We start from the raw sequence: 141,796 nt of genomic DNA on the forward strand, positions 1-141,796 counted from the left end.
GGTGTTAATTGATGCGAAACGAGTTATAATTATTTAGAGAAATTGGGAACAAGCGCGTTAGATTTGCTGGTCTCCTTCTACTTTTTTCTAATCTTCTTCTTCATTTTTGAGACAATTTGGATTTTCCCTCAATCAGGCTTTACGGATGTGAAAGGGGGCGCGTGTGTGAGACTAGATACGGGATCTAGCGCGGGTTAACAAAGTGCAGCCCGAACGCGAGCGAGATGTAAGAGTTTACCCTGTAATTTGGCCATTAGGAGAATAATGATAGTTATACGCTGGCCAAAACCCCTCATTATTATAGAACCTGGTGTAAAATATCGGTAGTTTTATAGTTTTATAGTACGGCGATATAACCGCCGTAAGCCCAAAACCTGCCCCGGAAATTCTTCAGCCTCGATTATATGTATACCTGTATTGCCTCTTCGATTGTCTATAAGGTACCCGATTTGACTGGCAGCTATAATCGCTTCGTAAACTAAAACCGATGCCGATTGATTTCAATTGAATCTTATGCGCTTACACGGATTGCAAAAATTTTTAAAGAGGAACTGCTTCGCCAAAAATCGATACTCTTTGCTAATTTTAACACGATATAGTCGTACGTTACCATATTCGTGAGCTATACGAAGATATATTTGCAAAGACGAAAATATAATATACTGAGCAATGAATAAAAGCTTGGAATTAATGCTTTTTGCAAATTCATTCGGAATTGTTAAAAGTCTGGTAGATTCGTTTCATTTATTTTTGTTTAGAAAGTTTCTTTTTTTCCAGTATTTAGTGCAATTTAACATTGCCATTTTTTGAATTTAATCAACATCAGCACGACGTTGTGATATTAAATATTAAAATATGAAAACGTGATAAAATAAAAAAAATCGTTGTAGTGAATTTGTGAAAAGTAGTCTTCTGAATAAAATAAGCCATCACAGAATGAAATCGAATGAATTTTACTGAACATTTAACAGTTACACATTACTTTTGTTTATAATTCCAAAATTTTCTATTCTTGTATTACTGCAGCCTACGACTATAATAATTAAAACAATACTCAATACTACAACCAATCTCATAATGTTGTTATTAAAAACTACCGATTATCGGTCAGCCAACCTCCTTGATAAGTTATAAAAAATATTTTTAAATTTACGAATATTCAATTACGTTCCCCGGCTATCTTGATCACGTTTTCTTCACTCCTTCATTCTGTCAAGTTTTCTAATCTAACTCGCGGTATAACGTATTAAGAAAAAGCCCCGCATGCATCTAAAGAAAGGCTTTTCGAATCACGCGAATTTAACGGCGTACCTATAGTCAAAGCACTCGAGAGTAGTCGTACAAACATAATGAAATTTTTTGCACCTGGACGTCATGCAGCAACAGCATCAGCGGCAATAACCGAACGCGGCGGAATGCAGTCTAGCCGCGATTTTCTACCGTCGAAGCTTGCGCGCCATGCAGCGCGAATAAAGGGAAATTACAGATTCTGTACGGCCAGTCGCTGCGCTACGCGGAAATTCCTCAGCGGACACTGAAAGCGCTGCGCTCCAGCTCTCCGGATGAAAGAAGAAGACGAAGGAGAAGAAAGATGAGAAAAAAGAAAAGAAAAGAAAAAGCGAACGAAGAAGCTATCTGTCCATTTTTTCAAAACTACACACCGATGGTCAGCCCGCCGCTTCGCGTAGCGTCGCTCAGCGTCGCGCAGCGTCGCGACGCTCGCCGTCGCTAACTCCGGCCGACGGCAAACGGCGAAACCGACCGTTGCTTAGTGCAGCTTAATATTACACTTACACGTAACGATTTTTTGTGGTTTATTCTACGATCAAATCCTCGTAGCTCAGTTAGAGCATCATTTCTTATACACATCCCAAGTTAATATATTTTGCACGTATTGTATCAACACGTCAATCGGGTTCGCGGTTTGATAATATAAATCCGAATACCTTTAACGAGAATAATCGTAAAACTGATTGAATTTCTCGTTCAATTTAAACGTATAATACATAATCGATAGGTGTTTTTTATTTTTTTCACGGTTCACGTTTTCGATAATCTGCGAACGATCGAGTTAAACCGTGTTGGAAAAACAAGTATCGACAAAGATAAGCAAAAAAAAATTAAAAAACGAATAGGTACGGAAAATTCAAAAGCGTTTCGGGAAAATATTTCTCCACTAAGTGCCAATAATGTATGTGCGACGTGTTCAGGAGCAGCTTTCGTTCCAACGGCGTTTTGTATATAAACATATTAAAGCCCGCTATGACTTTTCGATCTCAATTTCAGGCCGAACAGAATAAAGTTTTTAATCACGTGGGAGGCTGGGGACCACGGGTTTCGGTCCCAGGGGCGACGAGGACTTACCTTACAAACGAATCCCGACACCCACCTGTGCATGTGGCCGTTCTTGCCGCCCAACATTACGAGAAATATCGGCTTACAAATTCGGCCAACGACGGGGGTGGCGGTCTGTATTTGCCGATTTTTCCGGCGATCGAATAGCGTTCATACCAGTAAAAGCGAGCGTATTTAGTTCAACGACCGCCACCAGGTGTCGCCCAATTCTCGCGTTCAAAGAGGTTCTTGTGATTTCTCGCCCCCTGTTGCGATTTACTTCGATTTTTTAATGATCAAATATTGTTCGCTGAATTTGAATCGTTGACTATTGATTTACACACGGGTAAAAAAAAATTCTGCATTTGGTTTCACCTTTTGCGATTTTGCTATCTACGATTTATTTCGATTGCTTTTCGCTTGTTAAATTTTTTTTTTTTTTTTTTTTTTAATTATTTTTCTTCTTTTTTTTATTATATTGTACTTTTTTCTCGCTGCGTTTGCATCGCTTTTGGTATATATAAATATACTATACGGGAATAATCGATGGACGATGTACAGCGGCATTGCTTATACACGATATCCGAAGAAACTTGCGAAGGGTTTGATTCCCACGACTACGTGCGGGGGCAATTAAGCCAGTGAAACGGCAAGGAAAAACGTTTGACGGATGAACAGAACGTGAGTGAGTGAAAGAGAGAGAGGTAACGAGAGAGATAACGAGAAAAAAAAACTGAACTAAACTTTGGTAGGGATTATAAATGGGGAAAAAAAATGGATAAATAAGTAAAGGAAAAGTCGGTGTGCAAGAATAAAAAAACGGGAAATAGTCAATCGCTCAGTTGCGATCACACGGCTGTCTTCTTTTATATACACACTCACACAAATCGAGTATGGTTCTTCGTCTTCTTCTTCTTCTTTCTTATTGTTCTATCGGTATTCCTCGGGAACAAGACGAATGCGGTGGAATCAAAAAGATAGAAAATAGAAAAAAAAAAGGACAAGGAGCAAGGCAAAAAATGTAAAATAAACCGAGGCTCGGTACTACGTACGTGATTCTGGCTGCATCTTTCACGCCTGGGGAGGATATATTTATCATTCTTCTATTCCGCTGCTTGAAAAACCCGATTAGATAGAGAGAAAAGGAAAAACAAGAAGAAAAAAACAAAAAAAAAAAAAAAGAACAAAAAAACAACCATATCATTGGCGGACAAATTGCGAAAATTGTTGAAATTTTTTTTCAGAGCCGCATGAATTTTAATGTAAAATAAAAAAGGAATAAAAAGTGTATAAATTGTAAGTTGTAAATATTGTGAAGTTATGAGATTTTACCCAACACGTATACAATGTACCGTGTCATTTGATATAATGAAAGGAAACTTTCCTCTTAAAGTTGACAATTATTCTTCCTAATTAACGTGTATAACGATCATAGTTACATAAAGAGCAATTAATAGGTGAAAAATAGAGAGTCCGTTGAATCGGCAACGGAATGAGTGTGAGTACCTGTATAGATAATAATAAACGGAAGAAGCTAGGTGTGGCTGGTGGTGATTTGTGAGTGTGGATGCCGACATGCACAGGCATGTATATATGTATGGGGAAAATCCAATTTTACAAAAATATCGGAGGCGGTTAATGAGAAATTCCAGCCGAGTCATGGCGGGCCGACGGTAAAAACGTGTAAGAAGTATAACCGAACCGCGGGCCCGTCGTTCGGAGGTTCGGCCTGTCTCGCCTCCACGGGACCAGAGAGCTGCGTCACATCCCGCGGTGCCGCGTCTCCGGAGTGCATTTCGTGAGCACCTACAATGGGCCGGGGGTTGATGGCTTCTTGTTTCTGCCTCTCCTCTTTCCCGCCTCGTCCATCTCCCCCGAGGGATTCGGGAGGATTGCTTTACCTGCCGCTTCGACGTCTCGGCGACAGGGCGAAAACGGGCATGTTCTTCTAGTTGTCTGAACCGTTCGATTCTGCAAGGTTGAATCGATTTTATTCGATACGGAGAAGAGTCAGTTCTGTCAATTTCTTCGAGAGAAATCAGCGACCAATTTTTTTTTGAACATGGCAAACAAGATTTGAGATATTTTTGATCGGGTAAAAATTCTCCTGGCTAATTTTTTTTCATTCGTTTGTACAGAGCGAATCGTCGCGGGAATTGGAAGGTGTTAATTAACCCCGGAACATGTTCAAAATATTGGAACATGCTACTTTCGACATCCTTTGCTGCCTTGTCGATTTTTTTTTTTTTTGCCCGATGTGTATCACTCTTTCGGGACGCATATAAATTGTACAACATTTTTGGACATGATCTTTGAATTTTTCATTTCACCTCCAAGCCTCTCATATTCGTTCTTGCACGGCAAACAGTTATTAGTTCAAGGCATAAATTAGTCTGTAGTAAAAATTTTTAAACATGTGTAAAATCGTTTCGTTTTTCGTATCCTGAACCCGTCATAAATTATGTCCAAAATGTAACCAAATCACTAAAATCAAGTTAAAACAAAAAAAAATTAAATACAAATATCCACGAGACATATTCAAAAATGTTCGACGATTTTTTTTTCCTGAATGAGTTACCGTAAGCAATCTGCACTGGATTTTGTATGTACTGAAGCCGATGAGATAACGATTATTGAAAATTTGAAGATTTTTGAACACGTTTCCTGCCGTCTTCTGCCATAAAAAAAAAAAAGAAAAACAACATTTCCGATCTACGGTCTGGCGCTTCGTTGAAACCATCGATTTGTACAGCTCTCAATTACGTTAATATTAATTTTCGGTAATTCGACTAACATGACAGACATGTTGAAAAAAAATATTAACCAATTTTTCCGTATTACGATTCTCATAATTACTATCTTCTGCACTATTATTTTTTTCTTCTCCTTTCGTATATTCTGCTCACGACGTTTTCAGACCTAGGTGTACGGATATCCACCTAAATCTCGGCATGTGTGGCCTAGCCGGCGTGCAGAAGGCCATGCATCATCCGAATGTCGGCGCTCAGTTGAGCGTCGCGACGAGTCAGCGTCGCTGGGCTGAGCTCAGCTCATCTCGTCTGTGACGTTGTCGTCCTGCCCGGTTGCATGGCAGCCTTAAAGAGATGGTCAATGGTCCCGTAAATTGGCCCTCGCACACTGCGGTAGGTCATTACGCGTCTCAACTCCGATGCTCTGCATATCCCCTTTCCTTCCGTGACCATATTTCTGCAATGGAGAACAACGCATGCCTAACTAGCAACTCGCCATGGCCGCGATCCGCGACACTCATTCCAAACTACGACTGCACCTGGTGAGTGAAGAAAATTATACGAGAGAATTTTGAACTGACGATTGTTACTTTGTTTCTTAAATTTTCAAGATCAAGTTTAAGATATTCATCTAGCTTCAATTTAATTCTGTCGATTTTCGAATCTTTGATGACAAGAAGCGAATGAACAAGAATTGTGAAAAATAAGGGAGATTGAAAATTCAATTCATGTTCACGTTGCACCTACGACAATTTTTCGAAATCTTACATTGCCGTGAGAAAATGTAGCACGCTAGTGGTTTTACCACCGTTCGCATCATGGTTCATGATAGTGTTTTTATGAAATTCGCTCCACCTCGTATCGCCCCATGTACACGCTGCACACGCATCCTGCAATTGAAATTTCGACTTGTCATTGCCTATGACTAACTAACCGTACGGTGGGCGTGAGGATCCGTCTCTAAACGGCGACGATACAGAGGCACAGAAACACTGACGATCGGTAATAATTCTCTTGATTAAAAGTAATCATTACTCCTCGTCGAGCAATTAATTTCACCCGGCCTTTCTCTCTTTCTCCTTTCATTATTTCCATGTCGTCGTTGTACACTCTGCCATCTGACCATTTTCACAAACAATCCTAGATCTCGATGATTCATCATTGATCAAGTCGAGGTTTAAAATCGGCCTTAAAAATATCAATATCGCATTTCTTCTCATTAAAATTTGCTCGGCACCGCGGATCGTTTTGCTCTTGGATATTCTACACCGTAGTCGGGTAGAAAAATGCATCACACCTGTCTTTATATATATATATATACATCCACACGCGTATCGGTATGTAAACCGGAAGACCCCCCAGAGCGACCGACGGACTCTCACACGTCGAATTAACGCTACACCTGTGCGCACGCTGCTCCCGCAGTTATCCTTTGCAGGACTTAATGTCGAAGCATATTCGTGTGTACTCGTGTGCCCACAACACGATTTAGGAACAGATTATGTCTGCAACTACGACGCGCCCCGTGGAGATGAGCTCTACCTAAGATTATTCTCTGCAACTATACTGCGACCGCATTTACAAATATAATTATTTTACTTTAGATTTTTGAGGGGTTACCTTTTTTTTTTTTTTTTTTTAGGATATATTGTGTTCTTCGTATTCCCTCGAGAAAAAGGATGAGTCAGAGATCACTGATATAATTCTTTCTGTAATATTGAAGTATTATTTAACTGGAAATGAGAAATCACGATAAATATTCTGTTTTTATGCTGACAATTTTATTGCGATTTTCTAGAATGACTATACAGGTACCTACCTTTAAAAAATCAGAAATTTTTCCCATTGTATGTATATATAATATGTATATTATACATAAGGTGCGGAAGTGTAACGATTCTAATACTGACATGTCACTATAGAAAGTGGTTGTCGACTAATTCGACCCAAAAGCGATATTCATCGTCAAACTTTCGATCGATCGATGCAGATGTTACAAAAACTCAAGAAGAAGAAAAATCAAATCCAGAATTTAGATTAACAATAAAAATTCTAGCTTTCTCTGATAAAAAACGTTTTTTGTTTTTTTTAATCTACAATCTCACTCAAGATCGATCAATACGAAAAACGAATCTTCGATCCTCTCGCAACATACTCGGCATAATATTTTATATTTATATTTACATAATCAGTGCAGCGATCAGACTGTGAATTCAAAATGGAGGGCATGATTCCCTGCTGCGGCAGACGAAGGCAGGGCGACGCTTTTCGAGGCGTGAGCCACCAGGTTATACACAATAACGCTCGACAAACATCCATCGTTTCGAATCAGAACGAAATTTCGATCTGGAAAATTGGAATTAGGCTATTTAATTGTTCGCTAAGCGGCCCCCCGCCTTTTTACCCAAACCGGCAAGGCATCGTCGTTCCGTTCGCCTAACCGGTGCTTGCGGACACAGACGCTGATCAGACCGATGATCGTTCCAGCCGAAGGGAATCCCACCTTAATTGTAACTCACCTCTATTTTGCTTATTTTCCAACCTCATCGCCGCAATTAGATAATGCGAAAATGTTCTGATTCATTCTTTGCATTTTAACATCGTTAAGACTGCAGCTGCAGATCTCCTCGGAATTATTTTTTTTTGTTTGTTTGTTTGTTTCATTTCGCCTTATTCCGAATCGTTAATTTTTATTATGTCGCAATAACGGTGAGTATATCTATGTGAGAGTATTTCTTATAACTGTGCAAAATTTTGATCGTCATTATTGAATTAGATTCTCGTTTCGCAATTTCTATTGTATAATATATTATATTGCATAGGTTTTTTCCGCGAAAGGACAGAAATGAAAATAAAAATATTGCTATTTCATCCAACTAACGATGCGCTTTCGAAAGCTGATATTGTAATTGTATAAATCATCGGGCAGTCGCCTCTGCTAGATTATATTGCACAATATTACTCACAGGCTAGACTGCTGGATCGTTATGTTATATACCAATAATCGACTTCTCCATTTGTCGGTCGGTTTCGCAAATCGCGGAGGAAATTTAACTGTTCAGATTAATTTTATTTTTCTCTTCTTTTTGTACAATTTTTGTTTGTCCCTTTTTCCTAGTTTTATCCTTCTTTATTTGTTCTTATTTTATACACCTCAGCCTGACCTGATTATAAATTATAAACTGCACGGCGTAAAATATGTAGAAAACGATTATCGATCATGCCTGCAAGTTGATAGAAAGAAAGATCGTTGAGGGTTAATTAGGTGTTAGGTAAATCGCGGGAAACTTGCGACTACGAATTCCGCGAAATTCACTTTCTAACTTCATGCACTGTACACAATGACCGAAAATAATTGTGTCTTTGCACTTCTCCAGATCGCTGCAGCAAACACCTTTTCTATTCCATTTTAGTTCCACTCTCTTGTGGTGAAACATACAAGGAGAGGAAACTTTTACATTGATTTTTTGAAAATTTACCACGTTTTTCCTACATTTTTCTGTTTCTTTTTCGATTCTCTGACAAAAAAATGTACAATAATCGCAAACGATTATACCTATTTTATTCAGCAAATTATTTTTTGTCAATTTAATATAACAGATATTTCTTTTTTTCTTAATACTAAATTTGACATATATTGCTTGTTTGTTCATCAAAATTAACATCAGTGTATAATCTTGGAAAAATGTATTATTCAGTGAAACCGACTTGATAAAAAAAAACAACGTATCTCAACGCGATGGTAGAAAATAGTCTTCTGAATAAAATAACCAGTTACTCTGCGATTTTATTCTGCAGAATTATATTGTTTTCAATTTTAAAAGAATTTGAAACAAAAAATCGTTATTCGAGCTGGATTATTTATAACTTCGGTATTTCTTTGCTTGCATCTGTGGCAAAAAAAAAAAAAAAAAAAAAAAAAAACATAGCAGTTTGTGAAGAGAAAAAGTAGGCATGCACCAAGCATCCTAAATAATATAATCCTTCCCGAACTCACTCGACTCGAGTTGTACGTAAAATCGTGTCCTCGAGGATCAGATTATAGTATACATATAGCCTATCCAACAATGATCCAAGTCAAAGCGGTCAGAGTGATGTGTAAAAAGTCGATGAAAATAAACCTATCCGTGCAGCAGATGCGAGCCGAGGAGAGAAATAAGAAAAGGATTGAAAATACATGAATAAATGAAAAATAAAAATAAAAATGAAAAAAATTGAAAAGAAAAAAAAAACGAACCTGACCGAACAAGAAAGGAAAAAAATTACCGAACGAGGTCACGAGTCTCGAAGATAGGGTCAAGCCGACGAAATACTGTGAGAATTTATACCACGGCACCGATACTCAGCTGCGTAGTTCGGAAAATAAGAGCAAAATCCACCCAAAGCGTCAGCCATTGACCCGCTGCTTCAGCCTTATTCTTCTAGCTTCTCGAATTCCCCTCGAGGAATGCAGTGAACAGAAAATTAAAGCCTAGAGTGATAAAAGATGGTTCATTTTTTATAGTTTACTTAGTAGAAAATTTCAATTGAATTAGCGAATCGTTCCGATGAGGGTTCAGACGTTGTTCAAGTCACAGAAAAAAGTGTGGTACTAGTGAATATATATTAAATGCGATTGCAATTGGCAGAAGTAAATTTTTTGGTTACTGATATACTAAGAAAATAATATCCGTTTTGTATTCCCAGAATTGTTATTTTTTTTTATCGGTTATGGTAAAAAATTAAACTAGTTTTGGAGTATACAATCACAACTAGATATTTATCTCGGTGTAAAGAACACTTTATTTTTCTGCTACGGAATAATTGCGTGCAAAAATACTGGAATTCAGATCAGTCGAAGGTCGAAATTATACAGCAGGTAGGAAATATTTGAGGAAGTTTTCAGGAAGTGAGAATTTCCTGAAGAATCTTGGGTGTATGAATTGTAAAAAATTTGCATCTTCGATTTTACCACTAAATACAGACAAATCTGGGATCAAACTGTCTGAAATTTTCATAGGGAATAACAAGGCGGGTGGATGGTCGAAAAATGGAATAAAGAATCGAAGGAGAAGAATGCGAGGCGAGCGTGAAATATCGGAATTTCGCAGCTCGTTTTTCCTCACGCTGCATAGGAGCAGCCGAATTCCGAACCGCGGGAAAACGATATTCCTCGGTGAATTCGACGCTGGATAAGGAAGGCGCTAAATCGTAAAATAAAAGGCGAGGGGGGGGAGGGGGGGGGGGAGTCCGGCTCTCTTCGGGATTTCGCAAAAATTTGGCAATTTCGAGCGGTTGCAGGTTAGCGATAATTTCGGCGCACCGCTTTTGCGGGTGTTGTGATTTTTCCGCACCGCGTCAATTCCTTTTCCAGACCGAATAAACCGCTTCGCGAGGAGGAGGATAGGATAGCGGGAATTCAATTAAGGTTATCGGAACGTGTACTTTTTGGATCAGCCGGGTTCCCATCCGCGTTTTACGTCGCACACACAGCCGTAAGACGCGACGTCGGATGAAATTCTTCCCTGTTCCCATTGTCCCGTGGTAATGCAGCCTAGAGCCAAGCCCCGTTTAATGTTTCTCTAGCCTCGCGACGTCCAGCTGATAATAATAAGCTAATCAAAATTTCACGATTCATTTTCCGTTGAACGACTTTGCGGGATTCTATATACACACCTTCCCCCCTTAGCTAGGTCCGTTTCTGCGCCTTCTTTTTATCTCCGGATCGTCGTCTTCCTTCCTCGATCGGTATTCACGCGTATAAATCCGCAACTGTACTCTTTACTCAATGCAGGAGACGAGAAGAGAGGATAGGATAGGAGAGAAGAGGGGGGTTTATTCTTCTTTTCCGTTATTTCGTTTCTTAATTTTTTTAGTCATTTTTTACTCATTGATTTAACGAAAGGAAAGATTGTACTTATGTGCGACATTTTTCTCACAGGCTAAACATTGCGCGATCGATATAAATACGAGGTATATAAAACCGATCTACATATAAATTAACGATCATACACTAAGGCTGCGTTTCCCAATTTAGAAAATCTCGCTGGCATTCCTGCAGTAGGTATGTTACACCTAAATACAGCAAGGACAAAAATGTTTTATAATCTTACAACGATTGCAACTTCGTCGAAGATAAGATGGGGGGTAAAAAATTCGATCACGACTAACAATAAGAGCAACAACTGTATATAACAACAAATTCTTTTCTTCTGTCTTATAATATCAATAACTATATAGGTATCTACGTATATTTGCGATCCGATTGCAGGCGACAATCGAACTCAGATCGTTTCACTGCATCGTTAGTTCTCTTTTATTTAATATATCGAGCGCAATTTTTATCCCAGCAAAAATGATCAAAGACCTTCGAGGCTATATGATATGTATCGCAACAGGCAAAAAACCCACAGAAAAAATTTACAATATTGTGGACATGAACCTCGGCCGATTTTGCACGTGTAAAAACTGTATCTGCAATCGTTTTACTGTGTGTGCATACATTGATGTGTGCATGTATTACCGATACCTGTATATATGAGACCGTGCAGGTATGCATTCAAGACACGTTGCGCAATTTACCTACTAGAGACTAGAGATAGTTGCTGCTGTTGCTGTTGCTGTTGTCTGCTGCTCGACAAACGGCACGGTTTACGCAATTGCTTGATATATAATGTAACTTCTAACTCATGCTGAGGCCAAATTTTAATTCTATTTGTTTTTTTTTGCAGATAATGTGTAATAAATATTGTATAGGTAGATGAAAGAAGTTTTAACGGACCATCATGGATCGACGTTTTTTTATTGAGCACCAATTCTTACAAATTATATATTTGCAAAGACAATAAAAATCAAAATTAGGATATATTAGTATCTTTCTCAAGTTATTTTTGCCCTTTTGTTTCGTGTAAAAGTACAGAAGGAATATTTACAATCTAGATGTAACACAGTGATGTAGACGATAAGGAAGACTGGTTCGAGAATTTCCGTGGAAAAGCGATTGGTTCGGCACGAATCTAGGCTGTCGAAGAAGAATAATCATTGTTGTGTATTATATACATATACACCATTGCGGATAATTATTGCAACAGTACAAAACCAGAAGAAATTAGCTATTTGTAGAGGCATTCGGAAACCGGTTCATCGGTCAATTAGATACTGAGAAAAATTCCAATCAATATACATATATAAATATATAATGTATAATCGCTGTACCTACTAGAAAATTCCCGTAAAATGGATGAATCGTTAAAATAACGGTTCAAATATAAAATATCATTGGTATAACGCAAACAAACCTCGTTCCAATATTTTACCCCGAATTGTAAATTTTTTGGCCATCCTGTGAAATGAAAATTACAATTGAAGATAATAACCACAAATTATAGACATATTTTTCTCAGTGATGAGCAGATGAAGACACCTTCGGAGTGCACAAAGGTCCGAACGTCGAGATAATTGTTTCACGGTTAAAACGCGGGATGAAAAGAGAGGAGATCGTTCGAAGGCTCCCGTCGCAGAAGCGGTGCGAGAACAAGGATGTTGACAAGTTCACAGCGTCGGGGCGACGGGGGTTCGAAGGCAAAAGTCCAAATGTTGCCGGTCTTACGTCCAGGTCGCCGTTAGTCTCGGGTCAACGAGAAGCCGGGGGTGGGTCTACCTGCCCCCGAAGGATTGTAAATCTGTGGGGCCCGGGGCGCATTGTTCGGGGGTCGAGGGGCACCTCGCGGAAGGTCCCAGTGAAGAAATGATGGCTATACAACCCCGTGCCGTAAACTCATCATGCCTGATATACGACTCGGCTGTTGGACTGCAGGCGCAAAATTAACGGAAGCGTGCAGCGCCCAGCGAGGTAATTACTATACAGTCTGCAGTGCTCTCTTAGAGCTGAGGTACCGCGCGGAATACCAACTGCACGAAATCATCACGTCACAGTGCTGCAGTCTGCCTACCCTCGAATGGAATTCAAAAAAACTCCATTTTTCCCCCCCTCGAGCCCCTTTACTCTTTACGCCATGGCTGTTGGGGACCAGCTGAAGTCTGGTTGTCTGCCTCTGGATTACGACTGTCCGAAAGAGTCGATGCAGGAATCAAAGTATGACTGAGGTCGCGATTCTTTTCGTTACAGGTTACAAGCTGGTGTCCGAATTTCGTAGTTTCGGGATTCGATTTGCCGGACATCGAGGATTAACAATATCGTCGAATTTCTAGTATCGAATTAACTTTCTTGGATAACTTAATGCGATCCTTTGTTCGAAACGAGAAGAGTGAGACACAGTATCACTGTGATTTTGGAACGCGATTATTCGACGAATAGAACGGAATTTTATCGTTTCATAGATGTGAAAAGAGTCAAACGCGGTGTTGACTTCTATACGATATAATTAGGAATCAATCTAACGCTATACGATATTGAATTTCTATAATTTGGTGTCAATTTAACACTTTCGGATGTTGAAATCTCAGAATCGACCACAAAAATTGTTTTATAGTAGTCCAAACCGGCCAACTTTAGTCAATAATCTAATCACCATTTCTTACTACTGTTGGTAGTGACCATCGTCGTTGATGCTCGTGATGAATAATTGAAAGAGTGACGTTGCTATAGTGATGATGAAGGAAAATCCCGATGACACCGCCGAAGAATCGAGCTGATCCTGATCTTCTCCAAGGACTGCGAGGACTGCGGATTGTAATGAAGAGAGTAAGTAGAAGGGAATCTCGAATCGGTTATGCCGAGTGCTGTAATGTACCGGAAATAATCAATGTTTGTTATTGTACAACGTGTTTGTGAAAACTAGGAGGAGAGGCATGGCGTTGAAGAAGAGTCCGTGGGTCTCGGGGTGAAGAGAATGGGCCCGAGATGCAGGAAGCTGGGCGGTGCGTCATTCGGACTCTGTAAATAAAATGGCGAGGCCACGCTGGCGAGCCCTTTCATCCGAGCTTGCGCCCTGGGGCGCGCTAACGTGGCATCACGAGGAGGAATTTGGACCGTTGACATTACTCGAGATCCACCAAATGACCACCCGCCGAGTCCCCCGGTCAAACAAACTCGCTAATGTCTTCATGCTACTTCACTTACTCGCCACCCCGGACGAACAGGTAGCCACCACTCTTGGTTTCCACTGCCGCCGACTTTGGAGCCCAGCTCCGTGGTCCTCAAGAATTCTGAACTACCCTCTTATAATAGTGGTGTTAAAGCGTAGGAAAATTGGCAGGTTTCGAAGGCTATAATATGAAATACTTTTAATGGTCAATATGGGGAATTGAACGCGTCAGATGGCGTTAAATCGACATCGAATTACAGTCCATGGAAGTCCATAACGTATTTTTATTGAATCTGGAGCCTGGATACCGATTTACTATATCGATGCAGATCGAAGAAGGGGTGAAGTAGGAAAGCAGAAGTGTTTAGAGACGATATTAGAGGGTGGAAACGAAGCGCGGATGCATCGCGCTCCCCGTTATGGTCGTAAATAACAGCAAGCAGTGGTAACCGCATCGTAAATACCTGCACACTGGCAGCGAGTGAGAGTCAATTGAAGTGTGAAAATGAATTTACGATAAGATAAGACCGAGCACAAAACTGCGGTCAGATGAACGTTGTAAATCTACTGTGCGCTGCAGGTAACAGTCAAGAACCTCAGGATGCGAGGAATCATTGTCCATTTCGACCATGAATACATCTTGCGGTCGGATGTTTGAAGATTCTTGATTTACTCACCCAGCTGTGATAATTTTTTTCTTACAACTTTTGTGAACATTATTTGCCGAGTTGTACCGTTGTGATTAATTAATTAATCGTTCAATCGGAGCGGATTTACAATCAGGCTCATTTAGTGCCGATTCAATCGACACTGCTAATCAGCATCGTTGCTGCTTATTGATTGGTTAGATTAATTACAGTGATTGCGACCTTCTGGAAACAAACTCCGGAATATACTACATCGTCAATGTTTCACCTGGAAGAATTTTCACACACCAATGACGATTTCCGATTTAGGATAGGTACACAGCGATATCTATTCTTCTATTTCTGTTTTCACTCCTCTTTCTTTCTTCTGGTTTTATTTTTTATTTTTATTTTTTGTTTTCTTTTTGACTGAGTTTTAGTTTACACGAAGGAAATGACGCCGCAGTATATGCGGTAACTGTACGCGCCCTGTATACCTCCGCACAAAAATCGGTTTTCACATACAACAGGATGCGAAGCAAGAGCACCGTGACCCAACAACATGGCGCAGAAACACGACTTCCCGTCTAATCGGAGCCAAATAGGACCCATCAACTACTGTGCAGTTAATTTCACCGATCAGAAACAAAAAAGCATTGCTAATACAGTAAGTAATCTCAAATCGGTACTCGAAAATCATGGATCAAGAGACGATCAGTCATCTTTCATAAATTGTTCGGAACATCCAGACTGGTGGATGAACTGAACATTGTGTTGTTCATAGACTGAAACTATGTCCCCAAAATTGTACGTACATTCTAAGAAAATTTTTATGTGAATTTCTGGAGAGCATAATTTGGTATCAATTTAACATTAGATGATGTTATTGTCTTAGGCGAAATTTAACACTATCTGATGTCAATCTAATCCTCTTTTAGGTCATATCCAACACCATTTGTTGTTAATCCAATACTGTCTCAAGTCATATCCAACCCTGTCTTAGATCATATCTAACACCATCTGTTTTTAATCCAGTAGTGTCTTAGGTAATCAGATCGAACACTATGTGATGTCAATCCAATACTCTCTCAGGTCCATATCTAACCCTATCTGACATTAATCCAATACTGTCTTAGGTTAGTCTAACACCATCTGACGTCAGTGCAACACTATTTGATACTAAACTCCAGAATTGAGTACAAAAATTTGACGCTACATTTTTGACAGTGTGCCGTTCCCTGATCGAGGACATGATTGAAATGGTCAAGAGTATGTCGCGACCATGCCAAAGACGGTACCAGAGAGCATAAACGAGGCTGGCAGTGGACAAGCGATGACAAAATGGAAGTCAAGAGGAGCAGAACATGGCGGATGCAGCGCCAGGGTGCAGCGAAAGAGAGATTAACAGTGGGGGGAGCGATTGGAACTGCAGGATCAGAGAGAGAGAGAGAGAGAGAGAGAGAGAGAGAGAGAGGGAGTCGTCGGCGATGTGGGGCGCCTTTTGAAGGGGGGCGGAGCTTGCGTGGCGTCAAGACGCGCGCCTGGGACGCCGGAAGAGGCGGCGAAGCCTCGCCCCTCCGAAATTGCCCCCGGAAGAAGAGGGGCGGCCGCCTCGGGCGGCCGAGCAGCCGCGGCGCAGAGTCTCAGCAAAGTTCAGTGAGAACGAGGGCGCCGATCTGCGAGGTCCAGAAATCGGTCGGACGGTGAAAGACCGGGAGTTTTACGGTTTCGTATTTGTGCTTGACAGTGATTATCGACCACCACCCATCGGCAGTGTTCCTCGTGTGTATGTGACCCCTGTGAAGCGCTGATATCACACATCCTCTGACCATCGACGTGAGATGACGGTTACCACCAACTTCTCCATGATGCGACCCTGCTTCACTGGATATCCCTTCCAAGGTGCCTTACGCAATGTCAATCTTTTTTATCTCGTTATCACTGACATGAGAATAAAATACCGGCTCGACTTTTCTTCACTCTAATTACGTGTCAATGTTGTCAATCCAACGGTATATGGTCCTGGATATATAAATGGACCACAAACACTGTTCTATAATGGTCCGGTTTAACACCATCATTTTTTGTATAACACTTCAACGTCTTGTCGTATTTTTCATCTCCTCTGATATGTTCTCACGTATTAAAGAAGTCAAACATACCGTGTCATCGCCATGTTGAAATCGGTTGTAGGAGGCAATGATTTGACTTCATGGCATCTTATATCCACCTCGAGTTTTTAATCGGTAGCTTTTACGCGTCAGTATATAAGTAAAGCCTGAAATGATTTGGACTTCGGGTATTGGTATAAGGTCCTCCGGGTTGTAAAATCCCTGCAGCTACAGAATGATATATTACAGGTTCGAAGAGCCCCGAATTACGGGTCGTATATAATTTTTGAACTCGCGGTGGGTGCCAGGGAAAAATTTTCCGCCTCTTACCGTTTACAATGAGGGACAAACTGACCGATTTCATGCCGATTTCTTGCCGTTCGCTTTTCTTCTGGTATACTCTTTCTTTTTCTACTTCTCTCCTCTTCTCGACACTGAAAAGAGAGATAGAGAGTGAGAGAGAGAGAAACAGTGAGACAGATGTCGGCCGTGTTTCCGGTCTAACGACCCCGCTGGTTCGATCTTCGGTTTATGTATCATACTCGCTAAAAATCTGCGAACCCGATATTATTATATTCACTCGAAAATGGCAGCCGTGACAATTAAGCTCTGGTGCTACTCGAGTTATGCAATGATTATTATATACGCGTACATTCACGCAAAGAATAATTGCACCGAGCACACGCAGAGCCGAGAAGATTGGATTTTTATTATTCTCCATGGTTTATAGTTTAGTTTGTGCAATCAATCGCCCCCTTATCGATACCCCGTTATTCCACTTCGCCGTGAGTTTTACGAGCGCTTCGTTAATGAGCCGCGAGTCAATCAGCTGCGCCAAAATATCAATTGCGACAATTGCGTATTGGCTCTCTTCAATACTCTCTTAATTGTTTTTTACTTTATGCAATATTTTATCTGCAGTCCTGAAGTTGCTTATTACTTGCAAAAAAGAGAGAGAAAGAGAGAGAGAGAGAGAGAGAAACTGATTAGTTGCACAAAATAAGGATTGACCCCAAAAAATTTGGTTTTGCTTTTTTTTGCACTGCGCACGACTGGACAAGTGCATTTGAATTTTCTTTTTCAGACTTGGGCTCGATACCAGGTCAGGGGCGCGTTAATCAGCTGGGAGGAGTTTTCATTAACGGAAGACCGCTTCCTAATCACATACGTTTAAAGATCGTTGAAATGGCTGCCGCCGGAGTGAGACCCTGCGTAATATCGAGGTAAGATCAACACGCAGTTTATTTATTGTAATATTCAAGTGCAATCCTGAAAATGCAACCCCTGTATCTACTCATTTTCTCTGAAAATCATTAAAATGAAAGAAAAATACATCGCGGTGATTCTGCAAATGCTATACCGTTAATAATAAACATTCGAAACCATGATAATCTTTGACGAGTGTCTAAAGATATGTTGACATCAACGATTCTCAATTTTTCCCGGAAGCGAATTTTACCTGAAAACACAGAAAAAAATTCGCACTCCTCAACAGCAGTATAAATAGGTAATTTGTTCTGATCCATTTGATTTTTATAAATTTTATGAAAATTCTTTTTCAGAATAATGCATATGGCATCTAAATGGTTGTGTCATTAATTCTTCGGCACGCCACTGTGCATGAAACCATTTTATAAAATCGTTAAAACCCATTTCAATTTAATGAGATTATTTAATAATACATGATCACAGCAGTAATGAGCAATTTCTTTGCATCACACAGATTTTTCTTCAATCCAATTAAAATAAATTGTTTCCTACAGAATCCAAGAATTACGTTTACATATTGCTTGAGAAAAATGACCCTCAATGAATATCCTGAAATTCTTACAACTATTGAATTTACTTACAACTATTTTTGAACATTTTAAAAGGTTTGCCACTGGGAAGCCAATGCTTTTTAGTCAATTGTATTACGAAATATATAGTCCCATATTTAGTAATATGATCCGAATTGATATATTAGCTGAGATATTTTCCTAAACATGAGATTCAAAGAATCTAAGATTCACACAAACGAGCTGTGAACCGTAAATAAGGATCGATTTTTCATTTCTAATCAGTTTAGAATTGTGAACAGTATACTTTATTCGCTCGACTTTATACAGAAGACTCTTCCTTACATTTCCGATTCAAACATTTTTTCATTATGTTTTAATGATCGTGTAATATTCAATTATTCAAGATTAAGCGTGAATATTGATATTGTTGCAAAAATAGCAATATTAAATAGACAATTTAAACGAAAAAAAATTATATTTTTCAGTAAATTTGTGAAAAACATTTTTCCCAACAAAATGACCAATCGTGGAGTGAAAACGAAAAATTATTGTATCAGATTTGCAACTATTTCAATGCAATTCGAAGTTGAAAATCGATGTGTAAACCATTGTTCGTTATAACTTTAGTATTTCTTTTTCTCCCCATTAACTTTAACTATTGATAATTTCGTCAGGGAAGAACATGATGTTTGAGCAAAAGCTATCGAGTTTCTGACACAGTTAATAGCCTTTTCACGACATTGAAATCTAAAACTTCAATTTCTGATCAAATCAACACATTATACAAAATTACTTGCAAGGATTGGTCCAAATGTTACATTGGCTAGTCATCTCAGCATCTTAAAAAGAGAATTTCCAATCACAAATATGTTATCAAATTACATGATCCCGATTGAATATAATACATTTAATTTTGATGATGTTAAAATCATCGATAAAGAGGAAAACTGGCATAAGCGTCTCGTTAAAGAAACGATACGCATCTCGAAAAATAATACAGTGAACAAACGTACTGATATTCAATATCTTAGCCATTTGTAATCTAACATCGTTTAAGTACGTATTTCGATCATTCTAAAATAACTTTTCAAACGTTTCGAGCCTTATACAATACCAATTAAAATTCGATCTATGATCGATTTCCCACTGCGTAAAACGTTGAACTGTGCAAGTCAGCCATTTTGATTTTGAAGCAAGGAAATCACTTCACGAGTGGTCACGAATTTTCAATTCATTAAATTTAACAAAAACATCGTAGCTTGAAAATAGTTTGATTTTGATAAACATTCTATAACGCAATCGATTCACAAAAAAGTATCAATTTCTAACCAACCAGCGATTAAAATTCGTCAGTCAGTGATTCAATCCCTGAAATATCAAAGTTTAAATTTCGCTGTTAACGCAAGGGGAGGCGTGAAAGAAAAAAAATCTATCAGGTACCTATAATGTGTTTTGTTGATTTGAGTAAATAAAGCAAATCATTATTTCGATCAAGTTTGTTAGACGAATATTCGAATATATAAAAATAAAAAATAAAAATCCTTTCTCGGCGTGTTCGAAAATTCTATATTTTTTTTTGGTTTTTCACATGGAACAGACAGCTGCGGGTGTCGCACGGATGCGTGTCGAAGATCCTGAACCGGTACCAGGAGACCGGAAGCATCCGTCCGGGAGTAATCGGGGGCAGCAAACCGAGAGTAGCGACGCCGGAGGTGGAAGCTCGGATCGAGGAGTACAAACGCGACAATCCTGGCATATTCTCGTGGGAGATAAGAGATCGGCTGATAAAGGAGGGGATCTGCGACAGGACGAGCGCCCCGAGTGTTTCGGCGATTTCCCGACTCCTGAGGGGCCGGGACCCGGAGGACGAGGCGAAGCTGGGAGACGGTGAGTGAAATTGCATTTTACCGATTTACCGAAGCTCGCGTGGACCACCGAGAAAGCCGGGAAGATTTCCGCCGCGATTATCATCATCTCAGGATGATAATGACGATGATGATGATGATGATGTTTGGGGGGCGCGTGAGCTCGCGGGTTCTGATTTTTATCTGAATCGGTGAATGAACGAATTAAAAGCCTCCATTAATCAGTCGTATTGCTCCGGCTGAAAATGACTGGTCTTTGAAGCACCGAGTCGGTAGCCGCCTTCGGTCTACCCGGGTCTGTAATTTTCTCGCCGCTCATCCGCCCGAAAGAAACACTTAAATTGATCCGTTACGTCAGAATCGGTTGTGGATCAACAGAATAATTTTCAGTTTTCTTCCTTCTTCTTTTTTTTTCCTCAGCGTACCTATATTCTTAGTTTTTTATTATTCCCTGATATGACCAATTTTTATTACTAACAAATATTATGCTCTGTGCTTTCTCACGTTATGCGACGTTATTATTACGTATTATTTCTTCGCAAAAAAATATTATTACCCCCCCCCCCCTCCTCCACCCTGTCATCTTTCATATACTTGGTAAAAAAAATTCGGATGACACCAGAGAGATCGGACCAAACAAAGATTAATGCCTGCGTGAACGCGGAAAGAGAAAATCGTCCGATATTTCATAAAATATAAAATTCATTATTAAGCGCGGATTGTATTATGAATGTTGGTCTAATTAGTGTTAGTGTGTTCTTTACTTGTTTACTTTGAACAACGTTTGTCGGATTTATAAATGCAAATCCCGGTATTTTTCATAATACATCTATTATTCTATTATCGGTTATTTGTTTTTTTTTTCAATCACTTATTAGCGCCGTTTAATTTCTAATTATTCCTACACATTTCCCACAATTCCCACGTACCGTTCCTTTTTTCGGCTATCGATTTATTATACACATATCCATGTTATACCTTTACATAGATTAACTGCATTCCTCAGAAGTCAGTTATCCAACTTACATACAATTATTTCGGGATCAAATAATTAATACTGTTTTTCTTGTTGCTATGATAAAATCGCATAGAAAGAAAAGCGGATAATATGAACTAACGATTGAGTTTCGGCTTTAGCGAGGAGAAAAAAAATGAGAGAACATAAGAAAAAAAGAAATAAAAACTGAAGTCTAGAATAATAGAATTGATTGTCAGAACAGACAAGACCTAATTAATGATCGATACACTGTATAACCTGGTAATATATAATATAAGGTACGATCAGGGAAACAAATGAACGACACAAGAGTGAATAGATTTTAGCGCGAAAAAAAACAGAGAAAAAATAACGAGAAAAGGAAGAAGAAAAAACCGAGCAGTAAAAAAAAAAAAAAAAAAAAAAAAGCTGGATAAAAAAAGACAAAAAGAAAATTGACGGCGTTAGCGAAGTGGGGTGGCAAAAAAAGAACGAGCTTAGAAAAAAGTCATTGAGGGATCATCGAAAGCGGATCGAGCGGCTAAGATGAAAGAGGCGAAAAACAGCGAACCTTGTAAGCCGATAGCTTTGTGGTGGGACCGTGGGCAAAGGGACCGACCGATTGGAGGGTTCAAAATTCGGCAACAAACGCGCCCACCGCGGTGCGAGGCGTCAAAATGAAAATAAATACTCTGTGGTCCCTATTTCCAATTTATTTTCGCGCGAAATATTTAATTCCCGGATCGAAAATCGAGGATAGGTAATTACGATGGAGCGAAACTTTCGTTGTAACTCGTCGTTTATACAAGAACTTTTACAAGCATTGCCCAATTTTTATTTTTTCTACCATGTTTTTTTTTTTTTGGTTTGTTTTTTCTCACTCTACACCTTTTGAAAAATATACCGCTGCACGCTTAGACGCGGAGATCACACAGCAAGCTGACGAAGAGGCGGGAACCGCGCGCGTAACGGCGAAATCGAATGATAGAAATTTAGATGCCGGTGATATAATGCACGCGGAGATGTATGTTTTTTTTAATGTAGCTATAGATGTATAAATTGAAAAACCGGCAATTATAATTTACCAGAGCCGCGAGCGCGTTCTAGATTCTATAACAGCTTCTTCATCTTCGCAAATGTATACTTATATTGTGTGTAGGTACCTTATGTATGTATGTATATATGTATATGTGTTGGATGTACATAGATTTGAACCGATATTACATGGCGTCATTCCATTCCTTCGGCGCGGATCGACGCAGATCAACCGGTGGGAAAAATCGTCCGGAGAATTTATTATTACTCTCTTTCTGTTCCTCTTCGTCTTCGTCTCAAGTTTTGAACCGCGACTAATCGCCCGGCGACGTCTGACGCCGCGACGCTTCGAACCAGCGCAAATTCGACACGCCGCTATTCCGGGAGCCCGGAATTTTTTTATAAACCTAACCAGAGTTCCCGCCTGCCCGTCGTTTATCTATAACTTTACAAGCAACACTTGCAAGCACTCCGGGATACGTGATTCGTGCTGTTTCTTGCACCTTTCTATAAACTCGAAAAAACTTCTGTCATCCGTGCGAAAAGGCGTGAAAGAAATTCGACGGTTTTAGAGCGCGATTCGTGAAAATTTATCCTGTTTTCAAACTGAGTCAAAATTTCTGAGAATCTACTCCTAGAAATTGTCTTTGCCGAAATTCACTCTCGTATTTTTTTCTCCTCCTTTTTCCTCGTTCAAGTTCGCTACAATTCATTGTTTGGCAAAAGTTCTGCTCCATCAAACCAGAGTGAAATAGATCCCGAGGTGGTTGCAGCAGGTATCACGGTTCCTTTGACGTTGCCCGAGTCGAGCGCGGGTCCAGAGTTGCATTTGCTATACAGCTCAGAGAGGGGAGAAAGAGAGAGAGAGAGAGAGAAGGAGGTGGAGGTGGAGGAGGGAAAAGACCGAGAATTAAAAACTGTTATTATTGCCTTGAGTATTACGATGCATATGAACCCCGCGCGACGTGGTCCACCGAACTTACACGGTCGTTAGGCGTTTCCATTCCTTTTGCACCTCGCACTGACCCTTCGCTGCAGTTGCGTAGCTCCGGTTCTGCTTTCGAACGGCTCTGCAGGCAAATACTGTTTAATAATCAGAGCTTGCCACGAGATTCAGTGATTGTGAATTATACTTGGTACTTGATAACCGTTTTCTCTGTGATAATCGACACAAGCGTGTAATTGTCATCCAAAGTATGGAAAGGCGCCACCCGGCGGCAGGGAATTGAGGATATCGTATTTGATTAGAAAAGTAATTTTTCATTCTATACTCTACTTTTTATCAGCTCAATATAACAAACGAATAGTCTTAACCGCTTAGACGAACTTCAATTTCAATTATTTATAGTAGCTTGAACGATCAGCTGATAACCGAAGTGCGACGCCATCTTGCTTTCGGCACGCCGATACTTAGGATCGACAAAGATTGAACAGCGACGATGATTTGACGAAATAAAACCACAGTAGCTAGTTCGGACCGTTTTAGTCACAACGAGAGTACAAATGACCGATATTCACCACGAAAGAGTGTCGTCGGAACATCTTCCTTCGGCCAAGGTGAAAACCCGATTTCAGTAAAATCTAAAGCCGCGATTTTTCCGCAGGAAAAACAAGTTCCGGTTCGGACTGCGAGAGCGAGCCAGGTATTCCACTGAAGCGAAAGCAACGTCGCAGTCGGACGACCTTCACGGCCCACCAGCTCGACGAACTCGAAAGAGCCTTCGAGAGGACGCAGTATCCGGACATTTACACGCGAGAGGAACTCGCCCAGAGGACGAAGCTGACGGAGGCCAGGATCCAAGTCTGGTTCAGCAACCGACGGGCCCGTCTGCGGAAACAGCTCTCCTCCACCACCGCCGCCGGTTACGTCGGCTCCGTCGGCTCCGTCGCCTATCCCGCTGCCTCCTACGTCCTCCACCCCCCGGCGGCACTCAATCCACATCCGGGGTCCGGCGTCTCCGGGGGACATCCGCACCCCCATTCTCACGGACACTCGCACCCCCAGACGATACCGGAAACAGCCTTCTCCTCCAGCCAAGGTAATTATAATCGAGAAGGGAATTGTGGGATGCTTTTTTGTTTACATGTCTTCGTGTCGTTATGATTGGTCAGTGCAGATTGTTGATGGTTTTCTCAGTAATCCTGGGTATTCAGGTTTTTGGACACATTATCGTTCCTTCGTTCATGTTTGGGTGTGGTAAGGTTATAGCCAGTTAATGAAACTTTTTAATGGATGCTTGTTATACTGTGAAGCCTGGACCTTGATTATTCACTAGCCTGAATCTTCTGGTTTCTTGGAGAGTGATGATTTCTTTGTGACCGTCAATGGTTTTTACCGCAATTTTCTACCGCAATTGTCGATGGTTGCGTCACGAAACTTGAACCTCAATTAACATAAACTGCTGAATATTAAAGCTTCATTAGAAAATCGTCATTCCTTCATTTCCATGAACTTAGTTGTAGCTTTTGAACATTGTTGATTGTTGTGCCATCGAAGCCTATATTTTTATTCACACTCTTATGTAGAAATTTAGAATAGTCGTTGGCTAGACCTTGTCTAGTGCCTGTTCAGACAAACTGACGAGTTTCTGATTAGAAAATTCGACATATGCTAGCTAGAAAAGTCTGCGAATCCTGATCATACAACTCTTCAGTATCCGAGTATAAACTTCAATCCGGCCGGGATCAGGACCTCATCAGGATTGCAGCCTTGAACAGGTCCTGATCAGGCGATAATCAGAGCCGGCCAAGCTCTACCTGATAAAACCAAATTTTGAAATTACGTAACAAATTATTCAGTTTCACGTCGATGGAAAGGGAAGGAAGCTGATGTTTGTAGGCAGATGTCCATAAACGTAATACACCGTGAAACGATATTTCATACGATTTTAGAAGTAGATGGTCACACTTTATCCACAAGTCAGCTGATACTTTTATCACGAGAACGCCAAGGACTCCCATGACGCCTGGTGCTCCCGGTATCTGTAATATGGGAAATTTAGTCAGGGTCAGATAACTTTGGCAAGTGCCAAGTCAGGCATTGCCTAGTTTTCCCTGGGAAGTGTATTCAGGAGAAATTTGGCCAGTGCCAAGTCAGGCTTTGCCTAGTTCGCTTAGTCGGCAGATCGGAATGGAACCTGACCAACGCCAAGTTGGGATTTGATGAGTTCGCTCTGGCCAATTTATCCAGAAGAGATCTGACCAGTACCAGGTCCAGTTCTGCCAAGTTCGATATAGCCAGTAAATACTCATCTGTCTCTGGCTAGAATCCAGACAAACGGTCCAAATTTCTGCACGGGATTGCTGAACTCTTCCATCTCCATAAGTAGTTTTGACTATTCCGAATCGACTATGGTTCTGTCGTAAAGTCTAGTCGATCTATAACCTATAGTGATTTGGTTTTCCGAAACTTCCAATTTCCCGAAAATTGATCACTCAGAGTTCGGCAAGTTGTACTTAGTCAAATAGATACTGTTCTTTGCATCCGGGTAACACGGAGTGGTTATGACGTAATAGACGTGTCTCGACGATCGGTATGAGAATTAGAGTTTCGAGGCGTTCGTCTTGACTCTAGACAATAACCGATGTGTCTCTCACGTGGGTACACGGACACGTATGCATCGTGGTTACAGGTGTACCTATGTACAGGTACAACAATTGCCGGAAGCGGGACGTCGAACAATCGATTCACAAGTCATTCCGTATCGCCGCAAGAATTGGAGGGCGGTAGAGAGGGAGGGGGGCTGTTGGTGCTCTCGAAAAGAGAGAGAAAGAGAGAGAAAATTACCAGGCAGATAAACGGATGGCCGGACAGAGAGAGAGGTGAAAATAGTGGAAAAACCGTCCATTCGCAACGTCACCTGTGTGCAATATCCTGTCATATATCCGCGAATGGTTGCAGGACTGAGTTTACAGAGTGTCTGTTTATTGCCCGAGAAACGCGTCACGGATCGACGCGGAATTACAGGAGCTACCGATCGACGTTTTGTTACATATACATTTCCACCGAACCGAACGCTCGATTCATCGATGATTCGACAAAGGAGCGGATTTCAAATTAATTAACGGCTGGTATCCACCGTTGCAGGTGTTCCGCAGTCTCGGGCACCGCGATCAACCGACTCGGCTGCAGTCCGCGGGTATATATATATAATTACACATGAAACTCCTTGCGTGTTTAACGGTGTTTCTTTTTCTCTGCTTTCAACCTACTCTTCTCTATTTGAATTATCGTTTCGATCTACGCGGGCTGCGTGTTTGTACGAGGGGGGAATTGTGCAGGAAACGGTTATTAGTAGGTACACGTTTTTTCCATAAATTTCATCAATCCGTTCGCTTATGTTATGTACCGCAGATTACAATGAGGAGACCGCTCTCTACGCTCGACGGTAGCGGTTTCGACGCCGTTTTTCTCTCTAGAACAAATCTCGCTACTGTATAACTATTACACGTCATTCAAGAACATTACCGGGCTTGCTCTACTCTTTTTTCTAGACCAGACGTATTCTCGAGATAGTTGCCAGTCATTTTCACCACTTCTGTTCACCCATGTTGTGCAAGATTTACCGTTTCCCGACTAAAATCATACTTATTCCCTATTAACTTTTCGCTATTCTTTCGTTTATTACTTGTCTTTTATATTCGTGAGTACAGATATTTCAGGCTCAGTTGCCAGTCTATTTCCAATCTCTCCAGTTTGTCTCACGGTTTAGTACATTCCTTATTGAATCCACACTCGTTCCCGAATACCCTAAACTGCTCTAGTCTGTTCTACGGTTTGAAAGATAGTTCGCGTCTGATTTAGTCTGCATTTTTTTTTTAATTTTCGCGGTTTTACTGATCAACTGGTGAAATGCTATCATTCCTGATTATTTCCCTGGTTCCCATATCGGCCTAGACTTTTTTCTGAGTTGTTAAATCTCAGTCATCCGATTCAAGGTGAACGGATGATGAATTACCGCAAATTTACCGACTATCTGCTGGAATTCTGTATTTCCGATCAAAATCCGACTCGTTCCCGATTAATCTATGCTATTTCGGTCTTTTTCATCGTTTAGAACATCGTAGATACCTGATTAAAAGTAAATTAAGAACAATTATCAAAGTTAAAGATATGATCGAGTTAAATTCTGATGTTCCCGACTTAAGCCCGACTAAATCCCGACTAACCAAGAATCCGTTACCTACAGTTCCAGAGCTCTACTCGTCTCACCATACGACGATGTCTCATCAGCTGGGAACCGAGTCAACGCGCCTCTCGTCGGGTTCGACGCCAACGTACACGTTACCGACGTCGGTGACGTATCCGTCGCCGTTGCTGCCACCAACGTCGTCGTCCGCGGGTCACATGAGCCATCAGATATCGTCAGCAGCGCCAGCACCGTCAACCTACCAGCAGACGACGACCCACCAGTTGCCACCAACCCCGAATTCCATGGTGACGATGATGGGGCCGAACTCGGGAAACTCGAACCCCGCTTCGGACCAGCTGACCAGCTCCGAGCTTCCGATTACCTCCGTCTCGCCCGTGAATCACCAGCAGCAGCAGCAACAGCAGCAGCAGCAGCAGCAAACGGGGGGAAGCTCGCCCTCCTGGAGCATCCCGATTCCCGGATCCGGACGCGTCGGGCTTCCCAGCCCCCCCTCGAGCCTCCAGCAGGCCCATCCGCATCACCCCTCTCACGGCCATCAGGCCTTTGCCACTCATTACGCAACCCAGGGCTTCCAGCAACCGCCCCGACCAAATCCACATCAGCCATTCTACAGCTGGTACTGATATCGGGTTTTGCTTTTCAACGCTTCGTTCCTATTTTTTTTTTTCTTTTTCCTTTTGGTATTATTAGAGGGTGGAGAAACAGAGACTACCGGAGGATCGAGGGAACGCAATTATCTTGTCGGATAAGCCTCGATTTTTGAAATGCTGAACATATTGAGTGAATCTAAAGTCTCGTTACGGCCAGTGCAAAAGCGTGTATATATAGTAATATATAGTTTAAAACATTATTATATTACACATACGTGATATGATTTGTAACCGTTAACGCGTATGTTGATCTTTTTTATTTTCCTGTTTATTTTTTTCACATAGTTTTAAAAATAGCCTTATGTGCATTATTTTCCGGTTGATAATTTGAAAGAAATGAAAGTGAGACGGCGTGATATTGCATTTGTAAAATTAATCCCCACAATTCTCTCGGTGGATCTTTTTAACGAGACGCAATGAAAATCGCGTGTATAACAATATTGCCTTACAAATTTTCGGAGCAACATTGTGGCCTTATTGAAAAAAAAAAACCTGGTTGAAAATGTACAAGTAGAAAGAAAATTTAAATCTATCGTATCTTTCGGGGATATGTCCAGTGACTATGATTACTATATACCTGTATATAATGGGAAGAAATAATTTTTGATTCATTTTGCGATTGTAAATATATACATACAAACACATTACAGAGAGGAAGACAGAAATATGTAGTTCAGCAGCATGGATTGCCGACAGTTATTAGATCAGCAGATTGTTTTTTAGTTAATTATACGAGAGGAATACTGCCAATAACGCTAATGATAGTTGCAGCAGTGATACTAATGACAGTTTGCAAGAGCTCATCGTTATTATATTTTATATTGCACCGAAAATAATAAGAAAGCGTTTTATTGTTCTTGCCTCCTGACGAAACGTTCCTATAATATCATATACGTGTACACAAATATAGAATAAATCAATTTCTTTTCAAGCCTTACGGTACAGAGGTCAACAATTAGCTTGAAAATTATTTGCCGTTGTTTTTTTTTTTTCTTTTCTAGGTAAAATTAAATAATGATTTTGGTTATGTTTATAGCGTAGCAATAATATAATAATAGTAACGATAATAATGATAAGAATATTTGGAAAGAAAATAAAACTAGTTGTAAATATATTCGATGATATTTTATGAAAGTGCCTGTAATTATATACCGTTCCTCGATCACCATCAAGGAGATATTAGATGTAATGAATACATCGATGAATTGGATCTGGATCGAAAAAAAAAAATTTGTGGTCCGATTTAACGGTTGATTTTTTTTTTTTTCACTATTAATTATTATTATTCTGCATAAGAATTGTGATTTCCTGATTTAAGGGTTTTTAATTTCTTCAACGATTCTTATATACATATAATGTGTGAAATGGAGATTGAAATATATCGAAAATAAAAACGAAGAAGAAAATAATAATTATAGACGGCGGAACCAAATGAGCCGATTCACGATTCATCGATAAATCAAATGAGTTACTGCAAATTAGATTCAGTCGTTAGAATTTGATTGGATGAATAAAAGGAAGAAAAAAAAAAAAAAAACTTATGATTTATTACAAATATTGAATATTTATATACAAATACAGATAGGTTGGATATATATAAATATGTATATATATATATTTATACAGGTATGTGTATTCCGCATGGTTGATAAATAAATAATGAAAACTCGAAATTAACCGTTGCCTTGCATAGATCTCCGCGATTTTGCGTCACAGTTATATTATGAGATCGGGATCTCAGTCCAGTAATGATGGGATTCGAATGATATTAAAAATCTATTCATTAAACTACTTTCGTATCTGCAGAACGTTATAATAGCTGCTTATTCACTAATTTAATCGAAATGCTGAGAGAGCGCATCGAACGAGAGCAACCGAGAATATTATTAATCGGTATGATGTTGCAGTAAAGATTCATGACTTTCGTTGAAAGGAAAAGAGAAGTGACAAAAAAAAACAATCTATTTAATGTGGATCGTAGTTTAAACACATTATTGTTATTGAAGAAAAATATTATACCTGCTGCTGTATATTCACCTGCAATTATCAACCGCAATTTATTCAACAATTGCGACACTATGCAAGGCAAAAATCGAGGGCAAAAAGGATAGGAGAAACAGGTTGGAGAAAACTGGAACTCAAAAAACGTGTCAATTTCAATTCGATAGTGGGTTGTTGGAATCTCTCCGTCACGTTCATGTTGTGTTGTGGAGAGATTAGAAAGGATTTTTTCATGAGTAGGCACGAGGATGGGATAATGCGTAGTCACTACAGAGCGTTAGATTGGAGCAAATACTGCAAGGCAACAATGATATGGTGAATTAGCGAAAGAGATCTTCAGAAACCAACGGAAAATTACAAAGCTGGTATGAATACATCGGTCACAAATCGAAACAATTATTCGATGGCATTAATTTTGCTTGGATTACTTTATTATGATAAATTAATCTTGAAGAGAGAGAGAGGAAGACTAATCTGACCAGATTTTTTCTATTCTCATTTTGGACGATATTGAAAAATTCAAAAATTAATTCATGCAAAGGCATCGTCAACGTTATAATTTTACGAGAGACGACAATCACGAATGGCTCCAGTCAGTTACGGCGACAATCAATAGTTTCAAATTTGCAGCACAAGAATACAGAAAACTTGGTGTTTTTCTTTCTCTTCTTTTTTTGTTTACCTTTTGTCTATAATGATTAATTACATAATGAACACAACATTTATATGTGCAATATAAAAAACTACTACGAGTGTTTTTACGTAACTCGTCTAGGTAAAATGCATATCAGCTAATTTTTCAGGGCCGCAAGGATCGCCAGTATTTTGTTTCGCGAATTTTTTGTTCCTCAAGGCTTCTCTTTTCTTCGACATCCTCGCAGCTTCCGCATTACGTTTCATTATCCTGCCTCCCGTCCTCCCATGAACATCCTGATATCCAGATAACGTCTCGTGGAGAAACTTTGGTCTCATGTATCCGAAAACTGATACAGCAGGACAAATGCAGTATTAAATTATAATACAGGCAAAAGAGGACCGAACACTTGTGCTAAATATCTTTCACAAAAGTTTGATGTCAAAACCCCGAGGATTTCATCATCCTTGTATCAACTTGGCAGATTGACTTTACCTCTCTTTGCCGTCGGTGGAGGAGCCAGAATTTTTTCCTCGTGAGGATTGTTGAACAGTTTATCGATGTTTGCGAGAAGCTCACTGCCAAGATTTTTCTCTTCGTCATTGGCAGGTATTGAAGAATTCCGGAACTCTTGACGAATTCAATAGCCAATGATTGAATTGCCATAGTGCTTAAAAATCGTTACTTACTGGGGTCAGTGAAATCGTTTCTGTAAACCGATCGTAAAGTGTCCAGAATCAGCCAATTTGCCTTTTTTCTAGCCTCGTCGTCAATTTCCGTGATCTTCGATGCTTTTTTAGGATCAATCTGCCAGGATTCATCTACGCGCTCCGCGAAACAGTCACTTTGCCGGTTTCTGCTTGGCAGATTATACGATCACCGAGATCCAAAATGGGCGACGGAAGTGACATTGCAAAATGAATTGACTAAAACTTGCCGATGACGTCAAACATATTAATTGAGATACCCGATTTTTCAACGATTCTTACATGTGCTCTTACGAATAAAAAAAGAAATCCGACCACAGAAAATGAATAACTTACATCCGCACTCTACTCTGTGATTTTTCAATGTATTGGCTCCGGTATTCGGTGGTGAAAAATTGACATGGATTTCTCGACATTTTCCGAAGTTTCTTTTCTATTTAAAACATTACTTGCTTAAGCGAGTGCTTAAGTAAAAGGATGATTCATAATTTTAATTCAACCTTGTCCAACGAGTGTTTAGGTAGGAATTTTAGTTCCAACTGACGAAATTTTGATGTCATTTTGATTACCAGTTAGCTATTGAAGTCAGGAAGTACATCTTGTTGGCATACGTTTGTAATTTGTTTATACATCGATAGTCAATTGCGATTAACATTATATATCTTTATATACGCCGAAATTACACAGCGGACAAGTAAATGTTAATCAAACACGTGAATGTGTATCGTTTCTATTTATCTGAATATATCAAATCTCTTATAGGCGACAGGAGCATCTCTAAGACGGTCAATTTATTTTTTCAGTTTTTGACAAAGTCAACTTTGAGCTGTAAATATTTTTGAAAATTTTTAAACTACTTCGTTTTTAGTTTCAATCGGTTCAAGAACGATCGCAAACCTACTTACTCTACCCTTCCTCCCTTACTGCCTATATTGTAAACATAATTGTCATAATTAAAGTCTATGTTTACTTTTTTGAGCAAAAAAATTTCAATCCCAGTATAGAATTGTATGATCCTTATTGTTGGCGGGTGTGGTAGTGAAATAGGGGGTAAAATGGTTGTCGAAATTAGATAGCAGCGATACTGTGGTTGTAACCAATGATATATTTCGCACCTCGGATGTACCGATCTACCACCAGAGGGCGGAGCTGCGCAAATTCCGATCGCGTGAATCCAAGCTTCACTTGGTTTCGGAACGTCGCCGGAGTCGGTTCGGTGCGGGGAGAGAATTTGGATAACGAGAAAACGAGAGTTGTCGATTAGGTATGGCGAAATGAGAAAAATAAACTCCTTTGTCCGCAAATCAAGGCTTTCGAGAAAATCATTTGTATACTCGTTATACCCCGTCCCCTAGCTTAGAGTCTATCGCAGTAATATCTCAAAAACGCAGATAAAACATAAAAAAAAAGCGTAGGATCGACAGGAGAGAAATTACAAAGAAAATCCCTTGTTTTCCGACTCCAACCCTTGGTCCGTTGCTCACAGCGCATTCGATTTACGTGCGGCCGATTTGTTTCGCAAAATTATTTCCAGAAAATAAAATTTTCGAAAAAATTTAAACAAGAATTAAGCACGATTAAAAATTTGTAAGTTTGGGTAAAGCAGAGGACAAACGAAATGAAAACAAAAATTTAAGACCTCCAGAATTGGTCACTTCTTTCTCAGATAGAAAACGTTGGAACCGGTGTTCAAGTAAATCATTCAACGAAGAAAGGCTTGATTTCACAAAATACACTTCCGAATACGGCCGACGGGGTGGGCGCTCGAAGGATATCTCTTTAATGAACTAAATAAGTTCAAAATACTAATTGCGGGTCGGCAACCTGTGATTATTACATCACTCCAAATGCCGGTGTTTATGCTAAGGTTGCCAATTTCCTTGCGAGTCTAATGGATTACCACACTTTGCGAGGCTATAACGGCGATTCACGTGGGTGGTTTAGGACATTGAGATTCTGGGTATAAGAGGTGAATATCTAAGTGCGAATAAAATGTTAGGTAATATAAATAAGGCACAGTTTATTTGTTTCTTTTTCTTTTAACTTTTTCCTAATAATCTTTTACATCACGGGTTGCGATTATGACAAAAAAAAAATCCGTAAAAATAAAATGGTGAAAAATAGATTTACAAATACAAAATGCGTATGGAATATTATGTGTTTGTGAACGAGTATAGTAATAATATAAAGCAGTGATACATGTGATCGATCGGAAACATAAATGGAATGAAAGTGTGCTCACGGAGAGCCAATTTTTCATTACGACTTAGCCAAAAATTTATTTCTTAAATTCTGAAATTTACTTTGACATAAATCTATATAACATATTGCATGCCAAGGATCATTCATTTGCCTCTCTTCTATATCTCTTACCCCCCCCCCCCCCCCTGCCCCTATAATTCCATTTTCCGTTTACCGACCGAAAGTGAACTCATGAATTGTAAATAACAGGTCTCGATGATCATTCGATTATACTGCCAAATTGGAAATCGTAATCGTTCAAACGTTAGCTCAGATTCTAATACATTACCCAAAGCACACGGGATAAAAAAACTCGAATAGTATGATTAGGTCGGACTATGAAAAATTTTTATCAATAGCTCAACATTTCTAGAAGATATTTTCTAGAGGGTTTTCATAAAAAACTAGTATCGGCTTACTTTCGTAAACAGTAAAAGAGAAACCACGTAAAAACGGCTCCTGAAGTGTACGATTTCCACACGAAAAACTGTTTTCTTAGTAATTTCCGATATATCTTTTATTAATTCATTTTTTCAATACGTGTATAAATTTAACTTCGATAATAGGTACTTTAATATGTCATACGTATGCGGTGTGTATGTAAGCTTAATAGACGCACAAAAATAAAATCAATTGAAAAAAATGGCCGCGAGCGAGTCACAGCCGACGATAAAAAGGCACTGGAATTCGTTACTCGTAATATACTGTTAGTACTGAACACCGAGACGCGAGGGGTCAGACTTTGGGCAGTGTAAGCAAAGTTCGTTACCGAATAAGCCTAATCTAATACAACTATGCCGTTTTCTACGATGTCCATCGACTCTGGCACAGGACTCTTGTTCTTCGCTTCAATTACCTCTTCGTCCTTGTTTTGCAAGTTCGGGGCTTGACTTGTATTCATTTTTACACGGTCAGAAGCCTCCGAATTCTCGGCAATTTCGGGGTCTGTGGATGTCTGCTCGGTTTCTGCAGCAGACTTCTGAACAACGTCTGCGATTTGAACATTTACCTCTTGACATTTAGTTTCGTTCCGGTCTAGAATTAAAACTTCTCGATCGCCGTCAGCTTTGTTCTCTTGACATTCTACGGTCTTCGAAGAATCACCGCAAGTTACAAACTTTGAGAGCAAATTGTTTCTCGACGATTTTAGAAACTGCTCATCTCTTGGCAATGATATCAAGGCAGCTCTCTTGGGAGGTTTGCTTTGAGAAGAAGTCGACTTGCTAACTAGCTGCTTCTGCATCTCCTCCTGGGTGATCTTCTTGGTGAATTGGGTAATCAGTGGTATTCTTTTCTTCTCCTTGTCGACTTTCTCCGTCTTTTCAATATCGGGAACTTCGCTCCGCCGGGCGGGTCGCAAAGTGTACTCCCATCGATTCGGTAACGTCACGTCAAGACAATCGTACTTCTTACGAATATCTTCGCGAACGTACCAGCAAGAGCGCGTGTGCATCGGTCCCTCCTCAGGACACGCGATCCAACTGGCGATTTCTCGCAATTTTTGAGAAAAACTCAGTTTCGATATTTGCCTATCCCCGGTCTTGTTCTTCTCCCAAAACGCCATGAATTCTTTCATTAAGAATATCCTCCCGTTCGTGTTGCCGTGCACCAAACGTATCAGGTTTGGTATCGCCTCCTCCGGCACTTTCTTCTTCTTCGGCCCAGTCGTCTGTAGTGTTGGACTCTGACGGTCTGCCATACTCGGAGCTAGACTTTCCGAAGTATGCAGCGCGCTTAATGTCACTGGAATTTCGCGTACCCACGCCTGCCGAGCCATAAGAATTTCTATCACGTGCGGTGTAACTGTAAAAGTTGAAAAAGGATTGAATTCTTATTCCAAAATGTACAGTTGTTAAATATTCATTGTTTTTTTATTGTTTCAAATCATCTTCTGCAAGCCCTTCGTTTAATTAACTTACGTCTTATTTAAACGACACACTTGAATCTTCGATTCTTCAAATAATTTGCTCGATTCATAACTGTGTCCATTATTTTTTTTTTTGTTCTTTCAGTTTTGGATTTGGAGAGATGTGATAGAACCATTGTCGTAGGTACTCAATTGCTGAATTAATACTTCAGCAATACTAACTTTGCCACACTGCTCTTCATAAGCGAAAAATTCCTTTAAAAAGTGCGTACATAACGCTTTATCTTATCGGTTATAGTACGAGTAGAGTATATAGCAACACGATGTGACGCCTGTTGTATGCAGCTGTGGTTACACGCATGTATCAGATTAGATTGGACTCGGAATGGACAGGCGATATAACGAAATATTCATGCTACAGGCTGCGAGGCAGATTACTTACCATTTTCTGGAAAAGCGTTAACCGATCCTTGCCAAACACATCCAATGACCTTGGGCTTGATTTTGGACGTTTTAGTTTTTCTCTCAGCCTCAAACTGTTCGCCTAGTAGCTTCAATTTTAATTTTTGAGTCTCCGGCGACTGTGGGATAAAAAATGGTTCGTCTGTATTTTGATTCGGGTTGAAAAACGTGTGTTCTTAACTGTTAGCTGCATAGCTCGCTTACCATATCCTCACCGTCCTCTTCGTCCGCTTTGGCCTCTTCATCCGAGAGATATCTAGGATGAATTTAGAAATTATTCAATATTGACCTCTCACTTGGCGATTAAATAAATGTCAATTCGATTGAAATGTCGAATTATGAAAGAAATTTACCCGTGGGGTACCATGAATTCATTGTCGACATCGTATTCATTTTCTTCGGGTCCTTCTTCCTCACGCTCATCGTCCGACCCTCGGAGGGATTCACCGGGTTCCTCTTCCTCCCATTCGTCGTCGGAATCGACGTCGTAGTCAAACCATTTCTGCAAATGAAAAGCAAAGAGAATAACGACATCAGTAAATATATAAATAAATACATACAATTGTATAAAATATAAAAACGAGATTTTCCTGCGATGTGATTTAGCAAAGGCTGGTGATACTTTTTTTTGTCAACCGTTTAAAATTGTTTTGTAGTTTTACGAGTCATCCGGTTGATAAGTGCGTTCTGCGATTATATGCGAGCAATTTGATCTTCCGTTGCACGAATTTCTTTATCTTTTCTCTTCGCACGTTTTATATATTTGTTAAATTAAAAATAATTTCTACATTGTGTCCATGCAATACTTAGTTTTATCATTTTTTCATGTAGATATTTCGGGTGAATCGTACTATTGATAAAAAATATTACGTATTAATTACTTTATTGAGAGGATTATGGTGTTGATAATCTCCGGATGTTAACCACTAAACGACATACAATGAACAGAAAAAAGGTTTCTTACTTTGAAAAGTCATGCATTTTTGCAAATAATCCGAATAATGTAAAACATTTGTATGTTTAAATGAACGGATATAAATTAACGCATGTTTTACATTTCTCATATTCAATACTGATATTTGATGAAACAATATATTTCACTTCAATTTCAGCAGAAAATCCGCAGTTCTCAACATAACTCAAGGGAAGATAAAATAATGGGAAGATTCTTCGACTTCAAAAAATTGAACTTGACTTTAATGAACTACTTAATATTGAAATTGACGAAGAAAAATTTATCGGAAATTTTGGTATCATTTTGATTAGAGAAGCTGAACCTCTTCAATACCAAATGGTCGTACAATAAAGTGGTGTAAAAAAATTAACTAATTTTATCTCCTGAATTATTCTATAAATTTATTTTTACAAGTATCAAAGCAGATATATGTAAAATATTTTTATCATCGTGGAATGAATGAATGAGTAACCGCTTAACCCATCGATACTTCGAACAATGCGAAACGCTTTACTCAAATCTTCAATTGTAGACTGCAGAAGTCGTTAATACGTATGAAGCTTTAAAAACCGAAGGAAATCGGATAAGTAATAAATAATACACCGGCTAAATTTCCGTCGAGATGTCAAACCTGGCGTAATTATTGACACATTGACGCATCAAGTTGTACTTGAAAGTCCTTATGATACTACTTTTCCGCCGTATTGCGTGGATATTCGACGTCTGCGACAGACGAGGACATCGACAGCCGCATTTGCTCGTGAATGAGCAGGACGTTCGTATCAGTGACACTTCCTCAGCGGTGGACAAAACGATAAGTCACACCAAGCTACGCGGGTCTACAGCAGTAGCTCATTTATTGTTAGTCGGAGAAGAGGAGAGCCTAGCCATAAGTTTCCGTTGCGGAAAAAAAGTGAGTGATGTACGAATTATTTTTCTAAGCCTTCGGAATAACCGTGCCGTGAATACTGGCGAATTAAACAAATAAACAAATAAATAAAACGTGCATTCGTCGAGCCACGAGATGCGGATCACCGTTATATTTTTCCAATCTTCCACTCGATGATTATGTAGGTAGATGGTAAGCCATATCTAAATACGCAAAGTGCAATTGTTCTTGTCCTGCATCTGTATTTGCAAATATCGCCTTGGGCATGCGCCTTTCGGGTGTGCAGTGTAGCCAAAAGTCTTAAGCCGCAAAACAAACAAATTACATTCATTATGTTGAAATTTATTTAAAAAATATCCTCTTCGTCTGAGAAATGGAATAAAAAATTAAGAACTTAAATCGATGACAGATTCTATAAATTACATTATTTATGAGGTTGAAGCTAGTGACGTTAACGTAACAAAACACCAATCAAGAATTTTCATTTCAAAACCTTAGAATGACATGAAAATATGAGTATACAGTTTGCTAAATTTCCAACAATTCTAGAGTACCGAAAAAACAATTTTTCGTAGAATTGCATCGTTACATTTTTCATTTGATTTGTTTTACGTCAAGAGCATATTGTTCGTCCAACTTAACCAATTACAGTTAATTAGTTAGTAAAGAATCACCACCAACACCCGCCATACCCGACAAGACATGTCCCCATGAGTTTTTAGGCTTGTGCAGGGCAAAGGAGGGGCTGGATTAGTGACCAAAGGACAATAAAAACTGCGGAAAACCTTGTCCGGGCTTCTTTAAGCCGAATTCACGCCTCCGCTTATTACAAAATGAATTCTAAGCCATCGAATTCGAACGAGACATATCCATTTGGGCTTAACAAAACGGTATATTCATAATAATGCTGTGGTCTTTTTGAGGTCATGGGCATGGCAACTAACCTTTTTTAATTAAAATTAAGTTGGCACAACTTCATTAGTATACTGCCGAGTAAAAGTTATACCGCACAAAAGTTGTGTGGCTAATATAGTGGATTACCACATGTTTCTTATCGCAAAACACTCTACCGAGTGTGTGTTGAAACGGATGTCTACTTTAAGGAAAATTCCTCAGATGACCGTACGAGAAAAAAACTGTATAAATTTCTATATCCCGTGATTATAAACGTGTGGTAAAAAAAATGTATTTAGTCCGACATTTTAGTCGAGTATAAGAGAAAATCTCTCTCAAGCGAGACTCTTTTTTGCGCATGGATCACCGATTTTTAAGACTCGTGATTTTGGTTCATAACCAATGTCACCATGTCCCTGACTTCTAATGTCGTTGTATACAAGACTTGACAAGGAAAAAAAAAACAAAAATGTGTAGATATACACGATATCTTCGGTATACCTTGTCAATTATTTCACTGTTTTTGTTTTTCGGAATTAGTCTTCTCAATGTGACTTATACCTTCAGTAAATACTACATGAACGGCGTATTGAACTTGATAGATATCCATAAATAATACTTTGTTTTCAACATTGTATGCGCACGGCGATATGCGGTTTAAGAGGTTAAGGATATTAGAACTTGACTTCAGAAAAAAGATACCAGAGTTACGATAAAAATTGCGTCTTTCCTGGCCATTGGAAGCCGTCGACTTGATACTTTTGGATCGATTCGGGGTAAACGTGCGTCATTACTGCAGACTGATTGTGAGTTTGATGAATTTGATGAATTTGATTTTTATTACAAGAAGTAAAACTTGTTGAATTGATCGATATTGAAATTCATATGCAAGTTCAGATGTCGCAGATATTTGGAAGTATTTTTTACATCGTCTTTAAATAAATAGCCTCCATTTTTAAAGTGAAAATCAGGCACTGATAATTTTGACACAAGTTGAGTGCTTCTTCGTTGTGTGATATTCAAGGGATAAAATTTTTGCGAATTATTTTCAAACCAATAAGGAAACAAATAGGTAAATGGCGTGGTAAAATTGGTCTTGTTCCGATACATATAAAACTGTTCAAAACATCGCAAATCAAGAAACCACCATTAGATTATGTCATAAAGATGTATAATCACGAGCCGAGAGATTTCAATTCCAACATTAAGCGGCCTCTTTATTTAAAATAGCATTGTGCACATTTGAATATTCGATATGCTATTGGATGCTCGATGAATACGGCCTACCAAAGTTTGTCGCATGACCTGTGCCATTAACTAGTTTTATATTCAATGAATTTTTAATGATTTACGAAATATACTTGAAACGACAGACATTTCGTAGCGAAATATTTGTCAAATAAAAAAAAGGGAATATCTCAACTACTTTTCCACACCAAAATAGTGTGCATCATTCCACGAAATTCGGCATGATCAAATTTTCAACCGTTCGTTGCTACGATTTGCATTGCACTGATAGAGTGATAGGATAGAGAGAGAGCGAAAAAAAGCGAGAGAAAGAAAGCTGGGTGAGGGGTGAAGGGGGAGGGGGCGAATCTGCAAATCTACGACTGTCGAATATATGCAAGAGATTTTAATCGTGACCAAATATATCTTAACCTAACCATAATCGCTAATTACCAGCTAATCACTGGTCATTGTTTAGATGAGTTTTTAATCTAATCGTAATTTTATACAAGTACCAGAAAATGTAGTTGCGTTAAATTGTACATTCGCATATGTTTCTACTCATATTGTGCAGAATTGATAAATATTTCGAAAAAAAATTCACACACCACAGATTTTCAACGGCTGATACTATATCATAAATCGGATTTCCTGTCTTTATATGAGGGAACAGAATTAATGAAAAATGTTTGCTCGCAATTGCTCGTTGAATAGTTTGTTATTTTTTCATCTCCATCGCGGAAGTTTTAAGCAATAAATAAAAATGTAAAAGTAGGTAATCGCGAGCAGACGAGAATCGCGCTGAAAGAGTGTCAATTTCGAAAACGAGAGACCGCGATTACGGAAGTAAAAATGAACTGGGCAATTCCCGAAAATTACGTGACTATAATGTAGACAGATAGAGATCTTGCCCGGTATAGTTTTCCTTATCTGCAGGTAACAGAAGTGGAAAAAACCGCTGACTCGTTGACGTAGCGGCATCGTAGAGCAGGCATTGGATGACAGATTGACAAATGAGAAATGATAGTAGAAGCCTTTAATAAAAGGATGTGCGGCGATGTAATCGTACGAGGATGTTAATACCGTTCGAAAGTTTTCAAGTGTTGAGCTATTCACTCTATGGCGTTGTCAACCTGCCGGGCCATCTGTAATGGCTGTTTTATACCCTGTATAGAGATTAGCGGTTCCCCTGTTAGTTATAGATTACCGCAGTGCTCGGTCCGTCCGCAGATGATTTATAGGAAAACATTACCAGTGCGACCTGGACTTTGTTAACGCGGAGTTTCTACTGCTCCAGGGACTCTACACCCTTGGGGGGTACCTACGTAAGATTATGGAGGCTGGTCCTTAATACTGACTTCAAAATGATTTACTGCTACTACGGATGGTTGAATAAAAATTGGAGAAATCGAGAAATTCTTATTCCTTAACTGACCATTCGTTATTATTGTTTATCGTGATTCACGAAATCTCGTGAAATCTTTTGAAATCGTAGAAAATTTTATAAAAACATCTGAAATTCTATGAAAGCTTTTAAAAACTTGTGAAATCCTGTGAAATGATATGAAATATTTCTAAATCGTCTAATCTTGAAATCTGATGTAGTTCACACAAACTGAGAGGAGTTAACCCCACGATTGTTGTATAGTAAATTTTATATGAAACCACCATGGATTGGAAAACACGAGTGCACGTCTCATAATACCTCTGAAAATAAAGAAATATCAAATTTTCCTCATAACTTTCTCCGTTCACAAAATTTACAGGTCATCGTTCTAAAGAGACATTGGAAACTGTAACTACTGTAATCAATTTCAAATTTATTACTGTGAACATAAGTTGCAGCCTTTAAAATAGTAGCACATAACACGAGTGAGATTTTCTTCTTCGGCACACCTCGTACAAGATCAAAAGAGAAGAGAATGTTGTTGGCAGCGGTTCATCTTCTACTTCACCACCGCAGATGATTATTACTGATTACGTTGTTGATTTTTAAGGTCAAACAACCGGTGTTCATAATCTAATTTCCAGTTTTCAATTGTGTTTTCCCCGTCAGTGGAACCCAACCTACCACGTGCCATACGAATCGTGAAAATAGCGATAAACGCGTATCTCTTATCGAACGGCTTTCGGGACAAACAGCATAACGCTGATTTGCGTGGCGGAGAGATGAGAAATTTTCTCTTTCGGTCCGGGTTCAAAAATCATCCGTAATCGCAACTTTGATAGACGTAGTAGTCGTATAAGAGATGCCCTCAACACGAGCGGATTTATCACTCTATATGCCGGGCGATATCACGCTCTGGAATATCGTTTTACATGGAACCGTGTTCCAAGCATCGTCTGGTTTTTCAGGCCACGCTGAATACCGACAGATACGTTTGGTTCTTTCATAGATATATAAATCAGCCATTCCATTCCATATTACGGTACACAGCACGTTTTCCGCATATGCACAAACCGATTCTTTCTTCGATCGTGTGCATTATTGATAAATTCTTAAACAATCCCCTTTTCACCCACAAATCAAATCATAAAATCCGGAAAACAAATTGCACGAAGAATGTTGCAATACCTGTACCATTTCCACACACACACACACACACACACACACACACAAAGCACATTTTTTTAAAGCAGCATATTTAGCGCACCCCAGCTTTCTACCACGATTAAGATACGATACGGACGTGCAACGGAAGAGAGCCGATAATCGAAGAAGAGAGGCTGCACGGGAGAAGATCGAGGTGTTATATACGTATAGATAGGCATGTTATCAGGCATATATTTTCGCGAGTATAATAAATCGCTCTAAATAATCGGGCAATTATCCAATTAGCACCAGTATGACGAGTCTGGACGTTAAAAGAGCAGAGCGAAGAGCACAGCCTGAGGAACTCCCTCGGGATTGGCGGGGACGGCGCCGAGTGGCACAAAACGCGAGACGATATCACTTCGGCGACGTCGCGTTGCGATGCGATGCGATCCTGCTGGCGCTCTGTCAGTTTCAAATCGTCCACACGCGCACTCGCATGTGCAGTGTGACATTGCGCACCGGCACCGGCTACTTATAACTACCATGTGAATGTACGTAGGCGAGCAAATACACACGCGCTATAGACTGTATAAATGTAAAAAAACATTTTTGCTGTGCTGATCAGAGTATAATGGAGATTTTTATCCGGCGTCATTGTTTTCGCTCGTGCAAGTCGACTTGGATACGGTTCGATCGATCCATTGAACAAGTTCAATCAAGTCTGATCTCGCAGTGATCTGTGCCTGCTTACTCTGACAGGTCGCGGAAAATCGGTTGCTGCTTCACGACGATGCGCGTATAATTTCAACTATATAGCGACACTCCAACCGATTTGTGGTTATTGTTAAACCGAACATTCGAGATATTTTGGTTTTAATTATCCTCTTATTTTTTTACCGATCTGAGAGTAACACTATGGTGGCCGATACATCGACATTCGACGTGAGTAACTCAACGAGTTTATCAATTTTCATCCATTAAAGAGACAAGAGAGCGAATAAAAAAATCGGAACACTAAGGTGCCTTGAATAGTTAAGTTTCCAGAAATTTTCGAATAATTTAGGAATCGATGGAAAAGTTGATCGTATTTTTTACTCGTCGAATCATCCGATCCATACCGAAGGTGCACTGAGATCGGTGAGAGTGGTTTGAAAGCCACGCCGATCCTTGTTTAACGTTCGTTTTATAGCTGAAAATCTTTCAACGTCTTTATGCAAACGTTTAGCAAAGCCTCGTGCCGATGGTACTTCTTCTCTTTTTATTACACTGTTTACTCTATGTATTAAAAAAAAATACAAAGTAGTATTTTGTATCTGTAGCGGTAATCGCGGGAGACAATGCATGAAGTGATTCGATGTAACAGGGATACACGGTCAAAAGTTCATCACTCGGTGGTAAATTAAACAACATGTCTGTGTTAATGAATAACAAAAGTGCAATGAAATTTTATATATCATAATTAGTTGATATAGTAATTTATAAATACGCATGCGCGTGGAAATTTTTGTTTTATATTCACCGAAGAGTTGAATATTTCCAGTATTATTTAAAAGACAGAAAACTTCACATATCCGACAGCCAGCAATATTTTTATCAGTACTTAAAACGCTTCATTAATTAATTAGTATTCTTTCACGTCTTCTTCCACAATCAACATCCGGCAAATTATTCATCCGCTCATTCAAAATTACCGCTAAAAATATAAACGGTTTAATTATATATACAGACGAAGATGTGATGTGACTTATGACACTGATATTATATTGTTCATAATTTAGTCATAATTATCGAACGATGCATAAATCAACACGGACAAAAATTACACAAAATGTTAAATTTTTACAAATTTCAGTTATGATCATCACACAAGATTATCCAAAAGCTTTATTTTTTTCGACAGTTAAAAATACCGTAAATAACATTTAAATCTATTGTTCAATGAATATCAATTGTACGAAAATTAAAACATGGTAAACGCGATTTTAAAATGCGGAATAGCATTCGTATATATCAAGAGATCAGATCTGTAATCAAGATTATGATATCCACTCAAATATACCGATAAAAAAATGAATGCATCATACCCCTATATATTCAACTCTTTTCGGTAGATTAATTCTCACGGTTAGAGATATGGAAGTCCATTATATGCGTCAGGAACAAACTGATACATAGTCATAATCTATGTCCGACTGTAACAATCTCAATCAATTCCTACCACGTGATTAAATAACTTTCGAAGGATACACAGCTGGTTGTGACATTTACGCTCAGGATACTTAAGTTGAAAACAAATTTCTCTTTCAAAGTTCAATTGAATTTAAATTAACTACAGCTGAAGTTCCAAGAAAATTTAGTCATGATATGAGATCTCTGAATATTTTCCAATTTTATTACCTATTGCATGTTACACAATATACATATTATAATACTACTAAACCTATGATACATAATTTTCTGACACATCCACTCACAAAAGAAATGAGCTGAAATTTATTAAAATTGAACGAAAAGAATGCTTCTGGTATTGACAAAAAAAATAGTTCTCAAGTAGATCTTTGAGCCTGATTTCTCGTAGTTAAGCCATGCTGGTCACACTTCTAAATCATAACAAGATGGTCACGCAGGGTCCTTTTAATTTGAAATAGTAGATTCCAAGCTACGTAGGCGTGAACTTTCTCGGAGGTCTTAGGAACCCCCGGAACCATAACGGATTAGAACCTCATGATAGTTAATTTCAACTATGCATCTGCGAAGTTTAGGAGACGTTGAATTGATCGGATCTAACTTGATCGACTGCGGTACATGTAGCCTAGCGAAAAACTTGATGAAACAAAATTCTGAGTAACCAGCCAGCACCTATGACACATCCTCTATTCAGTGTGTTTCGCTGTGTTACTCCGTTACTTATTCGTAACTAATCTACACGAGGTATGTTCACTGCTATCATAGATGACGGAGGAACTACTGTTTTCGGCGTTGGGTTTCACGACAGACCCAAGCACCGACAACCACCAACTCCTACAGTCGCCAACGTTCACGACGATGTCGTACGACTACGAGACGCCGTGTACAACACCGACGAGCGAAACGTCAGATCCGTCTGACTATACGCTCACGCCATTGAGAGACACGCCGGAATATTACGGCGGAAATTTCTCCTCATCACCGGAAATGGTGTGGAACGACTGGTCCTGCACGAACGGTTCTACGTCATCCTCGGGTAGGCCACGCCAATTTTTTAGCAAAAGTTTTAGTTTTAGTTCGTCACTGGACGCGGGAGAGTTTCAAATCTCGTGCCCCGTTTCGAATAAGTTGGCTCCCATTTTGAGTTGAATTATTTTGCACATGCTGAGTTTCACTGTTTCCTCTCGGTGAAATGTGCAATTCAACAAAATACAACGTGTTTAAAACTTCACCACTTTCTCTTTCTTCTGCTGCAGGATACCTCAGCGAGCTCAGTGAGCTCAGTGAGCTCAACGAACTTGACTCCGAACTAGAATGGTGTTTGGACCGCAGCTGGAACGCTGGTCTACCGGAGAGAACCCCGCTCTGCACTCCTGGCTGCGAGGGATTCCTGCATCTTCCTTTACCACAGCCACAAGCTCAGCAGCCTCACTTTCAACACGACGAGCCGCTACTTATATTAGGAATCGATCTTCGAGCAATCGAAGACTCGCTGAGCACCGGTAAGTGGGTTAAAGAAAAATGTTTTAGCGGATTTATGCACACTGCACGGCTAATTCACTCATCGCACGAGTGAAGGATAACTTTTTTAATCAGCACCAATTGTCTGCACATAGAGAAATGTTGAAAATTTCCACATTAATTTTCTTTGCGCGAAAACATTACGTTATTTTTTTCATCACGTCATGATACTGCAGCGAATTAAGAAAAGGAAGACACTTCGACGTCTCAATCTTTGGAAATGTAAAAAATTCTGTGACATTTTGCATTGTAATTTCTCACTGATGTGTTTTTACTGTCATTCGATGCATAATTCGGGGAAAGAACAAGTTAGAAAGGATATTGTTTCGCGCGAAACGTGTATAGATGGCGCGGTAAGTCACGATCGTGACGTCACACAGCAGCAGCCAATGCGATACGCCGATCAAAAAGTTTCTCCGTTGATCATTCTTAGTATGGAGGATTAGATGTTTCATGTACTGTGAAAGACTGTCATTCTGCAATTGTGGAAGAATGTCAAAAACAGTGCAACAACCGAATTAACATAGCCGGAAATTGTTTGAGTATAGTTATATGCCTCCTCTCTCGTTATAGATCAAAACAACAATCAAATCGAGGAGAACTTACTCGTACAATCCGCAGCTAACGCAGCTCTTGCCACTCACGACTACACAAACAGAAATCTAGCTAACGCCGCGGAAGATCGATGCTTTCCTTGCACTTATCAGGGTTGTGCAAAGGTACGTTGCATGCCAAAATTGAATTTAAAATAATTCTTGGGTCTGAATTTCGATGCTTTCGTCGTTTTCACTGCTTACTGCAAGACCTGAAAGTTCACAAAGTCTGAAAGCTTCAGGATTTATCGTTTACGATAGATATGTATATCAATCGATGTTTGAATCCTCGGCAGGTTAAATATTGGATTTGAATTATGATTTCATTCTTATCCCCACCAACAAAGCAATACGACCCAAAATATTTTGATTTTCAATAAAAAAAAGTCTCATTTCCTCAAATATATGTTCCGTTATAGCATTAATCCTCAAAGCGAACATAAGAAACATTCATTTTTTTGTTGACAAAAGCATTTTACTTTGATCGACATTTTTTATAAAGAATTCAAAAATCTAAACCGTAGATGAGAGGATAATTCAGCGTCACTAAGCTTCGCAAAACATGAACTTTCAGATCTTGACACAAAAGGCGCGAAAATGACGTGCGTTGTGTGATTTTCAAAGATACAAAAAATCTTGAATCCAGATTATAAGTGATAGAATTGCCGAATACCAGACATGTTACATGCTTTCGTGTATTTAGATGTATGCAAAGGCGTCCCACCTGAAGGCCCATCTTCGGCGACACACAGGTGAAAAACCATTCGCATGTACCTGGGCCGGATGCGGTTGGCGTTTTAGTAGATCAGACGAGCTTGCCCGGCACCGCAGATCACATTCCGGCATAAAACCTTACTCCTGCGAAATGTGCCCAAAGAAGTTCGCCCGAAGTGACCACCTTGCCAAGCACCGCAAGGTTCACAGGAAGAACACATCGCCGATATTCCCGGGTCCAGGCAGTAGGTGTTTCCGCACGACAAAAATCAACGCAGTTCCCACAGAAGTGTGATCTGCGTAAAACTATAAATCGGCAAAAGACCTACCAGCAACGCAATTCGACGATGCATGTGCCCTACGAGTTTTACTAAATTCAAGGATTCGGTCGCCCGTAATCACGACAAGTATTACACGTATTTCGAGCTTTATTCAACCCTCAAAAACAGATTCGCTGAACCGAGAAATGGAAAAGTTTTAATATTGTGGGAAACTAGATGACATGCTGTACTGGCAAAAATAGTGCAATCTTTAGCTAAAAATTTTATAAAGGTAACAAGTGTTTTCCATGTTTAGAATGATAGCAGAAGTAGCAAGCTCTGTATTCCGTGCATCGTTTTAAAATTCCGCTTACAAGAATTTCAAAAATTTCTCCAGACATACGTTATTACCTATTTTTGCGCTCACAGTGAAAACTTTGGATTGTTTCTCGGTCGTCGACCTAAGAAAAATAAATATTTTTTTGTCTTTTCAACTGCAAAGTGCAGCAGTTTTTATTTATACATAACGTATGTATTTATGTACCGTATGTTTTACCGTGTATATGCAGTTGTGCGTTGAATTAAAATTCAAACATTTTTCGTTATAATTTGCATCCCAAGAGCCGTTGCTAAACACTTAAGATTACTGATTGAGATAATGCTTGCGACATTTTTGGTCATTTACCTCAAGTTTTTGAGGCGCTGAATACTCTGAAACGGTGTTTGAGCCATATTAAAGCGATCGCTACATCATACTTGCGATTATAGGTATTATGAATGCAAATAATATGTTAAATGCACGCAGATTGGCAAGAGCAAGTATCATTATTGCAGATGAGTATCTTGCATTGTTTTTTGGGATTATATCTTTTCGACGTTTTTATCGCTGTACTAAGACCGGAACATTGATTTTCCACATTATTTAAACCTGACAAAAAAAATGCACCAAAAACTTTCATCTTTTTTCTACAAGTTCGAAACATATAACTGAGGCTCTGTATTTAAGTCAACATAATCTCAAGACGCTTGCGCGCATCGACTGTTTCCACCCCAACGAGTCAAAGTTTGCTTGGTTGGTCAGCCTGTCTAGGCAAAAAACTTGGCGCATGTGTACTTGGGTTTTGAATTTCCTAAGACCATCGCCGATGTTATATAATATGTATACATAATGTCGAAGTAAGTTATCATCTGAATCATACCGTAGATTAAGCCAAAGAATCATGTGCCAAATGTACTTTTCATTTCTTTCTTTTTTAATCTTTTTCGAGAAAAACGAATAAGAAAAAATCTCGTGCCAAATTCAGATAGTCAAAATGTTTCCGCAAGGGATGATGGGTATAACAAATAGAAGAACGTTAAGTGAAAAAGATATATATATATTTAGTGTGTGAAAGAATCAAGCGTTCGATTCGAATAATATATCTATTCTGGTGCTAATATATATATATATATATATACATACAGGCATATATACTGCTGTAAAATAATATGTATGCATAAAAAATAACATACGTTACACGCTTGTTATTGCAAGATACTTGAACGTCTGAACTTGACACGACAAATATATGTACATATACTGCATACGCACAGTACATATATATATATATTATAATATAATATATTTTATAAGTAACAAACAATACTCTTTTACATAGACGATAAGTTGTCAACTATAATATACCGTAAACTCTAGATTAGCAAATTGTTTTGTGAATGAATGAATGCAGTAATTAATTAATTAATTTTTCTAACGAGTCAATTGATAGGCCTGTGAGAAAAACTGTACGTGTGAAAACTGCGGACCGCGCGAAAATCAATCTGCGTTGAAAAGGCGGGTTAGGCTACGACGTGCAAGGCCGTTTATATTTCCCTCTTTCCTCCCGAATATTATCTACCTACGTACCCCACACGCATAGGTCAAGCACATGTTATTATTTTTATACATGATAATTCGTTCACGATAATTTTAACGCGCGTAATGATTTCAATAATTTGAAAACGCGCTGTATAGCTATACTTGCGGCAGTTATACTTATGTAAGTATGAATATAGGAATGTATAATAAATAATATCGCTACTATTATTATCATTATTACTACTACTACTACTACTACTATAAACTTTTTTCCAACAGCTATTACACTATTTCCATGACATTTGAAGAAGTAATAATAAAGTGCAATTATCAATATTATTTGTCTGCATGTCTCGTTTCTCAATTTAACGCTGAACAACCTCGCAGGCGACGGAAGGGTATACGTGTACGAAGACGAGTGCAGAGGTAGTAAACCGTGGAGGGTCGTTCGTGTCATACGGTTTCAAACCGCTGTTTCAATATTTTTCCGATGGATTTTTATCTTCTTTTTCCCTATTTTTTTCCTTGCACCGTCATGCAATGTGACACGTTCGTCAGTTTTCAAGGATGTTGGAAATGTATGGAGAGTACAGACTGGTTAGGAAATTGTCAAAACAACAAGAATTATGAAATAACTGTTCAGCAGGTGTTACTACAGAAATTGTTCAATATAAAAGTCGACTTACTGTGTTTTGTTTTTCATTGGCATAACAAATACAATTTTATTACAGCTATGATAATTAAATGGAAACTTTATAATGAAAAGGAACAACCAATCTGACAATAATTAAATCATTTTTGTACTTGGGTTTTGACAGAACAACAATGCAATATCGTTGCCAAGAAAATATAAAATAATTATTCATACCAGAATACACTTTTACTCGTTTACGGGATAGGAAGAGGATAACGGGGTAGCCGTCGAATCAAAACGCCAGGATATCTGACGGCACACTGTATTTCGGTGATAAAAAAAAGTCAGCGAGTTCGGACCGAAAGCACCTTCAAGCTTAGGTTCTCGCCTCTATTTTCATAAAAAGAACAGTATGGTAAAACAATTTTGGCGCATGCACGGTGCTGGAGAGCTCGATTTCGCACACTAAGTAGATTTGTTTGAACGTACGTTTGTTCAGCACGATTTTCAGCCGAAACTGCGATAACAATTTCACCAAATTTTTAACTTTAACCGTACCGGTCAAAGTCTTCAAAATTGTTGATAACTCAAAATAATTAAGAAGAGAACTCAAGATTATAATTGCTTAATAATACAAAAAGGAATTGTTTTATTTTTTACCATGATTCTATCGTAATATAAAATCTGCGACGATTACAGAATCGAGTTTTCATGGATCTCGTGTGTATCAGAAAAGACAAATGTACTGGATAACTACCCTTAACATAATCCAAAAATCTTTACTTGTGTTCGCGCCTAGTTACGCTCTACACAGTTTTTAAGGTGCTTATAAAGTTCCGTTGTTGATGTTCTTTGTAATCGTAGAACCAGATCAGCTGCCATGTAGTCATTTTACCATTAAATCTTATGGAACTGGGCTCAAAGTGTATGTTTCATCACTGTGAAAATTTTCCCAATTTCGGTGAGTCATAACTGTCTTGTAAATTTTTTTTCCAAATTTTCGAAAAGTAAAAAGTCGCTTCACTTTATACCAAATTAAGGCATCAATTGCCCAAGTTTCATCCTGATCGATTCAACGGTATAGGAGTTTTGGCTTGCTACGTTTTCGAGGTGTACAACGCGACTTCATCAGCACCATTAGCTTTTAGTTCTGGCGTCCGCCGCAAGAGGGCAGGCTTGGCGCCTCTTGATAAATACGCGCGCGCACAATTAGCTCAGGCTCAGATAAGTTTCGGCAGCGAGCGAACGCGGACCGGTTCGTCGGTTTCATAATTCGCAATATTTCCCCACGGATGATCCCTTTATTTGAGCCGTGTTTATATTTTAGCCATTCCCTGTACTTGGCTCGCTCTCCAATATGGTCGTTCCCTGTACTTTGGTGAGCTGATCGCTAGATCGTCGCCTGCCATTGTGCACCTTTCACAAGGTTATACTGAATAAACGAAGGGTTGTTACCCCAATTCTTTAGAATGAAAAAGTTGAGTGAAAAAGTAAGGTGTGACTTGTTGCTTGTAGTATTCACTCTTCATGTAATCAAATCTACTGACACTAGACGGCTTGCTTGAGCTTTTTTCTCTATACCGTCATGGTGTTTCCGCCGAAGCAAGCCATTAGTCACGTTTAGTTTATACGCGAAATTACTATGTTCTTATTGGAATCCTGACTACTAATTCCTTCCCGAATTCCCACATTTTTGTGGTAGATTTCGAAACACTTCATTTAAAACTTAAAAGATCCGTAAAAACTTAATTTAGTAAAAAGTATAAGTTTAGCAAACACTGCAATTTCTTCGTGCATTTATAAATAATTATAATAAATAATCCTCTATTGAATTATTTTCAGTTTTAATAGAAACTCGTCTATTTTTATTCCGTTCAGTGAAAATGTATTCCAAAGCATTTTTTCTGTAATCGATTTTTTATAGTTTATATTGGCGAACGAGAGACCCTTAACCCTGCAGAAAAAAATGCGAGGAAAGACGAATTTGAATCATAAAAGCTTATCAACGCGTCAGAGAAATCACAATATTGCACCATTTTGCATATAGTGGCTTTTTGCTATTAACAATTTTTCATCCAATCCTTTGATAAATTTTTTTGTTATTTACGGGTTATTTGCGAAAAGAATTCTACGTAACATTTTGTACAAACTCATAGCTCCATTGCGATCAATGATAGGCAGACGAATCGTTCTTCTAATTTTGGTAGAAAGTTTTAGTTTTTAAATAAAAATGTGTTAACTAACACCAGTGCGAAAATGTAATTGTTTATTTAAAAATCTCCGCCGCTACACATCGGAACGAACGGCGCTATAAATTGAAGTTGTAGATCAGTGTTTGAAACAAGTGAATGTGGTTAATTGGAATATTGCATCGTATGCGGCTTTGAAATGATTGGGATTGAAATCGGACCTGGTGAGTCATTATTTTCTATCTTCTAAATATGTTTTTCTCATTTTCTTGGCTGCTTTGGGATATTTTGCAAAAAGATAATTGAAAAGGTGATTTTTGTCACGAATAACGAATTTTCTCCAGGTGCGCAAGGGATGCATCTACAGTGCCCCATATTTGAATTAAATGAAATTCTTCTTAAAAAAATTCTAAAAAATCAGGTTGTAAAAAGTGTGACAACTAGCCACCCTCACCTTTTACTATCTTGAAACTTTCAAGAAATTTGGGAAGAAATAGCGAAACGAAAGTCTTTTGTTTTCGAGAAATGAATTCACAAAGCATGAGATGCGTGTAATAATTCGGATTCATTTCTTTTACATGGCGGGGAGATAATTCCAAACGTTCTTTCTCGTTCCATAACTTTGCTTTTGACGGTGGTGACCATTTGCTCTTAAAGACTAATACTACCGTGTGTACACGAAATTAAGGGCCATTTTCTTAAATTTATTTAAGAAAAATGAATTGAAATTCTTTAATTCTGTTTTTCATACACATTGATATAAGTCTCGAAGTACAGAAAATTTAAAAAAACAATTATCTTAAAACAAAATAACGGTGGACTAGCTGATGAAAGGAATCTTCTTTTTTCCACGGGCGACCACCTGCAGGTCGCAATTTTTAATCCAGAACAAAAACCGGGAAACATTTTAAAAGAAGATGCTAAAATCTTGGGAAATACGTAGGATTTTTCGGAAATATTAATTTTTACAAACATGTCGTCAATTCGAAGGAAAAAGTGAAAAATAAACTTAATAAAACTTTTTTCTTCAAACTGACTCTATTTTTGTAAAAAATAATATTTCTGAAAAATCCTACGCACTTCATAAGATTTTGGTATCTTCTTCTAAGTTCTTTTTAGTATTTTGTTTTAGATTAAAAATTGCGACCTGCAGGTAGTCGCCCGTGAAAAAAACAACAAGTTTGCTTTCATGAGCCACTCCACCGCCTTTTTGTTTCAAAATAATTAAAGAAAAATTTTTTCTTGTACTTCAAGACTCATATTAACATGTATGAAAACCAGAATTAAAAATATGAATTAATGTTTCTTAAATAAATTGGAGAAAATGACTCTTTGCTTTCGTGTACACAAAGTAGTATTAGCCCTTAATACGAGTAGTTACGAGGAATCCGTTTCCATGATAAAGATCCGCTCACATACGTATTCTCACAGTAATGCATTTCTGAAGCGTATCTTCGATCACAAAGGTGTTTATTACATCTCGAGGCAAACTAAAGACGACCATCCGTCTGCTGCGTCATAGTTGAAATAGCAGCGCGATTCTCACACGGTATAGTTTCATTTTCGAAAATATGATATATTGAAATGCATGAACCGTTAATAGTACTTTGACAATTGTACCTGCAGCGTATGCCGCGGCAATCAAAGTATAGCGAGACTGTCCACATGTTATGGATGCACATGTTAGAAATATATCAAATGTGTATACAAGCGAAAAACAGGAACGGAATTCCTTTATCTTCTCCTACTTTGCAACCCAATCCATACAAGATACTTATCGTTAGCGGTTATTTTTTCTTTGCTTCATTTCTGTCTCTATCGCTCTCTATTTCTTTCTCAGTCAACAGTGCTGAAAAAACATTTCACAATATGTAGCTATATGTATGTCGTCTTCACTAACAGATCAACTTTTTTAAAACCTCATGATTTCCCAGATTGTAGCACTGGGTGGGGAAATCCTCAATGGCTTTTTTCACATTTTACAATCTGTATGGGGATTAAAAAGAAACAGTGACAAATACGCAATGCCGCAAAATTTTAGATGCCTGTTAAATTTCTGGTACCACGCTAATTACAAATGTATTAACGATATTGATTTTTGTCTAGCCAGAGATGTCTCAAATATTGTTTTTCTTACAATTTTACACAACAGATTATCTCATAAGTTTTACCGAGTTTTGATAAAATTCGAAAGCACGTGGACCCCATATAACAATTTATAAAATAACAGTTGCACTGGTTTTCAAATTATTAATGAAACAAATGCGAAATTGCAGAAAAATGTAATAATTTTTCTCTTATATATAATCATTTAGCCGTGAATTTCATCGGTTGAATATGATGGGATTTTTTTTATAAAAATTCGATCTTCTTACCCGACGACGTACGATTTATAAGATATCTCGGTAGTTGTTAGGAATCAAAATTCAATGAAATGAACAGAAAATTACTTGTCATGCACAACAATAACGAATTGTATTACAAGACTAATACAACTCGGTTGCCACCGAAATTTTCACAGCTCTTAATATATTCCGACGAGGCTAATACCATTTTACATTCACTATCAAAAATGCGAGTATTAACGTCATTTTAACTGAGAATTGAGCATTGTTACACTTTGAAAAAACCCTACACAGTGTATTCAGATTGCGACCCACAAAATGAATACTTGCATAATGTGTGTAATCAATCCATCTATTTTTTTTATATATCGTTTGAAAATTGATGCTGAGAATCATATATTACACATTTTGGGAACAATTCAAGATATTGAAATGTTAATCTTGTTCGTTTGTTCTCCAAATTTTTTATTATAAATATTCCGTATTAATTAAAGGTAAACCCATCGGTTCTGGTTTACTGCTCCGGATAGATGTCCGCCAAGCCGAAGCAAAAGCGCATAAATATATACAGAACTTGTAAGTACTTACCGGATCTTTAGCAAATGGTCTCCGTGGCTTTATATGCACACTTTTCTTTCTCCACGTTCCCCAAAAAGGCGGTCGACGATTCTCAGCGAACATGAAGAGCTTGGGATGATGCTTTTCTACCACTGCGGCATCCCCTTGGTCCACCGCATCGGAGGAACTGTCTTCTTCATCTGTATAACGTGTTATCAAGATTATTTTGGATAGTGAGAAATAGATTACCCTTACTTTATTGTGGTTACATATGACAAGAGGCACTATCCGAAATATCAATCTAATGAGTTTTGTAGTAAATGACGAAGACATTATCCTTTGAATTTTGGCAATCCATGTACGGAAAATCTCACGCGAAACCACCAAGAAAAAAATTTCTCTTATTAGTCTTGAAGGGAAAATTTTCCTTATTTTTGTCTAGATGTTTAGTGTTATTCAAAAATATTAAACTTTGAATTTGATCAATGGTAGAAAATTTGCCTGGTCTTCTCTGTGATGCTTCAATTTCTGTATATTTGCAGTATTTATCTGGATAATTAGTTAAAAAATTTTATTTACGTTTCGACTATTTCTTTCAAATTGGTTTTTCTGTACTTCACTTCTAATTATGCATAATTGAATGAATCAAATGTAGTACATTTTTTTACGCCACAGAATTATCTATGGATTCAATTAAAGATTCTTTTCCACTGACAAAAATAGGTACTAGATAACCGCCCTGATGATTGTTATTTGAAAACAAAAAACAAGCGAATGGAATAAATCAATACCAAAATGTAGAAACGGGAAGCATTTGGCGGAAGCTTTGCAAAATCAATGCTCATTCTAATTTTAAAGACTATTGGAAGTGTATTTGCAAAGTAATTTGGAAAAATTCTGAGCAAAAAATGTTATTGCGACAGACACGAGATGGGCAATTAAAAACTCAGTTATTCCTTGCCACTGACACTTGAGAACGAAAAATGGATGGAAAAAAAATTGAAATTTGGTATTTCACAGGAAAACAAAATAGTTAATTACCAATAATAACGATATCATCTTTGATCTCACATGGCCAAGTTCTTCCGGATCTACCAATAACATTGCGATTTCGTTTTAGCTGATTGAGATATAATTCGTTTTGCAAGACTCCTTTGTTGAATAATCCATCGAAAGTTAATTTTGTTTCATTATTAAGATTCCGCCTAGTTATCGGAGCCACCTTCATGTCTACTTTGACTTCAAATGGCATGAAATTTTGGTCTTTAACCACACCGTCTTCTTCGAGAGCTTTTGTTTCCTGCTTTTTCGGAACAAAGAAGTTTGCAAAAGTAGATGCAGCCTTTTGTTTTTTACGCTCAGCCTCTTCTTCTTTCTTTCGACGCTCCTCCTCCTTTGCCTCCTTCTCTTTCTGCCTTTGCCTACGAAAATTTAGACTGGTTAAACTAATATAAACTTTGAAATCAAAAGTTTATATAATCTTTACCATAAAGTTCTGTAAGACAAGTAGGTACTTTGTATTTGTATCACACTTCTAAAATTCTAGACAGAAATTATACAAGTATTTAGTACTCACTCATTTTCAATTTGCTTTTTCAACTCCTTCATTTCTTTTTCTTTTCGCTTTTGTTCTTTCTCGAGTTTCTCCTTCTCTTCCCTCTCCTTCCTCTTTTCTTCCTTCTCTTTCCTACGATTCTCACGCTGCTCTTCCCGCTTCTTCTCTTTTTCCTGAGCGAACAAGTTATAAACTATAATGCTGTTGTCACTACTTACTTAACATAAAAGTTACACAAAACGGTTTGGTGAAGTTAACACATAGAAACGTACCATTTTCAACCGTTGCTTTTCTTCGCGTTTCTTGGCACTCTGAAGTCGTCTTTCAATTTGTTTTGGAGTTAATTTTCTGTTTTTAAATAAACCCGATTTGTCACTTCTAGGTGTTTTGCTTCCATCATTTTCTTCTAATGTTTTATCCTTGTCTGTATTCTCATTACTAGACTTATCTGGGTCGTCGTCGGCATCTTCGTCCGATGATGAACCACCAGTATCAGAATCCGATTCATCATTCTTAGCATTAGTGTTATCAGAATGTGTGCTATCCTTTTGAAGAGAGGTTGAATCAGTGTCTGAATTTTTCATCCCTTCGGAAAGGAGTTTCTCCTCCTCACTGGTGATGTTCTGCTCAGTATTGTCAGGTGATTCAATATTAATCTGAGATTCTGTAATGTTTGTCGAGGCGGCACTATTATTCTCTTTGATCTGATCCGTACAATTTTTAGATTCTGAAATTTGTTCCATAGTTCTTTCCGAACTTTGTTCAACGATTTTCTTAGAGCTTTGCTCTAGAACTTCCTTTGATGGTTGTAAGTCTAATTTTACTTTCAATGAAGTATCGCTGTCTTTGCTGCTGCCACTTTCATAATCACTCATTGCTAAAAGCTGGAGATCATCCTTTGATTCTTTACTCTGAGCTTTTTTTAAAAACCTATTTAACGAACCATAATCCTTGCGTTTTTTGACATCAATTTCACTATCAATTGAAATTTTTTCAGCACGCTTGGCCGTACCTTCTTCTTTAAATTCCACTAACGTCTTAGCATTTCCTCCATCATCCACATTTTCCGCATCCGACAAATCCACTTCGATAATTTCAACTTCACTACTCTTGGCCCTTTTAGCCACATTTTGTTTCTTAGCCATCTTCCCAGTCCTAGAACTTTTGTTTTCCACTGGTGATGGTGATTCTAGCTTCCTCTTTTTGTTTGCCATTGTATTGGGCGACCCCAATGAACTGACCATTTGAAATGGCAGCTGAGCTGAAAATTAACAGAGGATTTAAACAAACCTCTTACTCAAATTCATTACATACTAGATTGTGTAATCGATGGCGTAGTGAATACAATGGTTTGTACAAATTTTTTGGTCATGTCAAATACTTGGAGATGTTGTTCACCCAAGTCCAATACTTCGAAGTTGTGAATTTGGCTTTTGCAATAGATAGAATCGCAAGTTTATATGAAAGTAGTTAGAATTACCTTGCTTCATTTTTTTTCTCGGAGGTGTCACTATTTCGTTAGTGCAATCCTTCTCTTCGATAGAGACTTCCATAACTTTCATTGTAAGATTCCTGCAATAAAATTCGTAACCAGAACACTTCAAGAATTTGTTACAACGTGACAAGACAATTAGTTTCCCGGTCGAAAATATTAATTGACGTTTAAAGTAAATGTTTCACCTCTAATTGTCGTCAGTCAAACGATCCCCGGTCTTGTAGAAGTGTAAATGCTAACGAGGCAAGTCATTACTGACTGCTCGCAATACTATAACCTCTTAAATTGACATCAAGTTGAATAAGCAATAAAAAATTTTGAAAATTGATAGTTAGCTCATATCATTGAAAAATTGTCGCACGTGAGATACCGACGAAACTTTGAAAATATTTACTTTATATTGTTGAATGGTTTGATAAATAACACGATACTGCCTCCCACATAAGAAATCGCGCGGGAATTAAACAGGTTTTCTGCTTTGTGATTTGTGAACTTTGTGTACGGCAATGTGTTCCGAAACTTCACATCGAAGTGCCTCAAACCCATTCTACAATAGTCGCATACGTTCCTGTTCCCGTGAATGAGACAGGTATGTATGTATGTATGCACACACATACAAGAAACTCTTGACGGAAAAGGAACGATTCGTATGCATCTACATATTACAGACCGAGCTCAAAGGTAAGCATAGAGCTTAATGAGTCTCACAGAAAGTCTTCGCTCGGAGTAGGTTTTTCAAACTAATTTTAGAAGTTTTTCATGATAAGTGCATGTCGGTAACCAAGCCGTGCTCTGCGGTATTTAACATAACGGCGTTGACGGAATGTATTACTTAAATATATACTTAAATTTAAATATAAGGACTGACAGGTTGACTTTAGTCCGCCAATTTCACGTAGGATTGTATGCATCCGGAGGCAGAACAGTTTTACTCATTACCAACCGCGATGCGAAGTCTTTTACGGTAAGTAATTGCAGATCACTGTTTTACCCCCCGAACCCACATGGCGGAAAATTAATCCAAGTGTCTTCTCTGGTTATGCCCAAAGAGAAAACCCTCTCAATATACATCTTTGTCAATTTCTGAATTCTTGTGTGAGTAAGAAAAGGATAGATATCCTTGGATATTTCAACCGCGATGTGACTGATTAATGTAAATCTACATACTCCGTGAGTTAAAGGCAGTTTTTGGCAGCCACCAGCTTGTCATTTGTCAAGTGTCAATCATGGCCGACGAGGTGAAAAAAATTTCGTTCGGCTTTTCAAAATCAGTAAAGAAGCCAGTTTTGAAAAATACAGTGCAACATGAAAAAAAGAAAATCGATTATATCGAGTGTCTGGATGAGAAAGCGATTAGGGTTATTGGGTAAGCAGGCACTTGTGCAGCACAGTAATATTTCATACCAATATTTGTAAACATAACCTTAAATTAAATACTTTGTTTTTCCAGTTCCGAAGACAAAAAAGAAGATGAACCGCTGGTGATACCAATGCGAGGATCAAAAACTTGGCATGATAGAATAGTTAATAAAATTGACGCAGATATCTTTGAGCCCAAAGTGAAAACAAACTCAAATGGAGATGCAGCTGATATTGTGGTTAAAAAGGAGCGCATTGACGCAATGGACGTTGACGAAGCTGACATAAAACTTGTAGAATCTGTAACGATAAAACAAGAGGTCAAAGTTGAGGAATCCAAACCGCCTAACACATTGGAAGAGCAAGCGGCGCAAGAAATCCTACAAGATCTGCATAGCACAGAAACCAACGGCAACGAACCAAGTACTTTTTCCTTACCTGTTAAAGATGCCGCTTCATTAGCTGGTGAACAAGAGGTAATTTATTATAATTAGTAATATATACGTTTCTATACCAAATACTTTCTAAGATTTATCTACATCTCAAAGAAGCATTTTTGAAACTAACAATTTATCATACTGAAGTTTCTGTAAATCTGACTGCCTTGGAACTGTAGTAATTCCAATTCACACATACACGGTGTTCACGAGGCTTAGCCTAGCAGGTTGTGCCGATTAAACCAAACTTCACGCACATGGCGTAGGCTTGTGTATGGTTTCCTACAGTTGCCGAGCAGCTATTTATCACTTATCACTTATTAAATTCTGGATCAAACATTCTAAGTACAAATTTGTTTAGTGGAGGTTTCTCACTATGTAAAGAACGATCACAAAAAATTATCGATCTATGTTTTTGGTTACACTGGGTAGAAAAAATTCATGTATGTGAAGGTAGGTAGTGCTGGAAATGTTGGTTTTATCTGTCTACCTTGACAGACAAACCGCCAATGATCAGATTCAAATGGGATTAAAAACCCTTCATAAAGCTAATTTCTTATTTCAGTCAACCTTGGAGGACTATGAGAGCATTCCAATTGACGCTTATGGAATGGCTATGCTACGTGGCATGGGGTGGAAACCTGGTAAAGGAATTGGTAAAAATGAGAAGTACGAATATTTCTAAATAACACTACTTTGGCGCCCAACCTATTTCACCTAGTTATTAATATAATAACATATTGAAAACGAAATGGTTAGTTCACGTAGCAAAGTAAACATTGAATCTTTTTTTTTAGATTAGTTGAAGCATCTATACCTGCTCTGAGACCAAAAGGAATGGGACTTGGTGCAGATAAAGTAACAATGCAGAAACAAAACGGTAAACCAAGAACAAAGGAAGAAGAAGAACTGAAACTTATAAAAGGAGCTTTCGTCAAACTGATTGCTGGAAAGCAAAAGGATTCCTATGGGCAGATTGAAGGTCTCGATGACGACGCGGGTAGATTCATAGTGAAGATGGCACTAGGAGGAAACGTTGTGTCTGTAAATGAATCTGTCGTTCAAGCAGTGACAAAAGAAGAGTATCTGAAAAATGGCAAAGTCCTAAGTTAGTAGACTTTGGCTAATTTTACGGGGTTTTTAAACTGGATTTTTCTACGTTTTATAAATTACAACATTTTTCGTAGAATCAATTAACTAAGTTTCTTTTTTTGAATATGATTTTCAGTGTAAGTTATTCCGAAATTATCCTTTTTAAAAACCCCTTTAACAAACTTTTCGATGTCAAGTAAAAACTTGATGATTTAGTCTTTAATATATCGTTGAATTAATTTTCAGACTCTGCCAAGTATCAGGAGTACAAGGATAAAGATATAGATAACACAGGTGTTGAGAGTCGTTTGCCAATCGTAGAATCATCAGATGGCGAACGAGAGGAAAGAAGAAGAGGTAGAAAGGATAATAAAGAACACAGTGAAAGCACTACCAGCGGAAAAAGAAAAGTGAAGAAATCCAAAAGACGGTCGAGCGTTGACGACAGTAGTCCCGATTGTACAAGAAAAAGAAATGATTCGGATAGTAGCGAGGTCGAAAAAAAGCCGAAAAAATCGAAAAAATCTAAGAAACACCGGAATCGCGATAGTTCGGCAGAACGATCGAGTAGAAAGAATCGGAAGAAGGATAAAGAGCGGGAGAAAAGAAAGGATAGAAGATGTTCCGAATCGCCAGAACGAAGAAAGCACAAAAAACATAAAAGATCTAGATCTAGGTCACCTAGAAAATAATTTTCATAGATGACGTAATGTTATTTTATATCTACCGTGGACGAACAATTGTATGATAAAGTTTTCGTAATAAAATTTGTTCATTTTTAATTCAGCAATCGCTGGTATATTCCAGAGCTTTACAGCTAATAGAATTATGCCACTGTACTACTACAACAGTACCATTCTGACGAGTATTATACTTCATATTTCAGTTTCACCAACATTTTACTTCCTTCAACCTTAATTTTCGAATGCAGGATTCACAAATAAAGTGAGAAAGTTCGTAATAAAGTGCATTTAAATTTTAGTTCTTTGAAATATTATATATATCTAAAATGCTACAATACAACGACGTGTAATTTTGTAATCTTCATCAGTATCATTAGTAATTGGATTACTCGTCTCTCAATGTCGCTTCATACACATTTCTTTCTTATTAGTATCTACGAGTAGTTAGCATACAGTCGCGTCATTCGAGCCAGTCGGACTTAACCTATAAGTTAGTATCTGCAAGGCCATGGCATTGAGCAATATCTCTCGACAGTCAAGTAAAGCAATGACAAGTACGTATGATGACTCCTGCCAATTTTATTGAAGCAATTTTGCGCTTTTGGTGATCGATGGTGTAAGTATATCTAACAAATATCTCATTAAAGGTCTCCGATTGGCCCTGGTTCAACTTGCCGTAACCGACGACAAGGCGACAAACATCTCCCGAGCAATCTCTTTTGTTGAACGGGCAAAACAACAAGGCGCCGACGTCGTTGCACTTCCAGAGTGCTTCAACTCACCTTATGGAACTGGTAAAATCTACGCCCTCTAATTCGACAAACAATGGTCATGCATGAAGCTGAATATAATCATGTCTTTGACTAGAATATATTCAAAACATGAAAATACTAGTGAACAGGGTGAATTCCATGAATAAATTTATGTGTTGATACACTTTTAAGAGAAGTAAATACGTGCCGGTTTTTACTGACCGAATAAAATTTCATTTATCTTGTCAAAAAAAGTTGCTTCATTGCAGTCGGGAAATTTTTTATTTCACTATACATACTCTCTAAAATTGAAATCGAAAATCATTTTTACATTTTTTTCCTATACCATATTGTCAGTTCTTCCAGTTCTTTTTTCGCTTCCTATTATTTTAATGCAGCTTTAATTATCTTCATACTAGCTTGTTATTCCGAGATCTTTTTCATCTATATCTTTCATATATCCTTCTAATTGATTCCCTTTTCGAGAATAATTTTGTTACAAAATGACGATAAGACAACACGGTAGTAACGATTTCACACAAGTGCGGAAAGCAATCAATAATTTTGCTCAACTTATTTTAGACGTTTTGTACTCGTTTCCAGACATGCTTACTGTACCTTGATTTCACTTGCAGACAGGCTCGGTTTTCGTTTTGGAGAAACAAATTCTATAACATTATTTTATTTCACAAAATAGCACATTTTCCAAATTACGCTGAAAATGTTCCCGCGGGTGAAACAAGCCTTGCACTATCAGCTGCAGCTAAAAAAAATGGAATTCACATAATCGGTGGTTCCATTCCGGAAAGAGACGGGGAAAAGTTTTTCAACACTTGCACAGTCTGGGATTCCGAAGGAAAATTCATCGGAAAATATAGAAAGGTATTTTTGCCAATTATTAACACCAGAAGAAAAGCATGGATTGCAACCCCATACTTTACAGAATAGAGGTATACGGTTAAAAAGAATTCCACTGGTGATTTATGTCGTGAGAAATGTTTCATATTCTATCCCAAATCGATGAACGTCAGACCCTCACCGCTTAATAAACTTTCGATTTGCATATTTTCAAACACTACGGAAACTGTTTTTAATTTTTTTTTCACCTATACTACATTGTTTCAAAATTTCGTGTTTTATTGGGAATCGAGCGAAGAATTAATCAAAGAATGCCGTAACGTGGACAATATAGCATTTCAATTGTGCGCATGCGCCAACGACGTGTTACCACACTGTTCGGAAATGGAGCATTTTACGCACGCCCCGCAAGCTCCGAACAAATTTTCAACTAATAACTTCTTACAGGTGCACTTGTTCGATATTGATGTAAAAGGAAAAATGACATTCAAAGAAAGTGACACCCTCACCGCTGGGAATGATCTTCTTACGTTTCACGTTAAGGGCTGGAAGATTGGTTTGGGAATCTGCTACGACATTCGATTTGAAGAGTTCGCTCGTCTGTACCGTAACTTAGGTAATCCGCAATCAATCGAAACATCTTATCATATTTCCGCCTTCTCGTAGTTACTCTACTGATCATCCTCTGTCAGGGTGCCAATTGATGTTCTATCCTGGTGCTTTTAACATGACTACCGGACCGTTGCATTGGTCTCTTTTGCAACGAGCCCGTGCCAATGATGCCCAACTTTATGTTGCCGGCGTATCTCCGGCCAAAGTAGATGGTTCCGGATACGTAGCTTATGGTCACACGCAGCTGACGGACCCCTGGGGAAAGGTGCTTAACGAGTTGGAGTTCGCAGAAGATATAATTGTCGCTGATATTGGTAAAGAACGCATTTCATCAAATTCTATGAATTTGGCCATTTCACTTGACTGCCTTGCAATTCGTAACTCATTTCACTTTTCATATAATTATATAATTATGATTAAATTTTTTAGATATGGCAGTCGTTGATGAGGTCAGAGCCCAGATTCCAATTTTTGGCCAACGTCGAACGGACTTATACGAAACAACTTGGAAGAAAAATTAGCACAAACGGCGAAAAAAATTGTATCTATCTTAAAATGGATTTCGAATTTGAAAAAACGAAATTTTTATTACTCACCAAACCCATTAAACCACACATTTTTCCAACGCGAGAATGGATTTTGACAGGCATGGGCAGTCAAATGATGCCGCAGTATTTTGCTACCTAGTTTTTGCCTAATAGGAACATTCAAGATCAGCGTACAGCAGGTAGCTTTGCTCTGCTTCATTGGCATTCCCATTGGCCAAGAGCTCGACAGCCAAATAACTGCGTCAGCATTTAGTTGCCTGTGAATATCCAGCCACGGCGCTGCATGATGCATATTACAGGCTGTATGTGAGCGTAAATGATTACTCGACCACACATGTTTGAGAAAAAACAAACGGGTTTCATCTGTCAAGCTACTGTCGTATCATCACCTTCATACTTTTACAACGTGGCACTGAGGAATCGCGCCAAGCAAAGCGATGAGAAGTACGTGTGATGATGACTTGTGTCGAATTACTTAATTATACCGAACAAAAATCTGATTAAAGCTCTTCGATTGGCCCTGATACAACTTGCGGTAACCGATGATAAAGCAACAAACATCTCTCGAGCAATCGCCTTTGTTGAACGAGCAAAACAACGCGGTGCCGACGTCGTTGCACTGCCAGAGTGCTTCAACTCACCTTATGGAACCGGTAAAATCTACTCGATCCGTTTTTAAAGATCTGATTACAACTGTATGTAATCTAGGAATTATTTATCACGTATAGTATGTACGTACAAGTGCAGATTTTTTAAACACAAACTGCAAGTACTATTGTATAATGGTAAATTTATTCGCAATCGCTAAAATCAAGTTTTCAAAGTTTTTGCAACGTTTAAGTTAAAATCCTCTTTTCATTCATCAACTTCAGGTGTGAAGATCGCTTATAGACTTGACCTGTCATAGAGTATACAGCGCAATTGTCTCATGACGAATTGCGAACGCAGATTTTTTCTATGAGTTTGAATCAATACTAACTCTTCGTCTGTAAACGTTTTTTCGGCACTTCCCAGACACTCGTGATATATTCTTAAAAGATTTGCTAATCTCATAAATTAAACGGTAAACAAACCTAATTATGTTTCATTTTTACTTTCACAAAAGTTATCTATCTAATATCATTGTATTTCACAAAATAGCACATTTTTCAAATTTCGCTGAAAATATTCCTGCGGGTGAGACAAGCCTTGCCTTATCAGCTGCAGCTAAAATTAACGAAATTTGCATAATCGGTGGTTCCATCCCGGAAAGAGATGGGGGACAATTGTTCAACACTTGCACCGTCTGGGATTCCCAAGGAAAATTCATCGGGAAATACAGAAAGGTATTTGTCAATAATAAATATCAAAGGAGGAGCATCGATTGCGATAGTAATATTCTCATGACAGAATGAAAAATTTTCATTTAATGCGAGATCGTTTGATTCGCGTAAAATGCGCTATATTATATACATGGGGCATTCCTTGCCAACTCGATGATTTTTTTTTTTTTTTTTTTATATACACTTGTCAATTATCGATTTTATTTTATTGGCTGCTAACGTCTAAATTTCTTTAAATTAAAATCTACAAATAATCACACATTATACTTTCATAGACTAAACAAAATACTTCACAAAGTTTGAACCATGCAGTTCGGAGAGGCTGAGGGTTTTTTCATGAAAAAAATTCCGAATACTTTTTTCAGCGCATTCAAAGCCTTCTACCAATCTGAAAATTTATTATCAATGCGCGGATTGATTCCAGGGATAAAAAAAATGTGTACTAATTAAATCTTAAAGAGTGTGTTAAGGGTTGGAAATTCATCGAAATAGCGTGGAATAGTCAGCTATACACGTAGTTTTTAATCGGAATAAACAACATTACTTTTATGTTATATATCTTTATACAGATGCATTTGTTCGACGTAGACATTGAAGGAAAAATATCATTCAAAGAAAGTGACACCCTCACCGCTGGCGATGAGCTACTTACGTTTCAAGTCAAAGGCTGGAAGGTCGGCTTAGGGATCTGTCACGACATCCGGTTCGAAGAGTTGGCTCGTTTGTACCGTAATTTAGGTGATCCGAATACAATCGAAGAACGTCCTTACCGCATTTTCCACCCCCGATCCCCTATACTCATAACTGCTCTGCTGTTGATCCATCGACAGGGTGTCAATTGATGATTTACCCCGGTGCTTTTGAAGTGACTGTAACTGGACCGTTGCATTGGTCTCTTCTGCAAAGATCTCGTGCCAATGACGCCCAGCTTTATGTTGCCGGTGTATCTTCGGCCAAAGTAGATGGTTCTGGGTTCGAAACTTATGGTCACACGCAGCTGACGGATCCCTGGGGAAAGGTGCTTAACGAGTTGGAGTTCGCGGAAGATATGATTGTTGCTGATATAGGTAAGGAATGCAGTTCATCGATTTAAAGAATTCCTCTCATTCAATTAATAGCTCATCCTCACTTTTCATTCTTTTCTAGATATGACAGTTGTTGATGAGGTCAGGACCCAGATTCCCATTTTTGGTCAACGACGTGACGACTTATATGAGACTGCCTGGATAAAAAATTAATACGAACGCCGGAGAAGTTTTGGTCAATATATATATATATATATATTTTTTATACAGCGAATTTAAATTATATTATTGCTCATATCCTTGAAACATTGACAATTAAAAATGCGTACTATAAGTAATGGAAAAATATTATCCATTTGCATAGTTAAACTTTCGAAGCTGTTCGATTTTTCGCAAGTTTTTGTACCTTATCAGCACGTTTTTTTTTATTTTCCAGATTACTCAATATAATACAATGAATTTAGAATGTTCATTTATACGTAAAAGGCCCCTTGATGATCCTTGATAAATCTCAATCAAACTTAATAGTTAATGTTTCAACATGTTATTACACTCCTTCGCATGTTACATGATATATATGTTATTATTATTATTATTATTATTTTCATATTTACATTGATAGAATAATAAGTTTATACGTGTATAAATATTAGGTAAAAATTTAAGCCTAGGAGAAATTGGTCAATTAATAAGACTTCTAAGTATGAATCTATGCGAAAAAGCTTTGATTTTCAGTCGACATGAGTTGGGTTAAAATAATTCGAACAATGTGAAACCGTGGCAATATATCACTATACTGATTTTGTTTTGCCGGTGAAAACTTACTTCTGAGAATATGTTTAAAACAAGTTTTCAGATAAACTTAAAACTATCACTTTTGTCAAAACATTCAAATTTTTGTCGTAAAGTTTTTCCACATCAAATTTTCATATGAAATCTTGAGAGTAGCATTATCCCAACAAAAATACAAACGGTTTTAAACACCCAACTCACAATAGATTTTGCTATTCCCAAAATTTACTTAAAAAATTAACAAGCATGAACAGATGAGACAATATATCGCAGTAATATTTCAAGAATAGATATCACAAGCTTGATAAAATTTTTTAGTAAGAAGTTGTTCAACAAGTTTGAAATCAAGAGCGTCAAATTTTTCAGTCATCTTAATAGCACCACTCTCCAAATCTTTTTTTATTTTATTTCATACAAATCTGCAACAACGATGTACGAAATTTTTATTTGTGCATTGCGAGACGGTATAAATTTTCTAAATAATTTATCTTTGCATATTTCAAATTGTTTGCGATCAGCACCTTCAGCTGTTCTACCATTTGCAAGAAGAATTGGGAAAAAATTGCCAATGCAAAAAGTGATATTATAGCGTCTTATAGCGTGGAATGAAATACGATTTGATATTGAATATCATTTTACGTCAAAATTCAACGCGATAAAATATCGAGAAACGCAAATTGATGCAGAAATTATTTTTAAACTGCTTAAAATTCATCGTACTCTCAACATTTGATCAGTTTACGTACCTTACATTTAAAAAGACGCCAATGCGCTGAAAAATATCCAAGAAACCATTTATTTCAATAGTTCCCAGCATATATATATAATAAACCTTGTGGCGTTAAAAAATTATTTATTCAACGCATGAATGGTTTATGCATCTTTTTTTTATCTGCATTTCGGGCTGATAATTCTTCATAAAGAGCAAAAACTGACTTGATATTTATGCAAAGTTGTTATATGCCTACATGTTTTCAATGATATGTGATTACAGGGATAAATTCTTATTCGAATGGATGGATTTGATGTATCTTGATAATTACTGTAGTCGCTTGGAATGACGAAATTACGTAAACAAGTCGTGATCCACCAAGAACGGTTAATCCGACAATATCGATCACACCTGCAATTTAAAGAGGAAAATAAAAAAAAAAAACTGTGAGCACCTGTAACTCAAAATTAAAAAACAAACATTGAGAAAAAAAAAATTTTCCCCACTGCGTAGTTATTTATCGCTTGATTATTATTGTTAATTTTTTTCCTAATGGCACTCACAGCTTTTTTTGATTCTCCTCTTCAATTATTTGCCCAGTTTTGTACTATGGGGGCGTACAACCACGTTCGTTTTTTATTAACAATATGGATCACATAGCGATTTCACTGTAAATTGATTACAGTTTACCATATCGCTAAGGAAGCTTCAGTGCTAGTTTCTCACGACTATATTTCATGCGAATTCGTCACACCATGAAATTATGACAAAAATAAAGTATTATTAGCAACTACTGAAAAAGTCCGAATTTTCTCTAATCAGATTGTACCTATTTGATACTTTCCACGATTTCTCGTGACTTTTGACTATCTTTCGGAAAAATGAGTCACCAAGAAAATCGAGAGGAAACGCGGGTTATCCAATTGAACGAAGAATTAATAAAAACAACTCCGAGTTAAAGTATATCGTCATTTTCTTATCACTATTTACGTAACCGATCCAACGAAATTGCTTTCTAATTTCAGTTTCATCCTGCTGAGCGATTAGGTTACCTAGGTTTATCTATTGCTACGTTTCGGTTAAAATTTAGTAACTTTTGTAGGGACGTAAACATTTTCTTGCCATCATAAATACGTTTTCCAGGTTGAATGAAACACCAAGTATCTTAAAAAGGATATACTAATACCCTGAATGCTATAGTTGAAGGGCAACACGGCCAAATGGTGTAAGTACCAAAATATAAAACGTGCGTTTTTTAGAAAATCCGTACGCAAAATTTATTCGTGAAATTATGAAAAATTGGTATATAACAAAATTATGTAAGTGGCATCATTATGATTTTTCAGGAGAGCAAAAAACCGTCCCAAAATTTGCTTGATTAAACTAAAAACGAAAAACAAAACGTTCTTTTAACATTTTTTCAAACTCTTTCAAATGGCTCGAACCCTGATTCAACATAGCGATCTGTCTTCGAAAAAATGACTTGCGAAAATCGATTTACTATATAGCAAGTGGATTGCTATATCGAATTGGGATTTAGGCCATTTGAAAGGGGTTGAAAAAAGCGAAGAAATAAAACGTCTTTTATTTCTGTTTTTAAATCAATTGATCAAATTTTTTAACAGTTTTTTGCTCGCCTGAAAAATCATAATGATCAGATTTAGACCCTTTCGCCGTGCCATACTTCAATTACGAACATTCACAGATAAAATATACTTTGTATAAATGCGATGTTACCAAACTTTCGTCTTGTTCTGAAACTAATCTACAAGCGGCGTGTGCTCATATCTCAAATATAAAAAAGACTATTCCTCTACTCTTACAAGTAATTCCGAACGGGTTATGTATTATCAAACTTCAAGCATTACGTTTGTCCAAAAGCACCAAAGCGAAGCTTTCAAAATGCCAGATTTATTCTGTCTTACAGACAAAAAATCGAATATTGAAACTCTTAGATTGGCTCGGGCATCTTCATCCTTATAAAACAAAAATTATCAAGCCCATCGTTATAGATTGTTGTATTTTTCTTCAATACATGGAAAACCAAACACTGCATTTTGCACGGTATAAAATGTTCATCTCGAATAATACGTCAACGAATTTCTTCTCCGCAGTGATGTTGGACGGGCGACATGAAAGCGGTTCTTGAAATATCGAGATGTGATCCATACGATGTAAACAGTCACATACGGGGGATGCTGTCTAAGATATGCGATATTTTCAGGTTCACGTGGCAGCTCTTGGATATCTTAAAATGGAAAAGATTTCTGTTTACACCACTTCGCTTTGACAACCGACAGACCCGTGAACCACACTTCAAACTCTGGCCTTCAGCGATCTGCTACCAAAAGCACGGATATAATTTTCAACATGTTCCTCAATTTCACAAGAAATTTTTTAAGAAGATGAATAAAGAGATGATGATTACAACACGGGGATTATAGTAAATAAAAGAGGATTCTGCTGCTTACACATTTAATGTATTATATACTTGTGGTATCGAGCTCTCTGGAATGGCGAATACGTCGATCATCAGACTTCCAAAGATGCGATTTGGAGTGGCTAAGGTGCGATCAGGGCTGCCAGAAGCGTTGTAGTAAAGAGCAAGACTCCTCCGTCTGATTTGGAAGTCCCGGATGCAATTATGAGATCAGGGCTGCTCCAGTCAGCATCAGTGTCGTCCAAACACTCGAATTCACAGCATCGCTCGCCGACGCGAAACCGCTTGCATTTCTGTTGGAATTAATTTTCTTGATTAATTTCCAAGCTTGTTCGAACGCTGTTCGCAGCTAAGCTCGAGGCTAAGGAGAGCCACTTGACCTGATTTTCAACCCCAGTTTACCAACGCGCTCGCGGCGTTTTCTACTTTTGCTTACAAGTATGGCGGATTATTTATATTTTATACCACGCAGCATCGGAATTTCTGATACAATGCGGATATATCCCTAAGCTGTGAGAAAAAATAGTCAAATCTGATCGTTATTTTAATAAAATTTCCAATCAAATGTCTCGTCATACATCAGAAAATGGTTACATGTTGTTCATCAATGAATAATCGTAGGCCCTTTTGGTATTAGCACTGCGAAATGTAGATGTGCATACGCTCATCCTGAATAAGTGAAGATAGAGGAAATATGTGAGAATTTTCATGAGAAAAAATCGTTTTTGAAAATCTAAATCTATTGAAAGTTTTGCAACACTGAAATAAACGCGTTTCCAATGCATTCTATTTATGGCATCGCGTATATCGCGTTGTCAGCTTGTTTCTACAAGTGTAAAAAAACCTCTGAAAATTATTCATGTATCATAGTATAACTGCAGAAAACGCCTAATTCTTTCAGCATATGAATTTGAATATACCATATTATAATTACGCGTACCACGTGAATTGCACCTCACAGGTCATGCCTCTGGGGAAAATGCCGCACCCACTGCGAACTCTAAAGAGAATTTATGGCATGTTGTTTACCTTGACTCACTGCATAAAGCACGACGTTGTAAGTATTTTAGGACAAAATATTCCAGAACAATTAACTATGAAGGATTAAGGTAACCTGCGCTCAATGACACAGTGCGTAAAATTGCATAATTCGAAAGTGCGCATCCGCCAAAGAAGGACCCAGTGTGTAAAATATAGTATTTCGATTATGCGCATGCGCTAACATGGTTATACCGCTGTGTTCGGAAACGGGGCACTTTACGAAGGTGCTATGAAAAAGGCTGTTTTGACATTTTTTTTTTTTTTCATATTACCTGGCCACGATGCAGTAATCGTGTTACCAAATTACTGTAAAAACTTTAAAGGTCAATACTTGTCGCCAATTGAATGTAGCCGCCGACCAGCACTCGTTTGATTCCGTCGAATTTCAATTTCAGTTTATTTTCCTAGCTATACAATTTTCTATGACTTCTTACCTTCGATCGTATGAGAACGTTTTCTGTTGCCTATATGTGCTACTGCATCTAAAAGGCTATTCATTAATTACGTAAGCGACCCAAGGGGGAGGGGGAGTGGTCTAAAAAATCTATACATGACCTTATCTCGGGGATCTATTTTTTCATTGTTAACATACAATTTCATTTATATATTGTTATTATAGAAAAATTTATTTCATAGTACGTTTTTAAAATCGTAAATGTGTGAATATATGAAAACTATAGGTAAAATCTTACGTAAGAAGTGGAAGGGTAAGTCCAAGAAATCTTATGTGTTCTTATGTGGGGGTAGAGGGGGGTTAAGAATGGCTGAAATCTTTCTTCTTCTTCTTCCTTAGTGGCTATTCCCCCAGGGGAGGACGTGCCAATAAAATCGTTCTTACATAATTAATGAATGGCCCCTAATAAAAACAACCTTCTCACAATCATATGAAATGTTGAGCGTGGAAAGTCTGTGCGTCATGCATGTGCGGCGGGAGGATAGCGGGCGGGGGGGGGGGGGGGGTATGCGAGCAGCGCGCAAGCGCAGAAGAAGAAACGCAAAGCGAGCGAGTAGCGCGTAAGAAAGTGGGAGGTGAGAGCAATCCGACTCGAGCGCTCATACAGAAAAGTCCGGGCCGATTAGTCGCACACCGATAACGAGCCTAGCGAGAGATAGAACAAACCCAAAATCCAAAATCTTTTCACCCTTATAATGACGAAGTTGATTTTGTTACGGACAGGTATTAATTAATAAGAGAAATCAATTTCCAAGTATGGGCTATACACACGGAAAAATGCAGAGAGTACGAAGTGTGTATGAGAAAAAAAATTAATTATCACATTGATCGAGACAACACCTTGCAAATAATTATTACAGACTGCATTGTCCAAGAAATTACATTTACAATTTTCTATTTACGTTGACTCTGTAAGAAGAAGAAGACTGGTGAATATAACTAGTTTTCATTCTAATTGTATGATAATCTATGATTATCGTATAGATCATAACAGAATTTGACTCGATGCTGAGACGTCCTGATTTGATCTCTTATATGTATATTCTAATTGTAATTCTAATGTTGGTTCAATTACGAGTAATTTGAGAGGAATAATTAAGCGACTCACAAGCTGCAAGCACGCTGGAATCTTTGAATTGTTCTCTGCTTTTACAACGTTCAACTGGCCATTTTTCAATCAAAATCGAATTCTATGAAAATTGAATGCAAAACTTAAATTTCAACTTTAACCATTGCGCAATTGAATAATCCGTATAAATTATAGTTGGCAGTCTTACTCAAGATTCAAGAAAGTTAACCAAGGTAAAATATATACCCAAGGATAAAATTTTGAAAAAGTAAACTGAACGACCATTTTCGAGTAGTTCAAGGCATGCGTAGGATGGACTCGTGAAGGATTGAACACTCATCGGGAAATAATAAATCACATGTTAGGGACTCCGAATTATGTGAACAATTACGTAGTCAGGCTTTGGCTTTTCCAGCCCAGTTTCAACCTTTCGAACACCGGATTCCACATGCTTCAAAACTCTGCTCGTGAATATAATTCATCGTTCCCTTTGAGTGAAGACGAGAGAACCTCTATGTATTGTATAAACATTACCCTTGGCTTAATCCTCCTCATCCTGACATGACAAACCACGAAAGGGCTTCGCTACAAGTCTATAAACGTACGATACATACACGCTCACCTTTACATACCAACAACAACTGCGCATCATTTTTTCACTGGGCCTTGATCTTCATTTTGAACTAGTATCACATCGTTTTTGGTGTTTTAGTAACTGTATATTACAGATTCAAATTAATTTTTCTTCTTTTATATGGTAACTCTTAAAAGTTACTTTCGGGCCTTGTAATTCTTTAATTACGTTACAATTCGGTAACCTTTAAGTATAGTCGCCGTACCTCCGACAATCCGAAAAAAGTTTACAATGGAATGTGATGGTTACCTATCAAATATGTTAAACAAAAATGACATGACATTACTCTCGAATTTTTAGGTGGCGTAGTTTGGAGCTCACTTACGTATGGTGGAGTGCAGTAGATGGCCTTGCACCACATCGGCTCGGAATGGTAGCAAACGCACAAGCTGCACACCGCAGGACCTGGTACGTAGAGGAGGCCGTGTCTAACCGTTCCACCCTGGAAGTCGGTGCAGTTTTCTTCCAGTGCATCTAAAACGATACTGACCCTGCTGTATTATCCAGGTTTCCAGCTCGTTGGCAACGGTGGGTGAAAATACAAGAGACAAACGAGCTGCGAGGGGTGAGTTTGAAGTGAAAATATTTCCAAGCATGAGTGGAATACGCGTGGCATTTCAACTTGACGGTGAAAACAGTTTGCCGCGAAATTAATTAAACCTCAATTTTCGTCTGCATCAACTTTCACGGACTCTGTTACGTCAGACGTGATTACATTTTTTTATTTGATTTTGTCGATTGATGCAAGATGCAACTCGAAGACTAAGTCAAGGAAGCGGAACATCGCGTTTTATAGAAAATCAATTGCAATTTAGTTAGTCGTGAACGGTAATTACTTACACCGCGAGTTTATCGCCATAATCTTATCATCGCCCGCCGCCCAAGTTATAGACTATATTCATTAAAAGTTGCGGTAAATTATTCATGCTTCTAATGTGAACGTATTATCATGAGGTAAAATACCTATAGTGTCTTATGTTGTCGCTATTATGACAGGGACTTATCCGTTATGAACGAAGTTCATTTATACAACTGAGCAAAAAGTGACGAGGCTTGTGTGGCTAGAAGTTTTGTACTAATTCGACACGCAACAGTTACGTCATGTTGTAAACAGGTGAGAATCTAGTGAGTTGGATTACCTTTATAAATTGTCAATATCGAAAATGTATCCAACTTTTCTATGAAATAATTTTGAGACTTTGAGTCTTACCCATTCGATTTGAAAAAGCTAATTAATTTGCCTGCCCGCGCCTAGCTGTTGAAAATACTGTATCATACAGCGACATTGAAAATTTAATCGTTACTTTTTTCCCGGCCAGTCGACACGCCAAAACCTCGCATGACAATATGCCCTTGAAAATAAAGAGCTTTGTTGATATCAAATACACGTGAAGTAGTAAAATGTATAAATGCCTTAACCTTTTGGCTAACTTGTTTTCGGTTCTAAACAAAATACGAGTTCAATTCTATACAAATTACGTGAAAATGACCGGCGATGCAGTCGACGCGAAAAAATGGGATGCATTGTCACATAATTCGTATAGAGTCGAAGTCGCATTTTGTTTCGAACCGAATACAAGTTAGCCGAAAAGTTAAGGCCTTTATGCATTTTAAATGGGTAAATTCGTCGATTTATTCATTATATGTATACAGACTGTGGTAGTTGGAAAATAGTTGCGTTATTTATGTATATCAAGTGTCAACGAAATCGCTCACCTGCTTCAGAAACAAGGAATGCAGCGATAGACAAAACAGCCGCAGCCAGTCCCAATGAAAAGCTGGAGCAGGGGTACCGCGTTATTGAATTCACCATGGCGATAATTTTTTTCCTTGACCGTTGACCGTTGGCCTGGCTAGGGTCACGGAAAAATTTTCGAAGAATACTCCTGACGGCCAGGAAAACTCTTGCGAAAAGTGTAGCCTTCTAACGACGTTACGTCCGGCTACGTCTAGCTGAAGAACTGATGCGGAAACTCCTTAATCGAACAGCTTCTTGCCCCACACTGATGCCGCAGGAGCATGACTCCTACATTCAAGGCATTAAGACACGTTTGTCATCGTTACCAGCAGTGTGGGCTTGATTGATGCGCAAATTAGGTAATTGCCAGGAAATCTAACTTCGTTGCAGAAGGCGATAAATTCCCGCATCATCTTTGTTCTAAATAATTTTTAATACTTTAAGGTGAGCTCGTGTTGAGCAGCCAATCGGACGAAACAATTTCACACGAGCTTTATTGTATTCGGTGATTTTTCAAAGAGCTTCGCTTGTTTTGATATCAGTATATACGTCTGAATGTGAAAATTCAAATATCCCGCTTCATTGAAGAAAGATTTCAGAAGTATTTTTTTAACGAGAGTCAAAAGGGCTGTACACAGGTATAAAGCAGCAAACTATAAGTTACTCGATTGAAAGCAACTGATTACTTAAAATTATGAATGTAACATATCATATATAGATAAGAATGCGAATGATAATTCACCAAATTACACATACAGAGAAAAATGTCAAGTCTGGTAATAATGAAAATCACAACAATGTACTTATGCAGCTTATCACTGCAAAATACATAATTTTTCAAAGTTTGGTTCGACTTAGTTTGTCAGGAGTGAAAGAAAAGTGAAGTACGATTTGCATACTTAGTCGGTATTGCAATCTTGTCAAATTCATAATTGACACTATTTCAAATGATTCGTAAAAAGAAAATGAATCAATATTCTGTACAATGTTTTCCGCAGTTTCTTAATTGCACTTTATTTTGAATAGTTCAACAAAACAACTATACCTTCTCGGTGCACCTCCTACATTTCAAACATAAGCTTATAACAAATTAAAGTGCGTTTTAAAGTAGGTATCTTGTTTGGATAAGTTGAAACATTTTTCTGTGTAACTTCATGTATGTAGCTCCACGTGAACAAAGTCTCCTAACAATTCTTGGAGTTTTTATAGAATTATCAGAATTGTTGAGTAGTAATCACTCCTCCTCTGACTGAATACGATTATACTGTCAAAGATGACACTTCGCAGAATCTATCCCTTAACTAATTTCAATGAAAAATGGTAAGCTGATGTGATAAACCTCTGATACATTTACAAATTCACTCAAAACATCGCCAGTCTTTTACTATTCTCAGACAATCATAGTTGTCATTAGTGGTGTAACAATCCCACGTGAGATCCTGCACTAACGATAAAATAAATGAGATATGTATCACATACCTACGTGTGGTATACGCGAAAATCATGTGTCATTGATGTGTCGATCTTGAGTTTCCGTGCCGCAACTTTAACAATTCAGCACTATTACACGCATGCCTTATATACGCATACGTAGAGAAATGATGGAATTGAACAAAGTAAATGAACCAGATGTTCCCACTCCCAAGCTCAGCAAGCATCCCTTTCTAACAGTAAATCATGACTCCAAAGTAATCACGTCGCGATGCATATACGTTCACTTTATTATAAACAAAATAAGAAAATTATCATCAACGTATCGTTGGAATAGCACAGCAGGTGAGCCGGTCACTCGTACGATTCGTACATGAAATGGTACGAAGAGCAACTGAATTGGGTTGTCGAAGAAGATGGAGAACAAGACGACGACGACGAAGCCTCCACGGAGCCAGTCGAGGCCGACGGGTCTCGACTGGATCTGAACCAGTACCTGGTGTGCAAACTGGTGCAAATTTACAACCAGTGTTCACAGTCCGACCACGCGAGGTGCCGGACCAACGAAGCCGACTGTCGCAGTGAGCGCCGCACGCTGCCTAGTGACCGGGTCGATCGAACGCGACCTGTGCACCCAAAGGCAGAACTCGGAGACCACCCTTATCCCGCACCCCCGCCACCACTTCCAGCTTCCAACTTCCATCCCTTCCACCTCTGCCACCTTGGCGCAAGCCTTCCAACCCCCAGCTACCAACGACTCAAGAGAGACCAGCCTCCTCACGTATTTGCCCGGAATCGGGTATACCTACATATACAGTATTAATCTGCTCGTAACCCGTCCACGTGGTGATGATCTTGCGGTATACTTGCGGACATTAGGGGTGGCGATTGTCAATCAGAATTGGAACCGCGATTTTGCTGCAGAGTGAAAAGACCATTTGGCAAAACACCAATGGGTATAGTTCAGGCGTCTTCGATTCCTTTTTCTATTTACAGTTTCACCGTTCTTTCGAGCAGGGATTGGTTAAACAGTAAATCTGGTTCAGTGAGGGATGGTCCAACTTAAAATACCAACAGCGTTATGTTTTTATAACTCTATCCGTAGAGGATATCCTGTTTCTTTACTTTGGAAGGACGTTGGGTTAGTTATATCTGTACTGATGGCAAGTGCCAACTCTCACTGAAAACTTACGATGTACTAGATTTTGGAATAAACGGATTGAAAAATTCTCAGAAATAAGAAGGTACGAAAACCGCCTACCCGGTAACAGGTAGTGGTCCCAACTTAGGAGATAAGGGTGGAGCAAATCTATAATCGAGTCGAAGAGCTGCTAAGACAGAAATATTGTTGAACGAAGGTTTGAAAGTAAAACTGAACGGACTTGAGGTAATGGTAATCAAATGAATATTCTCTCAATAGAAATATTGCGAAATCATAAAATTCCTTAATTGGTTGATAAGTGATTATCTGTTTAACGACAATTTCATATGTTTGATACAATTGAGATCGGAAGTAGAGATTTCAGATTTGCTTTAGAACTTTCTTATAAGAAAGTATTCGTCAAAAAATAGAGCTCGATTTTTTTTCATATTATTAGGGATCCCTATCTGAGATGTGATTTAATTTGCTGTTTCTCAAGCGCCTATTTTCTGAAATGTAAAAAATTCAGAAACATCTAGTAAAATATGACAAATTTTTTGAGCCATTGTCGAAAATACGGTTTGTTCACAGCAATACACATATAATTTTGATAAACAAGTACATTATTATAAATTGACTATAAATATTCATAAATGGTAAATAATTACATGCAAATATTTAAAGTCAGAATATATTTGTTACTTTGTAATTTTCTAAACGTGTTGTTCGTCCACCCAAATTATTAAAAACTCTTCTTTTTTGACACCAAAAATTTATGCTAATATTCCTTTAAATTTTCGTCATTTATCAAATTTACATTCCTATTGCTGTAATGAAAATTCACAGTCTGTTCAATCCTCGATGCAAGCATACCAGATACATTAGATTCCATTTTTTCTTTCTATTTTTCTCTTTCTTTCATCGTGAAAACCTTGGATTCGAAGCCAAACGAATTTCAGGCAACTGCAGAGATATTCCGCAACCAGATATTGTTCAGGGTTATTGGCAAAGCTTGGAGAACTTTCTTTCTCACATTTTACGTGAAATGGTATGGACTGTAGGATTTTTAAAATGACTGGACACACATTTATGTATTATGTGTACATATGGATGTACATATTATTATGTTGGTGAATCTTCTTCTTAATTAACTACTCCAAGCAAATCGTAGCATCGTCTACCATTGGCAGTCTGGCGCATTGCCATCGTTCCAAGAATGCTTAGCTTGAATAGCTTCGCCCTTTATAGGCAACAATTACCAATCGCTAATTGTGTATTTAAACTCTGCATGTACCGAATAACAAGTACAGACGTAAGTAGCAGGTAACGATCGAAACGTGCTATTCAATATAGGGGTAACTTCCCTGTCGCTGTGGTAACGGAAACAAGTTCATTCCTTCAAAACAATTTTGTTCTCCTTGCACCATCCTTCGCAGCCATAGTCAAATTGTACACAGTTTTATCAATTTTATTAATCATCATTTACCCGACACCGAGCAACGGAGTGGACGCGATTTTAACTAATGGCTGATTATCTGTCATCTTACTCGAGCAGCAAAATAGCTCACGTAGCCAGAGAGAAGGTACGCAATCTCAGCTTTATTGTTAAACATACGTAAACGAATAGTTTCTGTTATCTGTCACTTTCATTCCTTGTACACTTTAAATTAGTAAAGATTTTTCAATTAGTTCATAATTAAAGGGCAAACCAAAATTTAAAATCGACGAACCTTTGTGTGTTTTGCCGAGCTGCACTATAACACTTAGAAATCTGTAATCCTTTTTATGCACCGCTCAGTAGCATATGTGCAAGCTTCAGAATTGTTCACTTGAAAGTTCTACTGATTGTTAGGCCCGAACATTGTTGAGAAAAATCGTTAAAATGATTGGGGAAGGAAAAATTGAAATGACGTAATAATTAAAAAGTACCACGTTTTTGTCTTCTTTCGTCACTTGTGTTGTGCGAGCTACCTACATACTTAAACGATAAAACTCTCGAGCAAAAAGTTGAGAATAATATTTTTTACAGGAGGAAAAACGTTCCCAAGAGAGGCGGAGAAGTCTGATGTATCTGATCGCGGAGTTTCTGCGGGAACAAGGGTGAGTTGATAAGAGTTCTCGCGCTTTTCCCACAGTTAAGCTATACATTTGATTAAAGAAGATCATGTGCTTGCATCAACTATAACTGAATAACAATTCAATAATCTTTCTAATCTAATATCAAAGAAAATCGCTAATCACAATTCACTTCATTTTACCAAAGGGTTCTTTTTAATCACCCTAACCGAAAATCTTGATAACTATTGGAAATACGAAGTGTTAGATATGAAACTTGTGGGGCTTTGAATGGAAAAGAGGGTGTTAATATGATATGATTGTCACGCGTGGACGCTTCAGATATTTTTTCGAGTATGCGAATAACGAGACGCCGTCCGGAATTTTTTTTCGTACAATCGTCAGTTTCATCAAGATATTGATTCGTGGCATATTTGAAACAGACCACCCTATATACTACCGTGTAGCGCTGATGTGTAATGCATTTTTTAACACAGATGTATAGATACGGTCGAATCGCTGGTCAAAGAGGCTCAACTCTCGGGAGACTATCAAGTCTGCGACAACATCGATTTGGATACTGTTCTCGTTGAATTTTCGGACTACCATTATGCCAAGTACAACAAATACCCAAAGATATGTAAAAAAGTTGAGGGAATAGCCTGCAATAACGCTGTTAACATTAATCCGTGAGTATAAAATATTTTTTTCAATTGAAAAATTTTACACTGCCATGACCACTCGGTATTAATATACCGTAGAGTTTTATCCATTCGTCGCACAAGAACATGACATACTTTTCCACCGATCAATATTTTCAACCAATGTGGTACGGATGTTTGCAAATATATTTTAAAAAGTAAAAGTGTTCTTTTATTTTTACCCCAAATTATACGCACGCCGTATATACTATTGGCATTCAGATCTGATCTGTCTTTTAAACTTTCACAACCTATGAGAAATCCTATGATAAAAAACCACACCCACTTTTTTGTCCAAGTTTTTATAATACGTTACATACCGTCGAAGTACAATGAATTATTTCAATAATTTTATGCTTTCGACCAGTACTGAAAATACCAGTTTCTGCCACAGTACAAAGAAGAGTATTAAAACATCCTATTCAATACATAAAATTGCTCTAATTTGTACTTTGCACATACGCAATCGCTTTGAAAAGCAAGCAAAAGAGAACAACAAAAAATATTAATCAGTCATAATTTTATGACATAAAGTATCGCGTGCAACATGAAGGCTGCAAGGTCCTTTCACACCTCGTGTACTTGCAACACTCGTTATTCCATAGCTCAACATAAAATGACCTAATTTGCCTCCTTGATGCAAAATCTACAATCAATACCTTTAAGATGATTATTTCGGCACACTTATATCAAGTTTGGCGATACGGTGGATATTTTTACACTCATGTGGAAAACCAATAAATCGATTGAGGCACCTCTTGTACTGTTAGAAATTTCAAGTAGAGCTTAAATTTCCAGAATGTTAAACTCAGAATGGGTTAGTCAAGAGAACAGCGTTGAAGGGTGGAATACCGAATATGAATAGAATTTTACCAACTTTGATCATTAATTCGATACAGAGTATTTAAGTAGTGATTAACAAATTTTTTCGGAAGTTACTAGAGATTGACCTGGACCATCGTACTTTTGTGACCTATGCAGACATGTACTTACACAGGATTAAGAAGGAGAAGATCAATAAAAACTTTCGGAAACCATCAGACGTGCAGCCAACCGAGCTGTCCAAAAGTAAACCCTTACCGAAAGTGAATAATTTGCAAGCTGCGGCTGAGCCAAACTTCGGTATCACTGTGACCCCAGTCTTCCAATGTCCTGAAAATGCAGAACATGTTAATGTATCGGTCGTCAACGAGGATGCCGCACACTTTACCAAAGAACGAATCCTGAAACCTATTGGTAACTTGTATCAGCTCGGCACAGAATGGAGGGATATGGCGGATACGATATCCAGGGTAAACCTGAATCCTAACTTTTTACGCATTTTTGTTGTACAGAGCTAGTGAAGGGCTACCTCTAAAAAGGATATACCTCTGATTAATGTCATAAATTATATATAACTTCACAGGATATCGTAATGACGGACTTGAACGTTCATTGGGACGACATCGAAGGCTTGAAGGAGTGCAAGAGTTTACTGAAAGAGGCTACGGTGTACCCAATGAAATATCCCGAGCTTTTTGGGGGCAAGCTAGCTCCATGGCAAGGAATCCTTTTATACGGCCCTCCAGGAACCGGTAGCGCCCTTTTAAAATTATCATCATCACGTGTCGGGGGAGGTTTTGAAAACCGCCAAGCCAAAGTCCCAAATCTAATATCCAGTTCGTGGCTCGCTGGCTAGGAACTAACTTCCCTTTGTCCAACAACCAATAATAAACACGACCTTTAACCTTCGACGACCATTCGCCGACACGCTTCTTCGCAGGTGCAAAGCATGAAATTTACGCGAAATCCGTTTTCAATCCATTTGGACAGCCAGCGGCGTGCTCAAATTAAAGGTTGATATGATATTCTTCTCTTTTATAATTTCATGCATCGTAGGTAAAACTATGCTGGCTAAAGCTGTTGCTACTGAGTGCAAGACTACATTTTTCAACATTTCGTCAACTTCAATCATCAGCAAATGGAGAGGAGACTCGGAAAAGCTAGTTCGAGTAAGTGCATTGTGTTAATTCTGTCGAAAATATTATCTACGTAACACAGCTCGTGAAATTTTAATATAAAAGGTCTTATTCGTCCCGTTAGAAGCATGCCGTGTCGAATAATAGCCATGGAGAATGTGTCCGTGGTGATTTTTTTTTTTCTTTGCAACGTGGCTGAGGCAGATCGGGCCTTTACCATAAAAATCTTATTATGTATAAACAGAATCTGGCAGAATTTTAGGAGTTTGTAATATGAGAAAGCAAAATTAGTTTATAAAGCAGAGTTGAGATATTAAAAAAAATTTGAATATCTTCGTTTTAGTCCTGCAGATAAAAATTAATTCATTTAGTTGAACCTTGAACTTCACAGATCCTTTTCGACCTCGCAGAACATCATGCCCCAGCGGTAATATTCATCGACGAAGCTGACTGGGTGGCTGGTAGTCACGCGGATGTGACATCCTTGAAGTGCTCGGACCCAGCCAGACGTTTCCGAGCAGAACTGCTGGCCAGAATGGACGGACTTGTTTCATCGAAGAGTCAAATTCTACTTCTGGCTGCCACAAATTCACCCTGGTAAGCCAATGTTCGGTTCAGTTTCGAATACTTCAAATGACCATGAGAGAAAACCGACATGTTTGCTTTTGGTACAGGGAACTGGATGCCGCGCTTCTTCGTCGACTTGAGAAACGGATTCTCGTTGACCTACCGGATGTGAAAAGTCGTTTTGAATTTCTTCGATCATACGTCCACATCGACCTCCTTCAAGACAAAGACTTTTTCGAACTGGTACAAAAAACCGAGGGTTACTCCTGCGCCGACTTAAAGTTGATATGTAAAGAGGCATGGATGATGCAGTTACGCCCGATTTGGCAAATGCTTGAGGAAAACAAAATCGTACGCGGGGAAGTTGGAAAAATTCATCATGGGGCCATTAGTAAATTGAACTACCTCCAGATAGCTTTAGATCGAATTAAGCCCACAGCGAAGCACATTGCGAACATGTACAAGCAGTGGAAGGAAAAATTTGGTGCATCCTAATTATAATAATGTTCTAAACTGACCAAACAGAGTACTTTGGGGTCAAGCGTATATTGATCGAAGGTAAACATTCACATGTTCACTTGTTTACTGCGTCGAAAAGTGGAATATGAATACTACAAAGTAGAAAACCAAGTAAACCCACCGCACAGAAGACGAAAATGCACTCTGATGGAATTGATATTACGCAACTTCGAAATAATTATATTATCATGCATATTCAATAGAATCCGTGTAACATGGAGCCTGAATAAGACGTGACCATTTTAAAATTGAACTTTAAAAGTAAAAAAAATATATGTACACCTACGCAATTTCTATAAAGTTGACACTTCGTCAAAGTATTATCTATCGATTTGTATGAAAATTCGGAATTGAACTGCCAGAATACACAGAGGCAGTAATTTGTATGGTTCCATACCAAATTGACATACGTATTGTTAGATTTAGGTGAGCAGAAAATTAAGGGCCGAAGCTAATCACTAGTCTCTTTCGTGAAATGAAAAAATAGAGACAAGCACTGCACATCTGCCTCTTTTCATTGTTAGCATTTCAAAAGGCGTAGCAGAAGCAACGAGAATTACGAAAAAATGTCAAACTATCTATTTAAAAAATTCCTTGTTCGTCCGGATGAATATTAAAATAGATATATTATTATCAAATTCATCCGAGTATAATCGGTCATGACTTTCCTTAAATGAATGAACTTCAGTATTATGCAAATCAATATCAACTGTATTCTAATGTTCATTGCTACCATATTCTCTGCAGGAGTAACTACAATACTAAAAATAGATGCCGCATAGTCAATTTTATTGCACATAAAAATTTAGTTTTTTGTTCTACATAGAATTCGTTGTTGCCTTTAAGAAAGCAGCGGAATTGCGAGTGAAAATTAACAACTAGGTCTTGAAAATTTGACTTACTTTTATTATGAATTTCGTATAAATAGATAATTTTTTTTTACAAAAATCAATCAGTTCAATTTAATAATGAGAAGTTATGAATTGTATCACTTTTTCCGTCTCTCTTGATTCTCCTTGGCTTGTTTTATACCGTGATAATATCCTGTAATAATCAGTGTTGAATTAAACAAAACCAACATTAGTTACTTAAATAAATACCAACGTATAGATTAATAAAACCAATCATATTACCAGTATGAAATCCACTGATATACCAAGACATCAACATGCTGGAAAGTGCATCGCCATCGCTCTCAGGTAGCCTGTGCAATATCCAAAATAGAACGATAGCAACAAATATTTCGATAATTCAAAAAAGACCTATCAAACATTACCTGGTCATTAATTGTGGCGGTAAAGGGGGGGCAGGAGGTACAATACCAGATGGCCAGCCAAGAGATGTTCCAGTGGTAAAATTCTTCTTCGGTAACTTTTGGTCATCGGTGTCCCACTCCATCTTATCCTCGTTAACCATGTTTATCGTTTCAGGAATATTTACAGAATCAGAATCTTCAAAGTCTGTGGTGTGGAGGCTAATTTTTTCTGCATTTGCCTCTTTAGTTTGAGCTATTTGACTATTGAGCCCTAGAGATTCAGTAAGTGAACTGATATCGACCTTGGCTGAATTTTCATAACCTGAGAGTAATAATATATAATAAGAGTAGAAATCATGGCACACTAGACTGGACATGGCTGACTAGCAGTATTTACACATTTACACTTGCAAGACCATTTTTGGACAGACTCGAGTATCTCGATTAAATTCTATATAACTTAGCTCTGTTGCAGCAGTATTATACCAATTGCAAGATGTATGATTATAAAAGATTTAAAATTAGCAAGATCTATTCTCCCGTAACAGTATGCAATCAATGAAGATAATCTAGTTCTTTTTTCCACAATTCCAGGTTTTCAAGGCAAGAATACAATTTTTCTTCCATTATATTTACAAGGCTTTGGAAGAGCTCAAAAAGAAATAACTGTGACCCAACAAATGAATTGAAAGTGCGGCTAAGCCCTAAAAAACGATTTGGGGAATAGTTTCAATTTTTTGATTGTGTCCCAAATATTGCGGATATATTGCAGTGATATTACAAAGTTGTTACTTCACTCGGTGTCTAACTTGAAATTACTTGGAAAACATTACGTTTTAGCAGCAGCAAAATTTTGGAACACATAAGTCCTGACTGATACTTGAGAGCAAGTGTCTAAAGACTTAGAAACATTGCTTTTGAATACATTCAATTTAGATGCTTTAGTCTATCCATGATCTGTAAGCATAAAGGTAAAAAGGTAAAAAGATAAAATAGTACCTATAAATTTGATGATGCAAGTGGCGCTACTTTCATAAATTTTCTGTATCACTGCTTCGTAAACTTCTCCATCCTCAGACCATACAGCTCGACAAGGAGAGCCGACGACCCATTTCTAAAGAGAAACAAGATTGCTTTGCCAATTTTTCACGTGAATGTTCCTTACTTAGTGAAATTTTGATACCTTATAAGGCTTGGCTGTGTGTCGATTTGGTTTGTGATTATGTGCTTTGTTCTGTTTGCCATGCGAAGTGGATTGCGCTTCGACACCCATGCGTCTTGCTACTTCATCTTTGGCTAAATTTACCGCTTTGTCATAGGCCTTGATGAGAGCAGTGTCATCCCAGTCATCATCGGTAGCGTTAGTTGTAGTAGATCTCTGAGATTAATTATTCGAATGACTTAAAAACATAACCTTTCAACGTACCACAACGTACGATCTTACGATTAATAAGGAATCATTCGATCATACCTGTTTAGAGTTTTTTCTCACAAACAAAACGTTATCATCATCTGCCATTTTTTGATTATTTCAACTTCAATAATTCAAAATTTGCGTGCTCTGGGACCAAATTTTATTTTTCTATTAAATTCAATTACTTCGCGTCGGCGACATGCCAACAAATAAATAACCTTTAAATCTCGCTTATATTTGTATGCTGCTGAAAATTACGTTTTCAAATGTCGTACGCGGACTTGCTTATTATCTGAAATTATTTTTACATTTTAAATTTATGTCTACGTCGAAAACTTTGTTTTTAAAGTCAATAATTGTTTTTCAATGTTACTCTCGAGCTTAGTTCGGTTGGCCATGGTTGACCAATCACGAGAGCTTTAATTTTTCAAGTCAAACGTGACGTTATATTCGCTGATCCAATACAAAGTGTTATAGAATCATGTGTTGTAATTTTTGAATTTACTTCGTATTAAATACAAACTATTTTTCCGTTAGTATATATATATATATCGTTGACTTCTCAGCTGACTATCGTGTATGTACAGCATGATTAAAACTGAAACACATACGTTGATTTCGAGGAAATCAGTCGTAGTATTAAAAAGTAATAAAAAGTATATAACAGCAGCTTTTTTATCTTTGTACATAACAGTGTTTGAATTCAGCAATAAAATATCTAAATTCAGTTTTACGCTAACAACTTTAGCCAACACAGGCATTCCTACGAAAGTTTTGAAAAATGACCTTTTGTTTTTGAAAGGTTACTTGCACGAATATCGTTATATACGAATAATCTTTACGTTAATATGGGGTTGTTATGTCGACCCTATTGTTCCTCGAATGTCTCGACCTACAAAAAGGGATTACGATACAAAACAGTAGAATTTGTTGGTTTGCTGTAGATTCTGGAATGAGAAGTATACATCCAAATGTAATCAAAAATGAGAACAAAGTAAGATTTTATTGTACCAAAGGTAGTATACATTTGATCTCGTATTGTAAAGTCGATAATGCTATTTTATTTATTCCCTCATCATCTTCTCTTTTTGACGGGCAAGCTTCTTCTTGCTCAGCTTCTTCTTGGATGGTTCCTCCTCGGTGGCTTTTGCAACCACGTCCTCTTTTTCAGTGAGCACGACCTCTATGTGGCAAGGAGAGCTCATGTAAGCTGGAAACAACAATTTATTTGTCATGTGTTATGCAGCAAAACTTTGGTGTTCATTCGTCTGGTACAGTTTTACTCATATTTTATTGACCTAGTATTTTCCTAATTACATGCTGAGTCGATATTTGTGATATTCAAATAGCTCCTGAATATACATTTATTGTATTTAGGTAAATGCATTTTGTGTTTAAATAAAATACATCCTTAAGAAGTTTTTAGATGGTCATACACTAAAATGAACAGAGCTTGATATTTTGTGAAAGTGGAATTCAAGTATATTAAATGGATACTTACGATTGATACGACCATGCGCTCTGTAAGTTCTTCTGCGAAGGCATGGGGCACGATTGACCTGAATGTGTTCGACAACCAATCGGTCTACATCAACACCTTTGAAATCAGCGTTACTCTCTGCATTCTTCAGAAGTTGCAGCAAAAATTCTGCTGACTTTTTCGGCCAACGACCTAAGTAAAGAAGTAAATCATTTATATTCTGCTTTCAATACTATGCATAAACACCCAGCGTTTAAATCCTGTAACATTATCATTGTATGGACACATTTAATAGCAGTGTATAAAATTGAGCAAACTAGTGTATAAAATGGTAAAGCATAACATTAATTATATTTTGCGAACTCAACTGATTGAATCCTTCTAAAGTTGCAAAATAATCATCTTTAAAAAAACATTTCAGCAAAAAAACTGGATAAACACTGATGTTTTTAAATTCTAACTGAAATTTTTGTGATTCAACACAGTGATTTTTATATTGTAACGAAAAACTTGCACAGCAAAAAAAGCTTGCACGGCAAATACACAGGCTGTTTTGTTCTATAATGCTATCAATTTTCAAGAATAAATTTGCTGCAGTTCCTAAACAAATTAATGCTCAATGAATTGCAAACTTCGCATGTTTGATACTGACACAATAAGAGTACGTTACTTTATTGTATCAAATAAAAGTTCTTTTAAAATTCCGGAAATGATACACAATTCCTAGAACTTCGTAGACGATTTAAATATTACATTTTTTTCGTCAAATTCTTCAACATTGCATACCCTGCTTCTATGATTAACTAATTAAAATGGTAATATGACAAAACGAGATTTAAATTAGTAACATTATAACAAAACATTTTTTAAGATTTATCATTTTGCAGCTTTTAACGAGTTGAAGGAGTTGAATTTGCAATAAACGTATGTATGTTTTACTCTATTGCAGTTTACTGAATTTCAGATAATGCTGTCGTTGCGAACTAACGAGTTTTTTCGTAAATAGTTTTACAATCCTTTGAAATTAAAAGAAATTTAAAAACATGCATGTTAGCAAAGATACAAACCTTGAGTGGTGCCAAACTGTTTAGCCTGAGCACACCTTCCTACACCACCGTTAAATCTGCGGAATGGTACACATTCTTTGTGTTCAATGACACTTTTCAGATACCTCTGGGCACGACGCAGAGCCATACCCTTTATAGCACGAGCTGTTTCATGAGTGTTCTGAAAGAATTTTAATAACGTCATAAACAAAGCAGATTTTGAGTTAGTAATATGCTTTCATATGTCTACAAGGATATAGGCATAAAGAAATTCAACTTCACTAATATTTCATCTACATATCAGACGAGCTTACACGCATGATCAGACACATATAATAGCAGTTTGAAATAGTTTAATCTTTCATATTTTTGCAAGTTGGAAGTATGGAAATTTCAATATGTACAAAATACACACTGCAGACAATTTCCATGACAGACACAATACAATTTCTTGAAAATTACCTAATCGATGAAACGTGCAAAACGATCGAACGCTCAATTGCAGTAAAAATACGATTGTTCGAATTCTGACAAGATTTACACCACGAGCAGAAGCACCCGCAGATTGTAAATTTCTAGGTTATCCTGATATAAGGAAAGAAGCGTGAAGTTGTTTACCTTGAAGTGCACCCGGAGGTTTGAACCGCGTGCTTTGCACGACTTGGTCGCATTATCAGGCTCGCGAGAATACCGTCCCATTTTGCCCTGAAATAAAACGAATAGAGTTTAAATTATTCCGAAATGTGGAAAACATCAGGCGCCGCCATGAAGCTGGCACGTATGTTTTACTGATAAAAATTGTAACTGGAAACACATAATCACAAAACTTTGCCACTCGAATTGTAGATCAGAGTTTAGCGTACATAATTGATAAATTCAATACTCTATAACTTAAAGTATATTTCAGATGCACACAGATTCGTAAAATAACAAGGCTCGGTCCGTACCTCTTCTCGGAGCGATATTACAGGAAAAGACGTCACAAAGTTTCAAGCTTCGCGAGATGTCCGCAAGAGGATTCCCGTTGGTGGCGCTGCCTTATCATCTCATCTCACAAAAAGGCTCGACCTAGGGGCGTTTGTACTAAACTCGGCTCCCGGCGATTGTAGGATTGTAGCCTACTTAAATATCGTTGGCGATCCCCAGTAAGAGGAGAACTTGGGACGCGGGAAGTACAGGCGTCCACCGATTCAAAGCCGATTTCCATGTAATAGTGCTCTGCAAGAGGATCCGTATAACCAATATAACCTTCTTTCACTCCCTTCATACGTTTCATACGAAGGTTTTTTTAACAGTTCTCCGGCTCGCCTCCGAAGCCTTATTCACGTAATTACGGAACTTTTGTTTCCCCAACCCGATTATACCGCACAACAAGGAAGTTGAAACATATTTGACAGTTCCACGTTTGACAGCTTAGTCTTGTTATCACGTTGAATACACATATGTACACACAGCTATTTGATAGCTTGGAGCTTTTAGTTGTTAAATATTGATGATAATGCGCGGCTAACTGATACTCCGATAAATCAAGATTCTGAGTAGATAATAAAGTAGAAACCGACTAAAGCGAGATACTCAACGCTGGGTAGTGTTCCTGAGATTCATTCTTACCCATCGACGAAGACTTCTTGGTTTCGGAAGGCTTATAACACACCGTAACAAATGTCGAAGAACAAATTGAACCTGACTCTACCTCCAGGTTCTATAGAACCTGTGGCAGCAGTCTCACCTTCGCCACCAGTTCCGCCATTGCCTGTTTACACAGAACCTGCAGTACCAATTCCGGAGTAAGTTTACTCTTTTATAACAACGTTATTAATGTAATTACTTTTGAAAGAGTTGATCAGTCCGTAATTAATCGTTCAATCTTTATTGTTTTCATATCATATTTTTTTCTTGATTTGTTATTCTATACACCGTATCTACTCGCACCGCCATGTCTTTGTTTGGATGCAATTTACACGCTTGTCATGCTTGCCGCATGATAAATGTTCCACTACGTTTAGCCTCCGTTATATTCTCATTGGATGTATTACGAATTATTGTATTCTGTTGTCATTCACAACCACCACACTCATATGAGGTAGTAACTGCGCTCCCAGTTATAAAAAACTAATGAACCCATACAAAATTACTTACTAAATACAGTAGAAAAATTTATTTCATGAGAAAAATTCAGTTTTTTCAATAAGTGGTTCTTCCACTTTATATTCCAATATGAGTAGGCATCAGTCGAAATAATAGTTCCATTTCTAAGCAATACAAACAATTTTCTATTTCCGCAATAGTCTGGATGAATTGTGTGTAGTGAACTAATTTGAGAAACGCAAAATTCTAATTCTGGATACTTTTATTTAACTAGACTACATTCTTTCTGTGAAAACTGTTGGCCTAAATTGATTCTTGAATCCAAAGTTTAAAAGTTTTTTGAATATGCTTTACGGATACGATTAATAGATATTAACAGTTTCAGTGAATACTAGATAATTTAGAAAATCTGGTTCAATTTTATATCCCGTTATACAAATGTGTGAAATACTAGTCTTCAACATATCATGTCTAATAACAAGTGTCTTGATTGGTACCTAATCGATTTTGCTAATCACAACTTCTTATAAAACTGCAATTTAAACTGCTGTTGAAGTTCAAACGTCACGATAACAAAATACCAACACAAGTTATTCAATCAGTTCACCTATTGACAATTCAGGAGATGGTTGACGAAGGAAAGTCCTATGCAAATAATCAACCTTATGTACACTTTTTGATTGCAATCCTGTAAACCTTCAATATTTGTATTTGTTATGTTACTATTACTTGCAAACTTGAACCTGCGAATTGGAGTCACTTATGTTTATTCGAATCTCAGTTACAATTGGACAGTTCACAACTTTAGCAACCCAAGCGTTTTCCAAAACTCTTTCACCAACACTGAATTTGAATGATAAATGAATGTAATATTTACCCCTCAGTTCATCAAGTTGTGTCCAATGGTTTACGAAGTTTCATTTACTCCTGAAGGATTTATTAGAGTTTATGAGATACGCTTGATCAATCGAACTTCTAGACACAATGTTACAAGTTCTGTCCAAAATACTGGTACATATTGATACATATTGTTTATTGAATATATAAATTTTTATTGACAATATTAATTCTGTAGTGAAGTTGATGCATTGAAATTGCATCGCATTTATTCCTGTGAAATAATACCACAGATGTTGTAATTGTTTCAAATTGTTACTGTGTAACTAGCAACCTCAATACAGTTCCTGTGAAATCTGGGCATATATTTGCATTCATTAATTTAATAAAATTTTGCAGTGGTGTAATGGGAAAAATGAGCATCGATGCCCTTCAAGAGCGATTAGAAGAACTAGAAATGGATGAGGAACAACGCAAAAGATTGGAAAGTTTTCTTGGCCAGAAAGAAAAAGTTGGTGAATTATGTGATGAGGATTTTGAAAAATTAGGAGAGCTGGGTGCGGGAAATGGTGGCGTTGTTATGAAAGTCAGACACAAAAAGTACGGCCTCATCATGGCTAGAAAGGTATTTAGGAATTTATCACGGCAGAATGTGAACTAAAAATCAGAATATTAAAATCAACTTGTATTTCTTCTTTTGTAATTTCAGCTAATCCACCTTGAGGTAAAACCGGCCATCAAAAAACAAATAATAAGGGAACTCAAAGTTCTCCACGAGTGTAATTTCGCACACATTGTAGGCTTCTACGGAGCATTTTACAGGTATGATTTCGCTAATCTCGTCAATTTATTTGTTGTGTAAAACTTCAGCTTTTTTTAATGATAATTACTGTCATAGCGATGGTGAAATCAGCATATGTATGGAATACATGGACGGCGGATCGCTGGATCTTATTTTAAAAAAAGCTGGCAGAATACCTGAATCGATATTGGGAACCATCACAGCTGCGGTAAGCAATATTTATTTAAACTTATTTTCATTCTGCAGGTACATTATTACAGACTTTTTGTCGTTTTTTAAAAATTAATTGCTACTTGAAGGGTACACTCTTCAATTGAAGCCCTTCTATCTAAATGGCGTCAATATTATTGAAAAGCTGATACTTTTATACACATATACATAGACTTATATTTGTAATTTTCTTGTTTGAAAATGGTTCAGTGCCTTTGGATGATATCTACAAGTTAATCAACATTATTTAGTTTCATTTATTTAGAAATTTTATTATTAATCGTTTCATTTCTTACGTAGATATCTGGTCACAATCATTATTTAAATTTTCAATTGAGAAAAGAATTCTATAATACAAGTGTGTTTTTTTTTAAGACAAATTTATTGATGCCCAGCACTCTGATATTCACATTTTTTAATAATTCATAGGTTTAAAATACTACTCCCAAAGCTGGGATTCCATTAGTTCTTAGTCTAAAGAAACATTACATGGCTTAAATAGTTCATCTCAAATTACACTACAGGTAGTACATCATACTGTAGGAAAATTTTGCTATTAATTGCTCTCTAGAAAGAAAGCTCATGCAATGTTAGTAGTACGTTTCAGTTTCAACAAAACCTCCTGGCCACCTACGAATACACAATCTTCGTAATTCGTCATATATCCAAAGCAAAATCGCAAAAGGTAAACATGGCAGAAACCAAATTGGATCTAAACTAACTGTCTGGAATATAATCTCTGTCCCGGGCACATATAAGAGTATTGCCGTTAGAGCCATCTCGAAGAAAAATGAAAAGTTTAAAAACCAGTTACCCATACCTTGTTGAAAAATTGAATTTCGACGTGTTTTACATATTACTAAGTCTACCATCTGAGTTATTACTATGGAAATAAAATAGCCAGTTCGTGCTGTGTGTAGTAGCGACATTCTGTCTTGGTAATTCCATTGTTGGCCAAATGAATCTGTCAAATTATTGACAGTCTGAGATTCCCATTTCAATCGCAATCCAATTAAATCATGCGGGAAAAATCCGTAAAAACTAAGGATAGTAAAATAAGTGTAAAATCCCGCCAGTGATTGTATCATACCAATTTGACCATAAGTCATAGAAATCAAACGCTTGTTTACCAGTTTGTCGCGCTGAGGATTCCTCGGTGCTCGACGCATTATATCAGATTCAGCGTTTTCGTAAGCTAGTGCAATCGCTGGTAATAAGTCTGTTCCTACGTCAACGCACAGTACCATTTCAATGACAAATGGGAGTGGTATGTCGAACACTATTGTGCTCAACAGGGGTAGCATTTCAGGAACACTCGATGTCAACGTATAAGCAATAGATTTTTTCAAATTATCAAATATTAATCGGCCTTCTTCAATTCCAATCACAATGGAGGCAAAGTTATCATCCATTAATATCATGTCAGCAGCATTCTTTGCCACATCCGATCCAGTGATACCCATAGCAATCCCAATATCAGCTTTTCTTAGAGCCGGCGAATCGTTAACTCCATCTCCAGTTACAGCAACAATCTCTCCCAAACGTTGACAGCTTTCTACGATAAGTAATTTTTGTTGAGGAGATGTACGGGCAAATACAATTTCCTCATAGTCCCTTATCAGCAAGTCCAATTGATGCATCTCCATGTTTCTGAGTTCATTACCAGTAACCACGATGGCAACACTTTCAGTGCCCTCAATCTGCGAGATGGATATATTGCGAACCATAGCAGCTTCATACTTCGTTTCATGACCTTCCCCTATGATGCCAACTTTTTTGGCAATAGCCATAGCCGTGACTGGATGATCACCTGTAACCATTATTACCTTAATTCCAGCACTTCGGCATTTTCTTACAGCTTCTGGAACTGTTGGTCTAGGCGGATCGATCAAGCTTATCAATCCGAGAAATCTGTAACCATTGTGTGGATAATTTTGTTGCTTTGAATCATTTGTATTGAATACAAAGTCAAGTCCATACTGGCTCTCTGGTAGATGTAAATCACAGTATGCTAAAACTCGTTCACCTAAATATCCTAGATCAGTGCATGCGTTTCGTATAGTTGACTTAACTGTAGCACTCATTGCACCAGAGCTTCCGCCAATTTCCAATATCGTACTACATAATTCTACTATGATCTCTGGAGCTCCCTTCAGTATCATTATGTACCCACCTTTCTCTTCTCTATGTATAGACATTTGGAATTTTCTTGACGAGTCGAATGGGATTTCTGCTACTTTGGGGAATTGGGTTCGAAACTTTGTAGTGGGATGAATGTGCTCGCAAAACTTGAGGATGCCTGTCTCTGATGCATCACCTATAACTTCCCACTCGTCGATGGGAAGTACAATAGCATCTGGAGTTAATCTCATTTTAAACTCTGCCCGTAGACAAAGAGTAGCAGCCTTAACGAGCATGTTGAATGCTGGTTTTTCGAGCAGAAGATCTCTTTCTGCCCCTAGATTCGGATTGGCGACAATCTGATGGGTCTCATTTCCAAACCACAAATGGGATACGGTCATTTTATTTTGTGTTAAAGTTCCTGTTTTATCCGAGCAAATGGTTGATGTTGATCCCAGAGTTTCCACTGCTTCCAAATTCTTGACCAAACAATTTTTTGTTGCCATTTTTTTAGCTGTTAGCGTCAGACTTGTTGTTACTGTTACAAGTAACACTTCTGGTACATTAGCAATGACAATGCCTAACAAGTATGTAAACGCCTTTACAAGATTGTAGCCCAAAAGTAATGCTAATGTAAAAAATAAGAAACCAGAAATAATAGCTACAACAGTAATTATATGTACAAAATGTCTGATTTCCTTGGCTATAGGTGTTTCTACCTTCTTGAGGTTCGTTGTAAGGCCAGCCAACCGTCCAATCATTGTACGATCCCCAGTAGCAATAACAATACCTCTTGCTTCACCAGCGACGGCGAAAGATGAGAAGAATGCTACGTTTTGTGATTCCAGAGGGTTGCGGTCAGTTGGCTTGTCAGATCGTGACTGCGGTTCGCTTTCTCCTGTTATGCTAGAGTTTTCCACTCTAAGTCCTACGCATTCTATAATTCTAATATCAGCTGGAACTTTATCTCCAAGTTTTATTTTCACCAAATCACCTACAACAACTTCTTCTGTAGGTATTTCAAGCATCACTCCTTCTCTGATAATTAGGGCACAAGTTGGAACCATTTTTGAAAAAGAATCCATAATCTTCGAATTTTTACTCTCTTGATAGTAAGCGAATAAGCCTGAGATAATGCAAATGGCAACAATGATGACTCCGAACCACTGTATGCCATCATCTTTTGTATCAAGTGCATATAATACAAAACATAGGGCTGCACATGTCCATAATAAAGCAGCAAAGCCCCCACACAAGCATTTTAAAAATTTTATATATTCGGGCGTCATTTTTGGTGGGGAGATAGCATTAGGACCATCTCTTTCTAACACATTTTGAGCTCTTTCGTTGTTTAAACCAGACTCTATGTTTGTATTGTATTTCTCGCAAAGTCTTTCTAATTCTATCATGTGATCAACAGTCTCCAGTTCATGGTGCAAGTTCTCAATTTCATATTCCGTTAATCTTTTCTTTTGTATGTGCAAGGAAGACTTTGTACTCCCGCTTGCTAAATTCGTAATTGAGAAATTATTAGTTCGCCGAGCCATTTTTACAATATGTAAATTAATATTACTACAAACTGAATGTTTTTGTATAACAATATTGGTTATGTTTTTACTGAGTGGTATGAAGACTTATTGTTTCATAGCAATCTCAGATCATACTGAGATTTGTTATTTGCGAAGAAAAGTGTACTTATTTTGTTTTAAATTTAATGCATGTGCGGACAGAATTGATATTGATGTGTCACTGTACTATTTTTTTAATCAATATATTGATTATCAAAATATGCCTTTATAAAGTTGTATGCGAAATTTAACGGGAAATATAATTGTTCATAATTTAAATTAATATTAACTCTCGGTAAACCTAATACAGCTACGGTGACCTAATTTTGTCTTTTATAGGTTCTCAAAGGATTGAGCTACTTGAGAGACAAACATGCTATTATGCATCGTGATGTAAAACCGAGCAACATTTTAGTCAACAGTGCTGGAGAAATAAAAATTTGTGATTTCGGTGTTTCCGGTCAGCTCATTGACTCAATGGCTAATTCCTTTGTCGGCACCAGAAGTTACATGTCTGTAAGTATATGCGTAAGGAAGTTTCAAATTCATTTATTATAAAAAGATTATCAGTGAGATTCAAACTTTACTAACAACACTAATTCATACTTCAACATCATATGCTTCATCATAGCTCGACATCCTGTATTACAGAGACCTATAGACATTTTAGAGTTTACTCAACCAGAAATTTTTCTCACCTAAAGTTAATCGATTTGAGAACGGCTTTAGAGCAGTACAAGTATGCTCCCCCATAATAAATGTTCTAAACTTTCAGCCAGAAAGACTTCAGGGTACACACTATTCGGTCCAAAGTGACATATGGTCTCTCGGCTTGTCATTAGTTGAAATGGCGATTGGAATGTATCCAATTCCCTCTCCAGATGCAAGAACTTTAGCTTCAATATTTGGCCCTCAACAAAATCAATCACCTGCCGAAAATGCCCCTGCTAATAACGTGTCCACTCCAACATCACAGTCGCCTGCTCATAGTAAGTATTCACTGCATTCATACAAATTTTACGAGTTTTTCTTTACACGATATATTCTGAACACACTGCAAGGAGTATATATAGACGTTAAGAAAACTAATATTAGTGGACGATATTAATGAATGATTTCCTATTGAATAAAAGATGCTAGTAGTCCGAGACCAATGGCGATTTTTGAGTTACTGGACTATATTGTGAATGAACCACCTCCAAAGCTTCCACCCGGTATTTTCAGCAACTCATTTACGGATTTCGTTGACCGTTGTTTGAAAAAAAATCCCGCTGAAAGGGCGGATTTGAAAACGTTAATGGTATGTCTTAATTATTTATTGAAATACTTCGAATTTTTATGTTGAAGAGAATCTATATTAAAATTGTCGGTTTGATAATCGTACGTTATTTACTATCAACATACAGCTCATATTAATGTAAAGAATAAATTGTAGAACCACGAATGGATAAGAAAAGCAGAATCAGAAAATGTGGATATCGCAGGATGGGTATGTCGCACTATGGATCTTCAACCAACCACTCCAACGCGCCTAGCGAACGTACAGTCCTGAATAAATGTCACTCTTACATACTTGACCACATACATTCGTGTTCAGTACTCTTAAGTAGTTCTGAGTTTCTTTCATTTTAATCAATTATAAGCAGTGGCATTTTCTCATTTGACGTTTCTCTGTATATGCTCATCCCCACATAAACAATTTTGAGAATAGACAGTAACGTATGGACATTAGCCACTCACTCAAACTAGGTATCTAATTTAATTGTCTTCATTTTCACATGCTAATAAGTGATTGAAATTGACATTACACCAAATTTATATGAAATACACATCATAATTGGTCATGTCGTCATCTGAGTTATGGAATTCCCCATCATTCTAACAGAATTGTATAAGTATATTAGTCACATGGTCGATATTAATAGCAAAGTGAAGTGTATTTAAAGTGTTAGTTGAACTTGAAGTGAAATTCTTATTAATTGGAAATAAACAGTAAGTGCTTGAGTAAGCTAGAAATTTTAAAAAGCGTTGTAAAAACAAACAGTATTGATTAAATGTTTATTTACTGTCTATATTTCAAAATTGTCGAGGAAATTTTGGTGAATTAAGCTTCGATATGGAATTCGGATAAACGGACGTATGCGTATCCAGGATAGTTTAACTCAATTCAAAAATTAGTTGTTACAATCCAGAAATCATACGCCACTGTACTGCAATTAACATTATTTTACATGTTTTATTGAGTTCATTTAGTTTTGTCAAAAAAGTATGTAAGATAAAAAAATTGTAGCATAGTTTTAGTGACGTACACTCGCAAATGAAATGTATACTCTCTGTATCGAAAATGAGATATCACAAAATGCAAAATCGAACTAAGCAAGTAATTCATCCACAAAGATGAGCTGTATGAACTATAAGTGTGTATATATCTGTACTGAAAAGTTACAGAGCACAGCCTGTTATTTGAGACAACATTGCTTTTAGTGATTGATTTTACCATTGCAAATGTAACTGAAAAGTCTTTTACTCAACATAGAAAAATTCAAATTATCACAGATGTGCTTATAATAATGTCTATGTATGCATGTATTGACTTAGAAATACGCTGCTTTCCTATTTATGCCCTAATATATTATTACTATTCCACATTTGCAATCGTTAATTAATACACGAATAAGCGAATTTTCGAAACGGGATGGAGCTCTGGTGACTTTTTGGTTTAGACCTTCATCGTATATGTCAATAGGCCAGTAATTATTAGATTTGAAGAAAATAAACTGTGATTTTCTTTTGACATTGGTTGAAATTTAGTTTAAAAATAATTCCTTCTAGAGAACAATCAATTGATATAGCTAGGTTCGGCCACTTCCGGTTTGGCTTAAAACTCACCGGAATTTTCAACCAATACTTTTTTATGCCAGATAATGAAGATAAATTTGATTGCCTAATATGTCAGTCAAGTCAAGCCTGATAGTAGATGTGATATCTGTTATGTTTCATTTATAAATTAACAACGATACACTCTGTGTTATACCAGATAGTTTATAAACAAAACAAAACGGATTTGTCGGTCCTGATACTTGTTAACGATACATGCACATTCCGCAGTACGATATTGTGCATAAATAATATTGCCACGAAGTGATATAGTATAGCCTAATTATTAAGCTGTGTATTTTATGAAAATTGATAACTTTTATTCAATGTGAAGTTGAGTTCAGACTCTAGAAATTCTACACTAAGCAAGATCTAATAAAACTCGAAGAATTTTTAAGACAGTTTGCTTAGTCTCGACAGTTCGATGATTACGAAGATATAAACATCTTTTTTAACAAGTCGAAAGTCTGAAATAAGCAATTCGGCACATATTCATGATTGCAAAATCATTAATAGTTACATCTTTCCGAAATTACTATTAATTATTATGCGTTAAAGTATGTTTAATAATCGCAAGTAAAAGCAACCGTAAAAAGCCTACCTTTACGATTGGGATATTATGACTCCAACTCATAGATACATCCAATTTTGAAAAATGCATGCGACAGTTTTTGAATCACGATCCGTTCAATAACCTGGATATAAATCATTCTTACGGCCGCGATGGGTTTTATATTTATAATAAAAAATATTCCCCGTCACCTCGCTTTGCTTAGCTTAAGATTATAAATCGTGTGCAATGTATACGCAACATGTTTAAATGATTATTGTAAACTAATTGTTTATTCCTTCGTATACATATTGAAAACTATAATACCAGTGGTACTTATAACAAATACAATATTTTGTGTTAACAAAATGCAGTCAACAATTTGTTGTTATGTGTAAATCAAGTTTTTATCATTAACTCAACTATCAGTAAACTGTTTATATCTAAGAGGTTGTGGTGTGCCTTTCTTGCCACTGACTATATCAGAGCATATTATGGAATGAAAGCAGTACTGAATCGATGCTAGGATTCAGGAAAATAGGAAGGAAGAGCATGTTTCGAGAATACTGAAAATAGATTGAAATTGATGGGATCTCAGGCTCTAGCGTGTGATCCAATCCAGTGATGGGGTGTGATTGGTATAACAGTTACACTTGTCTCCGTTTTGCCTAAAATTAGTGTAACTAGTATGATTAGTTATCAATCCAGACATTCACATGACTTTGGAAATTATTGCACAATTATTAACTATTTGTTGTCAAGTTATTGGAAAACTTTTTTAATAGAAAGTAGAATTAAGTAGGTTGTAAACACGCTTGCCCAGGTCTTTTCCATCACTTAGTTACCAAAATTTTTCTATCGAAAATTAAAATAATATATGAACGAAACTTGTTATTTTAATGAAAACTATCCAGTGCGAGATTTACACCATATAAGTTCCTTATACAGGACGATGAAATATTCATCTGTGAGAAATCGTTTTCAGAAATAATGCTGGAAAACGCAATTTAATATCATTAAATAAGTCATAGATAATCATGAATTCAATAATAGCTTCTCAATGGTCTTCAAAACGGCTGAGAATAGAAACCTAAATTTTTCGGAGTATATTAAGATACTAACTGAGATGGCAACCTTCCATTTTGGATCTAATTCAGCAGATGGTGTCACCACAAGTGACTCATTTCTAGATTAATTAAAAGTTAAATTGGATCAAAAATGGCAAGTTCTTATCTTAGGCTACTATACCCTGAAGATAATCGAGTCTTTCTAACAGACAGTACGACGGACCGACATTATGCTAAATCCTATTTTTTTTGTTTGTTTTGGTTTTTGCAAATTATAAATGGCTAAGATATGCCAAAATATGCCAAAATAATAAGTCATTTTTTGGCCAAAACTAATACTTTTCGTTTCACTTAATTATGAGCGATGATAAGCATTTTTTTAAAGTGCACCTAGGGTGAGGGTAGTTAAGTTCTTGGCACCAAACCAGACTTGTCGTGTAGATTCACCTTTGGATTACCTCATCATAATGTCCACAACTACGTAGAAATTGATTAAATTTTGAACAATCGTATGTTGATTATTCGAAAACTTACGACAAACACAATAAATATCGTGCATCATATTCTGCTGCCATCAAATGATTCTAAGTAAATATTCGTAACACAGGGATAAGTTCATTCGGGACAATCCGACGAATTACTATATTGATGACTCGTGAATTTTTTGACAAATAAAAGTCGACCTTCGTGACTTGTAACAAATATACCACACTACATCTTTTATTATGGGTATATACCCATTAATTTGTACATTCTGATTACCAGTTCAAATCATTCACTCAAAAGCTGCATTGCATCCATAGTATTCTTTCCAAATCTCTTGACCCCAATACCTGAGTGTATATTTTTACACTAATTTTATTTTGATATCACTCTTGCTCCAATGGTCCCATTTCTAATGCTTTCTACGTAGTAAACACGTTATTACTAACTACATGTGTTAATTGTGAAAAAAGGAATCTGGAACTCACAATTAAATCACCTTGATATTTACCTTAACCATTTCCTGTATCGTCATGATTTTCAAAACCAAACTTTTCACTGGCTATTATAATTGCACAGTCGTCTCATGTACGAACGTTAACACACCATATATAAGATTTTTGCAATCTGACTGGGATGACGTTAAACTTTTTGTTTTCACCCAGACTTGGTACAGTTACAGCCTTTGATACATAAATCAACTGTCAATTCGGCCCAAAAATCAGTGAAATTTTGCACAATGTACATTATTATTCAAGGTTTTGTGAAAAGAAAAGAGGAAGTGAAAATATTTATGAGAAGTTAAAATAAATGTAGTATATTTTTATTGATGTCAGTCGGAGGTAAATAAATTATATTAATTTTACGTTCGTGATATCCTGTATGCATTAAATAATAAAAGATATTAAGTGTTACACGCAATTTATACTCATTAATAAACGATATTCCAAAACATCAATTTTAATGCATTAATAATGCACAAAATAAAATTAGAATATTTATATAATAGCACGTAATTTTCGAAATAAAATAGTCCATATATAGTATAGTCATTTCTTTTATTCGTCAATTTTTTTTCTCGTAGTAATAAAAATAAGTCACACTTAGAAATATACATGTTATAAAAATGACAATATCGTTTATCAAACTTCTGTTATCACCATCAAGTTTGTGAACTCAAATAAACAACTGCCAGGGTTGAGTATAACACAGACTTAAATTATGGATTAAACTGGCTTTACCTATAATATTTCTAGAATGTTGTTGAAGACTATTAAGAAAACTTAAGATTAGAATGTCGCCTTGCATGCTGCATAAGAATGAAAATGAGATGTATAAAATTTCGAACAATATTCATTTACGTAATTACAGACAAGTGATAAACAGGTAATGAGACTGAACATACAGTTATAACATTTCATATCAACACTGTTCTAAAAATTCGATTGAATAAGTATTCCTGTACAGGAATTTCAAGTTTTCAAGTTTGGAATATTGATTGTGTAGACGGTCAGCCAGTACACTTTTTTTTAGTACAATTTACTATGATTCTGATTGAAATAATATTATAACTATGTAAGGAAATAATCCATGCAACTTACACACAGTTAAAGACACAATTTCTATTCGCGCTTGTCTGTTTCACTGTATAGTAGTAAATTTTGCTATAAAAAAGGGTTAACCATAACACTAGCGAAATTAATTAAATAATTTTTCGTAGTGCAGGATGTTCGACTTGTTCAGCTGTCTACATTTTGGCTCCACACTTTACGTAAATAGAACATGATTAGAAACTTGCAATACTTAACAATTTTAACTAGTTTACTTTCCACCTCAGGCAACCCAGTCCTCAAAAAAATCATCGTTCTGATCATCCCAAGCATTTCTATCGTCTGATAAGTCAAAAAAGAAATCGTCTTTGTCGCTATCCTCATCTTCCGAAGGAAAGAAGCCACCATGATCAAAGTCGGGCCTCATATGAGTATGAGACAGATCAACATTTATGATTTGTAACAATGGAGATATTTCAGTCAACTCATCAAGATTGGTGCCAGTGCCTCCGACTATAATTTTGAGTATTGAGTTGTTTGTTCGCACCTTAGTAGCTTTAACAGCTACTTCTAAAGTTGAGTTTGTAATGCAATTACATCCCGATAAGTCGAGGAGTTCAAGTTGTGGGCAGACTTGAATCAGAGCTGATGTGCCGAAGTCAGTGAGATGAGGACACCCTTGACATTCAAGATGTTTCAACTGATGCATGAGAGGTAGGGCATCGTCAGACACATGCCCCATATAGTTTATCAACAAGTCTTCCAACTTTGGTAGGGATGCGATTGCGGCAATACCCTCATCCGTTACAGGGTTACAGCCTGTGTCAATATAATAATATTTGGTTGCAAAGCTTTTAATTGATGACTAAACAAAACTAAAAGACAATTTTCAACAAATTATCTACTCATCTTACCAGATATGTCAATGTGTTTGAGTAACACGCACTGCGCCGCAACAGCTATGAGAAATTTATTTGTTACTACAGGATTCCATGCAACGTTCAACCTTTCCAGATTAACCAGGTTAGCCACGTGTGACATTCCATTTGTAGTCAGTAACGGAAAGCTTCCGCACAGTTCGAGTTCCTTTAAGCTGTCCGCACGACAAGCAATTGCTCGAACTGCATAATCACAAAGGCCTACACATCTGCTGAGCAACAATGAACTCAGGTTGGAGAACTTGGCAATGGCCTGATAACAAGAGGAGAAAAATAATTGTATTGTTAAACATATAGTTTATTATACCTATCTGAGATCAAGTTATATTTCATTCAGGGATGAATAAAACTCAATACTGTTTTCAGAAATGTGTTACTTAAAAGGATGATTACTGAGTATGTGTGGCTGTATAGATTATATTTAATTATCTCCTTAAAATTTGTACTGGAAAAATAATTCTTACTGTTAAAGGACTTTCAACCGGCCTTTTAAATGCTAAGTAAAAATTAAAAAACTTACATTGGCAAAATTACACGATGAGACAGCATTGCACTGAGACAAAGAAATTTCTTCCATTCCATCAGCCGGTAGGTGCACCAAGCATTTGCCGGTGAGTATAGAGTTTTGGACTATTTTAAGACACTTTAATTTTCTATTTTTAGAAAACAATTTGATCAAATCATTATCGCACGAACTTGTGCATGATCCTAGAACTAGTTTTCTTATATCTCCACAGTTTTGAGTCAACGAGTCGATGCCTGATGATGAAACATTCAGTGACGTAGTATCTATAGTTTGTAAATTGGGGCAAAGTTTGCCAATGATAGTCAGTGTACTTTGGCGTAGGCTGTGAGATATTTGGGACAAATCAATATGATTCAAGAAATGACCACATCGTAATAGCACTTTGCGCAAAGTTGGAGTATCGATGCTTGGATCCTTTTTACCCGGAATATATCCCCAAGCAGACAGTGATAAATCTAATCTTTTCACTGCCCGCCAAGATTCTAGACTCACAGCATGCCACCGCTTGCAAACTATAATGAAAAAATCAAAAATTAAGAAAGGCAACTCGCTCGTGACACTGAATAGAAGTAATCACTCCGGAGTTAATATGTTATGTAATGTCTAGTGAGGTTCCAAAATGTGCTACATTTTTGGATTCAAAGAGCTACTGAAACCCATGACCAACCTTTAAATGTCGTATCTCAGAGCAGAATTTTAAATAGTGTGATATTTGAATATTCTTTGATCATCATTTGTTTGAAGAATGTATGTACAATATTTCAACAGAAATACAAAGATGGGGTTGTGAGATACAGGAAAGGCAGGAATGATCAGAGAATTTCAACAATCGAGAAAAGTTTTAATCTTGTTTTATCCCTAAACTTGTATGAATAATGGAGGCTATGATAAGTTTGCAAAATTTTTGCTAATTTATGGCATAATGATTTTCAATCTAGTCTGTTATTCAACAGGGTGCGTATGATGATGCCTGTGTATTTGAACTACAAGTTGCAATAGAATGTATAGATAACTTTTACAGTGGGTTTTCGCGAGTTGCAATTGCTCTGAACATACTGCAGTGAATTTGGGACACACTATATGATAAGACTACATGCTGTCACCGCTATGATACTAAATAGGAATACACCGTATTGTTCAAAGTATAAGCCAACCCCCAATTCAGAGGCAGTATTCCAGGATGATTTTATGGTTACAGGATGATTTTTGCGGGTGCGGTCGACGTAAAAAATCCTTGGCTTATATTAGGAACAATATGTTATATTAAATCAAAAAGTGATGAAAAATGTGAAGAAGTACCTCTTTCAATTCTTACTCTGTCAGTAATTGGCAGATAAAGAAACATGTGGATTAGGCAGTCGTCGTTTAATTTATTTATTGGAATATCATCTTCTAATGAACTTTTACTTGGCATGTATGATTGGAGGACACCGTCATTTGTTTCTGTCTGTTGCTGTGTTTTATTTTTTCTAGCTGCAACTTTTCTTTGGTTTTCCATATTATCTGGCTGATGCCACGAGTCAGCTGGCATGACTCTTAGATCTCGATTGTGCAAATGAATTTCTTTCCGACTGCCATCTTGCCTGGCTCTGAAAGGTGCAATAAAAGATTTTCGTAAACATCATGCTGTGTTCGTGAAATCATGAAGATTAACTTTGCATGGGCAGGGAAAATTGTGAATTTTGTTATATGATATTTGTGTGGATCATTGGCTTATTTGCAGCAATTTCTAAAGTAACCAATAATTACCACATTGGCGGTAATCTCAACATTGAAAATTACGGTATCTTATAATGCATGTTAGAATTGACCCACTAAAATGATACTAAAAATTTTCTTAAAATTTAGCATAAAAGACTTGAAAAACTCACTTCATGGCATCATCAATACTGCTGAATGTAACAAAAGCATAATTACTTTTTCCATTGTTTCGTTTGAGGTAGCAGCTGTCAACTTTACCATATTTTGAGAAGACATTCTGCAGATCTTTTACAGTAGTCTGTAAAGTAATGTAACAAAATAAAATATTTTTAATGCGACATATTATATTAGGTAAAAAAATTCTATGTGTTCATGATGACTTTTGTGAATTCACTTGACCATGCATGTAGATGCAGTCTCCACACTTATAATAATACTATGCGTACTTTCCATCAGATCAATTCTATTATTGGAGAAAGTTGTTATTATCATTAGGGACAAAAAAACCATACAGTTTACCGGACTCTTCCGAGTATAAGCCTAAGCTGACCCTGCGTATGAAACACAAATGACTTTGGCCGGTGCTATCAACAACAAGAAATCTCTGCTTATATTCGGAACAATACGGTACTTACCCTACAAGCGACCTTTCGTTTGAATATATGCATGTATACAAATTCGTTACATAGCATGTATGTACATACATACAATGAAGCTATAAATACCACAGCATGTACTAACTCTTTGTGCCAAATTGCCGACGAAGAGTTTTCGGATCGGCACCCCGTCCTCCGTCGCCGAAAGGTTGCACTCGTCTTCAGAATCATTCGGTTCATCTAGAAATGATATAAAATTGTGAGCAAGCTTTGATTGAAAGCTAATGTCGAATCAGAGTAACGTCAAAAATAAATTTTTTGGAAGGTTACGAAACATACCTTTATACGAATATACGTAAACCCTTGTCATTGCTTCGCAAACGTGACGCAATATTTCGTCATTGTCCATAATCACAGTTAATTATTATTAATAATGCGGATACTAAAAATTCAGCTAATTTTGTGTCACTTCGTCAATACTTATGAGATATCTTCTCGACAGCGGGTAACACCGAAGGATTCAGGCAATACACAATTTCCATCTTGAAATATTATTCGTATATGTAGTTGCAAACCTAACGACGATTACTTAAAAGTCAGTGTTCACAAGCCAAATACACATTGATTTAATATTGGCACCCTTGGCAGGATAGGTGCGCGATTTGTGTACCGAGCTGAAGCCGTAATAAGAGACTGAGAGCAACAGCTCGGTCGGCCCTCTCACTTCAATCGGTAACTTAGAGGGGAAAACACATAAGCATAAGGTGCATTTTCGCAGCAGCAAAATATCGCGGCGGCGGGCAGCGCGACGCTACGACTGCACACTGATCCCTACGAATTTTCCTGACGTAATAAATGCACCCATGGGCACATACAACTACACCTCCCCGCTTATCTAATTGCTTCTTTGTCTAACGACTGCTCACCCCTCCTTCGATTGGGCAACAGAAAGGGAAGGCTCAGCTCTATCCTTGGGTTTGGGCCTCAGCAGTCCCGCAAGACCGTGTAGTCTATCTCTATGAGTTTTGGGTAGTATATGCTCTAAGATTGCGGATGAGCCTGAAGCACGGACTCGGCCTGAAGTATGTAATGGGAACCGGTAGGTGATGGGGAAAATTATGGGAAAATTCTTATTCTGAAAGTAGGTCTCCAGTTTGTACTCTAGCCGCCGTAAGCGCTGACAGGGAGGTGGGGGTAATGTCGAAACAAACTTTTGTAATCTTAGACTATGATAATCATGAGGGAAAAAGGCTCCTACGCTGTTCTGTAGATATGTTTTTTGCCGGGAATCCAGTTAGTCTAGAAAGGGTCGGATAGTTCAATCATGCTATGAACATTGTTTTAATCTATCATAGCGAAGAAAATAAGATTAACCCCTTTGGATTTTTTCGGAACGTCTCTGATGGATTTTGAAGAACGCCTAAAATCGATTTATTCAGATTATACCGTCGTAATTTTGCGAAAGATATCCATTACATACAGTCTGATTTACTGAAAATGATCGTGTTGAAATATAAAACGTTATGACCGAAATTCACCTTTAATTTATGAGATAATTTATCTTGTGAATTCGGTGAAATATGTTAAAAAATAACATAATAAATTACAAAAGCTCGAAACATCAGATAGCTGGTTAAGGATCGAGATTCGTATGAAGATAGTTCAGTGTATGACTTTTGATCTAGTATATCTGATGATTCGTGCTGTTGTGATTAATTATTTGATGTTAGTACATACATATTGTCCTATTTACACAATGAATCATGTAATAATTTACACGTAAATTTTACTCATTACGTTTCAAAGTTGGATAATTCATCATTTTCAGAAGAGTTGATTCGGTGCGAACAACGGAACGGATGTTACGGCCGAGGAGACATGTAAGTTGCCCTGGGTTTTTGAAAAGATGGGGAGGCCGCCGCGACATGACAAATTCATAGCTACGAAGTTTCAGTTTCAGTTTAGTTCCAGTTTGGTCAATATCCTGATTTGAGTGAAGGTGTGTGGTAGTGAGTGTGTTGCATGCTTTGACAAGTTGTCGAATGAAATTGGAGTAGAAAAGACAAAGGAATGCTAAAAACAATTCTGCATAACATCGGAGTTCTGACTATGTACATGAAACACCTATAAGAAATATTACGAACAATAGTTCTTGTCGTCGTAGTATGTGGTATTGTTTACGTGAAATCCTGCGGACAGGTGTAATGCAAGAAGGATGATTAATGCACGTCTGCATCATGACGAGAATACGATATGTGTGACGCATATGTATGTCAACTACTGGCTGCAGCTTGTATTGTAATAATAATGAATAAATGAAATTTTTTGGACCTTTCTTCGAGTGATGTTCCTACAGGGTAGTGAATGCTTGTTCTAGATTCGTTGAGAGGGGATGAGTCCAGTAGGGTAATGCAAATCCATTTGAGGTCGGAAAATTTTTTCCCCAAAATTGCTGGAAAATTATGTTAACCCGTTTGAGAGTGCTGTTAACGATTCTTTGATGCACCGTTCTGACGAGATTGTACGGAAGAAATCGGTGGGGCGCAGTCCGAAAACGTTGGGAAAAACGGAAGAAAAGTCACGGCCAAATAACTTGGGATTTTCACCGTCATTTCTCTGCTGTTGGTCCTACGCTTATTTTGATGTGTTTTGTGAGTTCCTGGGGGTCGGATTACTCTAGAGATGGCCATACGAATTGATTTCGAAACGAGGAATTTTCAGCCCCAAAAATGAACAAAAAAGTAAGGCTAACCCCTTTGGATTTTTGGCGAAAATTTCGACGATTTTGAAAGGTGCTGCAATCAATTCGATGAGGCACCATTGCGACGTAATTTTGCAAGAGGAATCGATTAACCGCAGTCCCAATACGCTGCGAGCGATACCTGAAAAGTTACGGCCGAAAAACTCATGATTTTCATCGTCATTTCTCTGCTGCTGGTCCCACACTGTTTTTGATGTGTTTTCTGAGTTCCTGGTGGTCCAATTACTCTAGAAGAGATCATACAAATCGATTCCGAGACGAGAAATTTTCGGCTCCGAAAATGACCAAAAAAGTAAGGCCAACCCCTTTGGATTTTTGGCGAAAATTTCGACGATTTTGAGAAGTGCTGCAATCAATTCAATGAGGCACTGTTCCGACGTAATTTTGCAAGAGAAATCGATTAACCGCAGTCCCAATACGCTGCGAGCGATAGCTGAGAAGTTACGGCCGAAAAACTCATGATTTTCATCGTCATTTCTCTGCTGCTGGTCCCACATTAGTTTTGATGTGTTTTCTGAGTTCCTGGTGGTCCAATTACTCTAGAAGAGGTCATACAAATTGATTCCGAGACGAGAAATTTTCGGCTCCGAAAATGACTAAAAAAGTAAGACTAACCCCTTTGGATTTTTGGCGAAAATTTCGACGATTTTAAGAAGTGCTGCAATCAATTCAATGAGGCACTATTCCGACGTAATTTTGCAAAAGGAATCGATTAACCGCAGTCCCAATACGCTGCGAGCGATAGCTGAGAAGTTACGGCCGAAAAACTCATGATTTTCATCGTCATTTCTCTGCTGCTGGTCCCACACTGTTTTTGATGTGTTTTCTGAGTTCCTGGTGGTCCAATTACTCTAGAAGAGGTCATACAAATTGATTCCGAGACGAGAAATTTTCGGCTCCGAAAATGACCAAAAAAGTAAGGCTAACCCCTTTGGATTTTTACCGAAAATTTCGACGATTTTGAGAAGAGCTGCAATCAATTCAATGAGGCACTATTCCGACGTAATTTTGCGAAAGGAATCGATTAACCGCAGTCCCAATACGCTGCGAGCGATAGCTGAAAAGTTACGGCCAAACAACTCATGATTTTCATCGTCATTTCTCTGCTGCTGGTCCCACGCTGTTTCTGTTGTGTTTTCTGAGTTCCTGGTGGTCCAATTACTCTAGAAATGGTCATAAAAATCGATTCCGAAAAGAGAATTATTCGGCTCCGAAAATAACCAAAAAAGTAAGGCTAACCCCTTTGGATTTTTGGCGAAAATTTCGACGATTTTGAGAAGTGCTGCAATCAATTCAATGAGGCACCGTTCCGACGTAATTTTGCAAGAGGAATCGATTAACTGCAGTCCCAATACGCTGCGAGCGATAGCTGAAAAGTTACGGCCGAAAAACTCATAATTTTCATCGTCATTTCTCTGCTGCTGGTCCCACATTGTTTTTGATGTGTTTTCTGAGTTCCTGGTGGTCCAATTACTCTAGAAGAGGTCATACAAATTGATTCCGAGACGAGAAATTTTCGGCTCCGAAAATGACCGAAAAGGAAGGCTAACCCCTTTGGATTTTTGGCGAAAATTTCGACGATTTTAAGAAGTGCTGCAATCAATTCAATGAGGCACCATTGCGACGTAATTTTGCAAGAGGAATCGATTAACCGCAGTCCCAATACGCTGCGAGCGATACCTGAAAAGTTACGGCCGGAAAACTCATGATTTTCATCGTCATTTCTCTGCTGCTGGTCCCACACTGTTTTTGATGTGTTTTCTGAGTTCCTGGTGGTCCAATTACTCTAGGAGAGGTCATACAAATTGATTCCGAGACGAGAAATTTTCGGCTCCGAAAATGACCAAAAAAGTAAGGCTAACCCCTTTGGATTTTTGGCGAAAATTTCGACGATTTTGAGAAGTGCTGCAATCAATTCAATGAGGCACTATTCCGACGTAATTTTGCAAGAGGAATCGATTAACCGCAGTCCCAATACGCTGCGAGCGGTAGCTGAAAAGTTACGGCCGAAAAACTCATGATTTTCATCGTCATTTCTCTGCTGCTGGTCCCACACTGTTTTTGATGTGTTTTCTGAGTTCCTGGTGGTCCAATTACTCTAGAAGAGGTCATACAAATCGATTCCGAGACGAGAAATATTCGGCTCCGAAAATGACCAAAAAAGTAAGGCTAACCCCTTTGGATTTTTGGCGAAAATTTCGACGATTTTGAGAAGTGCTGCAATCAATTCAATGAGGCACTATTCCGACGTAATTTTGCAAGGGGAATCGATTAACCGCAGTCCCAATACGCTGCGAGCGATAGCTGAAAAGGTACGGCCGAAAAACTCATGATTTTCATCGTCATTTCTCTGCTGCTGGTCCCACACTGTTTTTGATATGTTTTCTGAGTTCCTGGTGGTCCAATTACTCTAGGAGAGGTCATACAAATCGATTCCGAGACGAGAAATTTTCGGCTCCAAAAATGACCAAAAAAGTAAGGCTAACCCCTTTGGATTTTTGGCGAGAATTTCGACGATTTTGAGAAGTGCTGCAATCAATTCAATGAGGCACTATTCCGACGTAATTTTGCTAGAGGAATCGATTAACCGCAGTCCCCATACGCTGCGAGCGATAGCTGAAAAGTTACGGCCGAAAAACTGATGATTTTCATCGTCATTTCTCTGCTGCTGGTCCCACACTGTTTTTGATGTGTTTTCTGAGTTCCTGGTGGTCCAATTACTCTAGAAGAGGTCATACAAATTGATTCCGAGACGAGAAATTTTCGGCTCCGAAAATGACCGAAAAGGAAGGCTAACCCCTTTGGATTTTTGGCGAAAATTTCGACGATTTTAAGAAGTGCTGCAATCAATTCAATGAGGCACCATTGCGACGTAATTTTGCAAGAGGAATCGATTAACCGCAGTCCCAATACGCTGCGAGCGATACCTGAAAAGTTACGGCCGAAAAACTCATGATTTTCATCGTCATTTCTCTGCTGCTGGTCCCACACTGTTTTTGATGTGTTTTCTGAGTTCCTGGTGGTCCAATTACTCTAGAAGAGGTCATACAAATTGATTCCGAGACGAGAAATTTTCGGCTCCGAGAATGACCAAAAAAGTAAGGCTAACCCCTTTGGATTTTTGGCGAAAATTTCGACGATTTTGAGGAGTGCTGCAATCAATTCAATGAGGCACTATTCCGACGTAATTTTGCTAGAGGAATCGATTAACCGCAGTCCCAATACGCTGCGAGCGATAGCTGAAAAGTTACGGCCGAAAAACTCATGATTTTCATCGTCATTTCTCTGCTGCTGGTCCCACACTGTTTTTGATGTGTTTTCTGAGTTCCTGGTGGTCCAATTACTCTAGAAATGATCATACGAATCGATTCCGAGACGAGAAATTTTCAGCTCCGAAAATGACCAAAAAAGTAAGGCTAACCCCTTTGGATTTTTGGCGAAAATTTCGACGATTTTGAGGAGTGCTGCAATCAATCTAATGAGGCACTATTCCGACGTAATTTTGCAAGAGGAATCGATTAACCGCAGTCCCAATACGCTGCGAGCGATAGCTGAAAAGTTACGGCCGAAAAACTCATGATTTTCATCGTCATTTCTCTGCTGCTGGTCCCACACTGTTTTTGATGTGTTTTCTGAGTTCCTGGTGGTCCAATTACTCTAGAAGAGGTCATACAAATCGATTCCGAGACGAGAAATTTTCGGCTCCGAAAATGACCAAAAAAGTAAGGCTAACCCCTTTGGATTTTTGGCGAAAATTTCGACGATTTTGAGAAGTGCTGCAATCAATTCAATGAGGCACTATTCCGACGTAATTTTGCAAGAGGAATCGATTAACCGCAGTCCCAATACGCTGCGAGCGATAGCTGAAAAGTTACGGCCGAAAAACTCATGATTTTCATCGTCATTTCTCTGCTGCTGGTCCCACACTGTTTTTGATATGTTTTCTGAGTTCCTGGTGGTCCAATTACTCGAGAAGAGGTCACACAAATTGATTCCGAGACGAGAATATTTCGGCTCCGAAAATGACCAAAAAAGTAAGGCTAACCCCTTTGGATTTTTGGCGAAAATTTCGACGATTTTGAGAAGTGCTGCAATCAATTCAATGAGGCACTATTCCGACGTAATTTTGCAAGAGGAATCGATTAACCGCAGTCCCAATACGCTGCGAGCGATAGCTGAAAAGTTACGGCCGAAAAACTCATGATTTTCATCGTCATTTCTCTGCTGCTGGTCCCACACTGTTTTTGATATGTTTTCTGAGTTCCTGGTGGTCCAATTACTCGAGAAGAGGTCATACAAATTGATTCCGAGACGAGAAATTTTCGGCTCCGAAAATGACCAAAAAAGTAAGGCTAACCCCTTTGGATTTTCGGCGAAAATTTCGACGATTTTGAGAAGTGCTGCAATCAATTCAATAAGGCACTGTCCCGACGTAATTTTGCTAGAGGAATCGATTAACCGCAGTCCCAATACGCTGCGAGCGATAGCTGAAAAGTTACGGCCGAAAAACTCATGATTTTCATCGTCATTTCTCTGCTGCTGGTCCCACACTGTTTTTGATGTGTTCTCTGAGTTCCTGGTGGTCCAATTACTCTGGAAGAGGTCATACAAATCGATTCCGAGACGAGAAATTCTCGGCTCTGAAAATGACCAAAAAAGTAAGGCTAACCCCTTTGGATTTTTGGCGAAAATTTTGACGATTTTGAGAAGTGCTGCAATCAATTCGATGAGGCACTATTCCGACGTAATTTTGCAAGAGGAATCGATTAACCACAGTCCCAATACGCTGCGAGCGATAGCTGAAAAGTGACGGCCAAAAAACTCATGATTTTCATCGTCATTTCTCTGCTGCTGGTCCCACACTGTTTTTGATGTGTTTTCTGAGTTCCTGGTGGTCCAATTACTCTAGAAATGATCATACAAATCGATTGCGAGACGAGAAATTTTCAGCTCCGAAAATGACCAAGAAAGTAAGGCTAACCCCTTTGAATTTTTGGCGAAAATTTCGACGTTTTTGAGAAGTGCTGCAATCAATCTAATGAGGCACTATTCCGACGTAATTTTGCAAAAGGAATCGATTAACCGCAGTCCCAATACGCTGCGAGCGATAGCTGAAAAGTTACGGCCGGAAAACTCATGATTTTCATCGTCATTTCTCTGCTGCTGGTCCCACACTGTTTTTGATGTGTTTTCTGAGTTCCTGGTGGTCGAATCACTCTAGAAATGATCATACGAATCGATTCTGAGACGAGAAATTTTAGGCTCCGAAAATGACCAAAAAAGTAAGGTTAACCCCTTTGGATTTTTGGCGTCAATTTCGACGATTTTGAGAAGTGCTGCAATCAATCCAATGAGGCACTATTCCGACGTAATTTTGCAAGAGGAATCGATTAACCGCAGTCCCAATACGCTGCGAGCGATAGCTGAAAAGTTACGGCCGAAAAACTCATGATTTTCATCGTCATTTCTCTGCTGCTGGTCCCACATTGTTTTTGAAGTGTTTTCTGAGTTCCTGGTGGTCCAATTACTCTAGAAGAGGTCATACAAATTGATTCCGAGACGAGAAATTTTCGGCTCCGAAAATGACCAAAAAAGTAAGGCTAACCCCTTTGGATTTTTGGCGAAAATTTCGACGATTTTGAGAAGTGCTGCAATCAATTCAATGAGGCACTATTCCGACGTAATTTTGCTAGAGGAATCGATTAACCGCAGTCCCAATACGCTGCGAGCGATAGCTGAAAAGTTACGGCCGAAAAACTCATGATTTTCATCGTCATTTCTCTGCTGCTGGTCCCACACTGTTTTTGATGTGTTTTCTGAGTTCCTGGTGGTCCAATTACTCTAGAAGAGGTCATACAAATCGATTCCGAGACGAGAAATTTTCAGCTCCGAAAATGACCAAAAAAGTAAGGCTAACCCCTTTGGATTTTTGGCGAAAATTTCGACGATTTTGAGAAGTGCTGCAATCAATTCAATGAGGCACTATTCCGACGTAATTTTGCAAGAGGAATCGATTAACCGCAGTCCCAATACGCTGCGAGCGGTAGCTGAAAAGTTACGGCCGAAAAACTCATGATTTTCATCGTCATTTCTCTGCTGCTGGTCCCACACTGTTTTTGATGTGTTTTCTGAGTTCCTGGTGGTCCAATTACTCTAGAAGAGGTCATACAAATCGATTCCGAGACGAGAAATATTCGGCTCCGAAAATGACCAAAAAAGTAAGGCTAACCCCTTTGGATTTTTGGCGAAAATTTCGACGATTTTGAGAAGTGCTGCAATCAATTCAATGAGGCACTATTCCGACGTAATTTTGCAAGAGGAATCGATTAACCGCAGTCCCAATACGCTGCGAGCGATAGCTGAAAAGGTACGGCCGAAAAACTCATGATTTTCATCGTCATTTCTCTGCTGCTGGTCCCACATTGTTTTTGAAGTGTTTTCTGAGTTCCTGGTGGTCCAATTACTCTAGAAGAGGTCATACAAATTGATTCCGAGACGAGAAATTTTCGGCTCCGAGAATGACCAAAAAAGTAAGGCTAACCCCTTTGGATTTTTGGCGAAAATTTCGACGATTTTGAGGAGTGCTGCAATCAATTCAATGAGGCACTATTCCGACGTAATTTTGCTAGAGGAATCGATTAACCGCAGTCCCAATACGCTGCGAGCGATAGCTGAAAAGTTACGGCCGAAAAACTCATGATTTTCATCGTCATTTCTCTGCTGCTGGTCCCACACTGTTTTTGATGTGTTTTCTGAGTTCCTGGTGGTCCAATTACTCTAGAAATGATCATACGAATCGATTCCGAGACGAGAAATTTTCAGCTCCGAAAATGACCAAAAAAGTAAGGCTAACCCCTTTGGATTTTTGGCGAAAATTTCGACGATTTTGAGGAGTGCTGCAATCAATCTAATGAGGCACTATTCCGACGTAATTTTGCAAGAGGAATCGATTAACCGCAGTCCCAATACGCTGCGAGCGATAGCTGAAAAGTTACGGCCGAAAAACTCATGATTTTCATCGTCATTTCTCTGCTGCTGGTCCCACACTGTTTTTGATGTGTTTTCTGAGTTCCTGGTGGTCCAATTACTCTAGAAGAGGTCATACAAATCGATTCCGAGACGAGAAATTTTCGGCTCCGAAAATGACCAAAAAAGTAAGGCTAACCCCTTTGGATTTTTGGCGAAAATTTCGACGATTTTGAGAAGTGCTGCAATCAATTCAATGAGGCACTATTCCGACGTAATTTTGCAAGAGGAATCGATTAACCGCAGTCCCAATACGCTGCGAGCGATAGCTGAAAAGTTACGGCCGAAAAACTCATGATTTTCATCGTCATTTCTCTGCTGCTGGTCCCACACTGTTTTTGATATGTTTTCTGAGTTCCTGGTGGTCCAATTACTCGAGAAGAGGTCATACAAATTGATTCCGAGACGAGAATATTTCGGCTCCGAAAATGACCAAAAAAGTAAGGCTAACCCCTTTGGATTTTTGGCGAAAATTTCGACGATTTTGAGAAGTGCTGCAATCAATTCAATAAGGCACTATTCCGACGTAATTTTGCAAGAGGAATCGATTAACCGCAGTCCCAATACGCTGCGAGCGATAGCTGAAAAGTTACGGCCGAAAAACTCATGATTTTCATCGTCATTTCTCTGCTGCTGGTCCCACATTGTTTTTGAAGTGTTTTCTGAGTTCCTGGTGGTCCAATTACTCTAGAAGAGGTCATACAAATTGATTCCGAGACGAGAAATTTTCGGCTCCGAGAATGACCAAAAAAGTAAGGCTAACCCCTTTGGATTTTTGGCGAAAATTTCGACGATTTTGAGGAGTGCTGCAATCAATTCAATGAGGCACTATTCCGACGTAATTTTGCTAGAGGAATCGATTAACCGCAGTCCCAATACGCTGCGAGCGATAGCTGAAAAGTTACGGCCGAAAAACTCATGATTTTCATCGTCATTTCTCTGCTGCTGGTCCCACACTGTTTTTGATGTGTTTTCTGAGTTCCTGGTGGTCCAATTACTCTAGAAATGATCATACGAATCGATTCCGAGACGAGAAATTTTCAGCTCCGAAAATGACCAAAAAAGTAAGGCTAACCCCTTTGGATTTTTGGCGAAAATTTCGACGATTTTGAGGAGTGCTGCAATCAATCTAATGAGGCACTATTCCGACGTAATTTTGCAAGAGGAATCGATTAACCGCAGTCCCAATACGCTGCGAGCGATAGCTGAAAAGTTACGGCCGAAAAACTCATGATTTTCATCGTCATTTCTCTGCTGCTGGTCCCACACTGTTTTTGATGTGTTTTCTGAGTTCCTGGTGGTCCAATTACTCTAGAAGAGGTCATACAAATCGATTCCGAGACGAGAAATTTTCGGCTCCGAAAATGACCAAAAAAGTAAGGCTAACCCCTTTGGATTTTTGGCGAAAATTTCGACGATTTTGAGAAGTGCTGCAATCAATTCAATGAGGCACTATTCCGACGTAATTTTGCAAGAGGAATCGATTAACCGCAGTCCCAATACGCTGCGAGCGATAGCTGAAAAGTTACGGCCGAAAAACTCATGATTTTCATCGTCATTTCTCTGCTGCTGGTCCCACACTGTTTTTGATATGTTTTCTGAGTTCCTGGTGGTCCAATTACTCGAGAAGAGGTCACACAAATTGATTCCGAGACGAGAATATTTCGGCTCCGAAAATGACCAAAAAAGTAAGGCTAACCCCTTTGGATTTTTGGCGAAAATTTCGACGATTTTGAGAAGTGCTGCAATCAATTCAATGAGGCACTATTCCGACGTAATTTTGCAAGAGGAATCGATTAACCGCAGTCCCAATACGCTGCGAGCGATAGCTGAAAAGTTACGGCCGAAAAACTCATGATTTTCATCGTCATTTCTCTGCTGCTGGTCCCACACTGTTTTTGATATGTTTTCTGAGTTCCTGGTGGTCCAATTACTCGAGAAGAGGTCATACAAATTGATTCCGAGACGAGAAATTTTCGGCTCCGAAAATGACCAAAAAAGTAAGGCTAACCCCTTTGGATTTTCGGCGAAAATTTCGACGATTTTGAGAAGTGCTGCAATCAATTCAATAAGGCACTGTCCCGACGTAATTTTGCTAGAGGAATCGATTAACCGCAGTCCCAATACGCTGCGAGCGATAGCTGAAAAGTTACGGCCGAAAAACTCATGATTTTCATCGTCATTTCTCTGCTGCTGGTCCCACACTGTTTTTGATGTGTTCTCTGAGTTCCTGGTGGTCCAATTACTCTGGAAGAGGTCATACAAATCGATTCCGAGACGAGAAATTCTCGGCTCTGAAAATGACCAAAAAAGTAAGGCTAACCCCTTTGGATTTTTGGCGAAAATTTTGACGATTTTGAGAAGTGCTGCAATCAATTCGATGAGGCACTATTCCGACGTAATTTTGCAAGAGGAATCGATTAACCACAGTCCCAATACGCTGCGAGCGATAGCTGAAAAGTGACGGCCAAAAAACTCATGATTTTCATCGTCATTTCTCTGCTGCTGGTCCCACACTGTTTTTGATGTGTTTTCTGAGTTCCTGGTGGTCCAATTACTCTAGAAATGATCATACAAATCGATTGCGAGACGAGAAATTTTCAGCTCCGAAAATGACCAAGAAAGTAAGGCTAACCCCTTTGAATTTTTGGCGAAAATTTCGACGTTTTTGAGAAGTGCTGCAATCAATCTAATGAGGCACTATTCCGACGTAATTTTGCAAAAGGAATCGATTAACCGCAGTCCCAATACGCTGCGAGCGATAGCTGAAAAGTTACGGCCGGAAAACTCATGATTTTCATCGTCATTTCTCTGCTGCTGGTCCCACACTGTTTTTGATGTGTTTTCTGAGTTCCTGGTGGTCGAATCACTCTAGAAATGATCATACGAATCGATTCTGAGACGAGAAATTTTAGGCTCCGAAAATGACCAAAAAAGTAAGGTTAACCCCTTTGGATTTTTGGCGTCAATTTCGACGATTTTGAGAAGTGCTGCAATCAATCCAATGAGGCACTATTCCGACGTAATTTTGCAAGAGGAATCGATTAACCGCAGTCCCAATACGCTGCGAGCGATAGCTGAAAAGTTACGGCCGAAAAACTCATGATTTTCATCGTCATTTCTCTGCTGCTGGTCCCACATTGTTTTTGAAGTGTTTTCTGAGTTCCTGGTGGTCCAATTACTCTAGAAGAGGTCATACAAATTGATTCCGAGACGAGAAATTTTCGGCTCCGAAAATGACCAAAAAAGTAAGGCTAACCCCTTTGGATTTTTACCGAAAATTTCGACGATTTTGAGAAGAGCTGCAATCAATTCAATGAGGCACTATTCCGACGTAATTTTGCTAGAGGAATCGATTAACCGCAGTCCCAATACGCTGCGAGCCATAGCTGAAAAGTTACGGCCAAACAACTCATGATTTTCATCGTCATTTCTCTGCTGCTGGTCCCACGCTGTTTCTGTTGTGTTTTCTGAGTTCCTGGTGGTCCAATTACTCTAGAAATGGTCATAAAAATCGATCCCGAAAAGAGAATTATTCGGCTCCGAAAATAACCAAAAAAGTAAGGCTAACCCCTTTGGATTTTTGGCGAAAATTTCGACGATTTTGAGAAGTGCTGCAATCAATTCAATGAGGCACCGTTCCGACGTAATTTTGCAAGAGGAATCGATTAACTGCAGTCCCAATACGCTGCGAGCGATAGCTGAAAAGTTACGGCCGAAAAACTCATAATTTTCATCGTCATTTCTCTGCTGCTGATCCCAGATTGTTTTTGATGTGTTTTCTGAGTTCCTGGTGGTCCAATTACTCTAGAAGAGGTCATACAAATTGATTCCGAAACGAGAAATTTTCGGCTCCGAAAATGACCGAAAAGGAAGGCTAACCCCTTTGGATTTTTGGCGAAAATTTCGACGATTTTAAGAAGTGCTGCAATCAATCCAATGAGGCACCATTGCGACGTAATTTTGCAAGAGGAATCGATTAACCGCAGTCCCAATACGCTGCTAGCGATACCTGAAAAGTTACGGCCGAAAAACTCATGATTTTCATCGTCATTTCTCTGCTGCTGGTCCCACACTGTTTTTGATGTGTTTTCTAAGTTCCTGGTGGTCCAATTACTCTAGAAGAGGTCATACAAATTGATTCCGAGACGAGAAATTTTCGGCTCCGAAAATGACCAAAAAAGTAAGGCTAACCCCTTTGGATTTTTGGCGAAAATTTCGACGATTTTGAGAAGTGCTGCAATCAATTCAATGAGGCACTATTCCGACGTAATTTTGCAAGAGGAATCGATTAACCGGAGTCCCAATACGCTGCGAGCGATAGCTGAAAAGTTACGGCCGAAAAACTCATGATTTTCATCGTCATTTCTCTGCTGCTGGTCCCACTCTGTTTTTGATGTGTTTTCTGAGTTCCTGGTGGTCCAATTACTCTAGGAGAGGTCATACAAATCGATTCCGAGACGAGAAATTTTCGGCTCCAAAAATGACCAAAAAAGTAAGGCTAACCCCTTTGGATTTTTGGCGAAAATTTCGACGATTTTGAGAAGTGCTGCAATCAATTCAATGGGGCACTATTCCGACGTAATTTTGCTAGAGGAATCGATTAACCGCAGTCCCAATACGCTGCGAGCGATAGCTGAAAAGTTACGGCCGAAAAACTCATGATTTTCATCGTCATTTCTCTGCTGCTGGTCCCACACTGTTTTTGATGTGTTTTCTGAGTTCCTGGTGGTCCAATTACTCTAGAAGAGGTCATACAAATCGATTCCGAGACGAGAAATTTTCAGCTCCGAAAATGACCAAAAAAGTAAGGCTAACCCCTTTGGATTTTTGGCGAAAATTTCGACGATTTTGAGAAGTGCTGCAATCAATTCAATGAGGCACTATTCCGACGTAATTTTGCTAGAGGAATCGATTAACCGCAGTCCCAATACGCTGCGAGCGATAGCTGAAAAGTTACGGCCGAAAAACTCATGATTTTCATCGTCATTTCTCTGCTGCTGGTCCCACACTGTTTTTGATGTGTTTTCTGAATTCCTGGTGGTCCAATTACTCTAGAAATGATCATACGAATCGATTCCGAGACGAGAAATTTTCAGCTCCGAAAATGACCAAAAAAGTAAGGCTAACCCCTTTGGATTTTTGGCGAAAATTTCGACGATTTTGAGAAGTGCTGCAATCAATCTAATGAGGCACTATTCCGACGTAATTTTGCAAGAGGAATCGATTAACCGCAGTCCCAATACGCTGCGAGCGATAGCTGAAAAGTTACGGCCGAAAAACTCATGATTTTCATCGTCATTTCTCTGCTGCTGGTCCCACACTGTTTTTGATGTGTTTTCTGAGTTCCTGGTGGTCCAATTACTCTAGAAGAGGTCATACAGATCGATTCCGAGACGAGAAATTTTCGGCTCCGAAAATGACCAAAAAAGTAAGGCTAACCCCTTTGGATTTTTGGCGAAAATTTCGACGATTTTGAGAAGTGCTGCAATCAATTCAATGAGGCACTATTCCGACGTAATTTTGCAAGAGGAATCGATTAACCGCAGTCCCAATACGCTGCGAGCGATAGCTGAAAAGTTACGGCCGAAAAACTCATGATTTTCATCGTCATTTCTCTGCTGCTGGTCCCACTCTGTTTTTGATGTGTTTTCTGAGTTCCTGGTGGTCCAATTACTCTAGGAGAGGTCATACAAATCGATTCCGAGACGAGAAATTTTCGGCTCCAAAAATGACCAAAAAAGTAAGGCTAACCCCTTTGGATTTTTGGCGAAAATTTCGACGATTTTGAGAAGTGCTGCAATCAATTCAATGAGGCACTATTCCGACGTAATTTTGCTAGAGGAATCGATTAACCGCAGTCCCAATACGCTGCGAGCGATAGCTGAAAAGTTACGGCCGAAAAACTCATGATTTTCATCGTCATTTCTCTGCTGCTGGTCCCACACTGTTTTTGATATGTTTTCTGAGTTCCTGGTGGTCCAATTACTCGAGAAGAGGTCATACAAATTGATTCCGAGACGAGAAATTTTCGGCTCCGAAAATGACCAAAAAAGTAAGGCTAACCCCTTTGGATTTTTGGCGAAAATTTCGACGATTTTGAGAAGTGCTGCAATCAATTCAATGAGGCACTATTCCGACGTAATTTTGCAAGAGGAATCGATTAACCGCAGTCCCAATACGCTGCGAGCGATAGCTGAAAAGTTACGGCCGAAAAACTCAGATTTTCATCGTCATTTCTCTGCTGCTGGTCCCACATTGTTTTTGAAGTGTTTTCTGAGTTCCTGGTGGTCCAATTACTCTAGAAGAGGTCATACAAATTGATTCCGAGACGAGAAATTTTCGGCTCCGAAAATGACCAAAAAAGTAAGGCTAACCCCTTTGGATTTTTGGCGAAAATTTCGACGATTTTGAGAAGTGCTGCAATCAATTCAATGAGGCACTATTCCGACGTAATTTTGCAAGAGGAATCGATTAACCGCAGTCCCAATACGCTGCGAGCGATAGCTAAAAAGTTACGGCCGAAAAACTCATGATTTTCATCGTCATTTCTCTGCTGCTGGTCCCACACTGTTTTTGATATGTTTTCTGAGTTCCTGGTGGTCCAATTACTCGAGAAGAGGTCATACAAATTGATTCCGAGACGAGAAATTTTCGGCTCCGAAAATGACCGAAAAAGTAAGGCTAACCCCTTTGGATTTTTGGCGAAAATTTCGACGATTTTGAGAAGTGCTGCAATCAATTCAATGAGGCACTATTCCGACGTAATTTTGCAAGAGGAATCGATTAACCGCAGTCCCAATACGCTGCGAGCGATAGCTGAAAAGTTACGGCCGAAAAACTCATGATTTTCATCGTCATTTCTCTGCTGCTGGTCCCACACTGTTTTTGATATGTTTTCTGAGTTCCTGGTGGTCCAATTACTCGAGAAGAGGTCATACAAATTGATTCCGAGACGAGAAATTTTCGGCTCCGAAAATGACCAAAAAAGTAAGGCTAACCCCTTCGGATTTTTGGCGAAAATTTCGACGATTTTGAGAAGTGCTGCAATCAATTCAATGAGGCACTATTCCGACGTAATTTTGCAAGAGGAATCGATTAACCGCAGTCCCAATACGCTGCGAGCGATAGCTGAAAAGTTACGGCCGAAAAACTCATGATTTTCATCGTCATTTCTCTGCTGCTGGTCCCACACTGTTTTTGATATGTTTTCTGAGTTCCTGGTGGTCCAATTACTCGAGAAGAGGTCACACAAATTGATTCCGAGACGAGAATATTTCGGCTCCGAAAATGACCAAAAAAGTAAGGCTAACCCCTTTGGATTTTTGGCGAAAATTTCGACGATTTTGAGAAGTGCTGCAATCAATTCAATGAGGCACTATTCCGACGTAATTTTGCAAGAGGAATCGATTAACCGCAGTCCCAATACGCTGCGAGCGATAGCTGAAAAGTTACGGCCGAAAAACTCATGATTTTCATCGTCATTTCTCTGCTGCTGGTCCCACACTGTTTTTGATATGTTTTCTGAGTTCCTGGTGGTCCAATTACTCGAGAAGAGGTCATACAAATTGATTCCGAGACGAGAAATTTTCGGCTCCGAAAATGACCAAAAAAGTAAGGCTAACCCCTTTGGATTTTTGGCGAAAATTTCGACGATTTTGAGAAGTGCTGCAATCAATTCAATGAGGCACTATTCCGACGTAATTTTGCAAGAGGAATCGATTAACCGCAGTCCCAATACGCTGCGAGCGATAGCTGAAAAGTTACGGCCGAAAAACTCATGATTTTCATCGTCATTTCTCTGCTGCTGGTCCCACTCTGTTTTTGATGTGTTTTCTGAGTTCCTGGTGGTCCAATTACTCTAGGAGAGGTCATACAAATCGATTCCGAGACGAGAAATTTTCGGCTCCAAAAATGACCAAAAAAGTAAGGCTAACCCCTTTGGATTTTTGGCGAAAATTTCGACGATTTTGAGAAGTGCTGCAATCAATTCAATGGGGCACTATTCCGACGTAATTTTGCTAGAGGAATCGATTAACCGCAGTCCCAATACGCTGCGAGCGATAGCTGAAAAGTTACGGCCGAAAAACTCATGATTTTCATCGTCATTTCTCTGCTGCTGGTCCCACACTGTTTTTGATGTGTTTTCTGAGTTCCTGGTGGTCCAATTACTCTAGAAGAGGTCATACAAATCGATTCCGAGACGAGAAATTTTCAGCTCCGAAAATGACCAAAAAAGTAAGGCTAACCCCTTTGGATTTTTGGCGAAAATTTCGACGATTTTGAGAAGTGCTGCAATCAATTCAATGAGGCACTATTCCGACGTAATTTTGCTAGAGGAATCGATTAACCGCAGTCCCAATACGCTGCGAGCGATAGCTGAAAAGTTACGGCCGAAAAACTCATGATTTTCATCGTCATTTCTCTGCTGCTGGTCCCACACTGTTTTTGATGTGTTTTCTGAATTCCTGGTGGTCCAATTACTCTAGAAATGATCATACGAATCGATTCCGAGACGAGAAATTTTCAGCTCCGAAAATGACCAAAAAAGTAAGGCTAACCCCTTTGGATTTTTGGCGAAAATTTCGACGATTTTGAGAAGTGCTGCAATCAATCTAATGAGGCACTATTCCGACGTAATTTTGCAAGAGGAATCGATTAACCGCAGTCCCAATACGCTGCGAGCGATAGCTGAAAAGTTACGGCCGAAAAACTCATGATTTTCATCGTCATTTCTCTGCTGCTGGTCCCACACTGTTTTTGATGTGTTTTCTGAGTTCCTGGTGGTCCAATTACTCTAGAAGAGGTCATACAGATCGATTCCGAGACGAGAAATTTTCGGCTCCGAAAATGACCAAAAAAGTAAGGCTAACCCCTTTGGATTTTTGGCGAAAATTTCGACGATTTTGAGAAGTGCTGCAATCAATTCAATGAGGCACTATTCCGACGTAATTTTGCAAGAGGAATCGATTAACCGCAGTCCCAATACGCTGCGAGCGATAGCTGAAAAGTTACGGCCGAAAAACTCATGATTTTCATCGTCATTTCTCTGCTGCTGGTCCCACTCTGTTTTTGATGTGTTTTCTGAGTTCCTGGTGGTCCAATTACTCTAGGAGAGGTCATACAAATCGATTCCGAGACGAGAAATTTTCGGCTCCAAAAATGACCAAAAAAGTAAGGCTAACCCCTTTGGATTTTTGGCGAAAATTTCGACGATTTTGAGAAGTGCTGCAATCAATTCAATGAGGCACTATTCCGACGTAATTTTGCTAGAGGAATCGATTAACCGCAGTCCCAATACGCTGCGAGCGATAGCTGAAAAGTTACGGCCGAAAAACTCATGATTTTCATCGTCATTTCTCTGCTGCTGGTCCCACACTGTTTTTGATATGTTTTCTGAGTTCCTGGTGGTCCAATTACTCGAGAAGAGGTCATACAAATTGATTCCGAGACGAGAAATTTTCGGCTCCGAAAATGACCAAAAAAGTAAGGCTAACCCCTTTGGATTTTTGGCGAAAATTTCGACGATTTTGAGAAGTGCTGCAATCAATTCAATGAGGCACTATTCCGACGTAATTTTGCAAGAGGAATCGATTAACCGCAGTCCCAATACGCTGCGAGCGATAGCTGAAAAGTTACGGCCGAAAAACTCAGATTTTCATCGTCATTTCTCTGCTGCTGGTCCCACATTGTTTTTGAAGTGTTTTCTGAGTTCCTGGTGGTCCAATTACTCTAGAAGAGGTCATACAAATTGATTCCGAGACGAGAAATTTTCGGCTCCGAAAATGACCAAAAAAGTAAGGCTAACCCCTTTGGATTTTTGGCGAAAATTTCGACGATTTTGAGAAGTGCTGCAATCAATTCAATGAGGCACTATTCCGACGTAATTTTGCAAGAGGAATCGATTAACCGCAGTCCCAATACGCTGCGAGCGATAGCTAAAAAGTTACGGCCGAAAAACTCATGATTTTCATCGTCATTTCTCTGCTGCTGGTCCCACACTGTTTTTGATATGTTTTCTGAGTTCCTGGTGGTCCAATTACTCGAGAAGAGGTCATACAAATTGATTCCGAGACGAGAAATTTTCGGCTCCGAAAATGACCGAAAAAGTAAGGCTAACCCCTTTGGATTTTTGGCGAAAATTTCGACGATTTTGAGAAGTGCTGCAATCAATTCAATGAGGCACTATTCCGACGTAATTTTGCAAGAGGAATCGATTAACCGCAGTCCCAATACGCTGCGAGCGATAGCTGAAAAGTTACGGCCGAAAAACTCATGATTTTCATCGTCATTTCTCTGCTGCTGGTCCCACACTGTTTTTGATATGTTTTCTGAGTTCCTGGTGGTCCAATTACTCGAGAAGAGGTCATACAAATTGATTCCGAGACGAGAAATTTTCGGCTCCGAAAATGACCAAAAAAGTAAGGCTAACCCCTTCGGATTTTTGGCGAAAATTTCGACGATTTTGAGAAGTGCTGCAATCAATTCAATGAGGCACTATTCCGACGTAATTTTGCAAGAGGAATCGATTAACCGCAGTCCCAATACGCTGCGAGCGATAGCTGAAAAGTTACGGCCGAAAAACTCATGATTTTCATCGTCATTTCTCTGCTGCTGGTCCCACATTGTTTTTGGAGTGTTTTCTGAGTTCCTGGTGGTCCAATTACTCTAGAAGAGGTCATACAAATTGATTCCGAGACGAGAAATTTTCGGCTCCGAAAATGACCAAAAAAGTAAGGCTAACCCCTTTGGATTTTTGGCGAAAATTTCGACGATTTTGAGAAGTGCTGCAATCAATTCAATGAGGCACTGTTCCGACGTAATTTTGCTAGGGGAATCGATTAACCGCAGTCCCAATACGCTGCGAGCGATAGCTGAAAAGTTACGGCCGAAAAACTCATGATTTTCATCGTCATTTCTCTGCTGCTGGTCCCACACTGTTTTTGATGTGTTTTCTGAGTTCCTGGTGGTCCAATTACTCTAGAAGAGGTCATACAAATTGATTCCGAGACGAGAAATTTTCGGCTTCGAAAATGACCAAAAAAGTAAGGCTAACCCCTTTGGATTTTTGGTGAAAATTTCGACGATTTTGAGAAGTGCTGCAATCAATTCGATGAGGCACCATTCCGACGTAATTTTGCAAAAGAAATCGATTAACCGCAGTCCCAATACGCTGCGAGCGATAGCTGAGAAGTTACGGCCGAAAAACTCATGATTTTCATCGTCATTCCTCTGCTGCTGGTCCCACACTGTTTTTGATGTGTTTTCTGAGTTCCTGGTGGTCCAATTACTCTAGAAATGATCATACAAATCGATTGCGAGACGAGAAATTTTCAGCTCCGAAAATGACCAAGAAAGTAAGGCTAACCCCTTTGGATTTTTGGCGAAAATTTCGACGTTTTTGAGAAGTGCTGCAATCAATCTAATGAGGCACTATTCCGACGTAATTTTGCAAAAGGAATCGATTAACCGCAGTCCCAATACGCTGCGAGCGATAGCTGAAAAGTTACGGCCGGAAAACTCATGATTTTCATCGTCATTTCTCTGCTGCTGATCCCACACTGTTTTTGATGTGTTTTCTGAGTTCCTGGTGGTCCAATTACTCTAGAAATGATCATACGAATCGATTCCGAGACGAGAAATTTTCGGCTCCGAAAATGACCAAAAAAGTAAGGTTAACCCCTTTGGATTTTTGGCGAAAATTTCGACGATTTTGAGAAGTGCTGCAATCAATCTAATGAGGCACTATTCCGACGTAATTTTGCAAGAGGAATCGATTAACCGCAGTCCCAATACGCTGCGAGCGATAGCTGAAAAGATACGGCCGAAAAACTCATGATTTCCATCGTCATTCCTCTGCTGCTGGTCCCACATTGTTTTTGAAGTGTTTTCTGAGTTCCTGGTGGTCCAATTACTCTAGAAGAGGTCATACAAATTGATTCCGAGACGAGAAATTTTCGGCTCCGAAAATGACCAAAAAAGTAAGGCTAACCCCTTTGGACTTTTGGCGAAGATTTCGACGATTTTGAGAAGTGCTGCAATCAATTCAATGAGGCACTATTCCGACGTAATTTTGCAAGAGGAATCGATTAACCGCAGTCCCAATACGCTGCGAGCGATAGCTGAAAAGTTACGGCCGAAAAACTCATGATTTTCATCGTCATTTCTCTGCTGCTGGTCCCACACTGTTTTTGATGTGTTTTCTGAGTACCTGGTGGTCCAATTACTCTAGAAGAGGTCATACAAATCGATTCCGAGACGAGAAATTCTCGTCTCCGAAAATGACCAAAAAAGTAAGGCTAACCCCTTTGGATTTTTGGCGAAAATTTCGACGATTTTGAGAAGTGCTGCAATCAATTCAATGAGGCACTATTCCGACGTAATTTTGCAAGAGGAATCGATTAACCGCAGTCCTAATACGCTGCGAGCGATAGCTGAAAAGTTACGGCCGAAAAACTCATGATTTTCATCGTCATTTCTCTGCTGCTGGTCCCACACTGTTTTTGATGTGTTTTCTGAGTTCCTGGTGGTCCAATTACTCTAGAAGAGGTCATACAAATCGATTCCGAGACGAGAAATTCTCGGCTCCGAAAATGACCAAAAAAGTAAGGCTAACCCCTTTGGATTTTTGGCGGAAATTTCGACGATTTTGAGAAGTGCTGCAATCAATTCAATGAGGCACTATTCCGACGTAATTTTGCAAGAGGAATCAATTAACCGCAGTCCCAATACGCTGCGAGCGATAGCTGAAAAGTTACGGCCGAAAAACTCATGATTTTCATCGTCATTTCTCTGCTGCTGGTCCCACACTGTTTTTGATGTGTTTTCTGAGTTCCTGGTGGTCCAATTACTCGAGAAGAGGTCATACAAATTGATTCCGAGACGAGAAATTTTCGGCTCCGAAAATGACCACAAAAGTAAGGCTAACCCCTTTGGATTTTTGGCGAAAATTTCGACGATTTTGAGAAGTGCTGCAATCAATTCAATGAGGCACTATTCCGACGTAATTTTGCAAGAGGAATCGATTAACCGCAGCCCCAATACGCTGCGAGCGATAGCTGAAAAGTTACGGCCGGAAAACTCATGATTTTCATCGTCATTTCTCTGCTGCTGGTCCCACACTGTTTTTGATGTGTTTTCTGAGTTCCTGGTGGTCCAATTACTCTAGAAGAGGTCATACAAATCGATTCCGAGACGAGGAATTTTCGGCTCCGAAAATGACCAAAAAAGTAAGGCTAACCCCTTTGGATTTTTGGCGAAAATTTCGACGATTTTGAGAAGTGCTGCAATCAATTCAATGAGGCACTATTCCGACGTAATTTTGCAAGAGGAATCGATTAACCGCAGTCCCAATACGCTGCGAGCGATAGCTGAAAAGTTACGGCCGAAAAACTCATGATTTTCATCGTCATTTCTCTGCTGCTGGTCCCACACTGTTTTCGATGTGTTTTCTGAGTTCCTGGTGGTCCAATGACTTTAGAAATGATCATACAAATCGATTGCGAGACGAGAAATTTTCAGCTCCGAAAATGACTAAAAAAGTAAGGCTAACCCCTTTGGATTTTTGGCGAAAATTTCGACGATTTTGAGAAGTGCTGCAATCAATCTAATAAGGCACTATTCCGACGTAATTTTGCAAAAGGAATCGATTAACCGCAGTCCCAATACGCTGCGAGCGATAGCTGAAAAGTTACGGCCGAAAAACTCATGATTTTCATCGTCATTTCTCTGCTGCTGGTCCCACACTGTTTTTGATGTGTTTTCTGAGTTCCTGGTGGTCCAATTACTCTAGTAGAGGTCATACAAATCGATTCCGAGACGAGAAATTTTCAACTCCGAAAATGACCAAAAAAGTAAGGCTAACCCCTTTGGATTTTTGGCGAAAATTTCGACGATTTTGAGGAGTGCTGCAATCAATTCAATGAGGCACTATTCCGACGTAATTTTGCAAGAGGAATCGATTAACCGCAGTCCTAATACGCTGCGAGCGATAGCTGAAAAGTTACGGCCGAAAAACTCATGATTTTCATCGTCATTTCTCTGCTGCTGGTCCCACACTGTTTTTGATGTGTTTTCTGAGTTCCTGGTGGTCCAATTACTCTGGAAGAGGTCATACAAATCGATTCCGAGACGAGAAATTCTCGGCTCTGAAAATGACCAAAAAAGTAAGGCTAACCCCTTTGGATTTTTGGCGAAAATTTCGACGATTTTGAGAAGTGCTGCAATCAATTCAATGAGGCACTATTCCGACGTAATTTTGCAAGAGGAATCGATTGACCGCAGTCCCAATACGCTGCGAGCGATAGCTGAAAAGTTACGGCCGAAAAACTCATGGTTTTCATCGTCATTTCTCTGCTGCTGGTCCCACACTGTTTTTGATGTGTTTTCTGAGTTCCTGGTGGTCCAATTACTCTAGAAATGATCATACGAATCGATTCCGAGACGAGAAATTTTCAGCTCCGAAAATGACCAAAAAAGTAAGGCTAACCCCTTTGGATTTTTGGCGAAAATTTCGACGATTTTGAGAAGTGCTGCAATCAATTCAATGAGGCACTATTTCGACGTAATTTTGCAAGAGGAATCGATTAACCGCAGTCCCAATACGCTGCGAGCGATAGCTGAAAAGTTACGGCCGAAAAACTCATGATTTTCATCGTCATTTCTCTGCTGCTGGTCCCACACTGTTTTTGATGTGTTTTCTGAGTTCCTGGTGGTCCAATTACTCTAGAAATGATCATACAAATCGATTGCGAGACGAGAAATTTTCAGCTCCGAAAATGACCAAAAAAGTAAGGCTAACCCCTTTGGATTTTTGGCGAAAATTTCGACGATTTTGAGAAGTGCTGCAATCAATCTAATAAGGCACTATTCCGACGTAATTTTGCAAAAGGAATCGATTAACCGCAGTCCCAATACGCTGCGAGCGATAGCTGAAAAGTTACGGCCGAAAAACTCATGATTTTCATCGTCATTTCTCTGCTGCTGGTCCCACACTGTTTTTGATGTGTTTTCTGAGTTCCTGGTGGTCCAATTACTCTAGAAGAGGTCATACAAATCGATTCCGAGACGAGAAATTTTCGGCTCCGAAAATGACCAAAAAAGTAAGGCTAACCCCTTTGGATTTTTGGCGAAAATTTCGACGATTTTGAGAAGTGCTGCAATCAATTCAATGAGGCACTATTCCGACGTAATTTTGCAAGAGGAATCGATTAACCGCAGTCCCAATACGCTGCGAGCGATAGCTGAAAAGTTACGGCCGAAAAACTCATGAATTTCATCGTCATTTCTCTGCTGCTGGTCCCACACTGTTTTTGATGTGTTTTCTGAGTTCCTGGTGGTCCAATTACTCTAGAAGAGGTCATACAAATCGATTCCGAGACGAGAAATTTTCAGCTCCAAAAATGACCAAAAAAGTAAGGCTAACCCCTTTGGATTTTTGGCGAAAATTTCGACGATTTTGAGAAGTGCAACAATCAATTCAATGAGGCACTATTCCGACGTAATTTTGCAAGAGGAATCGATTAACCGCAGTCCCAATACGCTGCAAGCGGTAGCTGAAAAGTTACGGCCGAAAAACTCATGATTTTCATCGTCATTTCTCTGCTGCTGGTCCCACATTGTTTTTGAAGTGTTTTCTGAGTTCCTGGTGGTCCAATTACTCTAGAAGAGGTCATACAAATTGATTATGAGACGAGAAATTTTCGGCTCCGAAAATGACCAAAAAAGTAAGGCTAACCCCTTTGGATTTTTGGCGAAAATTTCGACGATTTTGAGGAGTGCTGCAATCAATTCAATGAGGCACTATTCCGACGTAATTTTGCAAGAGGAATCGATTAACCGCAGTCCCAATACGCTGCGAGCGATAGCTGAAAAGTTACGGCCGAAAAACTCATGATTTTCATCGTCATTTCTCTGCTGCTGTTCCCACATTGTTTTTGAAGTGTTTTCTGAGTTCCTGGAGGTCCAATTACTCTAGAAGAGGTCATACAAATTGATTCCGAGACGAGAAATTTTCGGCTCCGAAAATGACCAAAAAAGTAAGGCTAACCCCTTTGGATTTTTGGCGAAAATTTCGACGATTTTAAGGAGTGCTGCAATCAATTCAATGAGGCACTATTCCGACGTAATTTTGCTAGAGGAATCGATTAACCGCAGTCCCAATACGCTGGGAGCGATAGCTGAAAAGTTACGGCCGAAAAACTCATGATTTTCATCGTCATTTCTCTGCTGCTGGTCCCACACTGTTTTTGATGTGTTTTCTGAGTTCCTGGTGGTCCAATCACTCTAGAAATGATCATACGAATCGATTCCGAGACGAGAAATTTTCAGCTCCGAAAATGACCAAAAAAGTAAGGCTAACCCCTTTGGATTTTTGGCGAAAATTTCGACAATTTTGAGAAGTGCTGCAATCAATCTAATGAGGCACTATTCCGACGTAATTTTGCAAGAGGAATCGATTAACCGCAGTCCCAATACGCTGCGAGCGATAGCTGAAAAGTTACGGCCGAAAAACATATGATTTTCATCGTCATTTCTCTGCTGCTGGTCCCACACTGTTTTTGATGTGTTTTCTGAGTTCCTGGTGGTCCAATTACTCTAGAGGAGGTCATCCAAATCGATTCCGAGACGAGAAATTTTCGGCTCCGAAAATGACCAAAAAAGTAAGGCTAACCCCTTTGGATTTTTGGCGAAAATTTCGACGATTTTGAGAAGTGCTGCAATCAATTCAATGAGGCACTATTCCGACATAATTTTGCAAGAGGAATCGATTAACCGCAGTCCCAATACGCTGCGAGCGATAGCTGAAAAGTTACGGCCGAAAAACTCATGATTTTCATCGTCATTTCTCTGCTGCTGGTCCCACACTGTTTTTGATGTGTTTTCTGAGTTCCTGGTGGTCCAATTACTCTAGAAATGATCATACAAATCGATTGCGAGACGAGAAATTTTCAGCTCCGAAAATGACCAAAAAAGTAAGGCTAACCCCTTTGGATTTTTGGCGAAAATTTCGACGATTTTGAGAAGTGCTGCAATCAATCTAATAAGGCACTATTCCGACGTAATTTTGCAAAAGGAATCGATTAACCGCAGTCCCAATACGCTGCGAGCGATAGCTGAAAAGTTACGGCCGAAAAACTCATGATTTTCATCGTCATTTCTCTGCTGCTGGTCCCACACTGTTTTTGATGTGTTTTCTGAGTTCCTGGTGGTCCAATTACTCTAGAAGAGGTCATACAAATCGATTCCGAGACGAGAAATTTTCGGCTCCGAAAATGACCAAAAAAGTAAGGCTAACCCCTTTGGATTTTTGGCGAAAATTTCGACGATTTTGAGAAGTGCTGCAATCAATTCAATGAGGCACTATTCCGACGTAATTTTGCAAGAGGAATCAATTAACCGCAGTCCCAATACGCTGCGAGCGATAGCTGAAAAGTTACGGCCGAAAAACTCATGAATTTCATCGTCATTTCTCTGCTGCTGGTCCCACACTGTTTTTGATGTGTTTTCTGAGTTCCTGGTGGTCCAATTACTCTAGAAGAGGTCATACAAATCGATTCCGAGACGAGAAATTTTCAGCTCCAAAAATGACCAAAAAAGTAAGGCTAACCCCTTTGGATTTTTGGCGAAAATTTCGACGATTTTGAGAAGTGCAACAATCAATTCAATGAGGCACTATTCCGACGTAATTTTGCAAGAGGAATCGATTAACCGCAGTCCCAATACGCTGCAAGCGGTAGCTGAAAAGTTACGGCCGAAAAACTCATGATTTTCATCGTCATTTCTCTGCTGCTGGTCCCACATTGTTTTTGAAGTGTTTTCTGAGTTCCTGGTGGTCCAATTACTCTAGAAGAGGTCATACAAATTGATTATGAGACGAGAAATTTTCGGCTCCGAAAATGACCAAAAAAGTAAGGCTAACCCCTTTGGATTTTTGGCGAAAATTTCGACGATTTTGAGGAGTGCTGCAATCAATTCAATGAGGCACTATTCCGACGTAATTTTGCAAGAGGAATCGATTAACCGCAGTCCCAATACGCTGCGAGCGATAGCTGAAAAGTTACGGCCGAAAAACTCATGATTTTCATCGTCATTTCTCTGCTGCTGTTCCCACATTGTTTTTGAAGTGTTTTCTGAGTTCCTGGAGGTCCAATTACTCTAGAAGAGGTCATACAAATTGATTCCGAGACGAGAAATTTTCGGCTCCGAAAATGACCAAAAAAGTAAGGCTAACCCCTTTGGATTTTTGGCGAAAATTTCGACGATTTTCAGAAGTGCTGCAATCAATTCAATGAGGCACTATTCCGACGTAATTTTGCTAGAGGAATCGATTAACCGCAGTCCCAATACGCTGGGAGCGATAGCTGAAAAGTTACGGCCGAAAAACTCATGATTTTCATCGTCATTTCTCTGCTGCTGGTCCCACACTGTTTTTGATGTGTTTTCTGAGTTCCTGGTGGTCCAATCACTCTAGAAATGATCATACGAATCGATTCCGAGACGAGAAATTTTCAGCTCCGAAAATGACCAAAAAAGTAAGGCTAACCCCTTTGGATTTTTGGCGAAAATTTCGACGATTTTGAGAAGTGCTGCAATCAATCTAATGAGGCACTATTCCGACGTAATTTTGCAAGAGGAATCGATTAACCGCAGTCCCAATACGCTGCGAGCGATAGCTGAAAAGTTACGGCCGAAAAACTCATGGTTTTCATCGTCATTTCTCTGCTGCTGGTCCCACACTGTTTTTGATGTGTTTTCTGAGTTCCTGGTGGTCCAATTACTCTAGAAATGATCATACGAATCGATTCCGAGACGAGAAATTTTCAGCTCCGAAAATGACCAAAAAAGTAAGGCTAACCCCTTTGGATTTTTGGCGAAAATTTCGACGATTTTGAGAAGTGCTGCAATCAATTCAATGAGGCACTATTTCGACGTAATTTTGCAAGAGGAATCGATTAACCGCAGTCCCAATACGCTGCGAGCGATAGCTGAAAAGTTACGGCCGAAAAACTCATGATTTTCATCGTCATTTCTCTGCTGCTGGTCCCACACTGTTTTTGATGTGTTTTCTGAGTTCCTGGTGGTCCAATTACTCTAGAAATGATCATACAAATCGATTGCGAGACGAGGAATTTTTAGCTCCGAAAATGACCAAAAAAGTAAGGCTAACCCCTTTGGATTTTTGGCGAAAATTTCGACGATTTTGAGAAGTGCTGCAATCAATCTAATAAGGCACTATTCCGACGTAATTTTGCAAAAGGAATCGATTAACCGCAGTCCCAATACGCTGCGAGCGATAGCTGAAAAGTTACGGCCGAAAAACTCATGATTTTCATCGTCATTTCTCTGCTGCTGGTCCCACACTGTTTTTGATGTGTTTTCTGAGTTCCTGGTGGTCCAATTACTCTAGAAGAGGTCATACAAATCGATTCCGAGACGAGAAATTTTCGGCTCCGAAAATGACCAAAAAAGTAAGGCTAACCCCTTTGGATTTTTGGCGAAAATTTCGACGATTTTGAGAAGTGCTGCAATCAATTCAATGAGGCACTATTCCGACGTAATTTTGCAAGAGGAATCGATTAACCGCAGTCCCAATACGCTGCGAGCGATAGCTGAAAAGTTACGGCCGAAAAACTCATGAATTTCATCGTCATTTCTCTGCTGCTGGTCCCACACTGTTTTTGATGTGTTTTCTGAAGTCCTGGTGGTCCAATTACTCTAGAAGAGGTCATACAAATCGATTCCGAGACGAGAAATTTTCAGCTCCAAAAATGACCAAAAAAGTAAGGCTAACCCCTTTGGATTTTTGGCGAAAATTTCGACGATTTTGAGAAGTGCAACAATCAATTCAATGAGGCACTATTCCGACGTAATTTTGCAAGAGGAATCGATTAACCGCAGTCCCAATACGCTGCAAGCGGTAGCTGAAAAGTTACGGCCGAAAAACTCATGATTTTCATCGTCATTTCTCTGCTGCTGGTCCCACATTGTTTTTGAAGTGTTTTCTGAGTTCCTGGTGGTCCAATTACTCTAGAAGAGGTCATACAAATCGATTCCGAGACGAGGAATTTTCGGCTCCGAAAATGACCAAAAAAGTAAGGCTAACCCCTTTGGATTTTTGGCGAAAATTTCGACGATTTTGAGAAGTGCTGCAATCAATTCAATGAGGCACTATTCCGACGTAATTTTGCAAGAGGAATCGATTAACCGCAGTCCCAATACGCTGCGAGCGATAGCTGAAAAGTTACGGCCGAAAAACTCATGATTTTCATCGTCATTTCTCTGCTGCTGGTCCCACACTGTTTTCGATGTGTTTTCTGAGTTCCTGGTGGTCCAATGACTTTAGAAATGATCATACAAATCGATTGCGAGACGAGAAATTTTCAGCTCCGAAAATGACTAAAAAAGTAAGGCTAACCCCTTTGGATTTTTGGCGAAAATTTCGACGATTTTGAGAAGTGCTGCAATCAATTCAATGAGGCACTATTTCGACGTAATTTTGCAAGAGGAATCGATTAACCGCAGTCCCAATACGCTGCGAGCGATAGCTGAAAAGTTACGGCCGAAAAACTCATGATTTTCATCGTCATTTCTCTGCTGCTGGTCCCACACTGTTTTTGATGTGTTTTCTGAGTTCCTGGTGGTCCAATTACTCTAGAAATGATCATACAAATCGATTGCGAGACGAGAAATTTTCAGCTCCGAAAATGACCAAAAAAGTAAGGCTAACCCCTTTGGATTTTTGGCAAAAATTTCGACGATTTTGAGAAGTGCTGCAATCAATCTAATAAGGCACTATTCCGACGTAATTTTGCAAAAGGAATCGATTAACCGCAGTCCCAATACGCTGCGAGCGATAGCTGAAAAGTTACGGCCGAAAAACTCATGTTTTTCATCGTCATTTCTCTGCTGCTGGTCCCACACTGTTTTTGATGTGTTTTCTGAGTTCCTGGTGGTCCAATTACTCTAGAAGAGGTCATACAAATCGATTCCGAGACGAGAAATTTTCGGCTCCGAAAATGACCAAAAAAGTAAGGCTAACCCCTTTGGATTTTTGGCGAAAATTTCGACGATTTTGAGAAGTGCTGCAATCAATTCAATGAGGCACTATTCCGACGTAATTTTGCAAGAGGAATCGATTAACCGCAGTCCCAATACGCTGCGAGCGATAGCTGAAAAGTTACGGCCGAAAAACTCATGAATTTCATCGTCATTTCTCTGCTGCTGGTCCCACACTGTTTTTGATGTGTTTTCTGAGTTCCTGGTGGTCCAATTACTCTAGAAGAGGTCATACAAATCGATTCCGAGACGAGAAATTTTCAGCTCCAAAAATGACCAAAAAAGTAAGGCTAACCCCTTTGGATTTTTGGCGAAAATTTCGACGATTTTGAGAAGTGCAACAATCAATTCAATGAGGCACTATTCCGACGTAATTTTGCAAGAGGAATCGATTAACCGCAGTCCCAATACGCTGCAAGCGGTAGCTGAAAAGTTACGGCCGAAAAACTCATGATTTTCATCGTCATTTCTCTGCTGCTGGTCCCACATTGTTTTTGAAGTGTTTTCTGAGTTCCTGGTGGTCCAATTACTCTAGAAGAGGTCATACAAATTGATAATGAGACGAGAAATTTTCGGCTCCGAAAATGACCAAAAAAGTAAGGCTAACCCCTTTGGATTTTTGGCGAAAATTTCGACGATTTTGAGGAGTGCTGCAATCAATTCAATGAGGCACTATTCCGACGTAATTTTGCAAGAGGAATCGATTAACCGCAGTCCCAATACGCTGCGAGCGATAGCTGAAAAGTTACGGCCGAAAAACTCATGATTTTCATCGTCATTTCTCTGCTGCTGTTCCCACATTGTTTTTGAAGTGTTTTCTGAGTTCCTGGAGGTCCAATTACTCTAGAAGAGGTCATACAAATTGATTCCGAGACGAGAAATTTTCGGCTCCGAAAATGACCAAAAAAGTAAGGCTAACCCCTTTGGATTTTTGGCGAAAATTTCGACGATTTTAAGAAGTGCTGCAATCAATTCAATGAGGCACTATTCCGACGTAATTTTGCTAGAGGAATCGATTAACCGCAGTCCCAATACGCTGGGAGCGATAGCTGAAAAGTTACGGCCGAAAAACTCATGATTTTCATCGTCATTTCTCTGCTGCTGGTCCCACACTGTTTTTGATGTGTTTTCTGAGTTCCTGGTGGTCCAATCACTCTAGAAATGATCATACGAATCGATTCCGAGACGAGAAATTTTCAGCTCCGAAAATGACCAAAAAAGTAAGGCTAACCCCTTTGGATTTTTGGCGAAAATTTCGACGATTTTGAGAAGTGCTGCAATCAATCTAATGAGGCACTATTCCGACGTAATTTTGCAAGAGGAATCGATTAACCGCAGTCCCAATACGCTGCGAGCGATAGCTGAAAAGTTACGGCCGAAAAACATATGATTTTCATCGTCATTTCTCTGCTGCTGGTCCCACACTGTTTTTGATGTGTTTTCTGAGTTCCTGGTGGTCCAATTACTCTAGAGGAGGTCATACAAATCGATTCCGAGACGAGAAATTTTCGGCTCCGAAAATGACCAAAAAAGTAAGGCTAACCCCTTTGGATTTTTGGCGAAAATTTCGACGATTTTGAGAAGTGCTGCAATCAATTCAATGAGGCACTATTTCGACATAATTTTGCAAGAGGAATCGATTAACCGCAGTCCCAATACGCTGCGAGCGATAGCTGAAAAGTTACGGCCGAAAAACTCATGATTTTCATCGTCATTTCTCTGCTGCTGGTCCCACACTGTTTTTGATGTGTTTTCTGAGTTCCTGGTGGTCCAATTACTCTAGAAATGATCATACAAATCGATTGCGAGACGAGAAATTTTCAGCTCCGAAAATGACCAAAAAAGTAAGGCTAACCCCTTTGGATTTTTGGCGAAAATTTCGACGATTTTGAGAAGTGCTGCAATCAATCTAATAAGGCACTATTCCGACGTAATTTTGCAAAAGGAATCGATTAACCGCAGTCCCAATACGCTGCGAGCGATAGCTGAAAAGTTACGGCCGAAAAACTCATGATTTTCATCGTCATTTCTCTGCTGCTGGTCCCACACTGTTTTTGATGTGTTTTCTGAGTTCCTGGTGGTCCAATTACTCTAGAAGAGGTCATACAAATCGATTCCGAGACGAGAAATTTTCGGCTCCGAAAATGACCAAAAAAGTAAGGCTAACCCCTTTGGATTTTTGGCGAAAATTTCGACGATTTTGAGAAGTGCTGCAATCAATTCAATGAGGCACTATTCCGACGTAATTTTGCAAGAGGAATCGATTAACCGCAGTCCCAATACGCTGCGAGCGATAGCTGAAAAGTTACGGCCGAAAAACTCATGAATTTCATCGTCATTTCTCTGCTGCTGGTCCCACACTGTTTTTGATGTGTTTTCTGAGTTCCTGGTGGTCCAATTACTCTAGAAGAGGTCATACAAATCGATTCCGAGACGAGAAATTTTCAGCTCCAAAAATGACCAAAAAAGTAAGGCTAACCCCTTTGGATTTTTGGCGAAAATTTCGACGATTTTGAGAAGTGCAACAATCAATTCAATGAGGCACTATTCCGACGTAATTTTGCAAGAGGAATCGATTAACCGCAGTCCCAATACGCTGCAAGCGGTAGCTGAAAAGTTACGGCCGAAAAACTCATGATTTTCATCGTCATTTCTCTGCTGCTGGTCCCACACTGTTTTTGATGTGTTTTCTGAGTTCCTGGTGGTCCAATTACTCTAGAAATGATCATACAAATCGATTGCGAGACGAGAAATTTTCAGCTCCGAAAATGACCAAAAAAGTAAGGCTAACCCCTTTGGATTTTTGGCGAAAATTTCGACGATTTTGAGAAGTGCTGCAATCAATCTAATAAGGCACTATTCCGACGTAATTTTGCAAAAGGAATCGATTAACCGCAGTCCCAATACGCTGCGAGCGATAGCTGAAAAGTTACGGCCGAAAAACTCATGATTTTCATCGTCATTTCTCTGCTGCTGGTCCCACACTGTTTTTGATGTGTTTTCTGAGTTCCTGGTGGTCCAATTACTCTAGAAGAGGTCATACAAATCGATTCCGAGACGAGAAATTTTCGGCTCCGAAAATGACCAAAAAAGTAAGGCTAACCCCTTTGGATTTTTGGCGAAAATTTCGACGATTTTGAGAAGTGCTGCAATCAATTCAATGAGGCACTATTCCGACGTAATTTTGCAAGAGGAATCGATTAACCGCAGTCCCAATACGCTGCGAGCGATAGCTGAAAAGTTACGGCCGAAAAACTCATGAATTTCATCGTCA

The 141,796-nt window shown here is 38.6% G+C and overlaps 13 protein-coding genes and 1 long non-coding RNA gene across 22 annotated transcripts; 7 read left to right on the forward strand and 7 right to left on the reverse strand.

Annotated features, from left to right (window-relative positions):
• The first annotated feature begins 18,832 nt into the window (after positions 1-18,832).
• LOC124409051 (segmentation protein paired-like) lies at positions 18,833-28,540 on the forward strand. Its single transcript, XM_046886444.1, has 5 exons — positions 18,833-18,870; positions 20,226-20,515; positions 24,109-24,543; positions 27,694-28,273; positions 28,348-28,540. Coding segments are annotated over exons 1-5 (1,344 nt in total). The 3' UTR covers positions 28,349-28,540.
• A 5,187-nt stretch (positions 28,541-33,727) lies between these two features.
• On the reverse strand, positions 33,728-59,168 carry LOC124408498 (chromatin assembly factor 1 subunit A-like). The gene is made up of 10 exons (XM_046885458.1): positions 58,815-59,168; positions 58,615-58,706; positions 57,407-58,395; positions 57,156-57,307; positions 56,621-57,000; positions 55,610-55,779; positions 36,573-36,721; positions 36,424-36,475; positions 36,200-36,338; positions 33,728-35,693 (listed from the first exon to the last, which is right to left on the reverse strand). Exons 2-10 carry the CDS (start codon positions 58,694-58,696, stop codon positions 34,669-34,671), a joined length of 3,138 nt encoding a protein of 1,045 aa, XP_046741414.1. The 5' UTR covers positions 58,697-58,706; positions 58,815-59,168; the 3' UTR covers positions 33,728-34,668.
• On the forward strand, positions 38,237-49,450 carry LOC124408500 (Krueppel-like factor luna). 3 transcript variants are annotated; one of them, XM_046885461.1, is made up of 5 exons: positions 38,237-38,255; positions 45,673-45,943; positions 46,164-46,409; positions 47,002-47,147; positions 47,725-49,450. In XM_046885461.1, the coding sequence occupies exons 1-5, from the start codon at positions 38,253-38,255 to the stop codon at positions 48,028-48,030; spliced, it is 972 nt and encodes a 323-aa protein (XP_046741417.1). In that variant the 5' UTR covers positions 38,237-38,252; the 3' UTR covers positions 48,031-49,450. The 3 variants fall into 3 exon arrangements, with proteins under 3 accessions (XP_046741417.1, XP_046741418.1, XP_046741416.1); XM_046885462.1 differs by lacking the exon at positions 38,237-38,255 and adding an exon at positions 39,603-39,621; XM_046885460.1 differs by lacking the exon at positions 38,237-38,255 and adding an exon at positions 43,320-43,662.
• A 660-nt stretch (positions 59,169-59,828) lies between the features above and the next one.
• Positions 59,829-62,299, forward strand: LOC124408499 (G-patch domain and KOW motifs-containing protein). The gene is made up of 5 exons (XM_046885459.1): positions 59,829-59,995; positions 60,080-60,464; positions 60,991-61,094; positions 61,223-61,533; positions 61,764-62,299. Exons 1-5 carry the CDS (start codon positions 59,856-59,858, stop codon positions 62,207-62,209), a joined length of 1,386 nt encoding a protein of 461 aa, XP_046741415.1. The 5' UTR covers positions 59,829-59,855; the 3' UTR covers positions 62,210-62,299.
• Positions 62,300-62,657: 358 nt separating this feature from the next.
• On the forward strand, positions 62,658-65,027 carry LOC124408501 (omega-amidase NIT2-like). Its single transcript, XM_046885463.1, has 6 exons — positions 62,658-62,754; positions 62,848-62,994; positions 63,650-63,834; positions 64,258-64,426; positions 64,503-64,736; positions 64,852-65,027. Exons 1-6 carry the CDS (start codon positions 62,709-62,711, stop codon positions 64,941-64,943), a joined length of 873 nt encoding a protein of 290 aa, XP_046741419.1. The 5' UTR covers positions 62,658-62,708; the 3' UTR covers positions 64,944-65,027.
• Positions 65,028-65,298: 271 nt separating this feature from the next.
• On the forward strand, positions 65,299-67,902 carry LOC124408503 (omega-amidase NIT2-like). 2 transcript variants are annotated; one of them, XM_046885464.1, is made up of 6 exons: positions 65,299-65,414; positions 65,477-65,623; positions 66,111-66,295; positions 66,862-67,030; positions 67,123-67,359; positions 67,439-67,902. In XM_046885464.1, the coding sequence occupies exons 1-6, from the start codon at positions 65,408-65,410 to the stop codon at positions 67,528-67,530; spliced, it is 837 nt and encodes a 278-aa protein (XP_046741420.1). In that variant the 5' UTR covers positions 65,299-65,407; the 3' UTR covers positions 67,531-67,902. The 2 variants fall into 2 exon arrangements, with proteins under 2 accessions (XP_046741420.1, XP_046741421.1); XM_046885465.1 differs by having other exon boundaries at positions 66,171-66,295.
• A 2,552-nt stretch (positions 67,903-70,454) lies between these two features.
• LOC124409052 lies at positions 70,455-76,224 on the reverse strand (the record flags this gene model as incomplete). The annotated part of the gene is made up of 4 exons (XM_046886445.1): positions 70,455-71,069; positions 71,293-71,554; positions 74,785-74,933; positions 76,176-76,224. Coding segments are annotated over 3 exons (369 nt in total), but the record flags the coding sequence as incomplete, so codon positions are not given.
• On the forward strand, positions 74,887-84,881 carry LOC124409242 (katanin p60 ATPase-containing subunit A-like 2). Of its 4 annotated transcripts, none has more exons than XM_046886744.1 (8): positions 79,960-80,081; positions 80,799-80,869; positions 81,322-81,513; positions 82,523-82,817; positions 82,931-83,099; positions 83,404-83,516; positions 83,875-84,080; positions 84,158-84,881. In XM_046886744.1, exons 1-8 carry the CDS (start codon positions 79,986-79,988, stop codon positions 84,543-84,545), a joined length of 1,530 nt encoding a protein of 509 aa, XP_046742700.1. In that variant the 5' UTR covers positions 79,960-79,985; the 3' UTR covers positions 84,546-84,881. The 4 variants fall into 4 exon arrangements, with proteins under 4 accessions (XP_046742703.1, XP_046742700.1, XP_046742701.1 ...); XM_046886745.1 differs by lacking the exon at positions 79,960-80,081 and adding an exon at positions 80,098-80,352; XM_046886747.1 differs by lacking the exons at positions 79,960-80,081; positions 81,322-81,513 and adding an exon at positions 74,887-75,024.
• A 571-nt stretch (positions 84,882-85,452) lies between these two features.
• LOC124409417 (survival motor neuron protein) lies at positions 85,453-87,655 on the reverse strand. Its single transcript, XM_046887013.1, has 6 exons — positions 87,296-87,655; positions 87,008-87,202; positions 86,824-86,938; positions 85,846-86,146; positions 85,703-85,773; positions 85,453-85,613 (listed from the first exon to the last, which is right to left on the reverse strand). The coding sequence occupies exons 1-6, from the start codon at positions 87,341-87,343 to the stop codon at positions 85,558-85,560; spliced, it is 786 nt and encodes a 261-aa protein (XP_046742969.1). The 5' UTR covers positions 87,344-87,655; the 3' UTR covers positions 85,453-85,557.
• A 567-nt stretch (positions 87,656-88,222) lies between these two features.
• On the reverse strand, positions 88,223-90,758 carry LOC124408583 (60S ribosomal protein L17). Its single transcript, XM_046885613.1, has 5 exons — positions 90,712-90,758; positions 90,383-90,469; positions 89,786-89,945; positions 88,740-88,910; positions 88,223-88,448 (listed from the first exon to the last, which is right to left on the reverse strand). The coding sequence occupies exons 2-5, from the start codon at positions 90,461-90,463 to the stop codon at positions 88,303-88,305; spliced, it is 558 nt and encodes a 185-aa protein (XP_046741569.1). The 5' UTR covers positions 90,464-90,469; positions 90,712-90,758; the 3' UTR covers positions 88,223-88,302.
• Positions 90,759-90,872: 114 nt separating this feature from the next.
• Positions 90,873-99,175, forward strand: LOC124408582 (dual specificity mitogen-activated protein kinase kinase dSOR1). The gene is made up of 8 exons (XM_046885611.1): positions 90,873-91,551; positions 93,089-93,314; positions 93,399-93,511; positions 93,588-93,699; positions 97,730-97,906; positions 98,166-98,379; positions 98,524-98,690; positions 98,826-99,175. The coding sequence occupies exons 1-8, from the start codon at positions 91,427-91,429 to the stop codon at positions 98,940-98,942; spliced, it is 1,251 nt and encodes a 416-aa protein (XP_046741567.1). The 5' UTR covers positions 90,873-91,426; the 3' UTR covers positions 98,943-99,175.
• LOC124409438 (sodium/potassium-transporting ATPase subunit alpha-like) lies at positions 94,284-97,369 on the reverse strand. The gene has a single exon (XM_046887041.1). The coding sequence runs from the start codon at positions 97,367-97,369 to the stop codon at positions 94,292-94,294; it is 3,078 nt and encodes a 1,025-aa protein (XP_046742997.1). The 3' UTR covers positions 94,284-94,291.
• A 1,018-nt stretch (positions 99,176-100,193) lies between the features above and the next one.
• LOC124408584 lies at positions 100,194-100,603 on the reverse strand. Its single transcript, XR_006929449.1, has 2 exons — positions 100,451-100,603; positions 100,194-100,357 (listed from the first exon to the last, which is right to left on the reverse strand). It is a non-coding gene; the product is annotated as an uncharacterized LOC124408584 (long non-coding RNA).
• A 2,805-nt stretch (positions 100,604-103,408) lies between these two features.
• On the reverse strand, positions 103,409-108,222 carry LOC124409237 (F-box protein SKIP2-like). 3 transcript variants are annotated; one of them, XM_046886736.1, is made up of 7 exons: positions 108,018-108,222; positions 107,824-107,918; positions 107,253-107,380; positions 106,681-106,970; positions 105,376-105,893; positions 104,832-105,108; positions 103,409-104,736 (listed from the first exon to the last, which is right to left on the reverse strand). In XM_046886736.1, the coding sequence occupies exons 1-7, from the start codon at positions 108,085-108,087 to the stop codon at positions 104,201-104,203; spliced, it is 1,914 nt and encodes a 637-aa protein (XP_046742692.1). In that variant the 5' UTR covers positions 108,088-108,222; the 3' UTR covers positions 103,409-104,200. The 3 variants fall into 3 exon arrangements, with proteins under 3 accessions (XP_046742692.1, XP_046742694.1, XP_046742693.1); XM_046886738.1 differs by lacking the exon at positions 107,253-107,380 and having other exon boundaries at positions 108,018-108,151; XM_046886737.1 differs by lacking the exons at positions 107,824-107,918; positions 108,018-108,222 and adding an exon at positions 107,718-107,767.
• Positions 108,223-141,796: the final 33,574 nt, after the last annotated feature.

Source organism: Diprion similis, chromosome 8 (assembly GCF_021155765.1).
Source record: "Diprion similis isolate iyDipSimi1 chromosome 8, iyDipSimi1.1, whole genome shotgun sequence".
Lineage (NCBI taxonomy): Eukaryota > Metazoa > Arthropoda > Insecta > Hymenoptera > Diprionidae > Diprion > Diprion similis.

Bases quoted from the DNA above. Each gene is read 5' to 3' on its own strand.
- LOC124408501 (XM_046885463.1), top strand. From the start codon at position 62,709: ATGGCATTGAGCAATATCTCTCGACAGTCAAGTAAAGCAATGACAA. The intron at 64,427-64,502 runs GTAATCCGCAAT...ATCCTCTGTCAG, and splicing joins TCGTCTGTACCGTAACTTAG to GGTGCCAATTGATGTTCTAT. The intron at 64,737-64,851 runs GTAAAGAACGCA...TAAATTTTTTAG, and splicing joins TATAATTGTCGCTGATATTG to ATATGGCAGTCGTTGATGAG.
- LOC124408583 (XM_046885613.1), bottom strand. From the start codon at position 90,463: ATGGGACGGTATTCTCGCGAGCCTGATAATGCGACCAAGTCGTGCAAA. The intron at 88,911-89,785 runs GTTTGTATCTTT...TTCTTTACTTAG, and splicing joins ACAGTTTGGCACCACTCAAG to GTCGTTGGCCGAAAAAGTCA. The intron at 88,449-88,739 runs GTAAGTATCCAT...TGTTGTTTCCAG, and splicing joins AGCGCATGGTCGTATCAATC to CTTACATGAGCTCTCCTTGC.
- LOC124409051 (XM_046886444.1), top strand. From the start codon at position 18,833: ATGAGATTCAAAGAATCTAAGATTCACACAAACGAGCT. The intron at 20,516-24,108 runs GTGAGTGAAATT...ATTTTTCCGCAG, and splicing joins CGAGGCGAAGCTGGGAGACG to GAAAAACAAGTTCCGGTTCG. The intron at 24,544-27,693 runs GTAATTATAATC...CGTTACCTACAG, and splicing joins AGCCTTCTCCTCCAGCCAAG to TTCCAGAGCTCTACTCGTCT.
- LOC124409242 (XM_046886744.1), top strand. From the start codon at position 79,986: ATGCTTAGCTTGAATAGCTTCGCCCTTTATAGGCAACAATTACCAATC. The intron at 82,818-82,930 runs GTAAACCTGAAT...ATAACTTCACAG, and splicing joins TGGCGGATACGATATCCAGG to GATATCGTAATGACGGACTT. The intron at 83,100-83,403 runs GTAGCGCCCTTT...CATGCATCGTAG, and splicing joins ATACGGCCCTCCAGGAACCG to GTAAAACTATGCTGGCTAAA.
- LOC124408500 (XM_046885460.1), top strand. From the start codon at position 43,636: ATGGTGGCCGATACATCGACATTCGAC. The intron at 45,944-46,163 runs GTAGGCCACGCC...CTTCTGCTGCAG, and splicing joins CGGTTCTACGTCATCCTCGG to GATACCTCAGCGAGCTCAGT. The intron at 46,410-47,001 runs GTAAGTGGGTTA...CTCTCGTTATAG, and splicing joins CGAAGACTCGCTGAGCACCG to ATCAAAACAACAATCAAATC.
- LOC124408499 (XM_046885459.1), top strand. From the start codon at position 59,856: ATGGCCGACGAGGTGAAAAAAATTTCGTTCGGCTTTTCAAAATCAGTA. The intron at 59,996-60,079 runs GTAAGCAGGCAC...TTGTTTTTCCAG, and splicing joins AAAGCGATTAGGGTTATTGG to TTCCGAAGACAAAAAAGAAG. The intron at 60,465-60,990 runs GTAATTTATTAT...TTCTTATTTCAG, and splicing joins CATTAGCTGGTGAACAAGAG to TCAACCTTGGAGGACTATGA.
- LOC124409417 (XM_046887013.1), bottom strand. From the start codon at position 87,343: ATGGCAGATGATGATAACGTTTTGTTTGTGAGAAAAAACTCTAAACAG. The intron at 86,147-86,823 runs GTACTATTTTAT...TATTACTCTCAG, and splicing joins TTGCATCATCAAATTTATAG to GTTATGAAAATTCAGCCAAG. The intron at 85,614-85,702 runs GTAATATGATTG...TGATTATTACAG, and splicing joins TATCAGTGGATTTCATACTG to GATATTATCACGGTATAAAA.
- LOC124408582 (XM_046885611.1), top strand. From the start codon at position 91,427: ATGTCGAAGAACAAATTGAACCTGACTCTACCTCCAGGTTCTATAGAA. The intron at 97,907-98,165 runs GTAAGTATATGC...CTAAACTTTCAG, and splicing joins GCACCAGAAGTTACATGTCT to CCAGAAAGACTTCAGGGTAC. The intron at 98,380-98,523 runs GTAAGTATTCAC...ATTGAATAAAAG, and splicing joins ATCACAGTCGCCTGCTCATA to ATGCTAGTAGTCCGAGACCA.
- LOC124409237 (XM_046886736.1), bottom strand. From the start codon at position 108,087: ATGGACAATGACGAAATATTGCGTCACGTTTGCGAAGCAATGACAAGG. The intron at 107,381-107,823 runs GTTAGTACATGC...ATTACTTTACAG, and splicing joins TCGGCAATTTGGCACAAAGA to ACTACTGTAAAAGATCTGCA. The intron at 105,109-105,375 runs GTAAGTTTTTTA...TCTTGTTATCAG, and splicing joins CATCGTGTAATTTTGCCAAT to GCCATTGCCAAGTTCTCCAA.
- LOC124408498 (XM_046885458.1), bottom strand. From the start codon at position 58,696: ATGAAAGTTATGGAAGTCTCTATCGAAGAGAAGGATTGCACTAACGAA. The intron at 58,396-58,614 runs GTAATTCTAACT...GTTAATTTTCAG, and splicing joins GAGAAAAAAAATGAAGCAAG to CTCAGCTGCCATTTCAAATG. The intron at 35,694-36,199 runs GTAAGTAATCTG...CAACTTTTACAG, and splicing joins TAACGCTTTTCCAGAAAATG to TTACACCGCACGTGATAGAA.
- LOC124408503 (XM_046885464.1), top strand. The intron at 66,296-66,861 runs GTATTTGTCAAT...ATCTTTATACAG, and splicing joins TCATCGGGAAATACAGAAAG to ATGCATTTGTTCGACGTAGA. The intron at 67,360-67,438 runs GTAAGGAATGCA...ATTCTTTTCTAG, and splicing joins TATGATTGTTGCTGATATAG to ATATGACAGTTGTTGATGAG.
- LOC124409438 (XM_046887041.1), bottom strand. From the start codon at position 97,369: ATGGCTCGGCGAACTAATAATTTCTCAATTACGAATTTAGCAAGCGGG.